We start from the raw sequence: 140,651 nt of genomic DNA on the forward strand, positions 1-140,651 counted from the left end.
CATTGTGTGCTCCGGGCAAATAAAGCAATTGGTGGATTAGGTAGACGCCTGATACGAGATCTTTACAACGTCTTAAGTAGGTGCTACATCAGATTACAGAAGCTCGTCGGCGGTCGGGAAGATGTCGAGAGGTTGGACGCAAAGTTGTTGCCAGACTCACGTCAGTTAGAAATATTTTAACCCCTTTTCCAACTATTCGGAGAATCCCCCATTTTTCAAATACTTTTACCGATCGATGAAATGTTGAAAATAGAATCTGAAAAATCTTCCTCAAAGCTCAACGTTAAAAATCATTTCAATATAAAATCAATCACAGACATACAACACCAAATCTCTGGGATTTTGAAATTTTCCGGTCAACCAACGCTCACAAAAAACTTAGCCAACAACTTGCGTTACCAAGAAGCCATGCAAGCCGTGTTGAAAGCGGCGTGTGGCTTATCGACCGTCATGATTAATTGAATCATTTTCATTCGTCTGCGCTTTAGTCGGCAAACAGCTGAGTCCTTGGAACGGAGTGGATCTGGCGTTCCGACCCACAGTGGAATTTGCTCACGCTTGAACTGAATGAAAGAGAAATTTTTGGGTGATTATTATTATTCGGATCGATTATTATTAAAGCCATTTTGTTCAAAAACGTCCAGCTTCAAGTGTATAAGCAAAATGAATGATTGGCTGTGAGTAAATTCTAGTACGAAGCGTGATATAATCGACGTGACTTGGGACATTTGAATACGTGACAAAACGGTAATCGCGCTGCTTCAAGACAATGCGGGGCAGGACACGCATAACTGGCTCAATTGTTTTGAGTTCTGTTATGTGCATAAGAAATCGGCACCACACCCACCAATAATTGTGGGCCGCTTTCAACGTGGGTTGGGAACGTATTTAACCCATTTCTCCACCCGAACAATTATTTTGGGAGAACGTTATTCAACCACTCTCGGAAGTCTCGGAGCCCACACATGTGCCAACTTTAGTGGCCAAACTTTCAGTTATTCCGCTATGAACCAGTGTCTACCACCTAACAGCAGACCATCTGTTTAAGGTTAACAGGGTCATCATGTCGGCTAGAGCAGTAAATAGTGGACCCTCGCTGGATGACCATACGGGATGAAGCCTACACCGAATCGTGGACCGCTTTCTAAAGCATACCCCTGCAGCGAGGAAAGTAAGAAATTAAAAGTGCCAAAACAAAGAATCATGTCTAATCCGCCATGGACATTTGGCGTGACGGGTCGCACTTAATCAAACGGTACCCTCGCTAATGAAGTCCCACATTTGTTGCCGGCAAACAGCACTTGGAATATCTGACAGACAGAGCCGGTGAGTCCGGCTTTTGCCGTTTAGCAATGTGAAAAACTCAATTCCCACACACGAAACGTAAAATCAATCTCTCGCCAATATGGAAGAGCTTCGCCACTTTTGCTTTGCCAGAAACTATCCCGTGTGGCGTACGATGCCAATACGGGGTCCCTCTCTCTTTCTCGAAGCCTTCGATTCGGAGGAGTTCGCGTAGGTGGAAGGCAACTCTTTTCCGCCCGATGTTTGCTACAGAAACAGGCATCCGCCGCGCCGTACACGGTGTGTTGGACAAAGGCAAATCCGTCGATTTCACCGTGCAAATGTCGCAACTGCGCGGTAATTAATGCAAATAAAATATAGCCTCTTGCATCTGGGGTTCGCGTAGTTCCAGCGCCTGCTTTGCTTCTCTTGACGGAGGTGTACTTTAGGGATCATGGCTTGCTTACCTTCGGCAGCAGAAAGCTGGGCTGTTTGCTCGGACATTGTTAAGATTCGAACGGTTGCTTCGTTGAGTCTGGTTTCGTCGAAGTTACAACTCGTCTTCTTCTGCTGGCGTCTTATTCCTCAAACAGAGCGATCTGTAAAGAGACAATCCAGTTACAGAATATGCGTGAGTTTGTTCAGCGTGTAAAGAAGGTACTGTGGATGACCGGGGACCCTGAACACGATCGGAGTCTGCAAAACTAATCGATTTGCGAACCACAATGACAGTCGTCCGTGGAGGGTGATCAAGAGACTACACACTTCACGGAAGTGTGACCCGCGCGAAGAACGTGCATCGAGATGCACGAGACACCGATACAAGACAATGGTGGCCAACAAAAGAAGGATGCACGCCGCGTCCGGGAAGTAGAAGCGGCGATCGACGATCGAACCTTCCATGGTTACCGTACAATAAATCCAGTCCAGCCGCAGTACACGAAGTGCCAGAGCAAACCACTTCTCACTTCCTTTTCCATGTTGCGACGGACTGCGGAAGGCGCAACGCAGCATTCAGTCCAAATATGGAACACATCTTCTGATGTCGATTCGGCGCTCTGCCGCCGCAAGTTTATTGCTCTTTCCTAGTTCGCACCACCTCGACGGGGAGTGTGGTCGCCTGGCAGCTGATTGAATGTATTAACCGCCACCGCGCAAGACGAATAGCCTCACGATCCGAAAACACGACTCTACGCGCGCTTGCTGGATTGAAGATGGCGTGGGCATCTTCCAGGTTCCGGCAAGGCGTACGCCAACCTCTTTCTCTCTTTATCCAGCTCTGAGATAACCAACAGCATCTGGAGGGCAAACGAATTCGATTCTCCGAATGCAACCGTAGCGAACGCAAAGTCGCTTTCAGTTTGCGGCGCATTTGCGATCCTCTGGCCTTCTCGAGACAGCACCGCTATAGTAAGTCAAACATGCGCTGGTATCTTTAGTGGCCCCTCGGTTTGAAGGGGGTGTGCGGCGAGCGCCAACGCACCGAATGATTCATTGCCAGCGTCGTCGCCGTTGCACCGTTGTGTGCACGGGGTGGTCCCGGGACCAAACACGAACAGAAAGAGATCACCGGAGATGATGTTGATCTGGCAGCAGGGCACAAAACAAGGGCCCTGTTTTCCTTTTTGCTGAAAACCAGAATTTCCAGCCAAGCGACACGTCCACCCTCCGTCGGGGGAGAGAAAGTGCAAGTTTAATGTCATTGCCTTCGAGTGGCGGGTGCTTAAACTCCATTAGAGGAAGCAATCGATATCGATGATCGAGCCCGGGTGGCAGGATGCAATAACAGCTTAAAGCGATCTCATTTATGCCGTTCGATGCGGGCACAAGCCATTTCTCTGAACGAACGGTTTTGGTCGATGATTGAGTAACTAAAATAATGATTGCTTCCTTTACATATGAGATTGCATGAAATTACCAACCAATTATGAGCTCGCTTTGACCTGAACAATTTACTCCGCTAATTAGTACTGTTTCTGGGCTTATTTAAGCTGGTTCATTCAAATTGAAAGCCGGAAAGTGTTCATTTAATAAGTGCTTCTAATATTTTTAAGGAAATAAGTTTAGAATCAATTAAGACGTAAGACGTGTAAAATTCCTGTGATACCATCCGCTTTATCGGTCATCAAAATGGTTCTTTGTTCTGCTGATTCTAGAAGCGCGTAAATTGTCAAAAGCTTCCAAAGGATACCTTTTGAAAAAACGGGACGAAACCAGCATCCTACTCTTTCTCGCGCACAACGAAATTGATCGCTCGAGAATCATGCAACACTCTCCGATCAGAACATAATGCACATACACATCGAAAAATTGCCGGCTGCCAGTGCATGGCGACGCCATCTTCCAGCGAAATAAACAAAGCAACCAACGGCGAGACTCGTTCTTTTTTTCGCAAGCCAAAAAGCGTCCCTAGCGCTCCCTATTTTGGCGAGACAACGACGCAATTTGGCCACAGTAATTGATTCAGAAGTGTTACGCTACACTCACCTTTTTAAAATCTCGAACAGTTACTGAAAAACTATCGCGTGTTATGGTGAAAACAATAGGTTCACAGATCGATTTTCGTGCGACAGACAACGAACGAGAACTTGAGAACTTTCACGACTCCACAACGAACGAACTAAACTCAACGGCGGTTTCGTTTGAACTGCGTTCCGTGCGCGGCCAACGCGATAGGTCGCCTTTGCTGATCGCTGATGAAAACGAGAGTACGCACGCACACATAGCGCGCAAGTTGAACGACCGTCTGTTCGTTCGCCGTTGCCGGAACTGACCTTCCAGAGGAGGTGCCGCGATTAATAATATATGCAAAATAGCTTCCTTTTTCGGGAATAATTTTTGTAGAAGGAAATACTGGTGCGCGTCAGGCTTCGCGATCAGTGGCCGCCAGAACCGCAACCACCCTCCAGACAAAGGACATCTTTTGTGGGAGAAGCGTGTGATCAACAAAGAGCCAGCGACTTGAAAGGCAAACAACAATGAGTTAAATTTATTCACATCCTCCGCCTGTACAGTGTTACATGTGTGTGTTTAAGTGTTTACAATAAATAAAGGCTTTCGTTTGACGTTTGGGAAGTGCAAAAAACAGAAAAGTAAAAGTAATAATGGATACAAGGCTGCTAATACCGGGGGTGCTACACCGATTGGTCAATGTCCCTTCCCTTAATCAAATCCGCGATCGTATTAGGTAGGATAGGCAAGCGATGACGGACCACTTGTGATTCATTAAAATGTTCTAACCGAGTCAGGTCCTTTCCGCCGAGGATATCCCTTCTTGTCGTTTCTCTGCTTATTTTCTCCTCCTTGTTTCCAGTTCGCTGAAGGCAGTCCCATTTCCACGCTCTCACAGGCCAACGTACGAGCAGAAGCAAAACGTGAGAAACAGGATAATGATGATTGCGAATATTGCGACCCATGCTGGCAGTGAGTCTGTGGAGGGAGGACAAAATATGTAAAATTAAGCGTATGAATCCTTAACTTCGAGACCGCAGCAACACTTACGTCGATAGGGTAAGCTGTGAATGCAAACGCGATTGTCGACGGAGATGGACAGTACGGCCGCTTCCGTGTCGCCCGTAATCGATGGACCGTCGAAGTTCGTCACCGGCAAAAACTCCAGGCCAGTGACGAACATCGCGTGAGCATTCGGAATGTGTAGCACCCGCTGTAGGCTGAAGGCAATGTAGATGGAGACCGATCCACTGAACATGGTACCGATCGCCACGAAACGACCATCATCTCGAACGGTCAGTGCTGCGAGCGATTCGTCAATCTCGACCACCGCCGTCAACCGGCCGGATTCCGGGTCCCACTGCTGCAGCAGTCCCTTCGCCTTGCCCGACTTGGCGAACGGGTTCGCCAGCGTAAACAATCGGCACTTGTCCTTCTGACCCTCAACCACTCCGTACCGACAGCGCTTCAGCAAATAGCGGCAGTTGGCCGGTGGGTTCCAGGTCAGCTTTTTCACCTCCTTTTCGCTACCGATCGACCAGATGATGCCCAACCCGTCTTTGGCGATCGAAACGATGTGTTTGCTGTCGGGGCTAAAATCCAGATCGTCGATCTCTTTCGTGTGCGCCCCGATGTCGAACAGGCACGTTAGTTTCGGAAAACTCCACACCCGCAAATGCCCATCCATTCCGCCCGTCGCCATGAACCGGCCATTTGGACTGATCCGCACAACGCGCTGCAGCGGTTCCGATTCGGTAAAATCTGTCTGCACCGAGTCGGCCGCCTTGATGTCGAAACGAATCTGTTTCCGTGCCGGGTTCGGTTGATCCGTGGTTCCGTTTTTGTCTACCTTTTCCCCTTCAGCCGATAGTGACCGTTGCTGGGAAATACTGCGCCGTTTACGCAGTCCATCGGTCGTAGGATCAAATTTGTTTCCTGCCGTGGACGTGGGCGAACCTACGTGTTCACCACTGTCGATGCGCGTATTCACGAAATACATCTGGCAGTGGCTTTCCTGGCCGGCCATCAACAGCGTACGCTTTTCGTCCGTCTTTACGGCGCAGTTCATCACGACGGTGGGTCCAGTTTCGTGCCGTAGCACCTCGTCGGCCACGTACTTTTCACCGTTGTGGTAGATTTCGTAGATTTCCTGGAACGGAATAGTGCCATCAGTCATTGATTCAATCAATTGAAAGCGGGCTTTGGCTTACAAATCCATTAGCAACTCCAGTCTTCGAAGCGCCACCACCGCCAGCGACCAGAACGTGACGGCTGGTCAGCATTTCGACTGAGTACAGCGGGAAATTGACCCGCGCCAGCAGACCATCCGAAGGTTTCAGGGTTGGCGGCATCTTCTAACTTACACCAACAATAGGAACGTTTACCATGGGCCACGAAACAAAACGCACGGAACAACGGAACAATGGTATTTTCTTCCACGTATCGCTTTGGAGCAACAACTCTGTTGGAGATGTTTGACAGTTCTCGCTGTCGCGCGAGGCTCGTGTTATGAACCCAATCAGCTGAGTGAGTGAGTGAATTAATTCTGCATTTGAAACCACGAAAGCGAGGAAAGTTTAGTTTAGGAAAGGTTTATTCATTTAATTAAAATTCATTACAGAATTTAACAGGTCGAAAACGAACTAATATACACTACGAGCAGTCATATTTTTGGATAGAACGAAACAATCGATTCTGTCGATTCTGGCTGGCAGCACTGCCACCGGTACGAGGAAACTGTCAGTCTGGGCTGTCAATTTTAGTTTCGCTTTGTCATTTCTCTCGGCAACCAACATAAACAGAACCGTGATTATTCGTTTTTACAAGCTTCTGCGTTCGAAAGCACTTGTTTCGTGAGTAAATTGTGGTTTCGTGAAAAAGACTCGTTGAAATGGATCTCATCGATACGGATGGCTCGAACGATTGGAGACAGGCCCATCACAGCACCGGTGTAAGTGGGATTGATTTTTCCCGTGCTTCACTTCGCTTGACCATAACCTTATCATCCTGTTTTACAAATAATTGCTACAATAATTGAACATCCCTTCTCTACTCCTACAGACAACTATCATGGCCGTCGAGTTTGCTGATGGCGTTGTAATCGGTGCTGACTCACGCACCAGCACGGGCACGTACGTTGCGAACCGTGTCACAAACAAGTTGACGCGCCTGACGGACAAAATCTACTGCTGTCGTTCCGGATCGGCCGCCGACACGCAGGCAATCGCCGATATCGTCACCTACTCGCTTAACTACCATGAGTGAGTCAACTGACCGTTTCCGAGTTTCCGAGGACGATCTTTTCTCATTGCCCAATCTCTAACCTGTTGTAGGAACCAAACGGGCGAAGAACCACTCGTTGAGGATGCCGCCAATGAGTTCCGTCAGTATTGTTACAACTACCGGGACTCGCTCACGGCCGGAATCATTGTGGCAGGGTGGGATCGGAAGAATGGTGGGCAGGTGTACTCAATACCGCTCGGTGGCATGCAGATACGCGAAAACGTCGCAATCGGAGGCTCTGGCAGCTCGTACATTTACGGTTTCGTAAAGGAGAACTACCGTCCGGGAATGAGCCGTGCCGAGTGTGTCGAGTTCGTGAAGAAATCCGTATTCCACGCGATGTACCACGACGGCAGTTCCGGTGGCGTTTGCCGTATCGGCGTAATCACGAAGGATGGCATCGAACGGGAGGTGGTGTTTGCTCCGCGCGACTACGAAAACGTTGTAAACCGTGCCGCGGCACCCAGTGTGTCGCTACAGGCTTAAGGAGCACTATTGCAGGGTCTTTTTTCTTGGTTCGAAATACATTCACTTGTGAACAAACACAGTCTACTAGGATAAAATTACTACTAGGATGCACATAACATCCTGCCATCCTATCGTGGTAACATGTGAAGGGTTAACGACGAAGAGCTTTTCAGTTCTCTCACCGCAAAGCTCGAAAGTTGTTCGCTCACGATGCGCAACTGTGCGAGAGAATCCTGAACCGCTGCTGAAACACGTGCACCGCACCATCACCATGCACCCTTTGCAGTTTCCTACGACAACACAGTCCACTTGATCGTAGTCTTTGCTCGTGGCCACGAAAATGCGACAACCTCCGTCTCGCGAGATAAAAGGCTCCCGAAACTCTCCGAGCATTCGCCATACGGCTCTCCACCAGGCCGTATTGTGTGCTGTGTGTTGTTTTTCCATTTCGTTCGCACGTCCATCTGGCGAGGCACACACACACGCACAGGAGCGAGGACGCAGGGTTTTTCACGGCCCGTGAAAAGCGGTGCTGCTCAGTTGTGATGCGGGTTGCATAGGGTGCAGGCGTGAGCGCGCGTGTTGTCCGTCGGTAGGTTTGCTCGCCAGGACGTTTCCACGCTTTCCTTTTTTCCCGATCCCAGGGCCAGGCTGATGTACGAATTTTCTTCATTCGCAATGGAATTGATCGAACGCGCTTTCGTCTTATCGCACTGCGGAACCAGTAGCAACAATTTTCCCAACACATCCTGTTCTCGGGCCTCAGCTGGTGGACGTTCCTTGGGAAAAGTTCGTGTGTTTGTGTGGCTGTGCGGCGGTCGGAAGTGCGTTTCGAGTCCGATGTTTGAGCCCGAGTGAGAGAGTGCTGTGAATGTGGTTTAAGCCTGCTAGGGGGCCATCGGGCCCAGCAAGTGCTGCTCCGGAATGGGGATGCTGTTTGGGGACGGCTGAAAGTAATAACTTGGCACCGGAAGTGTGTCCACTGTGCGGTGTAATTGAGGCAACAGCAAAGTGAGGAAAAGCCTGTACGATGGAAATACAGTGAGAGACAGAGAAAGGGAGAGACGGTGAGAGATACAGGGAGAGCAAACACGGATCGATGAATGAACGGATTGTCCGCTTGGCTGCGACGCGCGGCCAGGCCAGGCCGGTGATGGTGGTTTGTTATTTCTCCGCATTGCCCGTGCCGAGGATGTGTTAGGAATGCAGTGTGTCGTTATGTGCGCGTGTGGCAAGCAAAAGCCGTGGAACAACAACAAGAAAACACATCACCTGCGGTCGGAAAATGTATCGTTGCTCTTTCCGCAATCGTAAGATGGATTTACTGCTTATCATCTGCAGGAATTCCGCATGCTTGGGCATTGCTTTGCAGGTCTCATTTCCTTCCGTGAGATTTTCGACTGATGGGCCTCCGAAACAACAACCGAATACCACCGTTGCAGATGATCGTTCCCGTAGATCGTTGGCCTTAGAGTACTTTAGTTATTAATTGTTCGCAGACAGAGGAATTTTATCGACCAAAACGACTATGTCCTTGCATGAAAGAATCAGATGCATTATTTCTCAATCATACTTATTTAAAAACTTTTCGGGCTGTTTTGACATAAAATCGAATCCCAGTGCCGGTCATCGCCAGCATGAAACGCTGATTACCGTGGGTCAAATGTGTTGCCAAAAATCCGAGCATTACCGGACCGGACCGGACCGGACCGGACCGGACCAAATCCGACCATTATTACGAGATTACCGGATCCGTCGCACCCAGACGGGATGGTAGATGGTGACGGAGCCGTTCGTTGGCACCGTCACCGGGTTGGCTTTTTTACGTTTTGGCACATTTATGTCGTCCTCCCGGGGTCCCGGACAGTTGGTGCATCAAGCGCCGGTATCAACCGGAAAACCGGGCCGAGTCCGGTGGAACCAGAGAAATCAAATATTTTCCCACACAACCCGCGCCACGGTACGCCACAACGGTGTGTTGATGCCACTGCACATTTCCGTTCCGTTGGGGTTTTGCCCAAAAACCTTGTGCCTTGTGCCCTGGCCAACGGTCTTGCCTTCCGGCCCTACGTCCTCGTATTTTAGCTCGAAATTTGGAATTTCACCAATAATCTAGTTTTCCACGGGAAGGCTTTGCGCTGTTCACATCCGGTTGATGTGCATTTGCACTGAAATGCCTATTTGCATGGTGCCAGCAGCTTGCCGTTTGCCGAAATTTGGTTTCATATTTTCGGTAGGCCGGCTCGCACCGATTTTAGCACCAAACTTGCTGGTGGTCCATGCAACTTTAATGGCTCTGAACGGCTACAAAGGAATGACGGAAGTGAATTTAACATATGAATCTATTGGAGGATCGTTTTCGAGGTTCGGCCGCCTTTGATGTCTACGAAATGTTTATGAAAAGTAAATAATAGATTTATAACTTTTTCGACAAATGTCGTTATCATTCATAATTTGAATTTCTGTGTGGCACAGCACCAGAGACTTTCGTTTTCGACCACAAGGACCATGGACAGACGCCTTGCCTCGCTTATTGATTTTCCTTTTCTTCGTTTTCTTCATTTTTTCATGGCCCCACGCCAGCCAACGCGTGGCAGACGCGAGAGCTTTGCCTGACAGTTGTGGCAATTGTGCCGGATTTCCGTCTCCGGGAGACTCACCCTCCTCGTCGCCCAGAAAGCAAATGCCTACAGCTGGATGAAAAAAGATGAAAATTGTGGGCCAAGAGCCAAGTTCTACCGACCGTGGCGGCACTGAGGGCAGTATCGTGATTTGGAGGAAAAGGAAAAACGGAAAAACAAAACACCCCGACACACCTTCGTTTCTCGCTCACGGTCTCTACCAGAAAGGATGGTGCTCCGTGGCCCAGGGATCAGGGAGACCCAGGAAAAAGTGAGCAATCGTACGCACGAGATCAGATTCGTCGCTCGATTGACGATGGAAATGGGAAAAACTGGTCGACCACTGGCTGGTCCGGTCCAGCAGGTTGGAATGGTCAGCAGCCGACTGCGGCTTGGGACGTTTGTTTCTTTGGCTTCTGAACCCGAACACGGGCTCTGTCGGAACTGTCAGAACATTTGCCTGGGCCTGGCCGAGCCGATTGGGTGAGAATCGAACGATTAATGGATTTGTTTTTCATTTGTTTTTGCCGTCGAATCGTTCTGATGCCGGCTATAAGTAGCCAATAAGTAGGGCGTACGGCTAATCGAAGGGAAAATGAGCTATTGTGTACGACTCATTACCCAAAATATCAGTACAGTTTGGAAAAATCCTCCGCTGATTTGGAAAAATGGAAAGGACCTGTGCATAGCTTGGCAATAAAATCGATTTCTTAATCATTTTATTCTAGAAATTAGAATCAGATACAGTTTAGGATTCCACAATTCAGTTTCAATACGATAAGCGATGTGCGTTGAATATCATACGGAAATTTAATCATACTTTAAGCAGCATGCAAATGGTCTGCCATCGATCGCCGTGACATTGCTCCGTTCAAATCCTATCCCATAGTTTTCTTTGTAATATTGAACCAATATTTCGCCAATCATATTCATCACCACGCGTTCCGTAATGGGCGTAACGCGAACCAAACGTGGCCACTTTCCGTCGCCCAAAACGGACGACGCAGCTGCTCGTGCCATTCGTCGAGGGCATAAAATTCCCAAACTCCGCCGTCTCCGTTATCCGTTTGTTTGGTTTGGCGATCTAAAATTGGCCAAAGGCCCCCCTCCGTTCAGCGGAGAGCGCGTTGACACCCGCACTTTTCGGTGGTTTATCGTGCTTTTTTGGCAAAAGTTTTCTAATTTAAATATGATATTGATTGCCAACCGTCGGTGTATGCAGGGGAACCCAAAAAGTGTTTCCAAAGTTTTGGGGGGTGTGTGAGTCAAGCTTCCGTGAGCGCGGGACGTTGGAAAACGCTGAGCTCGTGGAGGAAAACTTTCAACTCCACCGCGTTCCGCTCACCGATCGAGCGGGAGGATCACCGTTTTTCGCCTCCGTTCGCCGTCTACCGTCTACGTCGACGTGTTTGCTTAAAGGATGTTTCCCGGGCTGCGTGGAGGCGCGTATCAATTTCAAACTTTTCTCGGCACTCGGCCGGCCCAGCAAGTGCAAGGGCCGTCGTGCCACCTCCATTAGTCACCGACGCACGTCACGTTGAAAAGCTTTAAGCTTTTTGGACAGACGAGCGAATAAAAACATATTAAAAAGGCCGGAAAATGGGGTGCCGAAACCGGCACCGGACGGCACCGAACACCCGGAACAGATTAACGGAACATTATTCGTCCTCTTTCTCTCTCTCTTTCGCTCTGCTCGCACGCTCGCGGTTCTGCTCTGCTTTCGATTGTTTAGCTGTGGATAATGTGTTTTTGGTGACTGGAAGGTTTTCCGGTCCTCTCGTCTGTCGTTTGGTACCGGACATTTAATAAATGAAACATTGGAAAAAAGAAAATGCTTAGAAAATATCAGTACGTGTGGTGCCCACAGGGAGGGCGTAAAAAATAAAATTTCGTTTTCTTTATTACTTCCGAAGGTCCCAAGGCTGGTTTTGAAGGTCACCAACCAGGGAGGGTATGTCTCGCTCAGTCACCCGGTACCCGGTGGAGCACTTTGGACTGGCCAAAGAAAGGTGGTTTAATGTTCCGGGGCGAGGTTTATATTTAGCACAAACTGTAAAATTTTCACCCCGGGCGTGGTACATTCATTTCCGAGCTGCCGCCCAACATTGCGGCACGCCCGCTACGGATCATTAATTTCCCGCCCAGCCGAACGGCCCAGGGCAGGCAAATTGGGACTAATAAATAGAATGACACAATTGCCTCGCAGCCCCCCAGGGGTGGGGGCTTCAGGCCTGTGTCGAGGGCTTTGCAAGGATGTAGTAAACCTCGTAAATGGATCTACCTATCGGGCCGGAGTCTGCCATTTCCCATCCGGCGGGCGCGGGGGATCTAGATCTCGATCGATGAGAGTGTCTTCCCAGGCGGCAGAAGAATTTGCTGCCTAAATTGCTGGAGCTATAAAAACCAGGGCTCACATTGGCCATAGTTGGGGCTTTCCCCGGATTAAATGGAGGGAAAATCTCATCGGGATCGTTTCCCTGCAAATCCGTGCCACTCGAATCGGGAATTGGATTGAGACGTGGTGCGTGGGACTAGGTTAATTAAACAACCATTTCGAAGCACCTTTACTATTCTCTGGAGGTGACAAGTCACGACCGCGCTGTGGAAAAGGATAATTGAGGATTTCATATGTAAAATCCCTGACAGTGTGCGATCGAGAAGGTAACCCTAGATGCCTAAAGAACGTATGGTTGCAATAAAGCTGCTGTATGTTGACTGTAATACTTTCTTTTTTGTACATAAACGAAGTCTAAAGCTTTTCCTATTTTAACACTTAAAACCAAAGCATTATGCTGACTATTCCCTGGCCAAGCAGAAGGCTTAATGCTTTATATTTATGGTCAATAGTTTCGTTTCTGCACGTTATCCCCGTTACCGTCAGTAAATGGTGGGACAACAGCACAGTTACGAGGCTTCATGTATCCGCGCAAAAAACGGATTTCACATGAGCCATCTCACCTGGAACTAAGCCAGTGGCCAAATGGGGAAGACCAGAAACATGAAACGAGCAAAAAGTCTGTTCAAGTTCCACCAGACACCGAGCTTAGTAATCCAATATTGAACCCTTTTAAAAAGCACGGTAGCCCGGCTTTTAAATGGAGATTTGAACCCGGTCCTGCTTCAACTCTACCATTGTCCCCCCTCTACAGGACTAGGTTTGTCTAGAGTTGGCCATTCGGCCAGAGGGCGAAATTCCCTCACGGACTCGAAGGCCCGAGAAAGAGTTCACCAGATTCGGAATAATAATTAAATTTTGGACCAACATTTCCTACAACTTACTGACATTGCTGAATACTCGTGCACCCGCGATCCGTGCAATAAAGGGACCTGAAATTCGAACCGGTATCCGTTTTTTTCCTATTTTTTCACGTGCCCCCTTCGCCTTATCGGGGCACGGAATGGGTCGTTTTATTTTTTAATATTACTTCCCGCTAGACGATCATCCCGTTTGGTTCCCATTTGCGGCTCGTTTCTTGCGGTCCACCGGACTTTAACAGCTCCCTCAGCGATTTACTAAAAGTGGGTTTATTTGTGAGATAAATGAATTTAGGATTCACGTGCCCGACGGTTTACTAGGGCCCTTCCAGGAACTCTTTCGGCACTACCCCAACATTGATGGGTTCGGTTCGGTTGTGCGGTCGCAAAAGAAAAAATGTGCCAACTTCATCAATTTGGGAAGAAGAGTTGGAAAGACCATTGCCAATTCCGGCTAAGGTGCAGCGATCCTTTGCTCGGGTTGCTTCAGGTTCGTTTTAAAATCCTGCTGATCCCGGAAGAAAGAAGGATTGTGGTAGCCGCAAGAGAGAATATGCAAACACCGCTCTCGGACCGACCATTGTTGGGGTACTACGAAGCTAACAAAAAATCGACAGAGAATTATGTCGAAAATAAACTCATTCTTTTCAACATAAAAGCGGGGCTCGCAAAACAAAATGGTTGCAGCATGGTCGGATCGTTAAAATATAGAAACAAAAATAAACCGAACCCGTAGAGCGCCGGTCCGTTCAAGGATAAGCCGCTTTGAATTACTATTGAAACATATTATGGAAAAACGTTTTAAGATAATGTCCGTTAACATATGGAGCTTCCCGCAGACAAGGACTTCATCGCTTCGAACCGCTTATCGTTGTCAGCCGTCAGGTCGGTGAAGATGAACTTTGGTGGAACGAAAACTTAATGCAAATTGCCCCTGTCGTTGCACTAAAGCTTCTGTGGCCAAACTCTCGATATCGGAGCGTTGGTTTTTGCTGTGTTCATGCGCTTTGGTTATTCACAATGATCTCAAGCACGAAAAAGTGCGCCATAGAGTATCATGGTTGACTAATACCCTAATAGACTCCATCGTCCTTCAGTCTTTCTTCTCGACTACGTGGGCAAAGTCTTGCGAGAGTTTCAACAGTTTCAATTCAAATTTAAAGCTAAGAATTCATTATAAATCAGAGTCATTTTCCGAACAAAACATTAAAATGTTGGCGTGGAAATATGGTGCTAATGCATAGTACCCCAGCCATTAGTTCTAATGGTGGTAAAGTTCGCAAGCGGCATGGTAAACTATGTACAAGAATAAACCACATCAAATGCGTCATCTTGCTGATGGAATTGCAATGATGGCAAAATGGAGTCGAACGGTTTTCACTGGCAGACCTTTTTACTGCCATCGACAGATGTCGATCGAAACGTACACAGTGCAACGGAACATCGTAGCTCGACTCCTTGTGGTTGTGAACCATTTTGTATCTGTTTTTCTCTCCTCATTTTAACCTGTCGAAACACGTTGGTTGTTCATTTTCAGTTCCAACCCGGCGCAAGAAAGGAAGTTCAATATACAAAATGGGCTCGATGTCTGGCCCTCTCTTTCGTAGCAATTAGTATGTGCCTTTTGGGTTGCACCAAGCCGTCGGCCATTTGAGCGGCCCGTCACGAGACGAACGAGAAAATTAAAACGAAAACTTTCATTCACGACACGCCGATTCGCAGCGCGATGGCTCGCTGAGTGGAGCAGCTGGAGTGGAACCGCCGTCCTCACGCCTCAAAGGATGTGCAATGGCTTGCGACAAAATCACTTCGCGTGACAGCTTAACGCGCCCGCTTTGACGGTGCCGGCCGGGGCTTTGGGTATTTAAATTATGACAATAAATGATTATCTAAACAAACTTTCGCGAGCTCGGACTATTTTCGCGCTTGACACGAACCGTGGCTTTGCAGGGAAGAGCGTATGCCATCATCTGAAAAGCGTTCCAAACTTTACTTAAAGTTACGCTCGGTCGCCAAACACCGTTTTCTGTTGAGCCGTAGGCCTGTGTTTCAGACATATCTAATTTTTCTTTCGCCACAACAATTTACTTTTACGACTATCGTATTAAAGTTACTCCCTGTGTTCATGTGAGTCGCCCAACAAGACGCATTGCAGCACCGAAGCTGCTCGGTCTGCTCTGAAGCAAGAAACCCAACGCAAGGAGTTTTTTAATTAAACCAAATACTGTTTCTCTTTCGCTCAAGCTTGGCTTTCCGGCGGTTCGCAACTCTGCATAAGCTTCGCTCGGGCCATTGCGGCCTATCGCGGGTTGGTAAGCGAGCGTCTGAAAATGAATTCATTACTAAATTTCTCCATTGTCATTCGCCCAACAATTGTCTGCAAGCCACGATGGAAGGCTGACTGTTGGCCATCACTATTTAGACGAGACGTTGGCCCCACAACTTTGGATCAGGAGGCGCTTTGGAGGCAAGTTTTGGCTTCTCATTAGGATATCTAACGGGTGATGTAACAGTAGCGTTGAGTTCTTTCGCGCCTTCGGTACGGTCCAGGTCAGTCGCCTGTCGCGGTGGCAGTCGAAATTAATCTACCAACCCATAACGTGGAACGAATGGAGGCGCATAGTGCCTCTCGCCGACGTGGACCACGTGGCGGAAAATTTTGAAGTGGATTAAATGCTCCAAACGCACACGGATTAGGAGGATCGGCTGGATGTTTTCCCACCGGTCCCCTGGGCTGGGTTTGAATTTATTTTCGGGAAATTAAACATCCTTCTGCGGGGCCGAAGTAAAGGGCACGCGGCGCGCAGTGTTCCGAACGAAGAAGTTACTTTCCATAAATAAGCGAAACAGTTTTGGGTTCTGCTGACGGTGCGGCTATTTTTAATGCGAATTCCGCCAGGATAACCACAAGCTCGCTGTGCGGTAAGGCGTTGTTTTGTAGCGAACAATCATAATAAAATAGCACCGACGAGTTTTGGGACGAGTGAAGGATTCGCGTCGCGGGTGCGATGGGTGCGAAGGTATTTTGAAGGATATTTCAGCGGTCTGGGAAGGGCTTATGTATGCCACTCGAGCCGGCCCAATTCTCTCGGGTATGTGTGTGTTGGTACGTGTGGTAATTTTTTTAAACACACACATACACACGCGTAAATACGGCCTCACTTGGAGTACCAGCAAAAATGTTTCAAAATGGTTAATGGCTTTCGTTACTTCGCACGGTCGGCGGTGCCTTTCGTTTCATTCTTTCACCGTGGGTTATGTGGCATTTCTGGGATTTCTGTGGGTTGAAGTATACAAATGAATGGTGTTGTGAATGCTAATGAATGAAATGTGAGAAAGGCCGGAACAAATAAGCTAAGGCGCATGCTTAAATTTCCAGATCCAGGATTAGGGTATAATTTTTTTGTCCCTGTCCCCTAAACTCAGTGTTTATGCCTATTATTATGTTTGTAAAAAACATAAATTTAATACAGCTCTATGGTACATAAGGCTTCAAATGCAAATAATACCTTCTGCCAAGGACCTTTCGAGTGCGTTAGTCAGAACGTTTTGGGCTTAGTGAGGTCCGTGTCTACAAATTGTATTGATGTTTCATCGGCGCCCAAAAACGGGCCCATGGCAGTCGATGGGATCGAGTCGGTCGCAGCATTCATTTAGGCCTTTCTATCACCCAATCGCTCGGGGAAAATTTCCCTCGAGTTGCTACACAAAGCCCGTACGCAATGCTCTCTGTGGGCACAGCGATGGAAATCTGCCAAGAGTTTTCCATGAAGCGGGCTTTCTGCCGCAGTTCGCAGCCACAAAATAGTGCCCATGCTCTTGGCTCCTCAGGCCGGCAGGCGGGAGCCTTTGTTACAGCACTGTCCGTTGCAGCGTTTGTTCGCACGATTCGCTGACAATCCTCATGCTCTGGCAGTCGATTTTCTTGCCTGCCACACGCTCGATCCCCTTCGCCGTTTGCTCGTTCAGCATCGTCAAGTGCGGTGTGCTACCATTTCAAGGACACCGGTGGACGCTCGGGACGCCACAAAAGGAACCGCCGTCGATCCGCTGATCCGGCTCCGTGTGTAATGAGAGAACATCCTCCATTTGGTAATAGTTGCGCTACCGAGTGGAAGGTCCAGGGTGGTTTTTCCGGCCTGTTTTTTCCCTTCTGCTCAGACCACCTCCAGCGGGTTCCGTTCTGAAGGCAGGAATTCATCCCGTCTCTCTCTCTCTCTTTCTGTGTATGCTTCGCTTCTGTTTCGCTTGTTAGCTGCGATCATTGTTGGGCTGGCATGTTCGTTAGCGCGAACGGTGAGCCCGGAGTTTTCCCGGACGAACCAAAAATGGAAAAAAAGAGATCGGAAAATTCCACCAGACTAGCGACCCATGGCGCGAGCCTCCAGTTTTCCGCACAAACACGGGCACACGCGTTTTGTTGTGTCATTTCGCCATTCCGCGCCCGTTTCACCGGTGGTGACGCGGAAGTGTCGGGTCGGATTCTGAGGAATGGTTTTCGACATTGAAGCAATATTGTTTTTCCAGCGAGGGCTCGAGGGAAGCGCAGACGTACACATTTTCTGGCGCACGGGGGAACCAAAGTTCAAGGCAGCACGTGTCACATACCTTACGGGTGCTCCGGCTCTGGTGCACCTTATGGGCGCATATTTTAAAAGTGGAAATATCTTCAAGTGGAACCGAGCAGTGGGATTGTTCGGAGATGATGTTCAATAAGTGTTTGTTGGGATTGAGGGAATGTTTTCGGAGTTACAAATAATAATGTTACAAGGCAAGGCAGTGTTGCGCCCTCTAATACGAAACTTTCATGACGACTTTTTGCCTAGAGCCACGGTTTGTTCCATAATCCTGACGGCGTGTACCCTTTTTGTGAGCTGCCCAATCTTGAGCGCACGGAACGCGTGGTGGAGTGTGGACAAAAGGCTGTCATCGGTAAACGAGAGTCTCAATCATCGAGATTGGACGGAAAGTGTATAGAAAACGGAAAAACGGCAGAACAACAGAAACATTCGATGCCTACGGAATGGAAAAGCCATCTCGTGGCTATCGTCGTCGTCGTCGTTTTCTGACGTTGTCATACGAGCAGAACCAATTGGATTCTCCGTAGCATAACAAACGCATCGTGTCTGAACTAATGGAATCAGATGGCTGCCGTACCGGGCGTGCCATGTCCGCCGTCGGTGCCGTAGATTACGGATCAATATCAAGAACAATGATTCTGGCATCATGCCTTCCCAAACGGAGCCGATTGATTCGGCAAACGACGGCCGCAGAATATTGACTAAACATGGTAAACAGCAGCCCGGAACATGAGAGTAACAATAGATTTGGGGGAAAGCCGATGATCTTATGCTGTGTCGGGTCACTGTTATGGAAATGTGTTTGCAATGCCTAACCGATATTTGTACAATAATGCAGACGGATGTCTTACGCTCCTTAAAAATGTGCCAAAAAGGTCACAAAAACTATGGCCCTCTGCTTCGCTTCAAAAATCTAAAGGATCAAAGCCCATGATGACCTTGCCGTTGGGGGACTGTCGTAGACGGCAATCGTAATGAGCCAGCAGGAAACGCATCAAAAGGGTCACTCTTCAGAAGTGAGCACCAAAGCGTAAAAAATCATCACCATCCTGGCCTGGCCGAGGCAGGCACACCTTACAACGCAAGGATACGCGAGCATTTTTAAGCGTGTTTACCGACGGCGCCCCCCGAAGCCGATGCGATGGGAAATAAAGGCAGCGTGAGCACAAAACGTCACCGGACGAGCCCTCCGGATATCCGGAAGCAACAACAGAAGGATATGAACTTTATGGACGGCTTGCAAAGCCGGGAATGGTGGATTTGCTTAGTTTTTTCTTTACTCTTAAATCCTTGCACGAAGATGGTGCCTCTGGTTGCTTCTGGTTGGCCGCTTTATCCCTCCCCAGGAAGGATTCGAAGGACACCGGACTAAACCAAACAACAGCCACCACCGAAACAAACCGTGGGGCGATCGTTATCTTTATGCTAATATTAAACAGAAGTTGCGGTTTGCGGTTCCACCGGAAGCAGGCGGAACCAGGAAGACCCCGGTCGCCCTACCGAGGCTGAAAGGACGACACGGTAGCTGTGTTGATACACGGCTGAGCTTTTATTTAGTTTACATCGCACCGCGCCGTTCGCACCGACTCCTGCGAGTTCTTGGCTGTGGCGGGAAAAAAGGTCTTGGCAAAGCCCCAGGGGGGCCAAAACCGCTCGTAACCCAGTTCCTAGGTTACGGGAGAAAAGTTTCCAGTAAACGGTTACTGGTTCACGTACCGCTTCCGGTTCGCTGATTTCTGGGCCACCAGTTCACCGGGCAGAGGTCGAGCTGACAGGGCAGGCGAATAGATCGTAAATTTGGGCACTTCGGGCACGGAGTCCAGCCCACTTCAAGATGTTTGCCGAAACAGTCTCCACATTCTTTTGCCCGCATTTGGTCGACAGGCCGATGAGCGGAAGTGTAGCCTGGCGCTGGCAGCGGACGAGGATAAAAACAAATAGCCAAATGTGACGGGCCCGCCACCGGCCCGATGGAATCCTTTCGTGTCTTTCCGGCACACCTTTCAGCTGTTGTTTTCCGGGGTGGACATTCTCAGGTGTTCGAAGCGTACACGTATGGGGCGAATGTGGAGTTTGGGGGACAATAATCTTTGCGTTGCGTTGGAGAAAAAGTCCTGAGTTCCGCTAGACATTCGGAAGTAACAGCTGCCAAATAAAGACTTTTGATAAATGTGAGGCACAGCTGGGGAAGTATTCAAGGTGTCTCATATCAGTATGAAGCTCGAAATGAGTGGACGTTGGTAATTTATGAAACAACAGACTGCTGATACGATATCTGAAAGGATGCACTCAAATATGGAGGATAATTTAAACGTACAGCCCAACAGGAAAGTAGACTAATGTATTATTACTTAATCGTGATAAAAACTCGATAAATCCTTAAAACAACGACGTCCCGTTTAAGTTAAACACGTCACCGTAAATACAAATCCTAACGCCGTTTTAATTATCTACAAGTTAACGCCTTCCTAAAGCCGCTGATAAATGCTGCACACCTAATAGCGATTTGTCGACATGGACATTTTCCGTTGCCTTTCGCACCCGTCGCTAATCATAAGTCACCGGGAAATGATTATTGCACCCGCCATTAGATGCCAACCCGGTACGAGGGTGAATCTAAATCTTCCCATTAACCACTTCGCATTGCGCCTGGCCAGCCACGGCGGGGCCGTGCATCCAGTTCGCTCGCAGCGAAACGTCCATCAGGAAAAATGACCACCGTTTCGAATTATCGAAATTGCTGCCTACCGTCCGCACGGACCACGGGACACTCCCGGTCCGATCCGACGCTAATCCGACAAACTGGGCGGCAAATACTTTGTCTGATCGCAACCGAAAGGGCCACCGTCTGGATCGGACCACGACCACATCTGCGGTTTCTGCAGACTTTAAAAGCCACCGATGCCACCGATGGCCATCCCGGGCCACGGTGGTACCCCGGTCACGACGTCCTCGGTTGCTGCTGCTTCGGGCAACCGTTTTAAATCAATTTGGACGGAGGCGTTCGCGGGAAGCGATCAGCGTCCAAAGTTCGTTAAAAGATCGTGCGGCGTGTCCCCACCCTGGGTGGTACAGTCTTCAGATGCTGGGACCTGAAGAAAATCCGAAAGAAACCAGCCACGATCGTGATCGTACCCGTTGGGAGCGAGCAGGGGCAGGTCTGCGGGTGTTGTTATTATTAATGTTTCCCACCTCTGGCTCCGCGCCGATAGACGATGCTCGTGCTGGCTCCCCGCTCGGGCCAGACCGCAAAGTTTATCCACAAAGCGCGTTGTGGGGCTGGTCCTTTGCTTCGCATCCGCTGCCCGTGACCGATTCGCTGCGGATCGTTTTATGATCAATGGCTTGACGGCCCCCGGGGAGGTTTGGCGAGTCGAGTCGTCGATCGTACCGAGGACACCACACATGTGTCGGGTGGGGACCCGAGGCCCACCGTGCCTCCAGAGTGCCTGCCCCACGATGGCGTAATACAAACATGCTTTTTAATGCTGCCTTATGTAACGTGCGCAATCTGCGTGGTAATTTTCACGCCACTTTAATGAAGTCAATCGCTAATCGTTGGGGCGTTCCGGAGACAAACTGCTCTCCACACCTCGAGAAATCCGATACCATTTATCCGCACGAATGCGAAAGTCACCCCCCGTGAGCATAAAACTGGCTTGGTAGAGGTAAAAACCATTCAGCGGACACAATGTTGCGATTACTGATCTGTTCGGTAGTATGTTTTAATTTAGGAAACTAAAGTAATTAAATGTCCGGATCGTAATTGGTTTAACACCAGTGAAATAAAATGTTAAAACAAGTTGTATGGCTTACATTAGTTAATGCCACAGGTAGTTCCTCCTGTTTTGTTTCGCTCCTTCCATGTCCGCCTTTTTATTCCATTCCGGACCGTCATAAATGTAATTGCCAACATGTGCCACTATCAAGGAAGGACATCGTGGTGTAGAATTTGCTGTCACTCCGCGAAGCAGGTTCAGAAAGATCATACCGGCTCCCTATTTGGCCGGCAGAACCAGGTACTCAAATCCGCGAACCTTCCGTTTTTAAACGGACAACGACTGCCGATTGCATTTTTTGCGGTCGACAAATTGGAACATAAAATAAAACCGATTCTGTAGCCGCCAGACCTAACTTGGCCGCGCTGGCCCATATCCGGAGGCGTTCATAATTTTTTATCGCCCTCATTCCCGGCCAGCAGCAGCCGAGGGTCAGTCGAGAAAATTAAATTAAAAATCGCACCGCAAAACTAATGAGTGCCGCACCGAAAGTGCAGCATCGGAAATGCAGCGAGCGATGTAGCGTTGGGACGTAATTAAAAAATTACTGCCGAGGCACCCACAACTCGGTGTCCTTAAGCGGTATTACGGCCAGTGGGACGTATGGAATTTAACAATTACTAAAATAGCTCGTCGCCAGCGAAGCCGAACTCGGCGTTTGGGACGGTTCCCTAGTGTTACTTACTTCCACGCTTAAAAGGCTTCGGGGGCCATTATCGTGCGCCCCGGAATGGTGGAAAGCGATTCGAAAGATGGTCGCGAATCGTTCGAGGTCAGTAACATTGTTCCATAATATTGGCGTTACTGAAATCACGAGCCTTAATTAATAATCCCGCGGAAGGAATGCTCCATTTTCGATTCTTATTGATTTGTATGATCCTCTACTTGCTTAATATATTTCTGTCATAGCGAAGCCTTGATTCATGCTGTCCGGAATTCGCCTTTGATCGTTAACCTCTTACTACTCAATCCGCTAGACCGAATTTCGTACAATGGTATAATGATGATTACTGGCCTGCTATGAACCTTCAAACTACTCTGGGAACGCGAAGTAGACATCAGTCTTCCACAATGGACGAGTAATCAAAGGACCGCCTCACTCTGACGCAACCATTCCCAATAACTATTTCCCCAGGAAAGATACTTTTGGATGCGATAGCGCCACAGGAACGATAAGATCTGCGATCTAGTCCGATGCTAATGAAGGGTGGCCAATTTTGACCTTCCACAGTCCTTGGGCACGTACAAAGGCGACTGAGCTCGGTACACCCGGTGTGGAAATCGGCGGTGCACCCGGCAGAGCAGATGAAAATTGGCGAAGGAAAATAGAATGAGACCTTCGGTTGCCAGCAGCGGGTGGATGAGCTCCGCTTCGAAGAAATCAGATAGTTTGTTTTCGTTTTTCGCTCCCTTTCGTCATTGGGAAGATGGACCAGCTGGAGGCCGCCGCGTAGTCATCGAGAGTAGGAAAATATTGTGAAACCGAACCGATGGGCCCGAACTTGAGCCTGGGCGAGGGCAGAGTGAAAACAAAACGATTATAGTTTTGCATATATTGCCGACCGTGCCATTCCCGTGAGGCTTCCGTTGTTGTCGGACCGAGGTTGCGGGTGATTTTTGCAGACTAAAATGCGATACGTGAAGGTTTTGTGGCTCTGACAGTTGCAAGGTTTCAGTCCTCCGGAGTCACTGACCAGCGACCGGTTGAAAGTAGCCACCGGGTCGTGGTGGGCATTCGTGAAGGCAGAGCAAATCACGCGACGATATTCCTCGAAGAGTGTATTTTTGAGTGAAGCGAAGGGTTTTTCCTATTAAATAATATTTCGAAAAAGGGTTTCGAGTAAAACTCGAAAAGAAAACTCGGTTTTCATTCAAAAGGGTTACTCACTTGAACGTGGAGAAAAGCCTTTGTACCGTGTTTGTCTTCTTTTCGATGGGTATTAACCGTTTAAAGACACTCTTAGCCTTCTTTGCCGGAATCATTTGAAGTGAAAATCGATACACTGGGCATTAGACTGCACGACACAACGCAACGCAGCGCAGCACCAGCCAGCATCGAAGGAGGCTTACCCCTTGGACGTGGGCCATTTTGTCGCAGGACTCTCTGCAGTGAACCGAAAATCGAAGCATGACAATGAGAAGTTTGTTAAAATAAAATATTCTCACGAATATGAAACGCTGGCGTGACAGCGCCAGACCGGAAACTGATGCCAAAGCGACGGAGAAGTTCTGAATTTGTGTGCTCTCTCTTGGTGTAGGTATCAAAGTGTTTGTTTTACTAATTTTTCCACACGTTTTTCCAGCTATGTTGGTGTCCGTTGTGTGTGCCCCAGTGGTGTGTGGTGTTCTCGTCGGTTGCGTTACGTCGGTGAGTGGAAATGTTGTGAAACAAGGGGTTGAAAATCAGAATCCTGCAAACCACAAAGCGGTAAAGTGCCCAGCATTCCGTTCATCGCTTAAAGTGCATCGCTAGAAACGAATTCGATATTCCTATGATAGGCGAACACTTTTTATTCTGCAGACACAATTTATCGACCAACAACAGTGACCCGAACACCTCAACTCATCGCAAAGTGAACGCCAAGTAAATATGCAAATTCGTTCTTGGAAAATCAAATTTGTAACGCACGAATTGTAACGACAGCAAAGCCACCCAAGGGGCCAAGTGATGGTTTGCGTTGTGAGCGAAGGTGATTTGGTTTGCTGTGAAAATGTGATATTCTTGTGATTCGTTCGCGACGAAAATGTGTGGCAAATGGCAGCTTTGTTGGAAGTAGCACCGCACACTGTGATCCACGTAAGGATGCCCCCCGGTAGTGTCCTTTGATATGTGACTCTTCAACAACTTCCACCGGCTCGGAAAAGTCTCACAACGAAGATGCACTGTTCGCGATAGTGCACGCTCACCACGATCAAAAAATTGCTCACGCTTCGCCTGCCGAGTGCGCTATAAAGCTTCGCGTAATGCGCTTTCCATGATACAGTTTCGAACGTTACGTCTTGAGGACGACCGACACCGCGCCAAAGGCTTGCTGGCGGATCCGTTTTCTCGTCCGTCGCTTTTGGCCCTTCATCGTTGATCACACGAAGTGATAACGTGTGCTTTCCATTTTACGCCTCCCGTCCGGGGAAAGAAAAAATTGTCCTCCCGAATTTCCCTTAACGAGCGGGAAAATCGGATCCTGAAGGTGCACTCGTGTACGTCGGTTGGCACCGACGGAAGATTTACTTTGGCCCGTTGTTGGATCACGACGGTTCGTGGTCCAGCCCAGCAGCTCACAACGCTTTGGCACATCGAACGAAACGAAACGGTTGTGAAATCAGTGCAACGAAGGTCGTACCGGCCGCGGATCGATGCTGGCCACATCCGCCACGCTGGCGATAGGGAACCGGAGGACACCGATGGAACGCACTGGACAGCCGCTGATTTTCAAGAAGCATCGCAACATCGACCACGGACTCGACACGATGGCGGCTCTGGCGGCGAGTGGCAAGTTTATGGTAAGTGGCAGTAATTTTTCTCTGGCCAGGTCCTATCAGACTTTCGTCTCACCGGCACCGGCGAACATGAATAGCTCATATAAAGCGGGAAGAAAGGCAAATTTTGCAGCAATTGATTTTTTATGCAAAATATGTTTACGGGATTGGCCAAAATATCGATATCGATCGGTGAGGTTCCGTGTAGAGTTGTTACAGTTTTCGTTCAAACACGCACACGTGCATGCGAGCCGACGATAAATACGCAGACTTTAAGACCGGAACGTGACGCGGAGAATGTCTAGGGTTGGCTTTTTTCACGATGCGACTGTGGGGCGCTTTCATTATGCTTTGGTACCGGAGATAAGAATACGGTGTATGTGTTCTGCGGTCTAATGATATCATAATTTTCGGCAGAATGATGCTACAATTTGCATGTGGTTCAATTTGTACGAATCGATTGTCAGAGTTGGTAAAGTTATATGTTGACATTGGAAAACAACATTATTTAAATTTTTATAGTTCATTTTAATTCAAAGGTCCTCTTGAATATGAAATTCGACAAGGTCCATTAAAATTAATCGTACCTTCTGCTCGATAAAGCTGTACTCTGCCATGATTTCCATGGTGTTGACCTATGCAAAGCACACAGGAAAACTATGTTCCACAGTACGATTCAATCACATTCCCCTCATTCGGGCCCCTCCATAATAGCCGACGTGTTTTAGTTATGATTTAAACTGTAATTCAATACTCGCACGGCACGGCAAGGCGTTATGAAATCGACGGTGATCTGTGCGAGTTCGCGAAGCACAACGTTCACTACCATTCAATTTGCAGTATTTATTTGATAGTCCCCAATGTATTGCTCCAGCGCCACCACACGGTTACAACAGCACCGAGGAAAACTAATAAATTATCCGCTAAACATTATGCACAGCTCAAGCTCCGGGTTCAGCAGGTCCGCTCGCTACAGAAGTTGCACATCTTGTTCGGTCCGGTCCGGCTGGGCATGCTAAACGTTTCGCCAAGTGGGTCCAAATCCCCGAGTCACGCGCAGACCTCAGATGAAGCTATCGGGAGAACCAATTAATAAATTACCTTCTTTCTCGATCCGTGGCAATCGCGGGTGAGCATAAATTATGGCAACCTCGCCAACGGTGGTTCGAACCGTTTGGCGACAGGATTAGGGACGGTAGCTAAAGCCGGCGAAGGATGAAGATGAATCTATGTTTATTCACCGTTTATTGGAGGTTTTCATTTGCCCCTGGAACCGATACAATAACATTTAGTGGCAATTGTTTTTGGTTGGTGTGCGGCCGTCAAGAAAATGGTTTTAAATTATTGAAAAGGGTGCGACGGCTGCAGTTGAAAACAGGGCCACATTTTCACCTAGACTTTAATAGACGTTCAGCATGTTTTTGCCCGATTTCAAGGAACCTTCCCTCGACAGACGGTATTCTTGAAGCGCCCCACTCACGGTGCTGTTTGCAGAGTGGTGCTCCACGAACAACAGCCCATTGTCGTCGCTGTTCCATTAGTGTCCGAGTGAAACTTTGCACCGTCAGCGAGGGTTCCATAGTGGTGGTTTCGTAAAATATTCAAACTATTTGCCCGGAACCCCCGAAGAAACGTAGAAGAAACCTGTCCCCATGACAAGCTTCAGAAAATCGGTTTCGGAACATCGCAACGTGACTTGAGAAGGGTTACAACCCCAAAGACGCTGCCGAGAAGTGGTGTCCTTGCGACTGGTTGCCGGGGTGCAAATGGGAAAGCTTTCAGGACGCCTTCGGGCGGCATTCGATTAGTCATCATGGACGGGTGCTCCGAGATTTTCGTCCGAGAGGCATCGCCCGCATCACCCGAAACCACGGTGGATCCATATTCCGGCACCGGCACTTTGAAGTGGAGCCTACAGCTGGCGGACCGCTGCTGGGGTCCTGTAATAATCTATTAATATCCTTACCAGACTGAGACATGCTGTCGGTGATGTTTGAATGAGTTTGTGAAAAAGGTCAACACACTTTTCGGTGGGGCTGCCTCACGAGACGGAACCTTCCACAATGTGCCTGCTTGTGAAGCATCTGCCTCACTTCCCACACATCGGTGGGACGATTGTTTGAACAGGACCCACCGAAAGCTCGAGCAGCTCCGAAAGTTTGCTTCGAGGCCGATACTCTGACCTGCAGGGAGCTTGAGCATGAATGAACACATTCGCCCAGAGCTGCGAAGGAGCTGTTCACGAAATTATCATAAGCTGACTGATGACCTGACGCAAAACCCACGCCACGTCTGCTGGCTGGCGATGAATCCGTTGACGTGGACGGTGCCAAAAGTAACCCGCTGCTGTTCTCGACCGCTGCTGGCGGCCGGATTTTCTGGGATGTTTGAAGTAAAATGGCTAAAATTGAGTGAGCCCTGGGTAGTGTGACATGTGAGTGAATGATCGTTACTTCCATCGTTACGTGAATGATCGTTACTTGCGATGAAGTCCTAGTGCGTCCGAATTATGCTGGCCATAGTCACAAGATTTCGTTTATAATTTCAAGATAGCGATACGACGAGATTGATCAGTCTTCCAAGTGACGGCCGAGTAAAACCGATTTTCTTCGGAGATTTCGAAAAGTTTTCTCATTAATTAAACCGGCATGCGGGCTCATAGAATCGTCCTTTTACTTTTGCTGAAGGTTCGCTTTGATCAAGCTCTAAACACGACAGCTGTCGACAACTTTGAGGGTAAACAATTGTTCCCGTCTCATAAATCATTCCAACAAGTGTGAGCCACAATTTCAATCAATTATATTCGGAGTTACCACATCAACCGCAGATGAGCGGTTAAGAGTTTCAAAATATGTCCACTCGTTTGTTGCTTTTAAATTCGGGCCCAGCATAATTAGAATAGTTAAGTAACTGTCCACCTTGTGCTTACGGCCAAGTATTAAATGTAACGTTTAAGATCAATATCGGGTGCCACCTTGTTTAATTAAGCACCCCATGAGCGATGTGAGTTTCGGAACAGATAAACACTTCGGCAAACAGTCTTTCAAACTTTTACTAGCTCCACACAGTGCACCGTACCGTGGGTCGGTAACTTTCAAACTGGTTTAAGTGTACTAACGACTCCTCCGGTTTAATCTCATCAACAGATCCGCCGCCGGACTGGAAAGTTTCAAAGATAGTGTTCTTTTCCTGTTTCCGGTAGGTTTGGTCTCCGGCTGGTTTTGGGGGAGGCAGCAAATGGTTCGGGCTCCGTGCTACACTTTTCTAAGTGGCCCATTTATTTTCCCTTTAAACGACAACTCTGGCTGCGGGTGGCCGCTTCACTATCGCTTCGTTACTGAAACCAAGTGGCAGTGGTAGATGGTTTAATAATTACCAGCTGGCCAGCTGGCTGGGAGTTCCTTTCCGGGGGTCGCTGAAGAATGAAGCACCGCCATCGATCAGTAATGGGGTCTCTGATGGACGTGGACCCAATAAATTAGCTCCAATTAATGGACGGGTACTTAGGGCGCCTCGGGCGCCACCGTGATTGAGTCAAAGATAGTGTTGAATATTTTCGAGTACGGAGCGATTAAACATTGGTGATAAATCATGCTGGTTAATGCACATTGTGCATTGGGTGCACTATTTTGGTTGCCTTTTGGCACAGCATTTGGGAAGCGTGTTTCGGGTCTGTCGGGAACAGTGGAAAGGAAGCGCAAGGCTGTCCACATTTGCTCCACGATCTGAACAATAAATAACGCCTTCACACTGAACGCCCGGTGCGAGTGCTCAAAGTCATATCAATGCCCTCGGCCGGGCAGCAGATTATTTATTCGCCTTTGTGTAAATAAGCAACTGGATTCAAATCGGTCTGACAACCGGTTAAAATAAACAGCTCCTTGAGGGTGCCTCCCCACAGGTCCGGCTTCGGCGCGGGAAGACTTAAATAGAGTGCGCGAAACCGTGCGAGCCACCATCCAGTGACCGTTGCTCTTCATTCATTCTCGCCATTTCTTGCCCACTTTGCCCACGAGCATGCGTGATCTTGAAATGTTCTTCCGCTGGCCTGGTGTCGACGGTTGAGATCGTTTCCCCGGCAAGGTGAGAACAAAGTTAATGGACGTTTTAATTGAAAACGATACTAAACGGACCTCGTTTAGTACACTTCGTGGTCCCTCGGGCATGCTGCAGGAATGATGAGTGGCCGCCCTGTCATGCCATGCGGCCCGCCCGGTCGTGCCGTGTGTCTGGCCGGGCGGCAGTGAGTGATTAGCGCACCCGAGAAAAGAAGGATCACGCAGGGCCGGGTGCGCGCTGATTGCGCGATGTGCGAATATGATTTATGATGACCGGAGCGTTCGCCGGAGGTGAGCAACAAAAGAAATTGCATCCCGGGAGAAGTTTTCGGGTGGATAGCGAACGAGTAAGCGAGTTAAATGGCGTTAAATTTTTTCTGTCGGCAGCGAGCATGCGGAATGTTTAACTTTAGGCGAGACAATTAAAAACATTTCCATACAAACGAGCCTTACTGGCCCTGTACGTTTTCGTTTCGACCTAATATTGTCCTCCTACGAGAATCTAAAACCCGACAAGTTAATGGTAATTGGATTTCGCTTGTCCGGCGCAAGCAAAGTGAGAGAGATCACCATTTTATGCTTTACAAACCTGGAGAATGCAAAATCTAATTTTGGACAAATGTTATAAAATGCCATGAAGAGGATGGACGCAAGTTGAGGGTCGCAGCGACTTGTTTGCAGTGCAGTTAGCTAGAAGCTTCCATAAATTTTATGAATCGTAGAATATATTCCATTACAGCTTCTACCGAGCGGGATGCATTCTTGCTCGAGGACGAGTTACTTCTCGTTCTCGTCCTTGGACCCTGGTTTGTTTTTGTCCCAAAGCAGACCCAAATTTAATTTGGACGTGCGCGCTCGAGAGTCGCGCGGTCGCCAATGATTTCATTTCATTACTTTCAGTTCATTACTATCCTGACAACAATGCGCGCCTTGCCGCCTTGGTCCGTTGCATCGTTGCAGATGGCAGCATAAACAAATTATGCACCAGGAGAGAGAGCCCCAGGGAGGGCCTTGTGGAATGGTAGACCCACAGGAAGCGATCGGCTTAGGTTCACTCCGGGTGCGTCGTGTGGTGGCAAAATGAGTTATATTTTCTTCCAGGGGCCAAAGGACACGTCGCAGGATGCGCTCGCAGCAATGGTGTGCTGGGAAAAGGAAATTTATGTTTCCTGTTCCATTTCTCCTCGTCGGTTGGTGGAACATCGTTCGAATGGCGGAACGCTTCAAGTGGATGAAAAATGTGTTGAAAACCCCAGCACGCTGCCGTGTCGGACCGTCTAATGCTCGGTACCGGTGATCCTATTGGTTGTTGGGGACCGAGAAGAGTTCAGAGAAATGCTTCAGATTGTTTTCGATCGCCCGACGAAACTGACGTGAAACGTATTTGTGCCGCAGTCCGAGGCTGGACCAATCCGAGGACTTGAACAGAATGCGCGCCAGAAATGCCAGAAAGCGAGCGGAAATATTCGACTCACTTCGATTAACTCACTGCACCGGGCGGCATTCAATTAATTAAGTAAATGAAAATCAACCCATCATCAGCGCCGTGCCATTTCCGCTGATTGGCCTCCCTTTCGATGGGTTGCGGGGTGAAAAACTCAACCCTGCCTGCCTGGCGACGGCCACGGACGCCGGTCCACCTTTCCCGAAGCGCAGAGTCATAATATTTTCCGGGCCCGGGACCATTTCAAAACACTTGAGCTTTCTGACGGATTGCAAAAGTTGACTGCTGGCACAAGCTGGCCGGCTGCTGACAGGGCCGGATAACGATGTTGACGGCCAGGCTGGGATTCTCATTCTCCGGCCACCGGCGGCAAGGATGATAAATTTTGCGCTTCACTTCGCATCTGTGTGCAGCCCGGGCCCGGCTGGTGGAGGTAGTGGCTACTGGCGCTTCAACTATTTAGCCTTTCTGCGCGCTCTGAAGTGCAGCATCTGGAAGTGTTTCCTGGCAGTTGATTCCTGTTTTCAGCGCGCCAACTAATCGCTTGACCACACCACACCACGGATGATGAATCGTGAGTCCAATCTATCAGCACCGGGGAAACCCATTAAACGGTAGTTGAACGGTCGCAGCTGTTACTCAATCAACGCTACGGCAAAGTGTGAGCCCTCAGCTGCGATTTGTTGACAGCGTCGAAATGAAAAAAAAACTGGCCAAGAAATGGCATAAGCAATTGTTGGATTTCGTTGGGGAAAAACTCACTTTAAGGCCCGATCCATCCTTGAAGACATTTTCGCTTTGAGGCGCAATTATCCGACGGTTTGTGTTAATGAACCGTCGGTGCGTGGGACGGTGGGCAAGGCCTTTATCGTGCTTGATCTTTGGCTAATGTAAAGCTTCGGATCTCTACTTGACCAGAAGCACTCCCAGTGGGTAACGAGCAGCCTCCGTTTTACACTGCCAAGTGTCGACTTAAGGGCCCATTAAGGCATGCGCCTGAACCCCTGGAGCCTCTCGACTGGAGCCATAATTGCCATCAAGGACACCGACTCCGCCGGTTCGATCGGTAGCGAAGTGAGACATTTGCGCTACTCCATGTGCCCCAATTCACACTCGATTCACGCGATTGGTGCCAGTTTCGTGGGTTTAGCTTTAAAATTTCACGGAACCATTATTCATTCTCAGGTGTATAAATAAAAACGTCCAACGATCTCACAGAATCTCACAGCCCGTCGGATGGGAGTTCAGTCATTGATCACTCCTGTCTTACCGGGCTCGCCGGGCTGCACGTAATAAGCCGATGGTGGCCCGATTTGCGTTTCGGTGCTGATTGCGAACGCGTGTCCATTTGCGCCGGTTGCGTGTGTAGACGCCACACGCGCACGAAGGACGTCGGATGCGTTAAGTGCTGGGAAGGACAGAATCGTCCCTTCCTTTTTTGGGCAAGCACTGTTTTGCCCGCCGCCAGCAGGAACGTGTAATGGACGGGCCAAGGTGGCACCCATTCGATCTTGCTCCATTTTATACGCAACAATCGCAGAACGCCGTTGTCTGGTTGCGTTAGTCTTCTACGAAGGTCACTATTTATATTTCGGGAATTGGCAACACTGATGTCATGTGAGTCCATCTGATGATTCCATCGTAAAGTTTGACATTTTTGACGACATACGTACTCAGAACATTTTGTCATACGGACGCTATTTGTTTATTTTATATTTAGTTGAAAGTTTCGTCTCGGCAAAAAAATGGAACTGAATCGTGAACATTTTCGAGCGATGATTTTTTACGACTTTCGACGTGGATTATTACAACAAGAGTGCGTCAATCAACTTAATTTGACTTTTGGCGATGAAGCTCCATCAAAAACCACTGTGTATCGCTGGTATAGTGAATTCAATCGTGGTCGTAGTTCGCTGTCCGACGAGTTTCGTGAAGGTCGTCCAAAATCGACTGTAGTGCCAGAAAACATCGATGCTGTGCACGAAATGATTAAGCAAGATCGTCATGTAACCTATTGTGAGATTGAGGCATCCCTAAGCATTAGTTCCACCAGCATATATGCGATTTTACATGAACACTTAGCTGTGCGAAAATTATGTTCACGTTGGATCCCACATAATTTGACAATCGCTCAAAAAAAGGCTCGTGTCGATTGGTGCAAAGAAATGCTTCAGAAATACAATCGCGGTGTTCCAAAAGACGTTTATAAAATCGTGATAGGTGACGAATCATGGATATATTCGTATGAGCCCGAAAGTAAGCAGCAGTCGACTGTATGGGTGTTCCAAGATGAACCAAATCCAACAAAAGTTGTTCGCACACGAAGCACTTCAAAGAAAATGGTGGCCTGTTTCTTCGGAAAAACTGGTCATATTGCAACAGTGTCTCTAGAGGATCGTAGAACAGTAAATTCTGAGTGGTACACAACCATCTGTTTACCAGAAATCTTCGGTGAAATAAGGAAAACAAACAAGAGACGTCGGATTGTTCTTCATCATGACAATGCCAGCTCTCACACATCGGCTCAAACAAGAGACTATTTGAGCACTCAAAACATCGAATTGATGGGTCATCCGCCGTACAGCCCTGATTTGGCACCCAATGATTTCTTTTTGTTCCCATCTGTGAAGAATAAACTGCGTGGTCAACGATTTTCATCGCCCGAAGAAGCTCTTGAAGCGTTCAAAAATCATGTTTTGGAGATACCTCATTCGGAATGGAATAAATGCTTTGAAAATTGGTTTAAGCGCATGCAAAAGTGTATCGATCATCGTGACGAGTACTTTGAAAAACAATAAAAATATATTCGCAGCTTCACTATTTGTTTTTGTTCCTATTCCCGAAATATAAATAGTGACCCTCGTATAAGGACGCGCGTTAATCTTCCGAGCTATTTTGCCGGTTAGATTGAAAACAAATGGAACTTTCCTTGATCGCGCGCAATTAGTCATGATCGCCAACAGAATGGAGGACGACGCCTGCACTCGGTCAGTCTGCGCCCGCCCGGAAACGGAAAACGATTAATCAACCACCACAATTAGTCTCGAACGAGCGTGCCCTGGGTGCCCTGCGTGTGGATAGAAAATATTAACTTGAACCAAAACATAGCCATGGCAGCGGACAGCATACGGATTGTTTGTTTAGGAAATAGAACAACTCAATTAATGAACATTTTTGACAAACGATGACGAAACTAGCATCGTGGCAGGTTCTAGGTATGTATAGTGGGGAATTTTAGAATTCATCTTCATTATAGGCGACTAGAATTACGGCACGGTAAATCGTCTAAACGCCGCGTCCTCAGGAGGATGTGCGTCGCGTAGTGGGCTGCCTTGAGAAATTCATCGCACGTCGAAACGGAATAAATATTTATCGCTTCCCTCGGCACGTTGTGAATTCGCTGAGCAATTGGAGCACCGAACAGAGGCGCGTCTCACGTACTGTCCGGGTCCAGGACCATCCGCCAGCGCACCCTAGTCTGGATGTAACCATAAATCATTACGTGGAATGCAATAAGGAACCGTCGCGAGCCCCGCGTTGAGCGCCGAGGGTCGCGCGGCAAACATTTCCCCGGACGTCAACAAATCAATTTCTGACACCCAGAACTCCCGAAGTGCAAGTGGTCGGTGCATCGGTGCACAGATGGTCAGGCTACTGCCGGCCAGTACATAATTCCCATCGTCGCAGCCTGTTTTCCTTTCGGAGTTCACCACTGGACCAAGGTGTTTTGCGTTGGTACAGGTTAGGTTATGACCAGGCGACCAGGCCAGGAGCAGGACAAGGTGAGTACGAGGTCAGAATAAATTCGCCGCCACAACAATCAATGTGTCCGTGTTCTTGCTCAGTTCTCCAGGGTTCTGATCAATCGAAGAATACGCTCAATTACCGGAGGACCTCTTGAGCATTTACATAAATCGCGTCGCATTCAACACGCACCACGGTACGATGTTGGTGACAAACAAGTCCGCGCGAAACAGGATTTTTGTGGAACGATGGGGAACGGCTTATTCAGGCTGATTGCCACAGGTTGCCGGTGCGATCCATATGACAGCACCTTTCGGGAGGGAAGCAGAACAGAATCCCTGAGCCGTCCCGTGTCGGGCTCGGGACACTGCACTCTGTCGGTCCGTCTTGATTTATGGGACGTGAACACGAAATATGGTTCATTACTGTATGTTGTTGCAATTTATTGTTTTTTGCCATTTTTGCTGCACAATGCGCTGACAGTTTATGGTGTAAATCGGGTGCTTCGCTTTTATGGTTGTTGATAACTAAACCAGAATCCCCCCGGACGTCGTCCTTCGGTACGACGCATACTTCATCAACGGCCGTCGACAACGATCGGACTGAAGCGTTTATTAAATAAAATAAAAACCACTTCGTTGTCTGCGCGATCATTGTCGTAGGGCCAAGCCTTCGCTCTCGTGACAAATAAGCCGATAACACTTTTACTACTATTAAGATGCAATTAATAAATGGCCATCATTGCTCAACCATTGGCGGGTAGAGCCCGACTTCCGATGCGTTCCGGTCCCGAGTTCGATCTCGATAAGGTAACACTAAATTGTGCGCACAATGCTGTCGGCCGACCAGAAATCGGCCACAGAAGACGGACGTGAGCAATCAGTCAGAGGCTGGCGGGTCGCGATGTAATTTATTTATCTTGCACGGACCCTCTCGGACGTTCCATTGGTTGGCCCGAGCCGGACGAATCCTTCGCTTACCCTTTTCACCATTTGCATAGTTTATTGCATCGACCGAGAGCGTGTGGCTCGGCCCGAAGAAGGTTCATAAATAAACATTCGCAACTCTCGATGCACACACGTGGCGGAGTGGCCGTTTTGGCCAACGCCATTTGTGACCGTTTAGCGTCAGCCGAGCCTGGGACTGGGAAAGATCCTCCAGAAGTCGATATCATCAATTGTGCAGCAGGGTGCCGTAGAGTCCGGACGTCTTACCGGGTCTGGTGAGAATCTCTAGGATTGGACACATCGGTATCGCCCTCGATACCTGAAGGGCTATTGTTATTTTTGCACACCATCTTCAGACGGCCTGCCCTTGACATTCCTGACTGGGCAGATTCTTTGGACGCGAGTAGCTTCTCGCAATTCTTGGCGTCCCATCGTCATGGCATTGCAATGTAACACACTGCCGAAGTCGTCCGTGCGTATTTAGTACATAATTTGCATGCTCCATGTAGCGGCCCGACCGGTATCCCGGTGTACGCGGTCCCGTTACTGGCACGAAGGAACCATAAAATTTATTTCCCTGCTGCCCTTTCCCGTGCGGAGCTAACGTTGCGGCCACCCACCCAACGGCCAGTGCATTCGAATGGATTTATAAGCCAGCCTTTCGGATCCAGGGTCGGGTGGCCACCGGCGTTGTCGCCGGCCAGTAACGCTTAACGTCTTAACTACCATTGGGAAGCCGCCCTCGGGAAGGGCTTGGCAATTGGTCGCGTGGTTGATCGATTGATTTGCGGAACACCCTTCGGCCGGCCGACCGTCAGGGAGTGCCAACTTCATTGATTACGATTGACATCATCATCCGTGTCAATCGGCGGATCGGTTGGTACGTGACCGTGATCGGGCTGCGCGCAGAGAATATGTTGCAATCAGATGTGCCGCCGCCCGCGAAGGAAGGGCAGTGCCTGTCGGATAGTAAAAAACGAACTGAATCTAGAAATCGGTAGGGAAGTCCAATCAAAACGGCCTCCCGGAGCGGGAGCTTAGCTAATTGATTGATTGCCGGTGGCTGCCGGTTCTCTCGGTTCATCAAAATCTGCCACCGTTACGGAGCACGATGCCGGAGGCCCTCAGCATTCTGCATCGTCCGATGCATTAATTGCATTGATAGAGCATCGTCAACGTCAGGCTCAGGAGCCGTTCTCGTTCCATGGCCGTGCATGGATTACTGAGAATTGGATTCACCCCGGACACTGCAGCCCGTTGCACCGAAGGGAGCAACTCGAAAGGCATAGAACCTAGCTCCTACGAGCCCGAGTATGTGTGCCCTCAGTTGACCCAAATACATAAAAATTAACTGTTCGACAGATAAGGACGATTTATGAAGTTAGCATTTACGGTGTTACGATGGGCCTCTGCCTCTTCTGCCTGTCTGGTGGATGGGTTTGCGTTCCAGAGCCACTCCAGAGTCACGCGCTCGAGTTTCGCCTTCGGCCTGAAGTGTGCAGCCTGAAAGACAGCATACAGGGCCACTGCTCAAGTGGGCTGCTGGTTTTTTTTTTCGACGACCCAAACGGCTTCCCATATGGTTTTCGGTGCGTTCGGTTTCCTGAGCGTCTGAAGCTTCGTCTTCGTCGCGTCTAATGCTTTCCGGGACGGGAGATAGACGCAGCAGCTGAACGGTAATGGCCTCGGAACGGGTCCGCGGGAGGTCAATAAGTGAGAGGTCTGCTTTACCGAAACCGCACTGATCGGGACCATCGAGATGCAGTGGTGTACTGAGCTGCGCTTATGGGGCTTATAATAAGTTTAATATTCAAACATTTCAATAATGGGCCTCCGAGATCACGATCCCTATCAAGGATACCGCGCAATACTGTAACGTACTCAAATTCCTGCTTCGTGCGCCCAAGAAGTTCGAATAGCATCTTAAACGCTCGTTAAAGCGCCAAAATGAAAAATGGCTAGAGGAACACGCTTCCGCAGCATAAACGCCGTGGCCAGCAATAGCAAAAACAATAACAAGTTTGCAGACCGCCACGGGGCGCGCGCCGGGGAAGTGCAGGGCAACAATGGGCCCAATCCCAACAGCATGGGCGCGATGGAAGCGATAAATGATGCGGTGGCCCTTTTTCAAAAGCACTCGCTCATAAAAAGCATAAAATATTGCACCGCTCTAGCCCGGTCTGACGCCTCCGAGTTTCAAGTTATCCTTTTTATGGCACTACAGGAACCGTACCGAGTTTTATGAGCCATACCCGGCCGTCCTAGCCGCTGCGCCTTCGTTTCGCGCGTCACCTTACCTGGCTGGCGTGTCTGGTGACGAAATGTTTACAGGACCAACGGAACGGTTCGCTACATCCGGTCTGCGGACAGATCAACCGGAATCCTGTCGCCCTGGAAGCGCCGCCGCCGCTGGCAGGGAATGCGTGTAGAGCTTGGGGGTTCAATTAATTGCAAATCGCTCCGTTTCTCGATCGGCATCAATTAATCACATCACGCAGGATCTGCCAGACCTGCCACCGGCGGTGCAGATGGGCAGGTGTTTCTTATCTTACAGGCTTTAACTCCGCTCACCGCTGCACGATGACCTTCAGAAACGATCCTACCTTGACTTAATAAAGATTAATGACGAACTGCCCCTGGAACGGGGCGCATACTACTGCCCAGATCGCGCGGGTTAAACGTGGGGTTATTCGAGGAGTTTCCTCAAGATTTCAGCGGGAGGCAGTATTCAACGTGACCACCGAGAAATAATCGCTGGCGAGGGAGGCAAGCTATCGCCAGTCTGCCATCAGCGGCCGCTGATCATTGTTGGGGGCACTTTAAATCGTTTGTAGCCATAGTTCATATCTTACTATTGGGCGTTATGCATATTTATGCATCGAGTATATTTAAAGACCGGGCGTAGAGACCTGCGCCTGGTCTTCCGGGATTCTTCCGGGCAATACTGGATACTGTTCATTTTCTTCAATGCTCTTTTCAGTGCAGCATTTTTTTAAAAGGGATGTAAATCGTCCACAAAATAGGTTATTTTTTCAGTTCTCGGTTCGAAAACTAGCCACAACCGCTTAGTAATGTGTTACGATCTTACAATCTGAGTTGAAGACTCATTCCTTTGGATATATGTTTTTTTATATTTCACAATATTCTTCTAACTTCTTCTATTTACAATTTACAATGTTTACTAAACATTTACAATTTCCAGAAAAAAAAGAAAGAACGAATGAACGATGTTTGAATGAAGTCAAGTAACCGTTAGTTTAAAATCCAAACACATGATGGAACACCCTTCGTTTTGTTGATAGCCATGACGAACTCATCTTCTAACCACCTTTAAGTTTCATTTTTCTAAAAGAATTTAATCAATATTTCGAAAACATGCCTCATTCGAATGGGTAGTTCTTTCGGAGACCATTTCTTCTTTCGATGTGTTCCGGTTTTCCTAGCTAATTATCAAATCTTTCTTGACGTGACGTCCAACGCGAAATCTCCGCTTCCAAGATTTTTTTGAAATTTTTGAATTCGCAAACTAATAAGACAGCAGACGAATGACTTCACGACAGCGCTGAGTGCGTTTTTTTTTTTGGTCAATGTCAGCAACAGCACGAAGATGGGAAGCGGTCGCGGAAAATAAATACCCTAGCACCCTTGTCCCGCACGTTCCGCTCGGCGGCATGAATGTTTCATTCATGCGCATAAAATTCGCATGCCGTCGTCATCGATCGGCCACGGGGCGTTGTTTCACGATGCCCCGCTCCTTCATTCGGTGCACCACCAACGCCATCATCAACAACCATCGCGCCGTTTTCATTTTCTTCTCCTTCCGAGACGCCGGGCGCGTCTTCGTCCGCGAGGTCGTCCGCCGGACTTGCGCGCGGAGGCCACCGGCGAGCGGAAAGTGTACTTTAAACTGGAAATAATAAATGGATTAATGCTGTAACTGAAACCCACCATTTAACCCACCACCACCACCACCACCAAGCGACTCAGACCGAACCCTGGCCAGCCCGATCGGGGGGCGCTAGTTAGCCAAGCGCGATCCTGGCGTCCTGGAGTCCTGACTGGCCCGGGTGTGGCGTCGGTGCCCGCCCGAGTCAAGTGATTGATGATGTTTGGTCAAGAAGACCAAAGCCAACTTCTTTCACTGCCATCCACGTGATGCTTTTCCGCCGCCCTTAAACTCGACGGTTTCACGATTCTTGACGGCACGGTTTTGCACGTCCTGCAGAACCCATCGGAATCGGCTGGGGATGTTGGTACCCCAAACGGCTCTCCCAGAGGTTGTTGAATGATTGTTGTCAATTGCGCGCGTACCGATGGGCAGCCATTTCTTCTGCCGGGGTCCCGGTCCGATCCCGATCCCGATCCCGATTAATATTGTTTACCGCGGTACGGTGCCGTGAAAAATTAACGCACACGCACCGATCGATCATCGGGCTATTTCCGGAGGCGTTCAGTTTTGAATTTGTCACGGATGGGGCGGGGACCACCGGCCTAAAATCACGAATCACTCGAACACGCAACCGGCACCGGCACCGGATGGCCGGTTAAAAATAGAGCATCTTGCGGTTGATGAGTTGGAAAAAGTGGAATCGGAAGCGAAGATCTGTTGGCGGAACGGAAACTGGTTCACGTGTTGCGTTGAGTGGTGAAAATCTGTAAACACGGCTGGGTGACGCTGGATGAACGCGGCTTTTCAGACGATGAATGGTGATGGAGGGGGCCCAAAAGTGTTGTGACGGCCTTCCGAAAAGGATGTACATGTGTGGCTCAAGACCCATGTTAGGGGTTTGATTGAAAAGCACAAGAAAAATTCCAAAACCGCCGGCCGTGTTATTGAACGGTCGGCCCGAAACACTCCATCACTTCTTCAGTGGCAAGGTTCAGTGACTTTATGCTAGATGATTTTTAAATATTGCTTGATTGATGATTTCCACATTAAAATATGCTGGGCGACTAATTGAAGATTGAATGGCGGTCTTTGGATCGCGTGTTGAAGCTGCTTTCTGTGAATGCAATTTCTAAAGCGATAAAATGGTTAATCAACCGACGCATGAAAGAAAGCCACCCAGAACCACATTTCGTTCAGTTGTCGCCCGGTTTCCTCCCCTCCACAAGTACGGAACACATCTGAAAACATATGCTTCCCGCACTCTCACTCTCGGCTCGGCATGTTGCAAGTTACAACGCTTCGATCCGCCCGGGAACGGCTGGCTGACTTCCTGATGGTTGACTTTACGACTTCGCAACGAAAGTGTCATAAAACCAGACCCCAACCCGGCAGAGATGGGGTTCGCAAAAACCACAGCACCACCCCACATTCGACCATAATCTCTTCCCCGGCCCGACCCAAGACCCGGCCGGTTGGAATTAGAAAGTGAATCGCTGCTCTAGCCAATAATTGGCAGCGCGTGTCCATCATTTGTCGGGAGCTCTAATTTTCTCTGGCTCCCCACCGATTAGGCACACTCCGTTGGCCGCTGCTGTCTTTCTGAGGGGCAACTCTGAATCCTCTTATCGGAAAATTAATGGCTAACAAGCCGAGCGGCGCTCGCTCGCTAACAATAAAATGTGTTCCCGGCGTGTCGTCGGCATGTCTCGGGACACAGTCAAAGCCACTTGCCGCCATTCGTTCCAGGCTCTCGGCCTCGGCACATCGATCGACCACCCGCGATCAGACGCCGGAGTGTAGGAGTTGTTAGAAGTAGACCACACTCTGGCCCGCAGTGCGCCGAGCAAACTAATGTCATAATTTATACTCTTAAAGCAAGGCGTTACGCAGCGCGATCGACAACGCAACACGTGTGTGCGTGGAAATTGGATGTGAATTTTCAATTTGGCCGGGCGTGGGGTCTTCGGTATTTTTCTCAATTAACGGTCGCATTTTCTGAATTCCGTTTCATCAACCCCAACGGATCGTCAACCCAATTTTTCGAAACGATTGACAAAAACTGGCCCAACGTTGTCAGCATCGTCCGGATTAGCGATCCCAGCGAAGCAAATCGGCGACAAATGCCTTCCCGGATTGCGGAAGTAATAAATAAAACCCATGCACCGCACATTACACGTTGTCCTTTCGCGCTCTCCGCCGTTGCGTTGCGCGCGCTTTGTGGTCTGGTGAACGACATTTCATCAACTACACCGCCGCAGGCAGGCAACGTGGCACGGATCCTTGGCGTGGTCCGGGTCCAAAAACCCCGCCTCGACAGCAGCTGCCAGCTAGTCAAAGTGACACAATTGTAATTAACTACATGACAGCCACCAGCAGGGACAGGCAGTATCGTGGAGGCGTTCCCGGGAATGTCCCGCGTCCTGCGCCGCGTTGTGGGTTTATAGTTTTTGAACAGCCGGCTAACGGACGGACACGGACGGAGACACGTGGTATCGGCAAATTTGACAGCCGGCCGGCGGGCGTGTTGACAGCCGGCACGACCTTCCACCGGCTACCGGTGGCCTCCCGGACCCCCAGTCCGGTCGACGACGTTCATTACTGTTGCTGTTTTGATGGTGATGATTTTGTTGCCAAGAGCTGCCGGACGGACGGAACGCAGCCGTTGATAACTTAAGTCACGCCGCCGCCGCCGCCGCCATCCGAGTGATGATGAATGATTTACGGTCGAATTAAGCGGTGGACACGATTTCGATTTAAATGTCGTTTCGCGTTTCGCCTTTATCGGCGCGTCAACGGTTTTTTAAAACGAGAATACTTCCTCCTCTAAACACGCTACACGGGGACGGGCTTTTGCACGTTACAATTCGCCATTCTTCGGCCATCTGACTTGATACGTCGGACATCTGCATAATTTGTCCCCGGGGACCCCTCGGAAATAGATCCGCTAGACACTGGCTGCGCGATGCGCGAGGGCGCGACGAACATAGAAAGTCCGTTAGCGGTTAAAGACGGATTTAAAAAGACGCGCCGACCAGAACCGGTGTCCCGGAAGGGGAGAGCACACGCGCGCGGTGCATCGCGAAATGCGTTAGCCTGCGTCAAGGCCACGGGAAACGCACACGAGATCGGCGCGCATGTCGTTCGTGGTGGAAGAAAGGGGTAGAACATGAGATACGTTTTACGGCTTCATCGGTTCCGGAGGGTCGGTTAATCATTGGATGATGTTGCCTTTCCCCGTGTACACCTCCCGACACCCCGTTTGCCGCGCTTAATGGGTTAATGGGTTGAATAAGACACAGAATTGAGATAAATAGTGCTTAGGTGTAGATTTTCCAAATTAGTTTCCAACTCCAACATGAGCCAACAAGCAAACAAATAGAGAAACATAAGCCACAAAACTGCAGAACAAAACATGCAAACAAACATTGGGAAAGAAGGACAGAGACAGAGAGAGAGAGAGAGAGTGAGAGACCACACGCCGGGCCCGAGTGCGAACCGAAATGAGACAGACACCCGATCGTGTAAACATCGAGCCGCTCGGCGCTGCGCGATGTTTTCTCTGTTCGGAAAACATCGCACGCAAGAGCGGCGCACTATGGGGGGAAAAGGCGGTCATAAGTTAATTTTAAAAACTGAAGGTTTTAGTTATATTGGCCTAAAATAGATAAGTTATCTATGACAAATCCACACTTTTTGCCTTCCACGTTGCGCAGATTCTGAGAATTCAACTGTCAAAGTCAAAAGAGTGGTAAAAATGGCTTTAGTTAGTTCTATTTCACTGGGTTATAGGCAGCGCAGAAACCATAAACTTAGTTTTCCTGATGTAGTTAAGTTTGGATGACGAAATGGACTAATAAGTATTCTATCAAACGTTTAAGTAATAGTTCATTGGTTGGATACTAAGCATGGTAATAATTACTTGTTTCTGAATTCCCACAAACGCAATGGTGAGAGCTCCTCGATCACTTCATATCCTTTTTTACACTCATAAGGCATTCGGTTTGTAGCACAAAATCGATATTTTCTTTTATGATTGTGCTTTAATTTTTTTTATGTAATGCAGATTGCATACTTAAGGGGTTTAAAAACCTTAAAATAGAAGAAAAATAAAAACGTTGAAAAAAGTCCATAGATGCTTCCTAAAAGCAAATATGTCCGCCATTCGCATACAAATTCCCCACTGTGCGGTGCGCACACGCGAAGTGATCTTCGTGCGTGCGCGGCTCAGTTTCGTTCGGGTGCCGAGTTCGTGCGGTCGTGTTTCGCGTGTGTGAGTGGCCGGTCTCGGAAGCGGAAGGATGCTGCGCTGGTGCGCGGTTTGGCTCATTTAAATATGCTGCACCGGCGACTTGCAGCGGCCAGTTGCATTAGACCACGCGGACGCTCCTCTTCGACGGACGGAGTGAGCGAAAGAGAAACGGTTTAACCCGTTTTAGCATCCAGTTCGGTGGTTTAGATTTTCTGCTGAACGGTCCCCAGCTGGAATGCCAGTGCCGGATGTTTAACTCGGTTTTAAAATACGGTTCCTCTTATCGAAGCCCTCTTTTGGGGAGGAGCGCAATCGCAACCCGCGCACGTGTCTTAAGGTGATCGTAGCGAAAGAACCGACTGCCTTTCGTAGAAAAAGATAAATTTGCATAAACGAAATATTTTTGTAAAGTGTACCACAGCCGCGTGTGAATCTGTGCGTGCGTGTATCTGAGTGTGAGTGGCCAAGGCTAATTTGCATTTCTTTGGGCTTTCGTAAGGCGTTGTGTAAGGTGTCGGCCACGTTTCGTTGGCCATGGCAAAGGCCGGCCGCGCGATCGGACGTGTATTATTCAAATGATCCCACATTTAGTGCTGCCCGCTGCTTCGATCTTCGGGAGATTTCATCGATCATCTGCCAAACGAGGCTGAGTGGCAGCATTTTGGCGAGTGTAACATAAATTAGTCAAAATCGGCACGGCACTGGAGAGGACAAGGCACAAGTCCACCGAAAGGTATTTGTTTGTTTTTACGACCGTTTTCTCGACTTTTATTGCCCTCCCAGATAAAATAGTGGTCTATTTTCGGTGCCGGAGTCAGTAGGTGGTAAGGTGCGGCCCATCGGCGACGTGGAGGGATTCTCTCGGCAGTGGTGGTCAATGCAAGACGTTCGCATTTTTGACAACACTTCGGTATCCTTCGGCCGTCAAGCGATGCGCGGCACGCAACCGATGCTAATGTTGTCATGTTTGTGTCCTTAATGGTGAATTTTCATCCCGTCTCGTTTATGACCAGGCAGGGCAGCGTGTGATGAAGTGCGATTTATGCTTTTCTGCATGTCACGCACGCACGGCAGCTTACTTAGCCACGACAGCCGGGCTGGCATCGCCAAATGCTGGCAAATTGCCTTCATATTAAGTCACACACCCAAGTCCGGCTGGGCATGCCGGGATTTTATTGGGGCTGCGGTTTCGGGAACTAATTTAAGCAAATCACGAACACGCTGCAAACACGAAAAAAGCATGTTTTCGGAATAAGGATGGGAATGGCGTGGCGCGTGAGCACGAACGGCGCGAGGTGTTGGTTGCCATGCGCTTTCTTTAGAGTGGTTCCGCTTCGCAGATGCTGACGGCAACTAAATTATGTCTCATCAGCATCAAGAACAGAACTACAGATTTTTTTTGTGGGAAACAATTCTAAAGGGATACAGTTTTAGAATTATGCTGAATATTGAGCTATTAGCTTTGAATGGTTTGAATTTTTAGAGACCTCTTGATTGGTCTATTAACACACATTTCAGAGCAATCTTCTTGAGAAATAAATCATTCAACGCCACCTTTACCACCCAGCCGCCATTTTTCAGGATGTGGCCATTCGTCATAATGATGCATGCGTAATAGATGAGCGTAAATAAAATTAACAACTTTCGACATGCGACTGGCGACTTCTACCTTTAGAACGCCAACCACGCAAAGGATGTCGTGGGACCTGGGGCCGCCTTTTTTCTTAGCCCCTCTCTCTCTCTCTCCGTATCGGGTGTCCCATCACCATCGACGATCGGCGTCCTACTCGATGCAAAACGAGGCCCGAAAACCTACGCACCAACGACACGATGCCACAGCTCGTTACGGGTACACGGGGCTGATTAACATATTTCGACTATGATTTACGGCTGCAATATTCTTTGCGGTGCTATTGGCCAGTATGCCAGTGCGTATGGTTGGCAGATGATCGCGCGAGGAGATCGGAGCACGATCTGTAACATGATTTTACGGACTGAGCATAACTCATTTATGTCAAACGCAATCGGATTCTTTTCGGTTCATACCACGGTTGGTCCACGTTGAAGTGGTTAGAAGAACACCACATTGCTGGTTGGTTGGTCTCGAGATACCGAACGAATTACCGTAGTTTTCATTGTCTCAACGTGAGCCGTTATAATTACAACGGCATTCCGTTACGTGATGCTTGGAAAAACAGTTTACTGCTGGCACTTGTGAATGGACCATCGAATGCGGCGCATGCCGAAGAATATAAACTATAAAGACTATAAATATGAGAAAAAGCAAGTCAATAATTATATATGAAACGAATGCCACGCACAGAGAGATAAACAATGCAAGAGAGATAGCAAAGAAAAAAAAATAACGAATGGCATAATGTGGTTTTTGCACGAGAATCGCAATCTAAATATAATTTTATAGTTAATTCGACTGGCGTGCAAGAAGCCGAGCCTAATCTAAGTGTTGCCCCGTAGCTGCCTGAGGAATGCATTTCTTACCACGTCAGGGTTTCGTGATAAACATTTGCTTTTATGCTGGCTTTTTTGCGCTCTTGAATCCGCTTCGTACGGTTATCTGTGGCCATGGAAGCCCGAAGCTGCGAAGACGACACCACAGGACACAGACGGATTCAAAGGCTTAAAGTACTGACTCGTTTCCACTTACGCGAAGTCACGTCACCAACATTTCGTGCAGTGGTCATAATCAGATTTTCATTACTTGCACATTAAGACTCGACGGAACACGGTATCTTGAAAATCTTGAGGTTATTTTTGCAAACACTCGCTTCCGAGCGTAGATGCTGGCGTAGACGGACCACCGTGTACCACCGTGGAGATAATTAGCCACCGCCTTAAGGGCTGGTAAGGGTGAAGCATTAGCAGCATGATGCTAATCGTTAAACTAGATCAGACCTAAGATCACCGTAGGGTGTAGTTTATAGCACTGACGGTACGGCGTGGCATGTTTCGTTCCGAGAATGGCGTATCTTCAACGATGATCTTTCTTTCGGAAAATCTGATGCAAACTAGAAAGCAAAGTACGGACGAGAAAACCATAAAAAGCCGATCATTGAAAGCCAGCATTTTGTGGATCATCTTTTTATGGGCATCCATAATCGACAGTTCAGCGTGGTTCAAGTAGGTTCCACCGAACGAGCTGATCGTGAAGTGCCACATAAATTCCGTGCACGCCCAGGAGGGCCCCAATTTTGGAGCCCCGAATCAACTAGCCGCCAGTGCCAGGCCAAGGAGGCAAGTTTTCGTGTCCCACTTTGATGGCTCTCATCGATAGGGCATACATGGATGGATGATGGGCAGCATAACGCACACGCGATCGTCAAAATTAAGACTCCCGCTCTCGGTCCCGATCTCGGACGAAGCACAAATCATTTCCACTCAAGAGGGCGCGGTTCGGTTTATTGCCACCAATTGGTTTGTTTACAGCATATCGCCGTAAATCTTCCCATTCATGTTCTCGGCAAGGTCCGGGGATGTCCGTCGTCGCCCGCGCTTCAGTTCAGCAAACAGTGCCGGCGGATCGAATATTGTGGACCGTGTGACGGATTAAGAGCAAAAAAAAATTAACATTAGTAACTGCTCATTAGCAACTTTTTAAAACTATAACAAATCAGCCGACATTTTATGAAACACAAAGTTTGTGCGAACGATCCTTCGGTTTAGCTCTCTCACTGGATAACTCCTTCGCAAGGAAACGAAACATGGCCGAAGGCTTGAAATCTTATGCCAAGAACGAAAAAACACCATTCTCCCTTTGCTTTCTTTGCTTATCGCACTTTTATCTGCAAACAAACGTTGTGCAGTGAGTTGAAGGCTACCAGCTCTCAGTTCAGACCTCGGCAGTCGGTAGTTCGCGTATCATCGTCGTCTGTCCGCTTCAGGTGCGAAAGACAACGCACCAAGGACATTGCGCTGGCCGGGGTTAACAATACGCGCACGGCTGGATAAACAAATGAAATAAATATGTTTATGCAAATGCGGGCGATTATGTTCGAAGGTGTTGGCAAATTGAGCTCCCCCGGGATTGCGCTTGCGCCATGAGAATGAACTTCCAACTTTTGCATACCAGACTCCCTTAAGTGGCAGTTTGGGAATAAGGAATGGCCCTTTTTAATAATATTAATTTAGAGTACAGCACTTTGTCGCTTAATCCAATTTGATGCACTGATGTGTGCCCACCTTTATGTGCTCTCCTGATTTCAATATGCGCCAAGAGCCAACGTCCCCATATTTGGAAACTCCCACTTTGGCCGAGAATGTCGACGTGACCCAATAATGGGGCCGGTCGGCGCTCGGTGCAACTTTCCTTCGTTTGTCGAACCGCCCGACTGGATGCGCTGCCAAGTTTCACCTCCCGGAGCCGCCCGGGCGACATAAGACATCATAAACCCACACACAGCATTGCCTCCCAGCGCCCGGTTCTGGTCGGTCTTCGCCCTCTCTGCTTTGAATGAAACAACATTAAAAATACGTGAATCAACCGTCGGTGAAACCCACCACTTGTCGGTCGGTTGACCGGACGGACGGCCGGCCGGTTCCGATGCTCCGAACATTCGAACGCCGAGTGTCATCGTCGTGCGCCAGTCGGCGGGCGGTTCGTTTAATTTTTACAACATTTTGTGATTGTGCGATGGACCACAAACATACCGTGGCGAGGCGGCGCGGGGCAGTGGGAATAAAAATAAACAAACAAAAAACATGAACCACATCGACAATATCGGAGCGGAACCACCGCCGCCGCCCGGCCCTGCCCGAGAACGGAGAGCTAAACATTCACGTCACATCAGCATAAACATATTTATGCTGACGTTGGCTTGCAGGGCTTGTGGAGGGTTTGCGGGCGCACCGGCACACCTTCGATCCTCGGGCGGCTTCTTGCGTTCGGACTCGACGGATTTCGTTTCCCATTTCCTTCGGCCGTCTGTTCTGGGACGTGCCTCACGAGCTCACGGTCACACGCGGTGTAACACGACCCGAAAACATACCCTTGACATCGGTGACGGTGGCTCTGCATTTGATGTACACCGGTGGCCCGGTAGCTTTCTCGGCATCATCTCGCCCGGGGCCGGGCAGCCGCAATAAAGCTGCGAACATTATCGACGACGACTGCTGCTGGCAGGCCGTGCACTATCGAGAAAGTCGTCACGCGCTCGTCACGCATCGTGCGTGTCCGTGTTGGGATCGGTATAACAACAGCTTGCTCCACATACTAGCGGTTCGGGGGTTTTATTAAAATGTCACCAAAACTAGAGATCAAACTAAACTAGAGAGCAATATCATCGGGTCGAGCTACTTCGAGCTAATTTATTGAACTATCACCACAAGTAGACGCATCAAACGCGGTGGTTTTTTGGGTTGTCGAAATATTGAAGATGTTTGGCCGAAACCGTTGCCCAACGCGCGAAGACGCCAAGTGTGATGTGGATTAAATCGGATCATTTCCCATTGTGTAAGCGACCAAATAGTTACCAAAATAGTTTCTCCCGGTCGAACTGAACGTGGCCGTTTCTGGAGTGTTGCACCATTAGCTCACCAACTAATTTGTTTGGATTTGCATCGGATTCGGTGCGGATACGTTCGGGAATGGTTGACCCAGTTTAGTGTGGCCCCCAGACTAACCGGTTGCTTGATCCAAATTCTTCACGATAATCTAGTGGATTGTTACTAATTTAGTCCCCTTCTAGGTACAATCGATGTCAAACTGTCACTCAACTCTAGCAGTCGTAGGGTAAAAGGGGCGATTCGAAGTCGCGAAGATGCTTTCAGCGCGCCCTGGCACCCGACTCGAGAACGATCAATATGGAAGTCGTCTGCCAGCCGACTGGCAGTCGGGCAGGGAGGCGAATCTGGGCCAACCAACCGGCCGTTGCTGCTGCGCACTAATGGACCTCTGCAGCAGAAGGTTATGCAAAGACAGGCAGCAGCAGCATCCAAAGGTGCAGAAGGCAACGATTTTCATTCAGTGTTCAGTCCAGCTTCGTCCGGAACACCGGATCGCAAGTGTCATAAGCAAGCAGCAAATTACCACCAAATTTTGTGACGAATACGTGCCCTGCGGCAGACTCCCAGCCACCCAAAATTCACCGGGAAAGCTACAAAATCGATCGATACCGGTCGCCGTCTCGGGACCTATCGGTCGGCACCTGTGCCGTGTCTGCCGAGACTGGCTGTCGCTCTGTTTGACCCGCTTATCGAAACTTATCACGTCGGCAAATCAATTCCGGATGTTTAACAGCCGCCACTCCGTGGCCGTAGACAGTTGTCGAAATGCTCGTGCCAAATGTTCCCGGGTCAAACCTCACGTCGCCCCGGACCAATCGGGAGGTCAGCTGGGTTTCAGGATTTCATTTCTTTTCCATTTCCCCACGGAAAGGTGAAAGCAATTCTTGGTCACCGTAGAACCGACCTGCCACCGGCCAGTCCTTCGAGGGGTGGAAAACGTGACCGTGCTACTAATTGACGCATTTTGCGATGGACCAAGAGGCCTGAGGTTTAGGGTTGCTAGCATTGGCCTGCCAACATCAAAGCTCACCTATGACCGGTCGCTGCGTCCTTTTTGTCGCCAGCGCCGCTTTCTTCCTTTTGAGGTGAAATCTGGAAAGCAAAGCGTTGATAAGAGCCCATTTTACGATTTACGAACGCAATTTTACGGCTTTGACGATCTTACACGACTGCGTCCGGCTGGTTCAAATTATCACAGCATATGAATAAATTGTCGTATTATGGGATGCATTGGGCATTGGGAAGATGTTATCAGATGACCTAGCAGATTGATTTGATGTCTGATCGATTTCGAACTACCGGATCGGATCTTGGAGTGGACTGAAATAGATTTTTGCTTACTATAATTAATGTTAATGTGGCTACCAATCTTGATATATTGGCAGACCTCGTGGCGACTCTTAAGGCGACGCAGATGTCACACTTCTCACCCACCCGGGGCTAATGGATTCTCTCAACTTATTAGCATTGTCGATTTTCGAAGGAATGTGCAAATTCGGCTGCTTAAGAATCGAAAACCATTCAAATCGGTTGAAGAAGACCCAAATGGTACGGTGCAATGGTTGACTAAGAGAAACGGGTTTCCACCACTGCGAGTCTCCAACTCGTCGATTTCAAAGTCACGTCCGACGCGGTAATCGTAATTGGCCAGCTAGAAGTCGGTCGGTTCTTTCGGTCCCCATAGAAAAAACGCACCATCGCACCTAACCTTGCCCAACGTGCCTCACAGTGGCTCTCCGAGCGACCCAAACAGCGTTGATATTAATGTAAATCTACTTCTTATGCGAAAGAGGATGTGGATGGTTGGTTGACGTGAATCTGGCAGCTGATCGCCGGTGGCTTCAAATTCCGAAGCATTTTAATCGTTTACGTGGTTAGCATTGATAGAGACGTTGCTCAAGCTAAAGTGAATGTCTTTGGAAAACGTGAAGATATGCTTCTAAGGAGACCAAACCCATAACGAGCTCCGAGGTTTCGAAGCTCCATAAGCGCGTTAGTTGAGCAACCAAAATCGTGTCATACATTTGTGTATGACAAGATTCACCTGCTTCTCGGCCACGGTTACAAATTGCTCTTCTTGACAGGCCATAACTTCCTTCTCCATAAAAGTTCAAATGCTGGGAGTGCTCAAAACCGTGGTCACTATTTTTTCGAAAACAGAAATTGTCATCGGCGAAAAGATTGGCAATAAATTATCCCGATAAAAGCTTTCTGTGATAAATTAATCAAGTTTGCCTTCGTGAAAGCTACCACGCTGGTGAAGGTGGTTTGAGAAAACCAAACAGAATGGCTAAGAAGCCGTCCCAAAAAGTCGTCACCTTTGGTTAAACCACCTCGGACGCGCTCAAACTGCACCAAAGTTTGCAACGAAAAAAAAACGGTTGCAAAAATATTCAACTAACGACCGAGCGGCGGCGGTTGAAAGAGATCCAACGATGTGAAGGAGCTTGTGTTCGGGAAAAAAAAACTATCCCCAAACCTGTTCCGGATCGCGAAAACAAGGAACACCCCCGAAAACTAAAAGGGAGGACAAAAAGTGAACAAACGAGCCAAAAACCTGTCTTTGGCTGCGATGGGAAACAATCGCCTCTGGGTCGTCGCGACACCAAACTCCTTGCAGCAGCTCCTGGCTGTTGGTTGTTGGGAGCATGCGTAAGAATCTCCTGTCCTGTCAAAGAATTCCTTCTTCTGGGCGCACCGGAATCTAGGAATGGAATTGCATCCGAAAGAGATTAATCGCCCAAACGAACTTGAACTTTGCACTTCTCGCCCCGGAGAGAGGGGGTAAGCAATTAAATCAAAAGGAACGAGACGCCATGCGAGCCGTAAAAGCCTGATAGCCCGATTCCTGCCGGCGCCCGACCAGGGTTAGAGGGTTTTGGGTTTCATCGGACCCAGCGGATGGTCTGTCTGCTTTCACGACTGTAGACGGCACGAAACTTTTGGTGACTTTTGCAGCATAAATCTCGTTCGGCTTTTTTTCGAGTCTTTGGATCCAACCAAAGAAACGAACCGGCTCCGGTGAGTGCCACCGTGGCAGGGTGCGCTGACTTCTGGATGTTCCGGTTCGCCAGTTCACCGCCAAGTTGGTTGTGATACGTTCGTCCGTTCGTCCGGGTGGCTGTAGGATTCTTTCCGGTGGTGAAACGATCGCACTGATAATTGAAAGGCTCCAGTTGGAAGCATGGAACTGCGGAACTAGCTTCGGTGCAACGATTGGCGTGAGGTAACTGTAATCAAGGTCTCCCATTAAAGTGCTCTACCGTTCGTCACGTATCACCTTTGCGAGCGTGAAGCCATTTTTCGAATGCCAACACACATTTATCACGCGGAAGGCTTCATCTTCATTCACGCCGTTTGGTGTTTCTGGCATTTCATCCCCAAAGCAAGTCGCCGGTCAGAAAAGACGCGATCGTGCGCGTCCTCAAACATTGGCCACGTAAACAAACCGACGAACGTTTCGGAGACGAATGTGCACTTGCACCTTCGGAGTCGGCCCTTCGTTCAGCTGGCCAAATATTGACCGATGTAATGCCTACCATTGTTACGCGCGCGGTGCACTGTTTGCCGTTGTGGTGCGTGTCATCACGTGAAAGTTTAGTTTCGGCGTTGGGCTGTTGAAGTTGAAACAATATTTTCATTGCGTTTCGAGGTTCCTATATGGCCAGAGGTTCGTCACAAACCTATCGTAGGAGCGAAAGCTGACCCTTTATTAAACGAAAGGGTTTCATCATTTTTGAGGAATTTCTTTTCAAGCGATTTATATAACTTCTTTACTAAAATATCTCACTAATATTCCAGTTGTGAATGTTTATAAAGTATAAAAAAGTAACAAAATTCTAAATACTTTTCGCTTTTTCGCTAAGTTCCACGTCTTGTGGTATCTTCACACTTCAAACGTCCACACACATTAGAGTCCTATTATCGAATAAACAACTCAACACACTCCACCTCGGACGTCACCGTCGTCTGTTTTGGGTCCGTGTCAAACGTAAATTGCGCGAAACGGTCACGCAACCGGGCGGTTCTAATTGGGTGGGGCGCAACACACGCGCCACCGGCTCAGAAGGGTCAGGCTTCCTTTAAACAAATAAAATACGGTGCGGCTTTTAACACCTCGACAGGTGGTTTACGATCCGAATTAAATTTAATTTTAATTGTAGACAACAAATTTTGGGTGGCCGCTAAGAAGCCAGTGCTGATCTACCCCGAGGATCCCGAGGAGATCCCGAGGTCTCCAACACGCCGATGATGAAATGTCCCAAAGTGTTGTAACTTTTCGCGCTTCAGATTCATGGCGCGGCGCGTGCTAAGCTTCCGCTCTCTCGGCCGACAGCACGATAAGTGCGTGCCGTTCCGGGCAAAGGTTCACCACAGGATGGTGCTGGTGCCGCGCTGTTTATGTTGGCGCATGATTTGTGTTGCGCGACCGCGACTAAACATCACGCGAATAAACTATTTTTAGGCCTATCAACTCGCCAATTTATGGCACCAAGGCAAGGCCAGAAGGCGAGCCATTATTTTCTCTCTCAAACACGCTTCGATTGTCTTAAGTTCCTTTATTGGTTTCCCTGTTTGGACCCTTCAGACGGACACGAGGAGTTTCGGTTTCCGTGGTCGCGGATACGATAAATCAGGCTCGGGTTGTTTTTACAACTTTTGACAAACTGCAAATGGCCACTTTGCAACCGGGATCCTTGTAGCCGATGCTTGGGGCCGATTAGTATCGATATGGATCACTCTATTGGTGAGTATGCATTTTGTTGTGGCTCCTGTTACTCCAGAACTTCCCTTTGCGGGGCCGTGGGAGTCACTGACGTGATGGAGTTGCATTTTTTGCCCCTCCCCGACAACCTGTGCCTGGGAACGCACAATCTGCAATCGTTAGCCATAATCGTCCCCCGGGGCAGTGCACATTCCACAAACGGTGCCACACGGGGCACCGTCGACGACAGCAAAAAAGAAGCGAATTACTTCACGCTGCGACAACTTCATTATATTATATATTATATGCTAATATGAGAGCAGTCAAGGATGAGGTTTCAACTGCTCGAGTTATGCCCCATTTGGCACTGTTGGGCACACACATGCTGCTGCTCGGTTACGGTCCGGGTGCACTTTATTAAACCTCGGCCGGCTGCTGGACTTTATCATATGGCCGGTCTGCATGGCGCATGCGATTGCCGTGTCGATAGACCGCAACCCGACCGACCACTAATCGCTCCCACCGTAGCTCTAAACGCGCTCCACAGGACGTCGCATAAAAATCTCACATTATTGTCACCAAGCACCATCTGGGCTCGAGATTTGCTCGCATAAATCACGGCGCGACGGGAAATGTTGTTCCAAAATCGCACCGGCCTTCATCACCAACCGGGGTTTGCGTTAATTTGCTACGCGAAACTCGGCACGAAATTAACCGAAAACCCGGCGGCTGGACCGAGAAGATCTGGGCCGGGACTGGGAAGAACATGCACGCAATAAAATGCAAATAAATTCGCGCGTTCGCGCAGCAGATGCGCGCCGAGCGAAGACATTTATAATCTCGCAGAGAGGCAGACAGAAGAAAAAAACAACGAAACACTGACTGGCCGCAAACACGTTGGTGGACGTTACAAAAAAGAAAAAGGACGAACGCCGCTGAGGGGCGAGACTCAAAAATCGATTCACAAAACAACGGTGAAGCCGCCACTCGGCTCGAAGGACACGGTATCTACTTGGCATACCAACCAGACGGGCAGATGGTTAGGCTTAGGGGCGTCGGACAGGGAAAGTAGGGCACGGGAGGTGACAAACTGAGAGGCCCACATCTGCACCGGCGAATTCGCTGCTAGACGCGATGGCCACAGAATCTGTTTCACTTTGGCCACACCGTGATTCGATTCGGAAACCGAACCGAGCCAAGGTTCCGATCTCTGTCGCTGGCCGCTGGCAGTCGGCGGACTATGCGTGGAATGTGTCACGACCCACGAAGGGAAGGAAGGCAATGGTACACGCACCTCGGTGAGCCCGGCACTGAATGGCACATTTATTCACGAACAGCTCGTGTGCGCAGACAACGCACTAGATGGTCGCGAAGACGGGCAAGAATGTCTGTTTCCTTCCCGTCGATCAAGTGGTGTGATGATTCGATCTGTTCCGCACAGAGCGCGTCTTTCGCCGAATTTGAAGAGCAGAGATTGGTGCCTCACCGGCTACGGGTGACACGGGCCAAGAATTTTACTAATGCGTGTTTGTTTTCTCTTTATTTTCGCCTTCTTTCAGGTATGTTGCAACAGATAAAGACTTCGTCCCATATAATCCCGATCTGTCGAGTGAAGATCAGCCTGTCTATTGGATGGATGCTTCTTACGCTATCAGTCATTGGTTGCTCTCCAAGATTGTTGGTGAAATGGATGGATCGGTAGGAACCGGCATCTTGTAGTCATCACCTAATTTTCGTATGGCAACCTGGGCAACAGATCGATCTCTAGAGGTCGCTCCTGTACGATCGGAAAATCCTGGTGCTCCGGTGGACAGCAAATGTAGCTGATGGTGTCCTCAAAGCCACAGAACTTAACACTTGTTCGGTTCACTTTGTACCGTTCAGTCTCCCGTCTGCAAACGTAGTCTGGCATACAGTTACCTGCCGACCCGCTGGGTGTCGTGCACGGGCTGCCTTGTTCGAAGTCATCGTCACCAGTCCGGAACACTAGCGACTCTAGCGGAGGTCTGTAGAGCACGAACCGAGTGATCCAATCGATGTACGCCGTAAGATTGGTACTGATCACGGGTTCTACTGATCCATAGTCCAACGAGTACGTGTTGACTCCGCGAATGAAACGGTGGGTGTCATCAAGCAGTCCTGATCCCCGTTCCGGAATCACCACTCCCGGTGCCACTTGCCTGTTCACATTCCAGCATGTGAAGCGTGTGCTGTTGACAAGAGTTTCTCCGAAAAGATTCGCATACGGTTCGGCCACCGTACCATTGCACCGCTTCGCGATGGGATAGTAGATACTGTCACCGGCTTGTACCCAATTGTCTGGACCATGGACGGAGACATAGGTCAATGAAGAATTACCACCAACGTGCCGGAGGCACACAGGTATGAGATCTAGTCTGTCGGTCAGGTCTTGCTCCAGAAGCAACAGGGCCGTGTTGCGCTGTCGAGGGTTTTTGCGGTCAAATCCGGCATGTTTGAGTATTTTAGTAGCTTTTATACGCTCACCCGACGCGAGCTCGATTTCGGTCGGGGGATCTTCGCCGCGATCGTTCACACAACGGATCGAAGTTATAACCGTGTCCGTTTTGATGAGCATTCCCACACACGGACGTTCGGCGGACGTCTCGCTCCAAAGAAGCTTAACCGTGCTTTGCTTGTATGCCCCTCGGCTGCAAGCTGGTGTGAGGAGCTTCATTTTGATTTCCTTCGCAAACTGATCCCAGCATGCTACCGGATCGTGTGTTTGGTGGTCGCTACAAATGTCCCCGTTGGATGGCAGTGGGATACAGCTCGGAGCGTTGTATGAGTTGGGCTGTAGATACTTCTCCAGTCTCAGCAGTGCCAGATCGTTACGATACGATGGCTCCTGGAAGTCAGGATGTATCTGGATCTCGATGATCTTGATACGCTCCATGGCTTCACTAGTGCTGATCACCACCTCGGTGGGTGCAATGTCACCACCTGCTCGAGCGCACCTAGCCGAGGTAATCACTGTGTTGTAGTCAATCAGAGTTCCAGTACAGTTGATCAACGAGCCGGGGGAATCTTTCGGCCAAACTAGACGAACTCGGCTGACGTAACCATCGCGAATTGCACACTCGGGAATAAAAAATTTCCACGGTCTAAGTGTCGAGTATCTCTGAATGCAACGCACCGAATCCATCGTCTCGTTGACAACCGATTCGATCCACGGGATATGGCCCGCAATCAGCTGGTACACCCCGTACGATCCCGTACCGCATCCACGTCCAAACGATGTGATTCCAACGACGTACGGATGAAGACGAAAGAAACTTCCCAACGTTACCTGGAGTGGTCCTCCGGAATCACCCTGACAGGTGTCGGATTTGAAGTTCGAGGCACACTGCTGATCGGATGCGATACCTTGCGGAAGGCCTCGTGTGTTGCGAAACGCAGCCGCACAACTTGCGCGATCCTTTGGCAGGAGATACGTTTTGAAAAGATTCGGCACGGAACCGCTACCGAAGCTGGTCTCTCCAAAGCCAGCCGTTTCATAGTAATGCAGGGGTTGAATTTGCTTCGTCCACAGGCACCCGGGGCAAACACCTTCGGTAACTCTACATTAATCAGGAAGGCACGCAAAGGCTTAGTTCTACTAACTTTCCGTAGCTACCAACTTCAGCTTACCTCACTGTTCCATTTAATTCAATCAGCGCCAGATCGAAGTATTTCCGTGAAAACCGATACGACGGATGGCGAATGATTCGCAGTATTTCGTACTGCTGGGCGTACTCGTCGTCGGCATCAGACGCCAGGTTTACGTCCCCTAGCCGCACCAGCCGGGGTTCAATGTTGTTTGCGTCTGCCGTGCAATGAGCCGCGGTTAGCACGAACCGCTCCGTTATCAGGGAACCCCCACACATCCACCGGATGTCGGTGTCATTCCCTTCCGGCAACCACCCAAGCACGGCCATGTGAGGAAACTCAGTCACATTAACCAGCTCACCGCCAAAAACGAAACACGTTTTCTGGAAGATCGTTCGTTTGTGGAACCGCGCACTACAATCACTGAGGTCCTTGCGCGAATAATAGTCCGTCGGTACAGCATCACTGAATATGGTTTGTCCGCTAGAGAATGCCACCATGACACTGGTCAGAACCGCTGTGTGGAAGAATAACCGCATGTTGACGGTTGTGCGATGATCGCAAGACTAACAGCAAACGATCACCCATAAACGGCGAAGTCTGGAGACGACGCGAACCACTTTGCTACGATCCTGGATGTTGTTTAATGTCCAAACGGAACGAGCTGCTGCTTTTGTAGTGAGGAGACTCCAGGCAGCGTTAGTCTTTCCTGAATCTCGAGACAGGTGAACATTTTTTTAATTGTTCCCTGCCAATCGTATGCGGGGATCTACAGAAGGAAGTAAATGAGTTAAAAACGAGTCTTTAGAGAGAGCCGGGCACTGCGGGGAAGTACCCAGTGTGATTCACGTCATGACTGCATATACGTACTAGGGTGATCATTAAGTTTTGACGTTCGATAGGGCGCTAATACGAGCTTAATCGATCATGTCGATACTAAATGGCTTGTAAAAAAATAATAAGTGACCGATTGAAATGAAACTTCACATGCAATCATATGAAAAGTGTACCAATATTACAAAAAATATTAAGCATGTAGCAGCGCCCTATGGTTCAAAACTTAATGATCACCGTAGTAGATTAGCGGTCAGTGCAGAGTGATCGTGTGGATGGATCGTTGAAGATGGCATGAACGGAATAAAAAAGCAAAAGGAGCATGCCCCCAACTGTGCACAACGGAAGAAGTGTTGTTATGACTGGGTAACAGTTTTTTATGAGTGGTTCATACGTGTTTCTTGAAGTTGTGGTACATTTTAAGACTAAAAGGATCTAATGCATAGTCCTGTGCAACCAAAAAATCAACTAAGAACTAAGTCTTACACAAGAAATAAGTACTTTAATGTGTCAGGCATTTATTCTTCGTAATACGAAACGGAAATCGGGATAGGTACGTAGTAAGTTCTTCGATACAATCAACTGCAACTGGCATAGATCTTTTCCTAATACACTCTGCATTGCGAGTAGTTTCTTGTAACAAAACGGTTTTTACAACGGTTGAAATGGTTCTTACATTTAACTGATATCCTGATGCTCCGGTGGACAGCAAATATGTCTGATGGTGCCTTCATACCCACAGAATATAACATCCTTACTGTTCGCCTTGTGGCGTTGAACCTCCCGACTACAGCCATGATCTGGGATACAGACACCCTCCCTGCCGCTGGGAGTGGTGCACGGACTGCCGTGTTCGAACTCATCGTCACCATTCCGGAACACTATCGATTCTTGGGGTCCTCTGTGCAGCACGAACTGCGTGATCCAATCGATGTAATCCACCAAAGTGGTACTGACGACTGGTTCTACCGATCCATAGTCCAACGAGTACGTATTGACGCCACGAATGAAACGATGAGAGTCATCAAGCAATCCTGCTCCAGGTTCCGGTATTACCGCTCCGGGGACGACTTGCCGGTTAACGTCCCAGCACATGTACCGTGTGCCATCGGATAAAGTTTCATCGAACAGACCCGTTAAGTTTTGGGCCATCGGAGCACTGCAACGTTTAAATGCTGGCACGTAAATATTGTCCCCGTTTTCAATTGGTTTTTCCGGGTCGTGTGCGGAAATGTAAGTCAGTGGATTGCCGTTTCCAACCTCCTTCACGCAGAAAGGGAGCAAATTTGTCCTATCGAAATAGTCTAGTTCCAGCAGCACCAGTGCTGTGTCGTGCTCTCGAGGTTTACTCGGGTCGAATCCGGCGTGTTTGAGTATCCGGTCAATTTTTATACGCCAATTGTTTTCGAGCCTAACTGCTACCGGAGAATCCTTGCTGTGTTCGTTCATGCAGCTGATGGAAGTGATAACCGTGTCCGATCTTATTAGCATTCCGTGGCAGGGGGATTGCGACTCATCGCCCCAGATGAGGTGTGCTTTAATAGAATTTTTTTCTTGATCGTTGCATTGGAGGAGTTTCATCTTTGCTTCATCCACAAACTGATCCCAGCACGCTGCGCGATCATGAGCCTGGCGATCGCTACAAATCACCGAAGGTTCCGGGGTTGAAACACAGCTCGCACTAACTTGGTCAGTGGGTTGCAGGTATTTGTCCAATCTCAGCAATGCCAGATCGTTACGGTAGGATGGCTCTTGAAAGTCAGGATGTATCTGGATCTTGACGATCTTGGCACGTTCTATCACTTGAGAAACTTTGATCTCTACTTCGATTGGTGCAATCGATCCTCGCGCCTGGGCACATCTAGCGGAGGTAATTACCGTGTTGTAATCAATCAGAGTTCCGGTGCACGTGACCAACGGTCCAGGCGATCCCTCTGGCCATAACAGCCGCACTCGACTGACGTAGCCACTACTAATCGCGCACGAGGAGATGAGATCCTTCCGCAATCTTAATGCGGAATATTTTTGAATGCATCGAGTCGAGTCCATCGTCTCGTTGACGACCGATTCGATCCAAGGTATATGGTCGGCCAGCAGTTGATAAACGCCGGATGATCCTGAACCGCATCCACGGCCAAACGACGTAACTCCGACGATGAACGGATGAAGGTGATTGAAGCTCCCAAGCGTTACCTGCAGTGGCCCACCGGAGTCACCCTGACAGGTGTCGGATTCACCGTTTGAGGCACACATCTGATCGACCGCGATTCCTGACGAGAGACCACGCGTGCTCTGGTACGTAGCTGTGCACGTTTCACGATCAGTCTGATAAAGCGTGGCCTTCAAAAGGTTCGGGATGGAACCACTGCCGTAACTGGTTTCTCCGTACCCGGCCGCTACATAATCATTGTGGGGCTGAATTTGCTTCGTCCACAGGCAGGCGGGGCACACGCCCACAGTGATTCTACATTTATGAGGACATAGGGACATTTAGCATGTTGCCTTATGATATGCCATTTCACAGTTCACTCAATGCTTACCTCACCGTTCCGTTTAATTCGATCAGGGCCAGGTCAAAGTACTTTTGCGAAAACCGATGCGAAGGATGACGAATGATTCGCAGAATTTCGAACTGCTGGGCGTACTTGTCGTCATCCGCTGTGGCCAAATCGACGTCCCCCAGTCGCACAAAGCGGGGTAGATTGTTGTTCGAATCTGCGACACAGTGAGCCGCGGTTAGCACGTAGCGTTCCGTTATCAAGGAACCACCGCACTTCCACTGGACTCCGGTATCACTTCCCTCGGCTGTCCAACCAAGCACGGCCATGTGGGGGATCTCGGTACCTCGAACCTGTCTTCCGCCAGCAATAAAACACCTTTTGCGAGCTCCATTTGCTTGGGCTTTAATTCGTGTGTCGAACCGCGCACTACAATCAGTGAGATCCTTGCGTGAATAATATTCCGTCGGTACAGCATCATTGAATATGGTTTGTGCGCTAGAGAACGCCACCATGACACTGGTCAGAACCGTTGTGTGGAAAAATAACCGCATGTTTACGGTTGTGCGCTGCTCTTAAGACTAACGGCAAAAGATCACTCGAATACCCGGAAGTCTGGCAAAGATGCGAACCACTTTGCTACGATGCTGGATGTTGTTTAACGTCCAAACGGAACGAGTTGCTGCTTTTGTAGTGAGCAGATTCCAGTCGGCGTCGTTGTCTTTTTGCACTTTTTTCCGGATCTTTCCTCGTCAATCGAATGCGGGGAACTACCGAAGGAAGAAAAGTTGCAGAAAACGGGTATTTGGCGAATCCTGACCACGGTGGGAAGTACCGGGGGTCATTTACCTTTGGATTGCATATAGGTTAGCAGTCACCGCCGACTGGTCGTGTGGGAAGACGACACGAACGGAATAAAGAAGCAGATGGAGCATGCCGCCCAACCGGGCACAACTGACGAAGCGTTTTTCTTGACCGGGTAACGGTTTTTTATCAGTGGGTCATACATGTTTCTTGTAATTGTGATCAATTTAGCAACAAAAAGATCTGAATCATGATGCAAAGTCGTGTGCAGCCAAGCATGCTCCATTATTTAGAATTTTGGCTGCTGGCTGCAGACTTATCCTTAACAGTCGAGACCTAGCCATCATGGACCCAGAGTTATCACCTTTCTTATGTTTTCTAATTAAGTAGACGATATGTGAAGTCAAATACGTAGCTCGCGATAGATGGCTAGCGACCGTATTAAAATATTTAAAGCTCGAGTTCATAGAACGACTCACGTAACACAGAATTTCAAATACTGACTCGCATCAGTACATGAGGTAATTGACCACGAGTTGTTTATTTCGTTCGAAACGATCACTCAAAGTGAGATCATTGAAAGGTCGTTCTACTTCCTAATCATTTTTCGTTGCGATCTATTTATTTACTTTCGAAGCAACAGTCTGTTTTTGGAAACCGATTGACACATGGAACTTCCTCTGCAGTCCCTGTAGCGATTTTGCCTTGGATTTGCTGTGAGATGGAGGTGTCTATTACGATCCTCTAAACTCCGAAGATCTAGACGGACAAATGGGCGGCTAAACAAGCCTGTCCCAGACAAAATAGTTGGAATGACTAAGGTACGCCGCCCACCGTGTCTTTCATAAACTCGCTCGAGTCAGTTTCCAGATTGACAGTTTCGGAAGAACTATGTGTGTTGGAATCCGTTCGGCAGCACGCACCGCGAGAAATCGAAAACTCCGAAGCACAGGGGAAGCATAATCCCGATTGAAATGGCAGCTAGGGCTTCTCCAAGAATTCGGACCACTCTCCTGCTGATGTATACAAATTACTTCTTTCGACACCAACTCTCGAACCGTGTGAATTTCGTGTCACGGACGAACAAAAACATTCCGAATCGCTGGAATGCATATAATGCACAATTCCGCCGTTGAGTTCACTCTAACCTATGGCTATCGGTTCTATTTTTAAATGCCGTTTTTCCTCTCCTGCGACGGAACTTTTCCGTTCCGGGGGTCCATCGGGGCTGTCGAATTCAGACTAATTCGATTAACGGAAACAATTCCCCGAAAAGTCGACAAAAAGCTATTTTTTTGCTTCTAAATTAAACCGCGACTCACACACTTTTGTGTCCGAATGTGGAACACCGAATAGTGGAAACATCTGCTTCACCATTTCAATGGAGGTTGTTTGGGGGAGAGCATTAACATCTGTGCCTTTGCAATGCCTTTGCGTCTCCAAATTTCAATTGGATTCCATCAAACCTATCTGATCGTGGCACACCTTTTGCATAGATATGTTCGATTCGCTTTATGCTCGCATTTCGGTACGCCGTTGCGTTCTAGTGTTCAAACTGATTTTTTGTGCGCGGATTCAATTTCATGCACACACTCTTAGGGTCATGTTAATGTAGCTGGCGGCGCTACCGGCGGCAAAAGCTGCTTCCGTGAGGGCCCTAGGGGACCGGTAATTGATCCGGCCGAACAGATTTTCCAGGTAAAATGGCACTCGACCCCAATCTCACTACTCGACACTATCGGTGCATCGCCTTCGTTGCTGCTGCAGCTGCTGCACGCCTGTAGCGATGCACCGTGTTTGTCTTTCCAAAAGGGAAAAAACACGGAAACAAGGGTGAAAAGTTTATGCAATCGAGCACACGGAGCAGAAAATCGGAGAGAGCCGGTAAAAAAATTCATGGGCTTGCACATTCCATCCGCAACCCTGAAGGCAGGTCCTGAGCCCTTAAATTCCACCCTACGGAACATGGAAGTCTGGCCTTAAGTTAACTGCTCGTTTTCTGTTTGTCGGTCGGATTAATTCTCCCATCTCGTGACATACAATCGGATACGCAGATGGGCCACCGAAACGGTGCCGCTAATTATCGAGGAAAGGGATTAATTGAGATAGGTGTGATTTTGAGTGAGGAAGGGTCTGCGGACTCACACAGAGCATAAACCAAAACTATCGCCGGGCCACGGGCCGGAATATGGTCGCTTACATAAAGTTTTCCAAACATCCCTACCCATATGGCCATTGGGAGTTTGAACATATAAAAAAAGGAAAAAGACGAGCAGCCTCGTAAAACCATCGCCCGGTGACCATATTTCTCTATTTCTAACCCTTCCATTGAGGGTCTGACCTTGGGCGTTGGTCATAAAACAAGCTTTCGGCGGCACACATGGTAATGGATATTTATGCTTCTTTAAACAAATACAGCACGGCACTGGCGCCGGCAATGTCAAGGTAAGGAGGTACCCGCGAGAACCCGTGGCGCTTAAGTCGTAGCATAAACATTGTAGATGGAGTGTATGTTTGCCCAATCGGATCGCACCGGGCCGGGCGATCGCTCACTGATCCTTTTATTTATTTTCGCAAAGAGTCTTCTTTCTGTACGGACCTCCACTGTACGGCATCACAATAAATAAGGATGTAATGAAATTGACAATCATGCATTGAGACGATGTTGGTTGAAAAAAAATGTTGTTACCGAGTGTCCCTGACCTGATTCGGTGCGGCATAACTCCTGGAAGGGTGCCCTCAATCTTTCGCAAGTCCATATTCGCCATTCAATGGTCGGTCCCTACGACAGAGTAAAGGTGGTATTTAACATTCAGGATCCCTACCGAGCTCACTGACTCGCGACGACCTTTTTATTTCCTTCCTTTCGAAATGACCGACACCGGACCAGGGTTGCCCATTAGCCGCAGCTCACAAAACCTCCCATGAAGCTGCCTGCGGCTGCGACGCGTGCGACCCACGAACCCACGGCACAATGGCCAAAGGATGATTGAATTATAACAATATTGATCTTCTCTGGCTTCCCACTGCCTGGGGGGTTATTGGGATTAAAAATGAGATTATCATCCTACCACCGTCCCCGAGCCGGCTAATGGAACCGATCAGGTCAAGCAATGACATGGCAAAACACAGTGTCTAGGCTGTCGTCGCCTTTTGGGATCTTCCTCCGACGAAGGCAGGCCAATAACGGAAGGCCCAAGACTCGTTTCGAAAACTACAAAGTTGAAAGGATAACGATCAGTGTTATCCTTCCATTATTTTCTCCACAACAACCGTCACAACAAAGCTCGTTAACGGCTTATCCTTCCCGTTCGCTTCCCAACGGAAGCAGGTACAGGGGTACAGCTCTGCACCCTGCAAATGCCACCAGCGATCGTTGGAGTGATCGATCGAGCAGTCGACGAAGGATGCATTTCAAAAAGACGATCCACAAATCAGCGATCTACTTCGGAACACGTGGATCGTGGAGCTACCGTCTCCAATCATCTCGCGAGGGCTCACTCTATCGATCACTCTGCTCGTGTCAATCGGGAGGTGCGTTTTATAATTATTTTCCCCACCATCGTGCGCACGACTAACGCACACCACGCAACAATTTCCCCGAGTCCGATCGGAAAACCTAGCAAGAGAGCACGAGTAGAGCCATAAATAAATCATTAATCTTAATTGCTTCCCGCGAAGGAACCGGACAGGGCGACACCTCGCGGCAGCATCGGACCGACCGAGTGAGTAATTAAACCTCACGCCCAGGGACTCTGGCCCTACAGGAAGGTTCCAAGTTGGCTGATAAGCCGTCGCTCCATCTCTACTTTTTATCCTTTCCGCTAGAGTACAGAAGTGTTAATCTAGAAGTCACATAACGGTCAATAAAGATGGCGCCAGTATGCGCCAGTAACTGGTCGGGCTAGCTCCCATATCATGGCCACCAGAGTCGGTGGTCAGTACCCAGTACGCCCAGTAAGCTCTCACGTTAGCGGCCATCAGAATGCTATAAAATTTGAATAAATAAATAAACAACGCGAGCGCAGAGTGGACTCTGGCCACGATCCTCTCTCTGAGCCGGAGGGCAAACAACGCCTGAGAGTGTTTGGTAGAACACTGTCCCCAGAGAAGATCTTCTCGATCGCTGTGTTGCGGTCGATTGTTTATCAACTCCACTAATTGCATTTTTACGATACAATTCCAGTGCTTCTAATTTGACTATCTCTTGGCGGTGAAATGAAATTTCTTCATCCCGCGGTGGCTCGAGTAAATTAAATTAGTCGGCCTCGGACAAGGTAGAGAAATATTGCTTCCCATTAGCTCGCTGGGGTCTGGGGATTGAGTGAAAGTTGGCGACAGTCGAGAGGCGATGATGCAATCGTCGCAGTGAATTCCGCATTCAGCCGGTAAGGGCTGTGGGAGAGACCGGCTCTAGAATGGCTATTGAAAGCTGCGTAATTTACATACTCCGCGAGTGCACTTCCGATGCAGTTACGACCAGCTCGGCCCGGTAGTAAGTGGGCCAATGACCAGTGGCCACTGCAACAGGTGGAAGTAATTTAAAAAGTACGCGCACGCGACCGTAAGCTGGATATAAATTATCGTCCAATCTGTCCCTGATCCGTGCCCACGATCATAACGCGCGGGAAGGTCCGGAGGTCCATTCCGCCGCACTTATGACAGAGAATCAACGCGAGGCCCCCCCCCTCGGGAGACTCTCGGACCGTGACTTATTGGAGTTATGTTAATTCGAGGCAATTCTGAAGATTGCCGGTGGTCTGCCCCCGGTTAGTCTTGGTGAAGCTCGCCTTCCAACTCGCCGAGAGCCGATTCGGCGACCGAATCGGCCCGAACCGTATCGAATCACAATCACTTCGCCGACGCGAAGCGCGGGTTTCGAATTTCTTTCCAAACGCATTAAGCCTCCCCCAGAAGGAACCTGATTGCAGGGTTTCGCTTCGTGCGCGATCTCCACCAAACGTTGTGGCCGAAGGTGGCATTTCTAGCGGTGAGTTTCCAAACGGTCCCTAACCCTATGGGCGTAAATCATGTAAACATCCAGGCGACTCCGGCATCCAGGTTGGTGGACCCCCCGTTTTACGGGATAATATCGTCTTACCAGGCCACATATTAAACGCCATGGAACGATGATCGAATCATGTGCGCCGTGCGTGCAGCTCTATTTCAAGTGTCTTTGAAAAGCCGATTCCGGCCGAACCCGGCCAATGTCTTCCTAGGGGACTTGGGGGAGATCATTTCTAGGGCACAACTCAGCGGCATATGGCCCCTTCTCGAGCAAGGCAAGGAAAACGCCATCACTAGGTGGTCGATGGCAGCCAGAAAGCGCTGTCTGGGCTGTACGAAGATCGAGTATCATCTAATCTGCTTCACCCTAGGTGAAGGTTTCGATACGATGGCCACAACAATTACAGGGCCTCCCAGGAGTGCTGGATTCAGATTACCGGGCACCCGGTATAGCAAGGGCGACGTAATTGCTCCAATTAACGGCTCTCCAGACTCGGATTTGTCTGTGAACCCTTCCATTGTAGCTTGGGCTCAACCAGCTGTTGGGTGGAACGATACTTTAATTGTTTTAAAATTACCTTTTCCATATACGATCGGTATTTTTAAATCGTCCCCATGTTGGGACGAAATGTGTCTTTAAAAATACCTTCGCGGCAAGCAACGGGTTGTCACATTAATTGATCATGCATGCCGTAAATTCTTCTTTGAAATTAATACGTGCCTTATTGATTGTAGTACTTTTTCAACAATATTTCATCGTACAGGAAGGGCCGGGCTGGAGATTTTCTTTCCCATTTCTTCACTCTCTAAGTGAGTTGCGTTCCACCGTTCGCCCAAGATGCCCAAGTTCGGAATGCCTCCGATGCATTTCTATGTTTCCCTAATAAAGCAAGACACAAACCAGATGGCTGCCCCCGAATGGGGCGCAGCGCACAGTTCGTCGCACGGGCCGCCATTCGACATGTTCATTAATAAACGCTAATAAAAGTCAATAAAAAAAATGGATGCACCGCACATTAACGGCACAAGCGGAGTCGAGGAGAAATCCTTCTATTCGAAGCTCAACAAAACCCAGATGCCACGGCCTTGTTAGACGTGGGCCAGACATTAAAGTCCACGCACAACCCACTCGAATCCCACCGCCGACCGAGACGATGTCTGACGACGGTTCAAAATTTCGCATGTAATGAAGCCATTACTGTGGTCTCCGTGGTGGTGTCTCTCTTCCGGGGGGTTTTGGCATAAGATGTAAGATCGATAGTCGACCGACGACCAGTTTGGAGATTTGAGGCCCGTGTACGACGACACTCGCGTGAAGATGTCGTCAGATAATTTACGCCAATAAATTGCGACTTCTTTCGGGAACTGGTTTCCTTCGGTTATCTGATAGATCGAGCGATGAAGTGATGTGATTTGGTGATGCACGATCGAGACATTATGTAAAGTGCAACTTTTTTCCATTCTTTTCTCCATAAGTTGCTGCATCTAGTCATCCGTTGTTATTGCATAAGGCGCTTGGCGTTAAGCCTCCTCGTCGGCTAACATAAATAGGTTCAGCCACTTATTTGCCTGCCACCGATCGCCGGTCGCCAAATGAAGCCGCATCGCAGCAAGCACAAAAAGCAGCCATGTCAAGCTTATCGCTCAATTTGATTGCAAACTCAGTGTCAGTTTGGTTAGGGCCGCCGGCTGCGCCAGGCAGCTTAATGTCTACCGCCCGCTGTCAACGTTTTGATCGCAGTAAACGGCGGCGGTACACATCATAAGACACGTCTCAACTTAGCAACACGACATGACGATTGAGTGTCGCGCATTTTCCGTATAAACCACTGGCAAGATCGTGATGCAGAATTATGTTGGCTGTCGGGGCCAGGCTGGCGAACTTACCCGCCCACTAAGAAAGGCGCACCAGTCAATCACCGGGAGTCCTGTTCACCGGAGTGCACCGATGCACCGACGAAAGGGTATCGATGTGGAAAGCACGGGCTGGCCGCGGCCAAGATTAATACCAGTTCCATAAATCCGATTACTCGAGTGGACGTTTGAAGGGGGGCGAATGGAACTTCCTTGTCCAGTTTTCCATTTCCATGTCCAAAGCGACCTAGGGATTGGTGCAAGAGTTTCCGGACGGTAAGGAAGAAAAAACCTCCATTTATGCTGCTGGCAGCGCAGTGGGGATCGGTTCCCCCACACGTTCAATCAGCGGACATCTTTTCAATTTGTTCACCCCGTGACACACACAGACACACGGATAGACACACCGTCAGACGGACGGACACCTCACACGCAGTTGATTGCGCGGCCAAATCGAAAACGACTCGCCATTGCGATTGCCGGCAACGCTCCGTCGGGGCTTGGCCGGACCTGGCACGAAGACCCGACCGAATGACCGTCATTTATCTCGATTTTTGCAACACCACGGCACCGGGCACCGCTCCGATGGGGATGGCAGCTACGGCTGCCTCTAGGATAGCTACATTAGCCCGCGCACGCGGTGTGTCCGAGATGGAAAAAGGGTCACAACATAACGGGGTCCCGGACTGGACTGGCTCGCACCCGCCCGACGGTGCCAACGCCCCGGGGAAGCTCGCCGGCCAGCCCGGACAGCCTCCCGGAGGCAAATCAGTCCGGCGTGTTTTTCACTAATCCATCGCCCACTCGCGAGTGCCGAGACCTTTCCAGTGCGAAGTACCGGTGGTCGAGCCGAAGTACCGGTATCTTATCGATGCCCCGCCGGTCGGCGCTTGTCGTGGTCCATTTGTAAAGTGCCACCTTACGCACCGCAACACCCCAACCGGAAAACTCCAACACGCTGGAGTTAACTAGTGAAGCTCGATCCTCAACACTGTAGCCGCCTTCCAATGTTCCAGTTCCTCCTATACTGGCGTCCGTGCTGGTCCGGCGTTATAGAGGGTTACGTTAAGTCTGCAAATTGTAGCAACGATTCGACACTTTTGCTCTCCCGAATCACGCACAGTGATCCGTGATTTATCTGAAGTTTCGTGTCGATCGAGCTTTCTCTTTCTTATTTATATTAATTTTGTGCACAGGTTTCAGTCATTAGTGGTGGTAGTGGAGGAACTCGCAGCGAAGTTGACGTCGTATCCTTATCAATCGCTCATCTTCTTCTCTCGCGAATCTCATTATGAATTTATCGTTAGCGATGTCGTCATCCCTATTGAGGGAGCGCGAGCGCGACAAATAACGCTTCAAATTATTAAGCCATTTGTCATTCGTCGCACCGCAAAAAGAAAACTCTTTCGCGACGCCGTGCCGTGCCGCCCGTCGTGGCAGACAGAAAACAATCGACGAACAAAACAACATCAACCCCACGGCACACCCAAGCCGGCCAGCATCTTCGTGGTGGAGGAAAACGTTTCCACGATGGATTCCTTTTTCCCCACATTCACACACGACGGGGTGGTCTGAAGCCGCCACCGGCAGCAATCTTCGTCCCGCTCGCTGAACTGAAAGTCACACAATAAGGAAATAATCATCATCATCTTCATCATCCACTTCGGCGGGCACTCCCGTTCGCGATTGTCCTGGCCCGACGGGTCCGAACGCAGCGCGGCTGTTGATGTGTTGATGGCTTAGGCACCATCCTCGTGGTGCCGTCGTCGGATCTGAAGGACCTGTCTCCCCTTACACTTCCGGACGAAGATGGTGCCCCGTGAGCTCTTATGGCTTGGTGCACAGATTGTTGTTGTCGTTTCGTTTCTGTTCGTCGGTTGCCTCTGCCACATTAAGTTCTTCCGTATTCATTTTCCTGTGCCCAAGGACACTAGACTCACTTGGCGGGCGGGTGTAATTAATCTCTTACGCGAAAATTAATTCTTCCACCGGAGGAAGTGTGCCCAATCGTATAATATCCATTTAACAGCGAGTGCTTTTATTAATTTAAGTAGATCGCTGCCCAAAAAACGTTTCAAATCTTAAACCTCTCAAGCGTAGGTGCTCAAAAATTGGCAGTAATTCCTTTATCCTTACGCACATAATCCTTGGTCCAATGGAGTGTCCAAAAGGAGCAAAATTTGATTCGATTAAGCAGACGTCTCTGTACTAGACATTACGAGACATCTCGCTTCATATCGCCCGCCAATCACAATGGCACCCTATCGTTCGCCCGGGCCGGACGAGATGAAGACGATAAACCGAACCCCAGAGGGAGCACCAAAGTCCTGCACTCTGCGTCGTAATCGTCCCAAGCGGCCCATCCGAACGGATAAAGATGGAGACGCGCCAACTGATGAGCTCCGCTGCTGGGACGATTCGGGTCCAGTGCCACCGAGCCCTGAGCGCCGCGGGAGCTGGCTGTGGGACCACCAGGCAGTCCATTTCCATCGCGATAAGGCCATGAATTATGAGCGGTAATGAAGATAATGATGCGATTTAGGGCACTTTCATTGCCCGAGCCAGCCCGGGCCCGGGACCCCTTTGGGCTTCGTCTGGTGGCAGACCACCAAGGGCCGGCAAGGACCCGCGAGTATCGCCGATCCTTAATCGAGGCCATCAATCAAATTGAAATCAGTTCAATAGTCTGGCAAAATAGGAAGAAAATAAAGAGCGCCGGAATCGGACACCTTGTTGGACAACATCTGCGAGCGAATTGGTCGTAGTTCACAAAAATTAAATCAACTTCAAGTTTGAAGAATCGTTCATTCAACATCGAACCGCGATGGAAGAGCGATGCTACGGCGTCAGCCACATCGGGACAAAGAGAAACTGTGACGTGCGCGTGCCATGCCCCATGCTCGCCGTTTCTTTGTTTCGACGGGCCGCGATCCACCATTTAGCCGTGCCAATCAATCACAGCTCGTTGGGGCTGTGGAACGCGGCCGGCAGACGTTCCGTCTCACGTTGGCAAGAAAGTGTCGGCTTGGAACGTGCCCCTTTATGTTGTGACTAGAGACGTGGCCCAACGTCTTGCTGACTGCGAAATGTCTCCCGGACCCCGATCAGCCGACTCTCAATGATTCAGATTGCCTGCCACGGTCTTTCGATGACTTTCGCTGAAGCTGTCTACCATGACTGCCGATTGATCTCGAAAGGGATCATTTCGTATTCCATCAGTCCCAAAATAAAAGTTCCGCCTAATTTCGGAAAGCAAACAGTGTGGGAGACAGTGGACGAAACACCTGCCCAATCTGGGACCGGCTTCAATCTCACGGCCTGGATGATATCCAAACCATCGCCGCCGCCACCACCAGCTTTGGTTCCCAGCGAACCCAGACCGGCTTATCAACACAACAGCTGCACCGAAAAGGCTTCCCCAATCGAGACAAACCGGAGGAACGGGAGTTCTTCTGCTTCGACCCACACCTTCTAAAGGGTGCCGACCGCCGACGAGCCCCTTTTCCTCTCCGGCGGCGCCCCTAATCTTGATATCGGCATCTTGGAAGAAGTCGTAAAAATATTATAAATAAAATCGGGCGTAGGGAGCGCCGAAGCGGTAAACCGATCCGGCGGCCCGTGAATTAACGCCTTCGCCAGGCGAACCAACCTGCCAAGCCCTGTTTTCTTGTGCGGGCGTTCTCCAGGCGAAAATTGTGGAGAAGCTGATCGTAAAGGAACATTTCCGAGAACTACTTTCGGTGGGAGCGATAGCCGCCGGAAAAAACAGGGATGAAAGAAAAGGAAGTGTTAAAAATCGTATTATCTTGTTTACTGATTTTTTTAAATTTTATTAAAGGGAAATTTATTTAAAAGAGACAAAGGGACGCAGAGTTTTTGGGGGATTTTTTTAGTACCGACCGTAAAGATGCCGAGCGGAGATACGATTGGGCATTTGACGCTAAAATAACGTGCCGATGGCCCTCGGCCCTGATTTGCGGTGATACGGGTAGCAAATGGTGGTCATAAAAACTTGGTTTTGATTTAATAAGAGGCAAAAAGCTTCATCTATTCAGCGATGTGCTAAGCCAATTCTACAACATCTGGCAATTTGAAAGATATTGAACAAAGTTTAATTGACAAAATGTAATAAAATTTCAATTCATTAACCAACCACGATCCTTTCGATATCTATCCTATCCATCCAACTGCGGTTAAAGAACATTCCCCAAAATCTTCGAACATTTGCTCATTTCGACAGCAAATACCTCCACCTGAAATGACTGGAAAGTTGAAAAATGTCTCACATGCCGACCGCGGATCGATGGCGGCTCGGATTGGGTTGGCCAAACCACAAGTATGGAAACCAGCCCCAAAATAATACGACGCTATCGAGCCCCGCCAACCGCATTGCGTTTTCTCTGTGGCCGTCAGGATCCTGCTCTTCGTGTCGGCTGCCATTGGTTGCCGGTGGTGAAAGGTTGGCGCAGCAAACTTTCAGCTCGGTCACTGCAAATCCTGCGGTCGCAAGAAGTTTACCTATACGACATTCCGGCGCAGGCGACCGATAAAGAAGACGTCGACGATCGACAAAAGGGTTCCGACATGGAAGAGGAAAAAACCTCCCGTAATTCGAGTTCGGTTCAACGCTGTTGTAATGGACGGAATGGCCGCAAAAAAATCACTCGACGACACACCGCGTGATAAGCTAATAAATGTCCGATCAACATCATTCTTCGGGTTGGAGGATGATTCCGGGCCCTTGGCAGGTTCGCCAATATGTCAAACGAACGGCAAAAACGCTAACGCGTCAAAACCGTGGGGCCACCGTTGGCGAAGGTTGTAACTTCCCTGTCGAATCCTTCCCCCGAAAAGTGCTCGCCAAAGGTGACAGGGTCGCGCGTCCCCGGGGACTCTGATCGATCGACAAACTTTTCCGCTTCTCGCCGGGCCAATCGTAGAAAAACGTTCGCCACCATCGAATCGATCCGATTCGATTCGTCGTGACGGACGCCAATGACCGAAACGGGAGCCACAAAAACCCCGCAGCGATTCTTGATGAGATGATGGGCTTCCGGTTATCGAGTTTTGCCCGTGGGAAACTTTACCATTTCGCAGTCCGCGGCCGGTGTCCGGTTCGTGGGGGGGGGGGGGGCCCAGAAAAGTTTTCTCCCTCAGCCAGTCGGGGGAACGAGAGGCCTTCCATCAATACAGTTAATGTTTTCATTATCATGCTTCGTGCGCCATCACGAACGGTGATGGGCTGTACCCGACGGGCACCACACCATAATTAAGACATCCTTGACCGGACGAATACCGAAGGGACACTTTTGGTCGCGATTTTGTGACACTTTAAAATATCCACTTTATGCGGCGAAGGGCCTTTAAAAGAGCGTTTGCTTCGATGACGTCGCGTTCCAGTGACTGCTACGTTTTTCTTCCTTCACGCTCGCCGGCAGACCAGCGAACCAGCGGCCACTTTGCGAACATAATTCAAATTGTGTAAAGCTGTTGTCGATTTTTTAAATTACACGTTACGCTTCTGGCGCGATCCACGAATCGATAAGTAATCGATACACTCGCCTTACACAATGCTCCATATGGCCGCCTCTTTCGGTGTCCAAAAGCACGGCTCAGTTTGTAGCCTCGGGATGGGCTAACTAACGTGAGAATTTCGCGACCCTGGCAAATGTAAATACTGCAACGCCTGCTACTCGTTGGCAAGCCAACGGCGACGACGACGAAGATAAAGTCATTCGTTTGAGACACAACACGACGTGCATGAAGTGGCTCGTTCCGCCCCAGAATGTTGCGCCCGGAGACCCACGGCTGATTGCAGGCCAGTGCCGAAAAATGCTTTATCTTCGCCGTTGTGTCTTACGACGGCAGCAAGCGGTCACGGGAACTATAGGGGTTCTCTTCGGGTTGCTTCTTGGTGCGTCTTGAGGCCATGCTCATGTTCAACTGTTGTTGGGCACGGATCGAATTAAATAAACCAAAAATGGCAGCTACGCCCATCGACTGGCCGGCATCTGCTCAAGTTGTTATGTTAACACTCTCGGCCTGGAGCACTTCTCGGCGTGGCTCCAGCGAGTTCGATCGATCGTATTCGAAGAATTTCGAAAGCGAACAACAAATAGGGCCCCTGTTCGACGACGAGAGCGCCATGATTCATAACCCGAAAAGCCCGAAGCCATCATCGGCTTCGCGAACATTTGGTGTCGACACAAAAACGTGACTTTCTGGAGGTCCTTTTTCTGGGTCTGTGTTTTACAAATATCATTAAAGGTCCGCGCCTTCGCCGCGGAACGAAACGATCCTTTCGTTCTCTTTCAACACCGACCGGTTCGGCGCGGTCATTCTTCGGAACAGCATCTTTAAAACAACAATAATTGTAAGCCGTAAGTTTCGGGAAGACACAAACAAACGGAGAAACACATGCCACACAACCCGGAACAGTCCGGATACCATAATTGTTGGCCTTTTTTTCGCTAATAACAGTCCCCGGCGTTCCGAACGACCGGAAGCGTTGTAGGAGGTCCCGACCAGGGAGGGCTCGAGGCGATGCTCTGTCATTAGGCCCCGGAGAAGCAAATATTAGTTCGCTTAACGGTCAGCATTAGGATCCGCCGCGTTCTCGCGTCCCGCTTGCGGAGGTTTAGAAGTTGATTAACTCATTAGCGATCCGCAGTTTTGGCGGTTTTGAGAGGCGGTTCCTTCGCATACAGCCACAGCGCACCGGAGTTTCTAGGAATAGTTTATGAGATGGAAGATTAGTGAGCTGTAGCTCCATTTCGAGCTTAACGAGTGTGTGTTTTTGAAACCAATCCGTATTTTGATCGGCCTCCAGTGCCTCCAGCATAGTTACATGAAAATGCACAATGTGGTGCATGTGCGCATCGTGAAACGTCAATGTACGTCAGTCGGGCTCCCATTAGGCCCCATTGATCGGGCATTATCTTCATCAGTGCTGCAGGCCCAGCCCTTTAGTGGGGTATTATTATAAGTTGAACAATCGTATCACTGATCTGCGCTACAGTCTCTGTTACAATAAAATTGTTCCCGGCTTTCTGGGCAAATTTTATCCTTAAGCCTAAAGCAAAAATCAATTGTTATATTAAGGCTTAGGAATTTACCTTGCACGATGAATTTTATAAAACGGTTGGCCAGTATACAATACAATCGATTTGTCGAGTTGAGGCTAACTTTAGTCGAAGTTATGAGACTATCAAACAAGGTCCTAATACAACAGATTTTGCCGGTTTCAATTTACTTTTATCGATTCCTATAAATTTATTAACAAAATGGTTTAAAAATTGATTTGAAAGTCCATCGTCCACCCCAGACGAACCGAAAACCCCCCGAGTGTAGGAAGTGGGCAAAAAGTAAACACCATCAACGCCCCGACGGTGATGATAGTGATTTATTCCTATAAATAATCGCTTATTATATCAAGTGCAGGGTTCTGGGGGCGGCGGCGGCTTCCGAGGGGAAGCGAATAAAGTATGCGCCAATTTGGGCAATTTTCCTGTGCCCCCGGGCACAAGTAAGCCCTTGCCTGCCGCTGTGAAAGGAAGTTCCATGCAAAGCACCTTATCAACCCGTAAGGATGGTCGGTGTCCGGAGATGGCCATCATTCGGCGGCGGCTATTGACGGTTGCTTCGCACGGAAGCACTCACAGCACCGGCAGCAGTCAAGATGCACACGACGGCCGGCAAGGAAGCGGCTGTGAATGCCATGTGATGGGGTGCTGCATTTTATCGCCCCGAACGCTGAGACCGACGGGCCGGCGAGGTTATAAATCAACGCGAGATTTATGACGCTTAGAAGTGGTTTAGTTTTCACTTGACACCCTGACGCCTTCGGAGGTAGTGCAGAGTGAATTTTCTCAGACCTTCAAACCTGTCCCAGAGAGGGGGTCTTCTTTCGACGAGATCTTCAAATGTGCCCCACGAAAGTAAATATTCGGTGGACCCACTTCTTGTTGTGCCGGGCCATTTGGAACGAAGAATTATTTCTGTCGCCCTGTAGATGATTCCAAAATCAACTCGATCCCATTATCAGCCGCTGTTTAGAGACGCATTTTTGGCCGCCATTTTTCAATGTGTAAAAATAGTTTATGATCTTCCAAGTGGTCCGAGCGTGTTGGGACCAACGTTACCGAAGAAAAAAATTTGATGGGCTCTAAGGGTGACACATGCTTACTAATTGAAATGGAGTTTCAAGGCTCCTGAATCAATATTTCCGGACACGCACCAATTGAGCTGGAACACGATCACGTTTCGTTCCCCTGATCAAGCCATACGCCAACAGCCCGACTATTGCGCCAGTCGACGACTCCCTGCGATCGTAACGCATTTTTACGCATATTTTAAACGAACGGACGGTCATATTTCATCATAACCAAATGGGGAAAACTGTCGAAAAAATCGAAACCTATCAATTTGCTATCGAAACCCGATCGGAATGTGAGTCGCCGCCAAATGTTCGCCACGTGGGTCTAGCCGTCTTTTGGTATCGACAGCTTGTTGAGCCTTTGGGATACCACTCGGGGACTTTCGATTTCGGTTCCACCTGGCCGAAAGTAAATTTATTGAGGGTCACGCAAAAACAGGAACAGGAACCATATATATAAAGGCGAATCTTTACCGAATGAGATTCCTATCTATGTATAGTTTAATTTTAGATGCTCGCGATCATATCATAAATTATAAACCGCCACATGTTTTGGGGCGTTTTGCCGTTTGATGTTAGCTTCGGTACACAATTTTCATAATTCACTCCATTCGCGTGTGGGCCAAGTCGGTGCCGGATACGACACAACCGAAAGCGTCCCCGAATGGCGTATAGAAAAAATCGAATCAAATGGTGCTCCCTCTGATTCCGGTGAAATGCTCGTCATCCAGCCACACGAAACGTGACCAGCTTTTACCCATCGGATGGAGCTGGGTTGATGATGGATTTTTTGTTTTGATTGCACGAGGCACGAGAACTGGTTTTGTTACGATCAATGCAGTGAATGAATTGAGTGCATTGGAGACTCCTATTTAGCCTAATTTTATAACACCGCAATACGGCTTAATCTTAGGCTAAACTAAATTGTCCATAAATGTGACAGCAACGATGCGAATCAATATTCAAAAATTCCCTGAAGCGGCTTTGCCCAAGCAATCAGATTTGAATTTGGTATAAACAATTGTTGGCCAAGCAAGAGATATAAGACAGGCTGAAGTACGGTTCTCGTTCCCTACCTTTAGGCGTCGGTTGACTGTTAATGCTGCCATTCCTAAAACGATAACGTGATGATGTGTTACTGATTTACTCAGCTCCCAGGGCCAGGCAAACAATGCATCTTCGTATCTACCTACCACTTCACTAGCTGTAGCTGGACATACGATGCCGGCCAAACACGGTGCGTCGTCATCCAGGTTGCCGTTCTTGTGCGAAACTTTACAATTAGCTACCGGCGTAGGCAAGTGCGGCGTATGATTCGTGACTGTTTGGATACTGAGGATACATTAAGCTACCAGGCTTACGGGATAATCTATTGAAAATCACAAAACACATATTTCAATCACACCAACACTGCACACCAAATGCAAACACATCGCTTCGGCTGTTTTAACCAATTCACCACATCTGGTCCACTATATTGTCCACAATTATCTTGACCGAACTCCAATTAGAATCACTTCCAAATGTGACAGCACCACGCAAAACACTCAGCTCCAACGATCCACCTCGACCTCACTCCGATCATCTCCAAACATTCTCGCAGCGGGATCTTTCAGAATGTGCGTGGCTGAATGACTTGATAAGTTTGATGTCGTTGTGATAACGCAGGCTCGGTTCGATCATTCACCAGACTGATCGTGGCCCTCTCACTCGTAAATGCTCCGGAGGTGACGGAATGCTAATTCACACTGCCATCTCGTCTGCCTAAGCCACATGGACTTACACCCAAAACGCACGACGATGGCAATATTGGTCGAGATCTTTCTTCACTCCAAGGCAGCGTTTTGAGTCCGTGTCGGGTGACATTAGCAATTCAGGGTGTTCGGAGTCGATGATCATTTTCTGCCCTATGGACCGCCAGCCTTTTTCAAAGTTTAAGCATTTTTTCTTAATAACTTAAAGGTCCCTGGAAGAACGAGTGATTGTTGATTCTATCACAAAGTTCCTATTCATTTCAATTCGTAGAAAACGAACATTCCAAGCCCCTGCGTTGCGTTTAATTCTATTCGAAAACGTTCCAGGTTAAACGGTCTCTACGGGCTCGCTGAAGCGTTGCAGTCCTGCATGGCGCATTGTGACACTAATCGGTTTCCCAGGCCCCTTTCGCGTCCCCTCGGAGGCTCCTCGGCGAGAACCGCGAACCACATTTTCCACGCAGCCGCATTACTCTCTGGCCGAGTGGGGGACCCCCGAACGTCTTGCTTGATTTTCACGCAAACAGCGCTAATTCTTTTCAATTGGTTTGCTGGTTCTGACCGCATGCCTTCCGCGTCTGTTTGGCCACCTTCTTCGGCACAAATGAAGTGCAGCAGACCTACCGCAACGGACAAGTTAACTCCAAAAGGCCGGCAGCGGGCTGGTCACAAATCGGACGTAAAGTGCCGTGGGAAAATGTGCCACCGAAAATTAGCGAAACTGTTCTTCCCCCGTTTCGGTTCAAACGTTCGAGATAATGTCCTCAAAGCGTCACGAGTTAGTCACTTTAAAGTAGATTTGAAATATCGTTCCCAACTAAATATTTCGAATTTTCAAACCATGGAACTTAAAGTAAAATAGAAAGATCTGCACTCATTTTTATTTAGTCTTCAGAAAGATGAAGAAATAGGCAAACCTCCTTCGGTGCACCTGGTGCGCAGCGCATCACGGCGCATTCCTACGCCACGAATGCCCGGGGTGCACCATGGGGAAATGTAATCAATTCCCGGCCCTCCATTATCCTCGTCATCATCATAATCATAAAAGTCCGTTGCCCGACCGGGATGAAGCAATCGGAAAACGTCATCGGCCGGTGGTGGACCATTTTTCCAGCAATAAAACGCCACCTTCGCCACCATTCCGTGTGTCCAATCACTGGTTCCGGTGGCCCCGTGGTTGTAGAGACGAGTGTCCCAGTTCCAGCTGCGGGGGGTAATTGATTAAACTGTAACTGTTCCTAAGGACGCTCGCCCGGTGACGGGACAATTCGTCCTTCGTTCGCTGCAGTCTGATCTTATAATGTTATCACTGGGTCCGGGCAGCTAGCTCGGGTAAGCATCGAGGCATAAATCAGGGCATGTTCGTGTCGGGTGCAGTTTGGGCGCCCGAATGTCACAAGACAGCACCAGACCGGAGACAGAGTTCAGACCACGATAGGACACGGTCGAACGGCGAGCGGGCTGCAAATTGAAATCCATCACATTTTATTGCTCCGTTCCAAGACAGGTTCTAATCCTTCTCGCGTGTCTTGGGCGGTTGGACCGTTGAGCAATGTTGACCCATTTGCAGCATCCATCGTCGGGTCTCGGGTCAAACCACCGGGTCAGCCATGGGGGTCGGAGCATTGTTGAAGGATGCAGCTCAGACTGTCCCACCTGGTTATTGAACCCATTTTCCCACCCCGATGTTCCCTTTAATTTATGCTCGGTGACCCCTCGGTTCCACGCAATTGGCTTCCCCGATAACAAGCGGGATCACTTTACACGCTTACCGCTTCTCCAGGAAGGACCTTTCGCTTACCTACGGTTCCCCGTGTTTCTTCCGTTCACAGATTTCGCACCTGCAACCGCACGAGCAGCTACCACATCTGGTGAAGCCGATCGATCACTATCCGCAGCACGGCGGCCACGAGCTGTTCGGTCCGTACGGTGACCCCTCGGTTGACCTCGCCCGCTACGGTCCCAATCTGCTGACCCGGTACGGCCTTGGACCGGCACCGGTGGAACGGCATCCTTACCGAGCGGCACCACCCCGGCTGCCCATTTCGATTGCCGCCGGACACCCGGTCAGCAAGTCGACGGTGGTCAGTAGCGAGCGGTTGAACAACTACAACTACCGCCCATCGCGACCGCCCGGGGACGAGCTGTACAGAGGTTTCAACGCTTACCAGCAGCCAGCGGCGTGGCGTGGCCGAGGCCTCGTCGGTGGGATCCTCAAAAATAACATCGGCGGCAGCAGGCGGGAGAACCACAGGACCCGGCCCAACCAGCACCATCCGCTGATTTACGACCCGAAGCAGTATGAGTGCTTCAGCGGCACCGACGACGAACCGAACGGGGTCTATCGGACCGGACTGCCGCCACCGCCCAGTGTCAAGAACACCAACAGTGCCGAGCGCAACTACAACGTCAACTACAGTCTGAACTTTACGAAAAATCAGTACAACATCCTCATCTCGCCACCGCTCCACCCGGACCTGCGGCCACGGATTGCGGTGCCACCGTACACCGACGACGACGAGGACGCCGACAGTGACGTCGCAGGGACGACAGGCCGACCGACCGAGGAACACCGACCACCACAGGGACAGCAACCAACTGCTGCTGGTGCGCGGCAGCGCCACGAAAAGCCCCCCGACAGCAACCCCTTCGGCGGACCGCTCTATCTATCGCCCCAATCGCGGGACGGCAGCACCAGGCAGCAACTGGACCTCGAACCGGGACTGGGACTGCTGACCGAGAAGCAGCTGCTGGCGCAGCAGGAAGCGTACGCCGTGGGGAAGATGCAGCGCGAGGAGATCATCATCGAGCACAGCCAGCTAATGGGTGGCGGTGGCGGCGGCGGAATGGATGGTAGTGCGGGGCCCGGTGCCCGGATCGTGAACCCGGCCGGCCCCGGTCAGCTGCCAACGTTCCGTGGACGGCGCGACGGCTCGAAGGGAGCACTGGGAGCGTTCGGAGTCCTCGGACAGGGCCACCATTTCACGCAGGTCAGTCCCGGGTCGAGAGGGTGGAGATGGGGGGTGTGACACGTGTGTGTTTCATGTCGTGGCACTTTGGGGGGCGAGGGCGTTGCGTGTTGCATGTCTGTTTCGCAGTACCGTTGGGTGGGTTAAGCACAGCAGGCAAGGCATCTGCATTTTAATGATTGTGGGCCGATGGAGCGATCGATGGAGGGCCACAGAAATCATATGAGTGATGCTGAAAGATGTAAACAGTGAATGAAAGGGCAGCACAATACATTCCTACCACTTGAAGTCCTTTCAAGTGGTCATCTTTTGATGGAAAAGTTCGCACTCAAATACACCGAAAATCACAGGACAACATACTGCGAGCTCAATGTGCAATATTTCAACCGAAATGTTTCAGAGGTAAATTCAGTGACATCTGCGGTTCGGCGCCTTTGCTATGAATTATTCACTTTTAAGTTTAAGAACGAAAGCAAAAAAAATCGAAACATATAAACTTATAACCGTACCGATGCCATACTCCTCGGCAAGCTGGTGTTCCATAGCCCCTACGAATGAGCTATCGTGGCGCTGAATGTCCTTAAAGTGTTCCTCACTGCACACCGTGTCACGTAATGTGAACCGCGCCCCCTCCCGGGGGTGACGTGTAGTTATTAGCAAAAGCAAACACACAGGTGAGCAAATGACCATTTCATCAGCACTTTAGACGGGCTAATGTCTCAAATTTAATAACCGGCTCCGTTTTGCATTTATTTCCATTTACGTTTACAAGCCGTCTCGGGGCGTTCGCCTTCACGTTGCTCACGAACGCGAAATGTGCCCGGCCCCGGTTGGTGGCACTTCCTCGAGGCGATCGAGCGAACCGACTGTAATTGAATTCATATCGTACGCCCGGGCTTTGACGGACAACTCCCGGAGGCGTGAGCATAAATCGCTCGTAAACCTGTGATTACCGATTACACCCAATCCGGTGGCTGTTCAATCGCCTTCATCCGAACGTTTTACATTTTGCAGCCCGTGGTTGGGCAATCTTGGCGATGTTTTCCTATCGTACCCGGACAGGTTTATGCGATTTGGCCTGTCGGTTTGGAATCGATTAAAAAATAAGGTGTTTGGTCGATCCTTTGCCATCTAATCTAATACCCGACCCTAACCAGGCAGACATTCCGGTAGCCGGCATAATTAAATCACTGAGCCGAAAAACAAACCCGAAAGCACCACAAAAATGCGCAGATCAAATCAGTGGATTAACGAAAAACAGGCTCCCTCCTTTCGGATGGGCGAACGAAACGAAGATTCGCACGCCAATCGGATGCATAAATTATACACAAATCGGTTTGGTCGAATCTCGCGAATCGGAAAAGAATGCGACCGGCCAGCGACTACCACACCAGACCCGTTCGACGGGCGGGGGTCATAAAATCCAGCCAAACTACATACCGAAGGTTCGGGTGCGGTATCTTGGGAAACTGCAGCGTAGCTTTCATTAGCGGCACAGCACTGTCGTCATAAAACGCCGCACGCACGCCTTGGGACCTGCGTCTGGCCACGGTGCCCCTGACCACGGGCAATGAAATTCCGACCATATAATTTATGCAATGCTGTCCAGGTGCACCACGGACTACCGTGGAGCTGTCAGCAGCCGGCGCAATGGCCACTCCGACAGAGCGCAGGCGCTTGCTGTCGCGCGCTGGTTTTGTCCGGTTTTCATCGCCTCATGGTGTCGCGGATTAAGACGTGCAGTTTAATTAAAGCCGTCGCCGGGCACAACTGCTGGCGGTGGTCCGAGAACCGATTGCCACTCCACGCCAGACGCCACGCCGTTCTGGCGCGACCGGCGGGTTATGGGAAGCTAATTAGTATTTAATGGAGGTTTTCATATCGAACATATTTCATGTGCGCATCGTTATCGCCCGCCAAAGCGGATGACTTTGTCACCGCACGGACGGTTGGCCCAGACGACAGCTGACAGGCGGACGTGCCGGGGAGCCACAGGACATTCGGAGTGTCTGGTGAGATTGCGGAACGATTGGAATGCCAGCCACTCGCGATTCGAGTCGCGTTCTGGCCACTTCCCACACCAAGCGAAGAGAATTGGGAATCGGTCGAGATGGCTTCGCTCCACTTTACTTGTTCCTCCAGTCCAGTGTGACGGACCGAATAAGTTTCTGTCTCTGGCGACTCTTTCCCTACTCTTAATTTATCTTGAGGCGTTTGGGATTATTCCAGAATGGCCAATAAACATGGTATAAAGCGATCGTAATCGAGTGGTACTAAAGCTACATTCAACTCCCTTTGCAGGATGAGTGTAAGAAAATATAATACTAAAATATGTGGTGGGTAAAATTTACAACAATAACCGATTGCTACTGCCGGACATTCTTAAAGATCACTTGATCGTAAGGCTTGCGATCGTCAACTAAACCTTTAATGTCTCTCCATCTTAAGATAGTTGTTTACCTTGCAGGTAGCTTCGTGCATTCGTAATCTACTGAATTGTAGCTTAATTTGACTGCGTAAAGGAAGCTTCTTAAACCGTTGAAGATTGCTGGAGATCGATAAAACTTCCTTTGGTGGACGTACCATGCTTCTGTTGATCGTAAACTGCTTAAAATATGACAATACGCTTGTCGGATAGGAATAAAATAACTAAACTCCAAACGACCCACACGTTGACGACAGCTTTCTGCACTGCGTAAATTCTGCCACCAACCGCTAATTGAAGGGAACCACTAGAGGGTTGAAAAGTGAACAAGATTAGTTACAATAGTTTCCCGATGGAAAATGTCAAACGGTGGTCAATTTACTCAATGGCCTCGAGTGCGCTGGAAACAGGTTTCCAACGCAGTGTCAGACTTGACTGATAAGAAACTATCCGCAACGGCCATTCCATTGCTCCTCGCTGGAATTGGTTGGGCCTAGCACAAGATCGTCCATCGCACAAGATGGTCGCAGATTGGTTGCGTTTCGCCACATGCCACATGTTTTTTTTATCTACCACCAGCACACAGCATTAAACATGTCGTCGGCATGGGGTACATGACACGAGCATAAATCAAAAACACACCCTCAATCGTTGGCACCCGTTGGCCCCCGTTGGTTGGTGTGGCCAGTTCGCTGATCATTCTGCGCAATCGACGGACGCGTCTAGAACCGGCCCGGCCTATCGTCCCACACGAACGACTGTTTCTGTCAAACGCCCAGCGATAGCGATAAACCAAATCGGTTTTCCAATTAAAGTTAAACTGTGTACTTTCTATAATTGGCCGTAATTTGTTGGAGGGCTGCAACGGGTGGGTGCACGACCCGATCAACGATCGTCTTCGATCAGCACTAAGAAAATAAGCTGAAGGCGGTTGTGCTTCGCACCGTACTCCTCCGTTCTAATGATTGGCCATTGACGATAATCTCGGAGCGCCGAGGATTAGCTACATTGCAGTTGATTAAAAGTAAAGAATGGAGCATGAAAAAAACATTGTATGTTAATGTCCACAAACCAGTCCAATTGAAAATATGTCGATTAAGTAGAAAGCCCTTTTCGTGCTGGAACAGAAAATTACCTTTCACAACAACGCATCGTGATGCAAATGACGATGCATAAAACACATCATCACCGGCGGAAGGCATGCAAATGTGTGAGGCTCTCAGCATCGCTTCGGGCGCCCTTAATATGCGCCCGATGGCCCATTTCGTACGGCTCGGAGCACAATCCTACGCCTCGCGTGTACGATTGCAATCATAACGCATAATCACGGCGATTGCGATTGCAATGTGGCCAATGTGGCGCCCAACACAATAGAATTGTTCATCCACGATGCTGCGATGGCCCCTTCGGTGCTCTTTGTTTCCGGTGCACTCGGAACAATCGCCGGCCAGCCAGCCAGCCAGCCAACCAGTATGGCACTCTTTTCATCGGTGCCCACGTGTCACTGCCAAAGGATGATAATTGGAAGCAGCAACAAAAAACACCGGGCACCGGGTGTTTGATTGATCATCGACATTTCCATCATAATGAGGGGTTTCGGGCGTCGTGGTCGCGGCGCCAAATTGCTGTGCAGCGAAACAAAACACCCGTTGTTGTTCCGTTCAAACCGTTTTGTGCGCACCGAAAACTAGGCGCCACCTTTCTCTTGGGAAGGAGTAAAAAAAACTCTTCACCCGCCTCGGTTTTTTTCGTCCGCTCGGCCACTTGCCACGTGTCATTGAATTGCATACCTCGTAGGCGCTTGAAAATAATGCACATTTTTCCGACTTTTCTCCGTTAGATTATTGCCGCCCTGGCCGTTTCACTGGGGCCGCTGGCGGCCGGTCTCGGCAAGGGGTACTCCAGTCCGGCCATCGACAACCTGCAGGAGCTCCAGAACGTCAAGCGGGGCAACTACACGCACTTCTCCGTCAACGACCAGCAGGTCAGCTGGATAGCGAGTCTGTCGCTGCTGGGGGCCCTGTTCGGCGGTATGTTCGGCGGGCTGGCCATGCAGTTCGGACGCAAGCGGGTCCTCACGCTCATGTCACTGCCGTTCTCCATCTCCTGGATACTGACCATGTTCGCGAAATCGGTCGAAACCATGTTTTTTACCGCGTTCGTCGGTGGGTTCTGCTGTGCGATCGTGTCGTCAGTGGCACAGGTGTACGTCAGCGAGATAGCGTCTCCCGACATCCGGGGGTTCCTGAGCGCCATCCAGAAGATTGCGGGCCACTTCGGGATGCTGATCTCGTACCTGCTCGGGGCGTACCTGGACTGGCGCCAGCTGGCGATGCTGATCGCGATGGCCCCGATCATGCTCTTCATATCTGTGATCTACATACCGGAAACACCGAGCTTCCTAGTGTTAAGGGGTTGCGACGAAGAGGCACACCGGTAAGCGATCCGGGATGGGCTGGGAGGCCGGGAGAAACACCTAGAAACACACTCACACTCAGTTACACGCTTCCAGCTCACTGCAATGGTTGCGAGGACCGCACAAGAATGTGGAGCTAGAGCTCGACACGATCCGATCGAACGTACGGACGACGAGGATGAATTTGCTGAACCGGATGACACCGTCGTCGGGTGCGACCGCAGCAGCTAGCAGCAACGGTATTCCGGTGGGCAATGGACTATCGGCTGCAGAGGCTAGCACGGCGCAGCCCAACTTACCGTTCGCCGCCCAACGTCGCGGTCTGCGTCAGTACCTGGAGATGGTGTCCTTCGAAGCGCTAGTGTCGAACGTGAAGTCTGTGCTGCGTAACGTTCGCCTCGTTAAACCGATTCTCATCACGTGCGGGTTGATGATATTTCAGCGATTCACGGGTAGGTCCGACTATCGCCCGCCGGTTCTGCGGCATCGTCTAACTTCTCGATCACTCTTGATGCAGGTGCCAGTTCTTTCAACTTCTACGCCGTGACGATCTTCCGGAAAACGTTCGCCGGCATGAACCCTCACGGGGCCGCCATTGCGGTCGGCTTCGTGCAGCTCCTGGCGTCGATGCTGTCCGGTTTGCTGATCGATACGGTCGGTCGTATTCCGTTGTTGATTTTGAGCAGTATCTTCATGTCGCTAGCCCTGGCCGGGTTCGGGTCGTGCGTTTACTACGGGGAAACGAGCAGAATGCTGCTGGCCGAAAGTGGCCTGACGGACGTGAGCGTTGCCAATGGGCAGAACGACTGGATACCGCTGCTGTGCGTGCTCGTCTTCACGGTGGCCTTTGCGCTGGGCATTTCGCCCATATCCTGGCTGCTGGTTGGTGAACTGTTCCCACTCGAGTACCGTGCCATCGGGAGCTCGATCGCCACCAGCTTCAGCTACTTCTGTGCGTTTCTCAGTGTCAAAACATTCGTGGACTTTCAAGTAAGTGGCTACCGCACGGCTGTATAAAGATTTTTACTAATGACACCTTCTGCCTTCCGTAGAGCTTTCTTGGGTTGCATGGAACGTTCTGGCTGTACGCGTGCATATCGTGCGTGGGGCTGTTCTTCGTCATCATGGTCGTACCGGAAACGAAGGGCCGCGATCTCGAGGAGATGGACCCGCGTTACGTGCGAACGCTGACGATCAATCGATGAGACATGGGTACCCACGTAGAGTATTTAGTATAGTATTTAAGGGACCGGTTCTGCGCCGACGTTCGTTGCCGCTACGCACTTCCAAGCGCCTGTCCTGGCCTGGCCGGTGTGTCCATAGTGTCTTTAGTGTTCAGCTCTAGAGCAGGTTAATGTGGTCAGTATTGGACACGCAGCGTCGTTGGAGAGCCCATTTCTCAACGCACAGAATTATCGTAGCCACGCCACACGAGGCGCTACCAACCGATCCGTTCAACGCACAAGTATTAGTACCGGTGGAAGTGGACTCACTCACTCGATGGATGTTTTAGCGCGTTTCCGTAGCCACAGCAAGCACCCCACAGAGGCTTCCTTCCTTCGCCGCCCTAGCGCTTAGCGGTTACTATCTTCGTTCCAATCGGTTCCCAAAACCGGTCCGAGCTTTTCTGGAAGCTATTAGAGTAGTAACTTATCAACTCAAGTCGGCTGCTGAGGGACCTTGCAACGATCGAATTAGTCAACCTAGTCCACTCGGGGCGTTGTAGAGAAATCAGTTCACAATAATCAAGTGGCCAATCGGTGGGACGGGATGCAGAGTGTGTGATCGGTTTCGGAAACCGTGCTCCCAGATCCTGAACGAATATAGCGAGACAATAATTTACTGTGTAGTGAAAAATGGAATCCGTGTCGCGAGTAGGAAGGAACCCCGTGTGCCGAATCCGAGGCAGTTCGCGTTAAGCTTTTACCGTTCGCATATATACAAAGAAAATTATATACAGATTCAAACCGCAGCCCGTCACGGGTGCCGGGTGGCGAAAGCAAGTATTTTTATCCGAAGCGAAAAGATTGTGCGAAATCAAAAACATTTAGAAAAAAAAACCCGGCACAGAAGGTGTGTAAATTGCTAACTCATACTCATAGTAAGCTTCTAACCCTAGTACTGAGCTGCAGCTCCCAAGGCAGAGTGAAGAAAAGAGAGAATGAGAACTAAACATATACTATAAAATCAGAACTTTAAGATGATAAAAACGAATTATATACATATAAAGAGAAACAAACCTATAACTAAACACGCTAAGCGGCGAGCAATGAGAGCAACGCGTTCAATTATTTGTGAAACTTATGAAGTATGCCACATCAAACGGCGGGTTTTACTCAAACACGATGATAAGCATCAGCAAACGGAGGCCAGATTTATGCATTTCCGGTTCGGTTCGTTTTCCCCCATTTTCAATCTTTGCTTAACGCAACGGCGACGCTTAGCGCGAGGAAAATGTGCACTAGTCCGAGAACCGCCGGATAGTGCGAGGAAACGTAAACGAATCGTAAAGTAATCGACATATCTTCCTAGTGTGGTAAAATCTTAAGACGTCAAAGAAAGTGACGGAGACTACGAAAAACAAATCATTTCTTTCACTTCTTCACCGTTCAGTCCAACAAAATTCTGCAGGAGATGAGGTATTTTTTCAAAAGCCACACGACAATGTGTGACGTATTTCAATCTCTTTGACTGTTTCAACCTCTCGGCGGAGGAATGTATTATCAACAATTCTTAGTACAAACGTTTGTTATCGTAACTGAATTTGATGAATTTAGATACTGTTCCATACATTTCTGGAAGTCGTTTGCGGAATGATGTTCAGAAGATCTGAGAGTCCGCTCACCCCAGAAAGGACCATCGACCAAAGTTTAACACATCAACTATCAGAAATCACATGATTACAACCATATCGTACAAAACGTATAGGAGAGAACTAAAAACGGATTAGACAAAACGTGTACAACTTCCTTCAAAGTCAGTTGATCTTTAACCTACTGTTCTTGTTCTAACCATTGCGAATGCGCCACACCCTACCCGGTACTTACTGAAGTTGAGGAGGGTTGACTTTTTAACGGCATCTATACTTATATCCTTACAGCGCATAACGAAAACATCATGAAGGAAATAATGACAATAATAAAGAGAGAAAGTGTTCCACAAGTGCGAAAGATTGCAGTACGCCTGCAAACTTATGAACGATCGCCAGCGAATGGTAAAGATGAACAAACTTGCCCCGAACAAACGAAAAAACCCGTCACTGTCATAGACAAGACAATAAATAGTGCATTGCGGTTGCGGGACTCGGTAGCGATCGATGGTGTTCGATCGTGCGGCGATCTTATCATCAAGCATCTAATGGAAACCCAACTGTACATAAAATGTACCGCAAACAGTAAACAAGTAGAACTTTTTAACGATTAAATCTATCCAAGCAAATCACAATTTAAATGCGAAAGCAACCGCAAACGAATCCATAAACGTTGATATTAAAAACAGCCTAGAACTTGTTGCGTGTAAATAGTTTCCTGTACACTATGCGACCGAGGAAAAGTAGTTCAGGGACGGTTTTTTCTGTTACGCCAGAGCCAGAGAGTTTTGTTCTCTTTAGTAGAACGTTATACATGTATGAAAGTGATAGATGATTTGAGGAAACTGAAATGTGTATGCGTGTGATTGTGAACGAGAGAAAGAACGACACGAAAAACTGCACGGAATATTGGAAAAGCTTTTAAACTAGCCTATGCTTCGGGATCAGCCGATCTTCCCATCCCGGTGCCGTAATTTTTCTATGCGTTCCTTAGTTCCATAAAATCTCTTGTTTGTTCATCCAACAGTTGCAAGTCGCTTTGAAATGAATGTTGCAATATGTACTTAGGCCGTAACGAAACAAGCTTCCACGCGTTATTAGGTTCACAACTTTCATTGCTGTTCGACGAATCTCCATCAGCTCTGGTCTACATTGGATTAGGCATTTTTAATTTTAAGCAGTTTTAATGTTCACAAATGCAATAACTTTAGATGTATGTGCTTTGGTAAACGCATTAATGCAAAAGAACACTATTGAATACATTTTATTTAAAATTACCTATACTTTGAGTTATTTTTGTTCGTTCGACATCCTCATTTTGTATACGTTATTATGAAGGGTTTCGTTACGAAACATGCTACGAAACAGGTTTTGTATGGTTTATATTTTTTCATTTGCAGATTTCTGTGTAGTGTTTTGCCAGGCTTTGTTTTTACTTCTGCTGCCAAATTGTTTACCAATCAAGCTTAACCGTATCCGACGGAAAGGCGGTAGATGGAAAAATTCTAAAACGCCATTACAAATGAAAACATACAAGCTAAATACAATACAAAGTTGTGCAGAGGTGTGAATATGCATTAGATATTCGTCTTATGTAGGGCCGCGAATGGGTAAGATAGGAATTAGATCAATTTTGTTCACTGTTAGACAGCGATACGATAAATGGTAGACAGGAGAATCATCAAAAGAATTACTATACAAACAAACGCACACAAAACGACACTACAAAACCAGATTTAGTAGAATCAAACGTCGAGCAAACAAACAAACATACCGAAACTCCAAGAAAGTAGCTTTAAATGTGACAATAAAAATGATAGTTGTTTACTACGTACTACTTAACTAGCGTCATTCATAGAGTCAGAACGAAAGTCAGTACAGTTAAATTGAGTCAATCAACAATAAATTTAGCCGAAACGAATCTTTGAAAAATTCTCTTTGCTATTAGAATAAAAATAAATAAAACGATGTAACAGGATCGTGAGATCGCATCAACGCAAAGCATCCGTTAAAGCTTGCAATTAAAATGGGACACATCATTTAACGTTTCTCTCTTGGCTTGCAAGAAAGCCATACGAGATTGAATTGGACATTTATCACATTCTTATTTTACAATCAGTCGAATGTGATCCGTAATTCGCGTTTTACTCCATCCTGTTCGTTGAAGTAGGTACTCTGGATTGAGTTGAGCGTTCTTAGTTGCCAGATACGTTATCCTTGCCTCAGTGCATGATTTCTCCTCAGACTAGAGAAAAAGCAAGGTCTGTCGCCAAGAAATTTGAACTCAGTGTGGCCAGTGTAGCTTAGCTCAAAAAGTTGGACAAGGAAGCAGTGCTTTCGAGAGCAGGTTCGCGTATAGTAAGATATTTATAGCTAACACGTGTTCATCAATTTGTCATTATTACCTGCGCGTGAACGGGAGGCAGGAAACTCCCAGGTGAAAAACAGGCCAAGCCTGCCAGACACTAAAAGAAAGCCACTAAAGTTGAAACAGCTTATTCGTGTTGATACAAATTTTCGTAAGATCCCCTTCGAAACATTAGTCAGACGAAAACTACGAAAATGAGTTGGGCGCGAGATGAAGACTTTGTGAGGCGAGTGAACAAATACATTTTCTAACAATTGTTAATCCTTTAGAACGTTTAAAATTTCGTTTCGATAGACGCCACTCTATGCTGGCCAAGACCGCCCGGCGGTTGTTAGTCGGATAAGACGCCACTGTAGGAACAAGCGATTCGTGAAATAAAATTCGGAGCGAAACAACAAAAAAGAGACGTGGAAATGGAAAAGAATAGTTAAATTCAGGATTCAAGGACGCAAGAGGTAAGATGGCTGAAGGATATCTTTGTATTTTGTAAAACTGCGAAGAAAATGCTACTGAATCAAAACATAATGCAAACAATAAACACATTGAAAGTGATGTCCAAAGATACTTGAATAAATAGAAGTAACAACAAACAAGTTCATTATGAATGAGTTGTTGGCAGTGCGCTCGGTAATGGTACTTCTAATAGCTTGCAATAGAGTGCATTCGTTAACCGATAAGGGTTATTTTGATTGGTCCGACCGAGTTCGCCATTCACCGAGAATTGAAGAATTTAAAGGTAAATATGCAAAACTTACGTGGTTCTTTCCAGTTTCTCTTTGTTTTATGAAATGTGATGATGATTTGTGATTCAGCAAGTTTCAGGGGATGTACAAAAGTCGCATGTCGAGTGTTTATAAACTATCGTTCTGTCGTGTGTACTTACGTTTGGTTAACCAGAAGTATCGATCCGCTTCAGTTGTTTGTTTTCAAGTGAGCAAGATTCCTTTCCTAGTGGTCTTAATCTAAATCTCCAGGGCTGCATTTTTCCTCTGTTCTCTTTCCAACCTCATGTGAGAGCAGCGTTTGTTGCCTCACATTCGGGTCGGTTTGGTAAATGCGTGAAATAATCGTATTCCGAGTTCGGGATACATGAAATAAAGTAAATAATTGGAAATTGATATAATTTTTTTTCTTACTCTAGTATGGTTTCCTTATCGGATTTCCAAAAATACTCACGAAGCTGTAGATTCCTGTCACATTCTGCGAATGGTACTCACATGCGACTAGTTTACTAAGATGGATGAAGCTGCATTGAAATATAATTTTCATTCCCGGTGAAAAATATAATTCTTAATCATTAAATTTTTCTTACAAAGTTGCACTTTTGGGGAAAAGAATTACACAGAAGGTTATTGAACTTTGAAGCACCCTTTCAATCTATATTCCGATTGTTTTTTTCATTGACGTCATAACGTTGGAGCCTACATTGTAGGCGAAAGATTGGATGGCCAAGAAAGGGAATCCTTTAAAGGACAACACAACGCGTCTCGTAGTACTGGTGAAACGCAAACGAAAATACCCTGACATTAAGATGATCGTAAGCCAACGTTTAGAGTGTACCCAGCGTTTCGACCGTCAGGAATGTTTGTGCTGCCTCTAATTAGCCGGCCATTTGAAGCGTAATCGGATTACGGAACCATAACAGATATTGCGCAAGTCGTCGAGCGCCGCTGCGATACTGTGCGCGGTCATCGTCTGTCTATTATACAATCTTCACGTACAGCGAGGTTACTCAATAGTTGCTCCTGAAAACGGTGCTGTAGTTTAAATTATCGAACGGCTCAATACTTCCAACAGCTGTTGGTGAACAGGCAAATTATAAAACATCTTCACAGCGCAGAGAGTGCCCACAGTGTCCTCGGAGTGCGCAAACGGTACGGTATGATTCAACCAACGCGTGTTCTACAGCTGGCCAAGGAGAAGGGCCAAAAGTTCCTTTCGCTAGAGCCGGATAGATTCACCTGCCGGTTGGACAAGTTCCTTGCTGTGAGACACGGCTACAATCAGCTGAAACCGAAAATTTTCCCCAAGCAAATGGGCACACTGTTCCTATCGACGGTCGTTGTAGCGAGCGAAGAGCAGCAGCATCAACGAAGTTTTCATTCCGGTTTCGGTTCGACTGCCTCCGTCAAGCGGCACCAGAAGGATTGGACGGAGAAATATCAACGCACAAGACCTGGATATGCGGAGGAGACGAATCACGCGACGGATCGGCTGCACATCGTTGGTGATGGTGGAGAAACGTTGAAGTCGAAGAACACGCTGAAACCTTTCGGAACGCTTGGCCGAACGAAAAAAGTGCACGGCAAAAGTCCAAAACGGGTATTGTTACGAACGCCCGACACTGTGACCACCGGTTGTGACCGGAGGATGGGTGATGAAATATTGTGCTCCTCGGTACTGCTCACGTACCGCGAAGGATTATTTTATAACGAACGTCCACGCCACGAAAACAATTGTTCCGATGTGTAGTGGCAGCGGTGAATCTTCGAAATCTTTCGTTTGCCAGTCGATCGATTCAAGTGATGTACACGGGCGATGTACATTTACGGAGTAAATGGATAACCATTTTATGACCCTTCAAATAGTTTTAAAAGTAAAACATTCAATTAAAAGATTGACTGCAGACCTAAGGGCGGATGATCATCGCCGAAAGTGATCAATAGTGATTTTTAAACGTTAATGTTTCTAAGATTATTACAAGAAATATCATTGTGAAATCGCGAAATTATTCGCAATCAAAAATAAAGAATAATTGTAGCCAAATCAACGTTGATCTTGAAATAATAATGTGTCACCATTAATGATGAATTGTAGTGCTAACATATACAACGATTTGCAATGTTCTAGTGACTGGTAGGTGAATATTGACATGATGGAAAGGAAATGTTTCATACATTACCATAACAATCAAGACTTTCAATACATATTTTCTGGGGTTGTATATGAACTCTTCTTTACTCATTCGTCTTGCAAATTATATTTCGATACTCTCTTCGATCGTACACAATTCTGCAAATGGTCTTACAAATTTCGTTTGAATTCGATTCGATTGACTTACGCACTATAAAAAGAATTGCAGAACATTCATTCATTCAATTGTATAAAACCGTGGCAAACTGACTTTCAATTACCAAACTACGCCCTTCGCGGAGTTACAGAAATAAGTCACTTATGTGAGTAGTGCACCGAAAAAGTGTGAAGAGAGGAAGCACCACAAGCTACACGGGATAATGCGAGAAAATGCCGGAAGGAATCAATAATTTAACAATAATTACTATTTATAAGTTCTCCAGCCACGGGGACTCGACTAGCTGTTACCCATTGCATTCTCTTCTAACATATGCACTTTTTATGTCCACAAATTCTGACGGACAATCGGGCCCTTCCGTCTCCTTCAACCCATTCTCGCAAATGTGCTGGAATATTGTATTTACATGCACAACCAATTGCGTCTTTCGCCAATCGTTTTCACACTTGTTTTTGTCTGCTTCACTCTCTTTGCCTCAGGTTCACCTGCATTCTTTACATCCCATTTTCACGGTACTAATCGAATGCTATCAAGTGTGACAAAAAGGGTGTGAAAAGTTACCAAATGCCCACACAGAGGAAAAGAGTTTTTTATCAAAACACCATTTTCAACATTCAAAAGATTGTGTTGGCCCTTACCATGGATGAGAAACAAGATTTACGGAGAACGGAACCGTTTATTCCTGTTTCGGGTGAGACGTAGGTACGTCAGCCATCGTGTCCGTTTCATCGTCGCCACCTTCCTCGTTTTTCGGTCGCGTCCACTTGATCATCGTTTCTGGTGAGCGGTAGAGGAAGAGCAGTTTCGCAAATAGATCCTCCTCAAGGGTGAACTCGCATGACTCGCGCACCAGATAGATGTCCAGGCAGAGCTGCACCACCCGGTCGACGTACGGTAGATCTTCGAACATAATTTTGGAACTCGCACCGGAAAAGATACTCGTACGAAGCATGCGCGAGAACACAAGAATCATCGTGGAGTAGATGCCAATGATGCTAACCGACAGAAAAGAAATACATAAAATGGGCGAAGTTCAAAACACGCAACGGAAGCTTACCCTCCGGCGGCGATTGAACTGATAGTGCTGGGAAAAATCTTGTCGTTGAACATGTACATCACCAGGTAGTTGGCGCAATCCGCGTACGGTAGCCGCGCCAGATACTTCTCGTACAGCGTGTCGCTGCAGTCTTCGCGCGATTCCCACCACTGCATCGGTATCGTGTTTTCGACCTGCGTCTGAAGCAATCGCAGTTTCAGATGGCGGTAGTTAGCATCATCCGTGTCCGCTATAACGAGAACCCGATTGTGGAGGTTACATTCCAAACTTTTAACTACTTCAGCGGTTTCCGTTTGACTTACAGTTAACATTTTTGATCAACTGATGAATCGGTCGCACTGAGCCACTGTTCTGGACTCGTAAAAACTTTGGCATCAAATTTGGCAGCACCACCACCTCTTCCGTGTCTCCCGTCAGCATCTTAACCAGTGAATCGCGGGCTGGTCCAGGACCGAGTTCGAAACCTCGCTCCTCCGAAACGATGCCCGGATTTTCCTTCGAATGTGACACCCGGCTGATCGTGTACCGGAACCGGCACGTGAGTGTCACGTTCGACTTCAGATCGAACAGCAACCGTTCGCGATCCGGTGGTGATATGTTCCAGATGGAAGTTGAATTGGCCCCAAGTTTGACGGCTGCTACGTCGGCCGGTTCATAGTTGGAAAGGAAGGTAAGGGCCGTACGTTCCGTTCCGTACGGCGCCGTAAAGTTGCCCCAATTTTGTTCCGTTAACCTGCAACGAATAGGGTACTGAAACGAAACGTCTCACTAGCCACACCAGCGACGTACCCATGAATATTGTTATCCTGTGCGCTCATCATGTACACTGGTTCGTACGGTCCTATGCGCAACGTGACCGACACATCGTACGGTATGTTCGGTTCACCTACCGCATTACTGAACGCAAACAGCGCGAGCGGGAACCAGATGAGAAAGATGATGCCCAACATCATGCCACCACCCATCAGGTACTTCACCATCGAACCCTTCTTTTGGCCCCGCGGAGCTGGCAAATCTTCCTCCAGCTGGCGCATACACTTCAGCTGGTACACGTTCGTGAAGATATCCTCCATCTTGAGCCAATCGAACAGCGTCATCGAGGTGTCGGTCCAGATCCAGTCCATTAGCGTGCGTAGTTCGAACAAGAACGGAACGGTCATGAACAGTTTGAAGCCGGAAAAGTTGGCCATCGTAAAGCCTTTTGTCAGGAAGTTGCCCAAAATGCGCGCCGGATAGCCGCACCGGATTTGATAGGCCGAAAACAGAAGATAGAAGCACTTGATCGTGTAGTAGAGGATCGGAGGTGTGGTCGCATTGAAGCTACGCTCCGTTGTGGCCGGTAGCACGAAAAACATCCACACGTGTAGCCCGATGATGAGGAAAAACTGAAACAGTATTTTGCCGATGATATTCTTGCGCAGATAGAGCGCCCGATCGACTACGATCAAGAAGAACTGAATGATGAGCATCAGCAGGAACGTCACCGGTACACGGTTTTCCTCGAAATACGACAGTACGCCGCCGTCTCCTTCTTGTGTCTGGAAAAGCGATTTGGTTCAAATTTTAATCATGCGATCGCCCGTTTTCCCGATTTAATTTAATGCAAGCGATCGCCTTTTTTCATTACTTACCCCAAATGCAGAGAATCCAAACAGAATGACGAAAAAGTTCACGAAATCACAGAGGAACATGTATCCGTACACGTCGGCCGTTTTGCGCGACTGTCGATCCAGCAGTTGGCTGAAGAACGCTTTCAGCGACGAAGTGTAGTTCCGGAACGATTCCTTCACTATCTGCGGGTAGTACTTCTTGACTGGTTCCGGCTGGATCGAAACGCACAACTGTGTGGTCTCGCTGTGTGGCTCATCATCCGTAGGCATCGGACCTGCTGTTTCGTTAATTTTTACCATCGACAATCCCGCAAGCTCGTCTTTCTGTCGAACCTCAAACGTGTCTCGGCTGAAATAAAAGAGATGGTTGTAAATCATATCGTTCCCATTCAAAAATATTTACATAAAAATACAGTCTAAACGTGCGACGCAAAAGTATCTATATTACCCCATACTGTCACGTGCCGTGCGCACGTTCACCCGTAATAAAAGGGGCTTTTTGAGAGGAATCAATTTTCGAAGTTTTTGTAACGGAGTTGTCAAGGAACCCGCTACGGAACCGTGTTCTCTCACTAACGGAATATGCGTTTTGAAAAATTCCACTACCGTTTCCCTGCGTGATTTTCGAGCTCCTAATTTGGACACGATGAGAACACACAGAACGAACGAACGGTTACGAATCTTAGTGCCAAAAATTGTTGCATACTAATCATACCCCTTTCGAGATTGTTCACAGCTAGCCTGAGGGTTTCTTCAAATATTTGCAACACTTCCTTGCGATAGTTTCTGCCACGACATGCGTAGGTGCAACAAACAACAAACATGAACTACAAGAAAGCTCTTTTCGGGTTCTGCGACTCCACTACTCACGTTTTCTCGTTCTCTTCCGCCATCAGCATCATCGCTTTGGTGCGCTCGTCATTCGGATCGACTTGGTACATGCCTTCCCTGAGAGAGGGCTCCTCCGTGGGGTCCGATTTCCACAGTCCGAGTGATTTCAGGATGAACCGATGGCAGAACAGCATCAACAACAGTATCAGATCGTACGTGGCGTACCCGTTTTTTCGCTCGATGCCGAACAGGCGCGCCAGGTGGAACGGTTGATTGGATGGGATCGGCGTCTGGTTCCACCAGAGCATCTCGAACTGGCAGATACACTTGATGAGCACCACCGTCTGGGTGTACGCTATCAGCTTGGTCCAGAAAGTTTGTGAGGGCCGCGGAAACGTTAGCGTACCCCATAGCGTCACCATTAGTGGCAGTGGCAGCGAGAGCAAACTGGCCGAATTAACCTACCGAAATTGGTACCAGAAACATTGATCAGCGATCGAAGAAGCGTTTTGAACGCGGGGCGAACGGACGACCGTTACCTGATTGAGGAACACTACGAAGTAGCAAATAAAATCTGTGTGCGACATTATGGCGTACCATGCCGCCTGGAGCAGTTCCACGATCAGCGAGTGCTTCCGAGTGGTAAAATCCTCTTCGGAACTAACCTCGTCCAGTGTGCGCTTGATGGCATCCGTTGAGCTTCCATCGGTTTTGCTACGAAACAAAGACGCTCGAGGTTAGAGAAAATGCGGATCAAAAAAAAGCTCAGACTGTGAGATATTGAAAAAAAGTTGAAAATTTACATTTCCATGACACGTTTCATGCGGTGCGATGAAGAATATTGACGCTACGAGCTACTCTTTATGAATTGATAACCAAAAAATTTCAAAAATCTAATGCGGAACCACCGCGGAACCAACCATACCATTTACCGCGGCGTTTGCACGGAACCAACCTGCCCAAGCACTAAGGCCATAGAAACATTACTTATTTTGCGCAATGAGCTGGGTCACAAGACGAGCGCTTGCTGGCCAAATTTTGTCGTTCAACTTCTTTAAAGTGTTAGTACAACGCCAAGTAATCCATAGCATCTTGAAAAGTTTAGTGACAAAGTGCAGTGACCAAAAAACCATTGAGCGTGTGTTTGTGCGTTAAGGATTGCCGTAAGGGATGCAACACCCTTCTTCGGAGGAACATTAATGCTAGTTGCTGAACAATCAGTGCCAAACCGGATTCACAGCCGGATCGTGTCCAGGAGAAAAGGAAGTGCAACCCAACCGAATTCATCTGCTTGCAGATCTGTGTATGTTTGTGTTGGCTCGGGTGACTTTCACGGTGTTCCGGTGGCGTCTTCCTGTGCTTCGTGTGTGTTTGAGTGTGAGCATTGGTGTGCAGAAGAAGTGCAGTTGCACTCGTTCCTGGAGAGTGAAAGTACCTGTCCAGTGTGTCATTGGAATAGTAGCGGTACGGTATGCCTTCTTCGTCCAAGCCCCGCTCGGCTGACGGTGCCGAGATGAGAATCTCGGGAAGTAAACTATTACTGCGCCTGGGTGACGAGGAAGGGAGCGAATACGATTGATACCGTGCAGAGATGGATAAAACAATGGAAAACGTTGGTACGAAACGTTAAACTACCGTATAACCAAACACAATGTGATGGGAACTTAAGAAAGTTTTACTAACACTAATCAAAATTAAAGAATTTTCTTTGCAATGAAAAAGAACAATTTTGTCTTCTTAATGCATGGAAAACGAAGAAGAAAATGAAACTATATTCCCAATCAAATGTGCAGCTACTAAGTAACATGGTTCTATGCAACCAACTACCACATAGAAGAGTAAGGTGCAGTTTGAACGAACCAAAGTGTTGGCCAATTTTACATCACTCATTACGGCGCTTTCGCGCGCGTTCGCTGGCCCAATACTTACTCGTCCTTCAGCGGATCTTTACGGCTGATCATCGCTAACGCTACACCCAGTCCACCGACCTGATGCAGTCTGGTCGAAAAAGTGTACAAGGAGGAAAACGGAGAAAATGACAAGAAACCATCAGGCAGGAGGAGATGATAACCGTTTGAAAGGTGCAAAGTATAGTTCCCACTAGTATGTTCCCACGTTTGAATGTACAGTATGTACAGGGATCGTAGCTATTACGCTTCTTTGCAATCGTGAAGCTATGGACTATGGGTCTATTCTATTTGTTGCTGACTAAAGCTTGCTCGGAACATAAACGCTGCTACTAAAGCTCTTAAAAATATCGACAGTCCCTTCACAGTAACGTGAACTCTTCTGCTGTGGTGTGAAGGATACGCTTGCATGGCGCACGACACGATCAACATATCTAGTCCTTTGAAGAAATTTCATAGGTAAAATGTAGGTATGAATGTCGTGGTGTGGTGTTTGTGTGTATGTGTGTGTGGCGAGGGCTCAGGACCCGGGGCGTCCTGTACCGTTCGGTGGTGGAGGTAGATTACCCTGTATCGCGCTGCTGTACAGTGTAGTCTTGTTCGTCGCGCAGCGTTGTCTGTTTGGGTCCGCTGGTGGCACTGACCGGCTGTGTGATGGACGATATGGCTGGCGAAGGTGGAATCGACACTGGTTCCGGGTGATCATGGTTAGCGTTACTACTGTGTACATGCCGGCTACTGGCGGTGGGGGAACCGTGGCGGGACATTAGACTACCGCTACTTGATCCTGAATGTGAGTCGGCCTCTGTGTGACTGCTAAATTAAACGGGAAACATAGCGAAGATCAAAGAAATAACACAGAAAAAAGACACAGAAGGACAAACACGCACAGGAATAAACGAGACGGGACACATTCTATGAACTAGTTAAACTATTTTTAAATTGATTAAAAGCGGCACTGATCGACTGAAAGCTCGACGGGGTGTCCCAATTTTTAGCATAATGCTACACGATCATTAGCCAGTACACGCGCGCCACACGCGGATTCCATCACCGGTGGTTATGTTATTTACAGACATTCGAATATTCGAATTTTAATATTCGAATCTACAAGCTGTTTCGATTGCTCTGCGGCCGCTCGCCGGACCGCTGTTACCTACCTGCCCGATCTCGAGACGTAGTGTGTCCACACACCGTCCTTATCCCGAATGCCAACCCCGAAACCGGGTGTTTCCTTGAGGTCCTGCTTTTCGCGCGTCAGTACGCGCATCACGTAGCGATAGTTACGCGAAACACGGTGTAACCGTAGCGTCAGCGAACCGATCGCACCGGCCAGGAAGGCCGGGATAAGCGCCAGCCCGGACAGTGAGAATTTGCTCTTCTTTTCCTCCACCGGCGGTGGCTTGCCACCGTCAGCTTCCTCTTCCTCGTCGCTCAACAGACGCGCTTCTTCGTCCGTGATGGAATGTTGAGCGTGCAGCTCCTTACTGGTACCGGCCTGCTGGTCATCCGGCTCATCGGTGGTGGTCGGTTTACGTAGCCGTGGACCCTACCGAAAAAACCCGACGTTCATTAACACAATGGACTACGATAGGGACCACCCGCAGGACAAGTGAGTTGGTTGAAAGATAACCTTCCCATACGTTGCGTAGGAAAATAATTACAAACAGTCAAACGATTCTTGTGCATTTGTATATGCCAATCGCGTAACATAAGCGAGGTACTGGGAATTAGCGCCCCCAGCAAAGCATATAACACACGAAGAAACACGCCGCAAACCGAAAGGAAAACCGACTCCAAGAGCTAGCGGGAGAAAATGTAGGAATGTGAAGTGACTCTAAAAATAGTGTACAATCCCAAATGAAAAATGATCCGACAAGATGACACACTAGCCTTTCTGCCAACTAAAAATGGGCCAAATCCGTGAACCCAAGGAGATGATATGAACTGTGGCAGTTGTGGTGCCTGAATGTGAGAAACAATCATTAACAGTACACTACAACCATATTAAGGTTGCATTCAAACATGATTCCTTACAGTTGAAACGACTAGAAAATACAAGTATTGAAATAAACGAACAAATGAGTAAAACATACAACTATAATAAGGTATTTAATAAACACACAAGCAGCTCACAACCAGATCATACATACTTTTAACTAAGATGCAAGAATGCAAGATTATTTATCACTCAATGAGGCTATGGCGCATATGTAAAGCGAAATTAGAAAACGAAAACGAAGTAAAGGTTCTGGAAAAAGCCTCCATAAAATATAAAAGCACTTCATGGCGAAACTAACATGGCAAAAGTAGAATGAAAACGTTTAAATGGTAGTTCTACGGCGAGAAACGGAAAAGTAATAACACAAAACTCACAGAATGAGTATGACGTGGTATTGGTTCGGAAATTGCAGATCGCTCTGCTACGGTCGCGGCGTTATCATCGGCCTCGGCGGTACCAGTACCGCCGCTCTGGTCACCGGCATCGGACCTTGGCCGACGGTAGACGACCGGTGACGAAAGACGGCGCCGCTTGAGTGGATCCGCGTCTGCAACTGGAGCATCACTAGATGTCGGATCTCTGGCCGTGCCGTCGTTATCATCCGCTTTGCCGCGTGAAATGGCATGCAACTCTTGCATTCTCTTCCGCTTCAACTGTGCAGCCAGCTACATGTCCGGTGGGTATGGTTTGTTGCAAGTGTGTAACGGTTTTTTGAGGTGTTGGCAGAACAGTAACGCAGTGCAAATGTCAGCATAAATGGAGCAATTTCGAAATGCATGGACAACACATGCCACGGTAATAGTGATCGATTTGGTTTCGATATTGATTGTGCGATAGTGGAAATTGTTATAGTGAATTTAAATTAACGGCGTTCGCAGTGTTTTCGGTGCCAAATGCAATATTCGTGTTTGTGTGTGCCAAACGAAATCGATACAAAAGACCAAAAATAAAAATAAAAAAAACAAATTGTTTGATTATTTCTTGAAGCAGTACGAGTAGGATACTAGGAGAATTGTACAATTTGCAAAAACTTAAAACCACCTATAATTTTAAGGGAAATAATAAAACATCTTACAAACAGCTGCAGAGACAGACAGGACAAGAACTCAGACACAAACTCAGATAACTCAAAGAAAATCGATTTAAAAAAACCACAGAAACACCAACCGAATATAACAAATAAGTGCAACAATGGACCCCCTAAAGACAACAAAAACTTCCAAACTTCCAAAACGAAACCTAATCGAAACTGCACTCTCTTTGGAGACATAGGTGAAAGAATAGATTTTTCGAAAAACACAACTCACCTTGCTGAGGGTCAATCTTTGACTAAGCCTTCGCACCGTCGGTGATTTGTCTTCGAGATCGTCATCGTCGCGATCGCGCGCCTCGATCATTTCCAACTCAAACTCCTGCTCTACGTCCTCGAACATGTAGTAATCTCCAGATCGTATCGCTGAAACGGTGATGTGCCAAAGAGCCGCATGAGTAACACTTGATAGCATAAATATTTCGACTATCATATTTCCACCAGATGGAAAAGGTTCTATGATCTAATAACCGAGTACTACCGCGTGTGTATGTACGATCATTGTGCACTCTTCAAAGAAAATGTTACCAACACAACTCTATTCCATCATAATGTCGTCAATACCTGAGCCCGAGGAAACGAGGATCACTTTTGGTAGGGCCCGAGTAAAAGCTTACTAATAAAGGACCAAAGCTGAGAACGATGGGGTTCAACAAACCGGAATTGAGTATCCGCCCAAGCAGAAAAATGTGCAGAAACCGTTGCTGTACCAAGGTTCGAGGGATGTTTGTCAATTCGTTGGTGTATTGTGCCGGTGGGGAAATAAATATGTAACAACGTGTAGAACTTTTGCTAATTAAACTGTTCTAAGCCCGAATGATAAGCTGCTCCACGTGTCGCGTATAAGAAATCGAACGTTCGTAGACAGTTCTATCACTCCTGTGGTTTGTAATATTGATTACAAGCCGAAATAAAGTGATGCGGTAATTATTTAAAAAAGGACCATACCCGCCACCGATTAGAGACATACATTTGAAATTAGTGTATCCAAGCGCAGAACGGAAGAAAGCATTAGACTGGCAACAAAATATGTGCAACGATGCAACAAAATGATGATGATTGAAGATTGACTGTGACAGAAGCCTACAATTTGTAACCAAATAGAATTAATTCAGATTAAACAATACGCAGACCAGACCGCTTAGCCAGACGGTACCGAAATGTTTAGTCACAAATGACCACGAACAGTATTGGTACATCGAAACACTGACTGTTACGTTCTCTCCCAGGGATTAGTGTGCGACGAAAAAAGTAAGCCCCACGACAGCAAATACCAAATTTCCGCAGCGGCCGATAGAAGTTAACGAATGAATGTCAGAAACAGGATAGCATTTCAGAAACCATAGAAGGCAGAGAAATCCTGGGAGAGAACATTCCACAACAAGTAATAGGCTCTAACGAAATTACGCCAAAAACGGGAAGGGAAACAGAGAGAGTAGTGAAAAATACGGATCCGGACGCGGGTTCCATCCCGTTCCGTCTGTTACCCGTTGGTCTGTGTTCCGATATTTTGCGCTTCAAACTCGACCTATGGTCAACAGTATCTATAATAGGAGAGAAAGAAAACAAAACTGGTGGATGAAAACGTAAGACGAGGCATAAAGGGACATGGGTGTGAGAATTGATGCTCTATTGATATATCAAAGAAGAGCCGTGCGTTTAATCACGTGAAAGAGGCATGGTTCTTGAATGTCCTTATTGGAACGATTGAACGATTTCAGGAGCATTTTAAGTGTAATAGTGTGAATTTTTAGTTGTACAGTTATTGAATAAATTTGCTAGTTGGCGATAGATCAACGAACGTGGAGAAGTTATTTACTGCGACTATTATACAATTTATATACACAAAATCAATAAATTTCACACATCACATCAATTTCGTTGTTGCGGCGCGGCGTTTCTGATCGCAGAAAACTGTTATTATCGCTTAAGATTATTGACAGAATAAAATAAATTCAACGCACAGAGACCCGAGTGGGTTGACAGTTTATTGGGTGGATTATTTACATAATTTGTACATATAAAATGGAATTATAATTCTTACCTGGCATAAAATTGAAATATTTGAATAAAAAGGTGCCTTTCGATAACAGTGTGCACTAAGAGACTTGTAAGCGGCGGCATGTGTGAGTTGGTAGAACGAAATCAAAGCTTTACGTCAATTTGCTAACGAAAAAGCGACACATCGATCGTTAATATTGGCATAAAGTAAGGTTGAAGAAAGAAGATCAAAATCACGGACACGGACTAGAGTACTATCAAACGAGACAGAACGAGAAAGGGCTAAGAAAAGATAGTTACACTCGTGATGGGAAACGGGAGAGCGAGAACGAGCGGAGCGAATCGAATCGCGTAAACCAGCTTCGCCAACCGGGCCCCAAAAACTGCGCGTCCGCGACCGTCTTCGGGAGATGCCACCGTTCGCGGTGGTCGTAGCGTCATCGTACCGTGTGTCATCGTCCACGTACAGTGAAACCAAGAAGCTTGATCGTCGACGTCCACCTCCGTCAACCCCGATCGGTTCATCCGGCACACCCGAGCCAGAGCCCATACTCGAGAGCCGTCGGTGGCGTGGTTGGTTTGGTGCAAAAGTGGCCGAACGGGGTGAACGAGGTGATCGCGGCGATTGAGCTGGTTGTTGATCCACTTCCTGAAACACAAATGTGTGATCAACGTAAAGGTACACCCTTCGTGACTGAACGAAAAAAAGATTATACTTCATTGGCTTCACCGACGATTCGATGTTGCATTTTCGGACTAACGGTAAGCTCGTGGTTCGCTGGCCATGATACAGCGTTAAGGCTAGATTGTCGCCGGTGTTGGCGGTGCTGTAGGGAGGTCTTGCTGGGCGGCATTAACGTGTTCGCAGTAGCAGGAGCACCGTGCTGATCCCTTTCGAATGGAGGCGGTGAAAACACAGGAAACGTATCGTCTGGGCTGCAAACTCTGGCCATCAGATCGTTGGGTGAATCGAATGACATTCGCTGTGGATCCAAATACGCATCCAGCGACGATGGCATCAGAGCTGAACTGGGCGATGGTACCTACGGTTGAATGAAGCAACACAGTTATTGGTGATCCTTAGCCAAGAGAGCCCACAAGCCCAAATCTACAACAACCAAAAACCGGTGATGAATTTGTCCACCACCGACAAACCTGCGTTTGATACGATCCGCGCCCCACCGTTAGACCTCCGTTGTCCGACGGCATATCGGAGAGACCTTCGCCCTCGATAAACATCGAATTGCCTGCTATTTCGTCCTCGATTGGCGTATGGTATCCTGTATTATATGATGACATACTATGAGTCTGCGGAAGCTGACACCGTTCAGCGTCTTCCGGTGCCGAACGGTAGTAAGCATCGGAAGAGGTATTGTGAAGAAAGTGTGCCAGTTTTGGGGTTGAATGAAAAGAAGAGGAAAAAACGGGAAGAAAACAAACCACCACCGCCCTCTTTCGGTTAGCTTTTCTTTTCGAGTTTCTCTAGTGCACTCTTACACACATTCCTACTCAACTACAAGCTTCAAACACGCTCCAAAGCTACCATTTTCATAGAGCAAATGATCCGTGAGCCGCTCCAGACTAAGCGGCAAACGACTGGTGCTATTTCACAATACTACGTTTGCAATTTTCCACTTTTGCTGGCATTCTAGAATACTGTGGCTGTGAGAGAGTGCAACCCCCAAAAAAGCTGGGTGTATGAAAGCTAAGACTCTACAAATGTATTGAGCACAAAACACCATCACAAAACATCATTCCCGAACCGTTCGTTTTAGGTGTAGTCTATGCAAAATCACTCCCAAACAAACAAATAAAATATAATACTTACTTTAAACACTTTAAAAAAACTATCTTCATCTTACACATACAGCCGAACACACTTTGGGAACTCAAAATCGTTTAGCCCCTCCACATTAATGTTCAGGGGCACAACTTCTCTTGACAGAACGCGACGCGGTTGGTATCGACAAAAATCAGAAAGGAAAAATTCACCAAGATTGGCTCGTGCTGTTGTGCGATGTCAGTTGTACTACGGATGGAAGTTTTCGCCGCAAAATGACGGAAATCATATCGCGCAAACCAAGATAACGAAAAACGGAAACAACAAATGTGGATAGCAATTGCTTACACTGCCTGTTTGCTAGGACCTGAAAGAGTTTACCTATGGCATGGGTGGCAGGATCTTGTACCGACTCCAAAATTCTTTGCTGTGTCGCTTTAATGCGATCCATTTTGGCTTTGATTTTCTCCAGGATTTGCCGCTCCCGTTCCGCTTCCAGGGTGCTCTCTTTGATGCGAAGCTCTTCAATCAGTTCCGCGCCTCTGCAAACGCGGTAGATTTACAATTGAACGAAGATGCTTTCGGCGAAGAGTGGGAAAGAATGAATACCTTGAGGCCAGATATTTGCTCGCTTTCGATTCGTTGATGATGTGACAGAAGTAGTGGCTTGAAAATATACGTCGTTGCAGCAGGAGGAAGGCAAAGCACATTCCATCCCAAAACAATCCAGCATCGGACGGGTCGGGCATGTTGCATAGTTGTTCACCCGGTTCCGTCGTTCCGGCTGGCGGTGGCGGAAGGGATGATGACAGGCAGGTCACGCCGAACAGTTGCATCACCCAGCACGCGTTATTCATCATCTGATCAAGGAACAGGCAACCAAAGAGTTGCAGTAACGCCTTCGATGCCACGACAAACACATTGTACCAGATCAGGATGTTCCAGCTGCGAACGAAAAATGCATTAGAGTGTTGGGTGCATCTGCTCTTGCTCCGCCTCCCAATACCTACCGTTTGAGGATGTAGTCGATGGAGTGCAGATAAAAGTCCGTTCCCTGCCACAGGAAGAAGAACGCTCCGATCAGGTAACCGATCGAGAAGAGATTGACCCGGCTTGATCCACTCAGAAATACGATGGCCAGCGTGAACCAGAAGAAGACCAGAAACAATCCACGCTTAAGCACATCAAGCCAGTTGCGTGTTTTCGTTATGAAATCGGGTGTCGGATTCTGGAACACTCCGTCGTCCAGTTTACGGAAGTCTTCCAGCACCGACTGGTTACTGCCACCACCGTAGTTGGGCGGTGCCAGCGAGTCTAACCGAAACACCACCGTCTGGCGACACAGCAAAATCAGTAGCACGAAATCGGCCACCATCTTCGGTGCAGCCGCCCGAAACTCGGCAGTATTTTCCGGCAACATAGCCCACGTTCGAAAATGATCCAGCTGCGGAATGATCCACGGATAGTCAACGCACGCCAATGGGGGCAGTCCAATGAACAGCAAGTACTGCAGCGGTATGATCACCACGATGAACCAGGAAAGAGCTTGCCAAACACGTTGCAAAGCTTGACGGCTCAGCGGGAATAATGCCGCCAACCAGAGGGCGTACACGACCGACAGTACATCCATCCGGTGGCCGATGGTAACGATCAGTGCAACGAGCGTTATTTCAACACCAAACTTGAAGAACCCATAATTGAACAGATACTTGACCATCCGCGGAATGTCCTTGTCGGCGTCCGTGCGCACAATCTCGGGGAACATCAGTTCCGGCGTTTTGGGTGATTGTCCCAACCGGATGCGATGTATCGTTTGGCGTAGCACCGTCACGGCGTGTACCGTCACAATGATGAGATACGTCAGGTACGGTCGCAGCAGATCGGAAAGCGTCTGTCCCGTCCCTGCTTTTTCCATTCCGAACCACTTCGCATTGTTCATCTCCATCTGCGTGGCGTTTGCGTCGATGTTCGGGCATTCGCTTTGGAAATTTTCCTCCTTAATGTACTTCACCTGATAGATCATGGTCAGAATCAGCATCAGAGCTGAGAATAGTGACATTATCCGAGTAATTTTCACCAGCTGACGGTGCATCACCGTGTGCTTTCCGGTCGTGTGCGCTTTCACGGTGAACACCGAAAGCACCACGTACAGCAAGTGCAAAAAATTGACCGAATTCACGCTCAGCGAGAACGCCACGATCAGCATGATCTTTGGCATGTGGATCTCGAAGAAGAGCCAGGTAAGTTCGATCAACCAGAGCATCTCTTTGAATGCGGTCCGCGCAAAACTCGTAATTTCCTGGCGCGACAGTTTGCGGAAACGAAAGTCTTCCAACTTTTCGTAGCCATCGTCTTCCCTCGTTGAAAGGGGAGGTGATTTCGGTTGTTCGTCTTCTTTCACCACGGTTTCAGCGGACCCGACGTCGTGAGGTTGGTTCGGAGCACCCGGAAACGTTCCATAGGCGGACGCATTTCCCTCCGTAACGGGCTCCTCTGTCTCGGTATCAGTACGACTGAAGATGAAAAGAAATCATGTTTTCACGCCAAAATGAAATAATTTAAAAAATAAAATACACGGACATGCCACTTACACGGACGGAATTTCACTGATGATCAAAAATCGATCATGACAGTAATGCAACTGAATCACAGTTATAATAACGACCAACGTCGGGTTGACCAGGTGCAGGAACAGTTGGCCCGTTTTGAATATCTCTAGCCCAATGTCTTCTTGTCTGGAGAGCGGAATGAAAGGACATTCAATAACGGCAATCAAACACCAAAACATGCCGATACTTACAATTCCTTCGATATCCCAATGGCCGCCCAATACCGTGGAAACTGTTCGAACTGATGCACGTAAACCAGTACAAGAATGGACATCGAGTACACGATCACAGTCAACCAGAACGAGTACATCATCTTTCGCCAAACTTTGAACGAAAACTAGGAAACAAACGCAACGCAATGTTCAAACAAAACGTATCCATACATGGCACACGTCCTAACTACTCACCTGGAATGTAAGCACAAATATCAGAAACAGTACCATGTAAACGATCCGGAAGACGGTCATCCGGTTGCCAATGATGGCGGATAGGAAGAGCGTGAAGGCAACCACCCAGATCCAGAACTTGATCATGAATGATTTAAAAAACTTCGCTATCCGAGTCACCACGGCAGATGACTTTTTCTCCTGAGCCCGATCAGCGGCCGACGATGGTCCGGTGGCTGCCGTCGTGGCGGCCCCAACCGGAACCTGCAGTGGTGCCGCCATGTTCGCTATCATGGATTCGCGCCGCTCGGTGTGCTTCTCCTGGATTTGCTGACGCAACGAGATCCAAAACATGGTGGTGAAGAGCGACTTCACGAGCAACGGCACACACGGATACTCGAGACGCCGCACAAAGCCAAGCTGCTCCAAACTAATGCCCGATCCCTGCAAGGTAGGTGAATATTGATTATTAAAATGACAATAGAGTTGAATTGTACCACAATACTCACATCGATCACGGTCGGTAGTTCGGCCTCCGTTAGGTTCATACCGTACAAGAATTGTGCCAACAGAAGGAGCTCCGCGTAGATCACCAGGACCGGGCTGGAGTTTAGCATATTTTTCCGATGGTTCGGAAGAATCCAGATCAGGTTGGCCCAAATTAGGAGCACGAACGTTAACCAGCTGTGGTACATGATGCTCCAAACCTGTAGCGAGCAACACGTTAGAGGGTATTAGTTGTTCTGCACCTTTCAACTTTTCCATAACATACCATCATGATGACGTTCGTAAAGATGTAACTATTCATGTATATGTACGAGGCCACATTCCGTACGGCCAGCAACGCTTGCTCGAAGATGCTGGACGGTTCTTCCTCTTCTGAAATATTTACATTCGCGGCTTTAGTATCTTTGATCGCCACTCAAAGTGCCGGCAGGCACATAAAGAGTTTGTTTTGAACAGTGGTGCATTGGTATGTTGCCATGTTGTTTACCGATCGTTTACCACCGCGAGTGTGTCACCGTTTACATGTTCAGGATCATATTTACAGATGCATAGACACAGGCACAGTATTTATTGGGTGGAGACGTATATGCACGTTAAGCACATGAAGTCGGTAAGTTAGAATGCCAATAAAGTGAAATAAAGAAATGAGAAAATGAATAAAAAACGAGTTAAACGTAATAGCTTTACACATATTTCTAGAGAGAGAGCAGTGTTCTCTACAGCGAAGCGGAAACACACTAAGCTAAAATGATTTGATGGAAGGCTACATTCACTCATACACTAGATTGGAGCATCGAATTGGCCGAAATTTGAGATCAGTCCCCTGATCGTGTTTTCTGTCATGCATCTGTTGCCTGGGGTGCTTAAAACTATCAATTTTATGCATTTCAGATACAACTAAGTGTAAGAATGTGCATTACAACCGGTGCTGTGTGCTGATTGTGGCAACAGTGAAACGAACGAAATCAATGCTTCGATCACACACTCACCTAACGTGTCTAATGCTATTTGATCGGTTTGAGCAGTTCCTTTGCCGTCCGCGGCCGACGCATCCCGTATTCGGTGCGTTCCACGGCGCATCAGCTGCAATGGTAATTGAAAGGATGTGTTAGAGGGTAATGCTTCCCAACGCCCGAATCACGGTAACGGTTACCAAGCACCACACGAAGAAAGAGGCATAAAAACAAGTATGATACAACAGTAAAAGTACATGACAAAATCCGAAAAGACCAAGAAAGAACAGTGAAAGTCACTTCGGTATCGTACTGTATCGTCACGGTTCAGTAAAACAGACAATCGTTAGTCAATGTGCTTGCAATACATACGGGAGTCCGTTCGTCCGGAATGTCTGAACCCGCCCGGATGGGGCCGCCTCTGCCGAGCGCCGTCGACCTACCGTAGGTGTAGTAGCCACGTGCACCTGAACCGTCGCGAACTTGACGCTATGGGAAGCACGTGTAGCCCAGGTACAAACAAAACCCCGCGCAAATTGAGCGTTGCGTTAATATTAGCGGATGATGATGAGAGTTGATGATGGTGTAAGGGACGATGAGGGAGCGGCAAAGTGGCAAAACGTCGGTGAGTGGCGATCGCGAACAGAAAGAGAGGCCAGAGTACGTTCACACCCCCCACACACGCAGGAAGCCAAAATCAAACACAAAAACGGTTTATCGCAGCGCGTTCGTCGTTAAAACCGTTTTAACATATAAAAAAGAAAAGAGAAAAGAAAGAACAGAAACGAACCAATCAACAAATAGGTTGTTAGTCAACAAAACAATTAAGTTATTAGTCATAATAATCAAATACAAAAGAAAATAGGAGTAAGCAAATTAAATTTGGCATAGACTTGATGAACTAAAAGCAAATTTGATTTAGTACGACAAACGGGGATGTTATAAAAGCAAAATACGTTGATTAGTTAGGTCAATCGCGCAGCATGAAGCGAAACACTCGCTGAGGGCAAGCTTTGGGGACACCGTCGTCAATAAAGGAACACATTTTCTATCGTGTCCCTGTTGATCGCCTGGTTGGAACCCACCCTTCAAACTTACCTTTAGCGTCATCTAGCAAAAACTTTAAGCGAAACTATGTCTACGTCTATCACTCATGCAGCGGAATAAAAAGGCAAGCAGTCATGCATTCGCTTCTATAAAACTAGCGGGTAAACGCTCCACAAAGCATCTCCAGAGCAGCAAGTAGGAGGGTACCGTTCCCAATGAAGGACATTTGAGCTTACTTTAACCTTCCGCGCAGCGCCACGCCACCGATCGCTTGTGAGCGTTTTGCGCAAGATGTTCTTGCGCTGCATACGGAAGGAGATTTGATTTTGCAGCCGAATGCCGTTTTCGAGCTGGCTCGACAGATCCTGCCGCTTTTTCTCCTTCTCGGTGTCACTCTGCGCAGTGCGTGTTAGAAGTAGTAGCAGGTTTCGGGAGCATGGGGACATTGGGGTGCGATTTCGGTTACGCAGCACATGCGAAATGGAGCGCGCAGAGCAAGTGGGGTAGCAACAGTTAAACGTACTCAACCAACGCAACGGCGCAAATTAGCAGGATTACGCGGCGTGGCAATGGAGCAAATGCAGGACGTTGGCCAGTTTTGATTGCGGAGCACGCACGCGTTGTCAGGCCAATGCGTTAGGATGAAGGGCCGACGATAAGGATTTTAGTATCGATGGTACCATGCAAACAATCCGAATGTATGAAGAAGGTTAGAACGGTAGGGTGGAAATGGTTTGGTTTTAGTCACTTGCTTGGCAATGAACCAGCACTTGTTGGGGAAAGAGCTACAAACGGCCGTCCGGCAGCTACTTACTCTTGTTCGCAGTAACAGCGACGACGTCATCGTTACGCAGTAGTAACATAAGAACAGAAAAATGGGATTGAGGTAAACGTCGGTGTCGAGACTGGAGTTGAAGTGCACGTCCCGGATGTCGGTTCCGTTCGCCAGGTCACACGACGAGCTAAGGATGGGCTTCAGGGCGAGCACGCGGGCCACCGTCCCATTGTACGGCAGAAACTCCTGCGGCCAAGGGTTCTGGTACGTCAGAAATATCACGATATGCGTGACTAGAAACGCTAGTGTTACTTTTAAAACTATTCCGAATGCCCTGCAGAGAAAAACGATAAAATAATTGAAAGCTCCCATCGCACGCCATCCTGTTGCACACGCATTTGTATCGCCCACTCGTACCTATCTAACTGTTTGTAGCACGCCCACCAGGAGGCGGCCCCTAGGAACACGAGGAAGTAGACCCCGCTCGGGGCGGACGGTTGCAGGACTCCGGTGACGCACAGCATGCACATCGACAGCAGCACACCGAGCTTCGTGAAGAACGGCAACCGTTCCGGGCTGACCACCGATCCCGGCGATTCATCTTCTGCCGTGACCACCGATTCGTGTAGCGAGCTGTTCGTGCCCTGTTCTGTCGCATCCGGCGTAGCGTTGGCTGGCTGACGACTGGCGGACGCACCGGTTAGCTTCCGGAGCACGACGAGGATGGTGATCGTACTGATGGCGAGAATTACTTCCGGTGCCATCCAGTACACCACCATCCATGGATCGAGCCCGTTGAAGGACACCAGCCCGATGTGCCGCAGCACGATTTCACCCAGCTGGCAGCCCTCGAACGACGTTTCTGGAAATCCGATCAGCACCAGCTGGAAGGTGATCACGGACACCAGTATCAGGACGACGAACAGAATCAGCAGCCGCAAGAAGAGCCCGGTTGGTCCTTGAAGTAAGATAAAAGAAAGAGTCAGCACAGCGAACGCCCAAAAGTCGGATCGTTTTGAATACATACCCTGAATCGTTTTTTTGTTCGCCACAGGCACATACGGTATCGCAAGCAGGAAGATCAAGTACGGAAGTGCTAGTCCTACCGGTCTCATCAGCAAACCTAAAGTAAAACGTTCAAAATTTCCGGACGGCGTTAAGCTGTTGCTGTTCTCTGCGTGACTGATATCGATCGAAGGCAAACTCGCCTTTTATCGTTGAGCGTGAGTCATTCATTCAATCGCGTTTAATCAATGTGCGATTGCGATTGTTGAATGTTCTATTTCTATTATGATACGATTGCGGATTGGGTAGATTATGATGGATAGCAATGGCAAGGACATATTTGAATTATATCAATCGCCGCATTTAAACAATTTAACATCGTTCGCTAATGCTTTGGCACACCCGATACGCCAATTTGGCCAGAAGGACTTCAAAGTGGAACGTTTTTTGAGGTTCACTTTAATGGTCAAAATGTGTCCCTTCCTCCCTTCGTAACTATTTAGGCAAAAAAGGCTGATAAACCATCCGGTTCCGGTACATTAAGCGAAGAAAAAAGCGAAGAGCAGAAGCGATTCCGACCGTGTTATGCTCCAAAAATCATCACCTACAGCCCCCCGGGAGGTAAGGCTGTCCTGTTCGATGCCGGATGGTGCCACACCTGACCGAATGCAAACGACCGGCCAGGGAATACGCAAAGTACTACGGGTCAGGAGCTCGTCAGGGCACGGCGTAAAAACATACCCCGGAAGAACACCGAATGCAGCAAAAGGCCAGCATAACACAGTTGTACTACATTCATCAGAACCCTCCCGGGAGCTGATTCCCGGTATGGAACACAGAACATGCAGAAATCCGCCCGAAGTTCACCAGAAACCAGTGATGACATTATGCGCGGCACGGGACGCGCCCATTAGTGCGAGTGATACGGCTACGAATAGGGTGTCTGTATGTCATAAAATTAGCATACAAATGAGAGACCCCGGGAGACGGAACGGAGCGGCCATCAGGGATCCGCTTCGTGTTGCAGTTGTCACGGCGTTTGCCAAAGGTTAGTAGATAAAAATGAAGTATCCAGTAGCCCGGCCCGGCTACATTGTTAATGGGTCGTGATATGATATGTGTGACACGATGTGCGCTGCGTGCAAAACCCTACTCGACGGGTTTATGATTTATGTCCCGAGCCACCCGATGAGCCGGTGGCCAGTATTAATGCACGCCAGGACGAGGGTAGTCCTGTGTTTGACTGTCACCCTTAATTTAGCTTCAAGTTTACGGGGTTGACCTGCTTCTTTTGGTAATCAATTAGGCCGAGGTGTGAACAATGGCCCCGACATTATGTGGACCGTGTCCGCGTGGCGCTAAACTTGACCCGACAAATTTCAAGCGCGTGCCAGATGGGTTTGTCCCTTGACGTGAATGAACCAGCTTGAAATGGACTCGGACTCGGAAAGTAGGCCAACGGCAAGCCGACTCTGCGGGCAGCGAAAAGGACTTCCAACAAACACACGCACAGAGAAGTGCGGTACAATCCTTCGATCGCCCAACACTTTTGGCCACTAATCCGGGCACTCCTGTACCAGCCACCCATGCCCATCGCAAATCCCATCGTGGCACGGCTGGATTTGTTTGTTCGTCCACCTAGGACACACTCGCTTAACGTAAACCTATAGCCGTGGAACCGTTTTCCACTGACCACCATCACCAGCTACGCTCGTGTACCTTAGAATGAGGTGAATCGGTGAATGAAATGGCCAACGCAGTGACGCGGAAGTAAATATCCGTCGAACAACACAACCCGCCGTCGTCGTGGGTAAATAATGGCGGCGTCCTGCGAGGGCAAAGAAAAAGAAACACCATCGACACCCGCGGCAACAACAACGCGGCGGCCACTAATCGATTCCGATTTCACCGGGTGGGGGGCTTTTGTTGGTGTAGATGATCTTAAGGAGGCCCGTCCGTCGTTCTGCGCTTTTATTGCTCCATAAAACCTTCGCATCACTTTTTGACGAGCATAAAAAGGATTGATTTTTGTGTCGAGCAGAGGGAGAGCTTGGCCGCCGTGAATTGTTTTCTTGAATTGGCGTAATATGAAAACGCTGTTGAATGGGTTCGAAAATTGTTTGTCCTGAAAGGAGGGGTGCTTCTCACTAAGAGAAACATTAGCAATCAAATGTGCAATTCAAAGAGACTAATAAACAAATCTATAATTAAAACCAAAAGCCAACAACAGCAGAGTCAAAGGTGGCAAGCTTCTCACATCCGATCGCTTCCAAAGTTCGCGCACCAAACGCGAAATTTGCTTTACCATCACACGGCCGGAATCTTTGTTTGTGTCCAAGACTGGCACGGCGACCGGGAAAATCAGCCGGGAAAAGCATAAACATCAACCTCCCGCCGTTCTGTCTTCCAATCAAGCCAATGACCTAGACTTGCCGAGCCACGTGTTCGGTCGGGCGGCCTCCGCCTCTCGGCACGGCATCCGAGCCGTACACACCTTACCTACTTCCGATTTGTGGCCCCCACTGCTAGGCGGCCATTTTCCCTTTCGATGGTGGCACCACTACCGTTTCCTATCTGACATTTTAATCATTTTCCGTGCCTTTCCTTGTGTCACGGCGTTCCCGTCCGTGCCCACCTTCGCGCCCACGGGAAGGTTTATCGCTGAAATCACTGTCCGGGACCGAGTCTTTCGCGTGCCTGCCTGCTGCCCACCCATCCGGACATCCTGACCTTTCCGGTTACATTTCCGCGCCTGTTTCGTTGACGCGGTGTCCGTTCCCCGTTGTAGGCGCGCTATCCTTTCTGACTGGCAGTTTTCGGGACTATTTGTCATGTTGCAGTGTAGGACCCGGGGGGTGGGGTACTAAACGATCCTTTCTGGTTCCCGCTGGATGCCCTTTTACTTTAACACGAAAACGCTTGACGCCACCTTAAACTGTTAAATTCTTTTCCCGAGAGGGCTCAATCTATAACCGCACGCTTTTGCCATTCGACGCTATGAGGGATGTCAGCCTGTCTGCCTGATGGTTTCATTTTACTTACATGTTGCCAGAATGAGCGGTAGAACCAATCGCTGGATTACAAGGCACAGGAAGAAGTTCGCCATTGTGACGCGGTGTCGGGAAGCTTCCGCCGTTCCAGCCGGGTGGTGGTGGGAGTCTCGACTTCATGCACGTGGCCAATTCATTCGTGGATTGCTGCAAACATTAAAGAAGAAGCCATTAAGAAGACTTTCGATTTTTTATAATGTGATTTTTGATGAAATTTCTCCTCTAATCGTTAAATCCTCCGCGATCATAAAAGGAACCGCACACGAACGCGTGGCGGTCAACGACCGGTGAGCGAAAGTGAAATCATGCTGGCCAAAGGGTGTGCTCTATTATCCGGGTCCGGCTCCCGCCGTCAAGGAAGTTGATGTGGAGAAGGCGAGTGCAGTCGGTTCACCCAGCGGGCACGCAAACCGGGCCCGAGAACGAAGGAACGCGTGTGGGACAAAAAACTAGTTCCGTTTTAAATTATCTAATGAATATTCATTATTTTCTCCACTTCGCCTATGCGTATGAGCGTCGAGTGTGTCTCGTGACCAGTACAAGTAGCAGAACACGAACCAAAACCCAGATAGTGGCGTCGGAGGCCCGAGTGTGAACGTGATTTGCGAAGCATTAAACGATCAGTGTACTTCGGTCAAGTACAAGGCGCCTACTTGAGATTTACGGACTCAGCTACTACGAGCCACGAGCCACACTAAGCCACAACCCAATAAGGAGAATTAGTTCATCAACAGCCTGATTATCTGCTGGTTGCTTGTAAACGGGGTAGGTAGGCGAAGTTTGACGGCCTTGATTTATGAACGGCAATGTCACACCGGACCATGATACGTCTCTCTGACATGTCGCCCAAAACGTGCACGCAAATCGGCCGCAGAAGGTGCGATAGTTGATGAACCATCGGCATGCATATCATTAGCGTAATTAGTAGCAGGCCAAAGCGAAAGCCTTTTTTATGTTCCGCTCGCCCATCATCTTAACCAGATCGCAAACCAACCGGTCAATCCGACCGGTGGCTACTACACTACTGACAAGGCGTTCCCCGCGGGGTCAACGGGTTTCCGTCGGTGCCGAATAAGGACCTCCGGTTTTTGGTGAGCAACTTGCCAGCAACCTGTGTACCTGCGTGCCATCGGCAATGTCACACGTTGGCGCAGGAATTGGCCTTTCAGCAATTGCACGGAATACGAGTCCTACCAAGCACTGACAAGTAGCAGGACTGTCCCTGCCCGCTGCTACCGGTTTTCAGCTTGCGTGTCAACCAGTGCGCGTGGTCCACATTAAAAATTAAGGCTTGGTCTTGACGGCCCCCAGGCGCCGAATGTCAAATGGACGCGATCTTCCCGATTCACACCGATTGACCCCTGTGGTTAGAGATACACTCCGTCTTCTCAGTCGCTGTAGACCACGTACTGATGCGGACGAATTGAGCCGTTTGCGAAACGACACTCTATGCATTAGGCGATTAAAATCCGTGGATTCTCACGTAATCTTCTCAATGATATCGCCTTGGGTGATCACAATGACCGCCAAAACACGCACACGTTCAGCTTGACCAGATTGCTCGTGACTAGTGACCCGAACGCCCACCATGAGCAACGCCTAGTGCAATAGCGCCTAGACACAGGGAGAGTTTTCTGATTACCAGGCAAACCGATGACATCATGAGACGACGACAGCCCCCCCAGTGCAATCTCGTCTGGCGTGTGCTGATCCTCCAGGCGAGAGACTCGCAAGCTGCAATTCACAATTAATGTGCAATCTTCAACAAACAATCACGGCTCTGAAAGTTATCAACGGCGTAACACGGCGAGAAGATGGTTTGTATCTTGAAGCAACGCGTATAGTCCCCAACCAAAAGAACCAAGAAATGATGTCCCAGCCCCGGTTTTGTTGACAAAAGTGATTCGCTTCTACTTCGTAATGTGCCGGGCAGAACGAGAATATTTGGCCAAAAACGAAATGCACACAGTAAACCGTTCCCAACTGCGACCCACCCGTGACGTAATGTGACACAAAATTTGCAACCACTCCCTGGTCAGCGCGGAGCGAAGCCAAACATGTGTGAACCTCAAAGGAGCCATTCCAACGGGAACCCTGAAGAGAAACACAAAAACACTATCTAGTGGCGTTCACGGTCCGGTCGAAACCGACCCACTCTGGCGCAGTTTCGTATCGGTGTCTGGAACGGCAGCTTTCACAGCACGGGATGAGCGAAAAACACGCTTCACCACTAATCAGTTGATGACATCATCATCGTCAAACGCAATGGTCAAGAAAAAAAAACCAGGCGGCACGCACAACGGTCAAAAGGTAGAAGCAATAATACGTTCCGAGGACGGTTGGCAAAGGGTTTGGGCGCGTGAATCTGCGTTCGCGCCATAGTATGCAAATCGATCGTCTGGGTTTGGCCGGCGTTTCGGCTTACAATCGAAGCCCGCATAATGTTGCTGGTCTCCAACAACGGATTGTTCGTTTCAGCCTGTTTCAGGATGTTTAATGGTAGCCCATAAAAGGTATTCCAATCTTTCACTGCCAAAGTGGTGTGAATGCTGCGGACCCAGGACCAGGGCTATTGATTTGTCGTGCGGACTTTGTAACACGGACTTTGAAGACGCATTACACTCGCGGAATTGCAAACGGTGGTTGCAGCGTAAATCAATACTATCGATTCCGGTGGGTCGTCTCTGGACAGCAAGTATATGTGGGAAAAGTGTTCCACAGTCTCAACCGGTGCAGTGTGTGACACGGTTAACGGAACGGAATCTGAACGTTTGAAGACCCGTGTCTACTTCGTTTCGCGCCAAGAACAACGATGCCAACGCCTCGACTCTGAAACGGGGCGCACACGTAACAGTGCCTCGCGCGGGTCATTCGGTTCGTACGGTGATAAGCGAGCGTAACGCGTTACGGTACCGCCCTCTGTGCTTCTTCAGCTCTTCCGAGTACAGACTTCGGGTCTAGAACCTATTAAAAAACCTTTGAAATGGTACGAAACAAAAAAAGTGGACTTAACGTTATCAGCAACTAGAACTACGGAAAGAGACACGTAATCGGGTATTCGTTTCTTATTTGCTTGATTACATCATATTTATAGTTCAGGGTTCTTTTTGTTACAAACTTCTACATTCGTTCACATTTCACGCACGGTACAATCACACCACGTGACAATGTTTGGGTAAGGTAAATGTTGATTTTGCTCTCTTTACACCGCATAAAACGGCCAAACAGTGTTCTACATCAGGTTAAAGTATCGATTCCCGTTGTTTTGCGCCCAACACGGCACGGCAACACGACCGTGACACTATAAACACAGAAACACTTCATCGCTGTTAATTAACAGTATTTGCGCATTGAAACAGTAAACTCCTTTCATGATCATGTTTCCAGTACACTTCAGTGCAATCAATCATGTTTTGCCAAGTAAAAACGAAAGCACTCACTCAACCCGAAGGGCAACCTTCAAGTATTATGTGGATGCATTCCTCGTCCGGTTGACGAATTGTATAAAAAAACTTGGCCCAAAACTCATCATTTAGCTGGGTCTTTTTCTTTGCTGCCGACATCAAGGATAGGTTCATTACCCTTTTGCCTAATCAAGCAGCTTCTTGTATTTTTTTAACAAAAGGTGACTGGTTAACTTAACCCTATTATTAGACGCACAACGTGCTCGTTAATCGTAGATTAAGGTATGGCGACGTTCGTTAGAACCGTCTGAAACTCAAACATAGTTCCGCCACGGTCGGAGAATGTAATTAAGGCAACCTCCTGCATAACAAAGGCTAAAATAAAACACACCTTCCGCGAATAGAATCGACCGATGTCATCGTCGTCTGAAGAACCCGGAAAGCTGTCCGGGCTGGTGGTAACACGAGTTCAACCAACGAATACCCACAAATGCGTCGCTCATCCGAAATGCGATCGCAAGTAGGTGCATCACTGATGCAACTGCTGGCGGAGGCCAAGGACTTAGCGTAGACGGAGATCGTCGCGACTTGATGCACCGCCGCCGCAATGCCATCCGGTCATACGCGAGTATCACAGGGTGTCCCCCAAGTACCGACACAAGGTTACGACAGTGTATGGCGACCGGAACGCCCGGTGGGGGAAGGAATGCGCACTGTAGGGCACACTCGGGGTAACATGATACTCGGGCACTGGGTTAGCAGTGGAAAAACACGCACATTTCTACGCCAGCCAGAACCTGTAGCAAACCGCAAAAGCATAAGATGCGGCCGAGCGCTCCGCGGAAGGCAAAAGACCCTCAACATGAAAATTCTAAGCAGAAGCACGACAGGGTCAATGCCTATCAAAGGGGCGCGATCGGTAGACTGATCTTGACTTTCGTTCTAACCAATCGAAACGTTACTTCCATGCGGGCTTCAAAAGGGAAAAGAAAATCAGTAGCCTTCGGGTCAAGGGTTTTCCGAAATCGAATCAGCCTCGGAACATTTACAGATTTGTTATAATTATTCATTCAAAGTGCCAGCATTTAAAACTCAGAAATAGCTCACAATCAAAGAGCAGCTTTAAGTATCCAAACAGAATGTAAACATACAGTGGAGAAGTCCGCGGCAATGGGAAAGTGGAAAAGTGCTGAAGTAACGACGCCGGCACGAGACGACCGCGTAAATATTGCTTCAGTCGCGACATCGTGTTCGTCATGCTAGACGCACCACCCGCAGCAGCATCGTTTGAAGGATCTTGAGCCTACCGTGCAACGTTAGTGAGGTCACTCTCGGTTTCTGGGTTAAAAATAGGAATTTTGTTTCCTCAGTCTCTTTCACCCAGAACAACAACGGCAAACGCATGTTGCAACATGTCACAACATGATCTGGGGCACATATTAAATGCAAACCGTGATCGTGCGGTGTTGCGGTATGATACAACTTCCCAAACGTTGTTCTAACTTCACATAGAATTACAATTCTATGTCATTATGAAATTTACTTCTGAAATGTTTTGAAATGTGGTTTCGATCTACACAAACATAAATGGTCCGTTTAGAAAACAGGAGGAGTATATCCATGTACAAGTTGTAGCTTTAACCATTCGTAATCAGGGCAAACTATTGCTGAAAAACATTCTAAAAATCTAAAAATTCAAACATGAACTTCCAATTAACACCGTATTGGCACCAAAAAGAAAATTTCCGCCTCAACATGTGTTGATCGTATTAAAAATTGACAAACAAGTCGTTATTTTGCTAACAAATGTTGACGCATATCCTGATCCAGCCATTTACGGGTAGTCAGAATGATGCGTATAGTGTAAAGTACTTTGAGATGAATTCATTTAGAGAAAAAAAATTAACAGATACTATAACCCAATGGTTGAATGTAAGAGTCAAATAATTTACTCTAAATACATCATTATGTATCTTGATGTACTTCATAATCAACAATAAATTGTAGGAGAACCTACAGCTAAGTAAACTTAAACTAAGGGTGTGGAGATAAGTCATCAATAAACAAATGACTGATGAACAACGATCGCAACGGTTACAAACATAATTGTACAAACAAAGCTAATTTCAAAGCTAAACTAAGCACGGAACGGTCCAACAATGTAGCAGAGTAAAACGTTCAACATGTGCACATCATAAACAGAGCGGCCTCAAGCAGGCCATTAAAATATTCCCATTCGCGATCGCAGATCACAGGGCGATTGCAGAAGCCAGCCGTAAATTTTCCCAAAAATCAATCGCTCCACCCGAACGGACATCTTTACATAAACATTCAGCCCAAAAATTTCCCTCAAAACACCCGTGGCCAACGTGCAGGTGCTCTGCTTCTCGCGAATCGCTAAATATGGCCACACTGCAGCTAACGACTTCGATTCAGGTTCAAAAACGCATAATTTTTTTTTTGTTGAAACGTATACAAAAAGCCGCGCTTCATGGTTATATCTGAGGGAGCTGGATTATTTTCATTTCCAAGCGGGAAACAAGCCATTCACCCTTTTACCACGTGGTAGGGCTTGAAAGAACTCACCTGGACTTGGTATCTATTATGCTGACGCCAGTGCCGTATCGTAAATTAATCCTTTTTGCAGTCCATCGAAACTGGACTTCTGGATGAACTTCGCTCGGCTGCCGCAGATGTTCCCGAGGTTTCGCAAATTGAAAAATATACTCTCTTTTCGATCCACCATAAGCGAGCTTCAGTTGGCCGCACAGAAACACTTTTTGTCGGTAAACTTATTATTTTCTAATTTCACAATTTTTGCAACCATTTCGTGAAACGAGGCAGTTTGCAAAGAAAGCGACAAGCTCTTACGGCATTCGCTTGCTGCGGTTAGCATTACGATGATCGCTTTCTCTTGGCCACCGCCACAAACGCACTTGCAGCACAGCCTACTGCCTCTGCTTTTCCATCATTATCACTTCCATAAAATATTTCGCTAAAAACGGACGCTGGAAACACGGCCACATGAAAAAAAAGGCACACACAAAACTATTGCACTAAAAGCGATTCACAAAACTTTCGATAAGATAAAATAATCCTGTTTGTTGATTTTGTTCAGATCGTTTTTGAAACTTCAATCTTATCAGAAGACCGGTAGCAGCCGCCTCCGATAGCTTAATGGCGAAAATAACTAGCAACTTTGAAAATTGAACTTAAACTTTGAACAATGCCTAAGAACACGATAACTATAGAAAAAAATCCGTTGCCACCATTTCCTGCCACGTGTGCCGGTAAAAAACCAAACAAGACGATTCGTCACACGGCAGCAGGTCGAATCGAACGGTTGATGAAGCCCTCGCGGAGGGCGATTCTGGAAAGGAGAGCGAAAAAGCAAACGGTGACCATTAGCGATTGTTTATTAGTTAGTCATGTAATTGCCCGTTTGTACCGTACTGTTGATAGGAAGGGTGCAAAAAGCGTAAACAGGTTGAAAGGAACATTCTTTGATGTTTTTACGATCAAGAGTGCTATTGTTATGCAATTTAGTGGAAATTAATTTTTCTAAGCACGACCATATCAAATGAGTTCTAAGTTGGAAATGAGTCATCAGCCACGGATCGGAATGCGAGAACGCTGTAAGCGATCAACGTGTACAGAACAGCCACATGATTGAATTTTAATATTTTCTGTGCCATTTTTATTACATCGTTTATCCCGCAGAACGGGAAGACATTCTTCTATCGGACGACGCTTTGTGGGAGGATGATAATATCGTGTCCATGTTACGTTTCCGTACATACGATGTGCGTCATCGATGGGGTAGCTGGCGCACAGATGATATTAGCGTCAACTATCTCTACATTGATTCAACATCACATTCAAGATGACTCCGGTTTATTTTATTGACTGAAAAACGAATGGTTAATTCGTGGAAGGAACTATGTGCTTTATCAATACCATAAGGCGTTATCTAGAACTAGCAAGTGGATTGCGGGAAACTACGAAAACTCCGAAACCCTCAGCCATCAGGGACTATCAAATAGGTCATGTGCAGATAACCTATTTTCTGTTTCACAATTTGATTTTCTTTCAGCATCTTTAGATATGTTCCCATAATTCTCATTTCAGTCCATCAATCATTGTATTGAGACATAACTTAATCCTTCGTCGGAAACCTAAAAAACAAGGTCAACGCCACTTGACCAACGTTTCCGACCGATGTGCCTACGATTCAGGTTTGCCGTATCGCACCATTTCAAGAACCTTTCCCAAGGTACCGAAGGTAGGTGCTGTTCTATCAACCGAACAACAACGAGGGGATTGATATCGCACAACCGTCCTCTCTACCCAAGCTTCGCACGCACGACCACGTCGACGATGGCGCCTATGAAAACGGAACGACCTACAACACGCCGTCGAGGTCGATTGCGCGCGGGGCAAGCTTCCGCCGGAGATTCGCTTCACTCACCGGATGAAAACAAAACGCGGGCGCAAGAGTTGCGCAAAATGTTTACGAAGAAAATAGCAGCACCGTTTAATCCAAACAATTTGGACTTTTCCCGCCCTTCGATCCGCACCAGAGGGGCAGCGATGCTGCGGGGAGCCTTACGATGATCGTGCAGTCAACATAATTCTTCCCTCATCGCCTCACGCGAGCGGTAAGGTGTAGTTTGCTTTTACTACAAACTCAGTTCCGTTCCGGGCGAGTTTTACGGATGAGTGCTAAAAACCCTGTTGTGGAGAGGTAGTGAAAACGTTACAACGCTTCTGCGACTCGACGATGAGCGATATCAAGTAGCATGGAAGCGGCCACATGGCAGCCAGTGTTTTCCTCCAGCAGTTTAGCGTCGTTAGCATCAGCATCTAATGTTCGTTCAAACAGGGTGTGTCTATCGTTTGGTTTATGTTTCTTTGGCCACAATTTCGATCATTGCCGTTCAAGCACGCGACTCAGGGGCCTGATGACTGAAATGTGCGTCGAAGAGTCAACGTTCGTTCCGTTGTGCAATGTGCAAAAACAGAAAAAGAAATCTGCACTTCCGCGTCTGACCGCCGGAAAATGATGCCGCAAAGCCATAATCTTTTCTCGATTGAATTTCTGATCGTCCGATCGTGAGTCGTTGTCAGAGCTCCCCCGCAATCGACGATCCGCCGCGAAGCATCGTGCGTATCACGCTGGATGGCTGCTTAACATTCGACGGGCGTAATGTGTTCCGCCAGGCCACCATCGCACGGTGGGTAGAACGGCACTATTGGCAGAAAAAAGCGGTTTAAATTGTTACTAAAAATAAATAAAACCAGTCCACCGATCGTTGCGTCATAAAATAAGGCCAGTGCATGGGTTCCGCCCGACCATCATTGAATCATCATCGAGAATGGCTGTGACAATTTTGGTGCATAGTGGTCCCAGTATACTTTGTGATTTAAGCGCTACACGGAGTTTAATTTCGCATGCTTCGTTTTGTAAATAAATAGTGTCTCACCTGTCAAAGGAAAGGGCGGCAAATGCCGCTCGATTTTGTTGACACGGAAGCCCACACCAACACCACCACTATCAGTAGTACTAGCGGCGCCTAATTTGGTTTCCGTTTCGTGTTTTATTTCAACCGGCCAACACCACCACTACCGCCAGTGTAGGCAAACACTAGAAGAAATACGCAATCTCAAGGTTACAGCGACACAATCGGAGCGACGACTAGAACATACACTTTTCATGATTCACTAAATTGCCCAACCGTCGGCCGAAAAGAACAATCGCTGCTGTGTTTGCCTTCACTTTCTGTAACCCACAAAGAGATCACTCGCCACGATGACATACCAACGGCGGAACATCAAACCCGCAGAAAGTGGAAGATCGTCCAAGGTCGGCACCGAACAAACCGAAGCAACAATGCCGGAACGCACCGTAAACACAAACAGCGCCTGATACAAATCCCAGACAACGACGGTGCTTGCTGTGATTTCGCGTTTATTCCTCCGTCGTGTGATTCACCAACACCAACCTCTGTGAAGCCGCCAAGTTGGATCTTCAACAAGAACTATTCGCTGAGACAATTGTCTAAATCCGCGGAAATGTGTGGTACGCACAGCTTGCAATTCAAGCGCAGCGCCGACAACGGCAACCCGTTCCGCACAAAAGTTTACTCGCGAATGAACGAATCCGTTGGCGTTGGAGTCTTCCAAAGGAATTTAACGCTGCACAGTGGGGAATTTGTACGCGAAAGGCGGACATATTTGCTTTTAGGAAAAATCTATGAACTGCAGGACATCTATGCAATTTGCATAACACTAAAATGTTTTAATGCAAAATCTTCTGCAAATATCGAATTTCTGATAAAAATCTAATGCCTTATGAGTGTAAAAAAGAGTATGAAATGATCGAGGAGCTCATTGCGTTTGTGAGAATTTAGAAACAAGTAATTAGTAACACCCGAAGAATCCAACCTATGAACTGCTACTTAAACATTTGATGGAGGAGTAATTATTAATTAGTTTTTAAAATTGACTTATGACCGCCTTTTCCCCATAGTGGTCTGTAGCCCCTGCCCTGTAGCCACTGCAGCCCCTGCAGCTAGTGTGTTTTCACACAGTGCACTGGCGTTCGAATCGTAATCTAAAATTCTAACAAATATAGGATAAGTTGTAAGTTGCTCAAAAGAGCCGAATGTTTTATTCACACAGTTCAGAATATTGGGGCAGTTGTAGCAGTGTTTCCACATCATAGTTCCTCCGGCACACAGAAATCATCGAACAGGGGACGCATTTCGTTTTCAATGACATCGGACAGCTGGAAGAACGTAAAGATAAAACCGATTACTCGCATCGCAGAACACACTTTGGGGTTGCTTTACTTACCAATAAATAATTCACATCGAACCGATCGTTTCCAAACACGTGAACCATTGAGCGGGATCTGTCGAGCCAATGACGGAATGTGTTCCGCTGTTTTACGTTGACCCGGAAACAGTCAGCGTAGATTTTATGCTCACGCTCCAGCTCTTTGTCCTGCTCATTGTACTCTCGCAATAGGATCATATTTTCGTACAAACTGAACAGCTTCAGAGTGTTGTAAATATTTTGTAAATCATCATGCCGCTCCTGAATATTGAGTAGGTTAAACTCATTTAGGTAGCTCAGAAGTTCGTTCACATCCCGCACACCGTACGAATCGAGCCGGGCTGTTTTGGGTTTCATGGTCACGTCTAATCCGGCGAACAGCAGTGCCACTGCCACGTAGTACAGTAGCTGGGAGTCGTATATGGCTAGCTTTTTAATTGCGTGCAACAGATTTAGCCCGGAATCGAGTGGAATGTCTTCAACCAGTGCTTTGGCCACGTGATGAACCTGCGGAAAAGGAGGGATAAAATGTAATAGCTTTCTCTCAAAGTCTTCAATTTTCGTATCATCTTACGCAGGCCGGAGAATGATTGAAAGCATCCAGTCGCATGGATTCCAGGGCCTTGCATAAGCGCTTCCGGGCGGCGTCAGTACGTTGTGGAATATTAAGCAACAGCTCCGCTGCAACGGTAAGTCTCGCTAGCCACACATAGTGCTCCAGAGTTTCGAAAAATTTTATATTTTCATGCACGACCTTAAGAATGCTGTCGATAGCTACGTGCTTTTGTGCAACACTGGAGTTCCCGTTGCCAATATCCGACACGAAAGAGGCTATGAATTGCCGCACACTGAAAGGCGCCCCTTCAAAGCTACACACGGCGGCAAACCGTTCCAACTCGATGCCCGGCGGCGAACATTTGATCGTCCGTGCGTTTACCGTGTTTTGGGACACGAAATCCTCGAAAAATTGTAAATCAGGCACTTCGCCTCGGATAATGGGCACTTTGTTCATGTTGGTTTCGATACGCGATTGTTTTGATTTTCACTTCTTGACATCTGGCGGAAAGGGATGTTTCTACCCATCAGCTGAAACGTAGGATCCCTTGTGTCAGCCCTTCATCCGGATGAACCGTTTACTTCGAGAGCCGAAGACCAGCCGAAGACTCACGTGTTCAGCACGAACAAAGCCGAGTCGGAAGATTAAAAAAAGATTAAAAAAAAAAGAATTTCAATGATCAATCTTGTCATGATTGTGTAAAATTTATTGCTTCATTACATGTCATGCAACAACTAGAGATTTTAAAACAATATTCCCTTCTCTTCTCATAGTTTTCGAGGGTTCATTGTTTTGATTTGTAGCGATATTTTATGTCACGCGTTAGCTATATTGGGCACTTTTTCCTTTGACTAAACAAACAAGTAAAAACCACCAACGGAAGCAGCAATTTAAGAAAACGCAATGCGCCGCTAGTATCAGTAATTGAAAACCGGATGTAGCACCACTTGACCCATCTACTGGAGCCGGCAGTGATCTTCTACGTCGTCGGCAAAATCATCCGTCGACAAAGCGCACCGCTGCAGGACGCTGTTGACGGCGGCCCGCGCCAAGTACCCTGTCGTCTGCGAGTAGGAGAGCGAAAATAGAGGCGTAATTTCTTTCGTTCGCTCCAGGTTGTGGTCCTTGCAGTACATCGCGAACGAATCTTCCAGCAGCAGATCAAGATCGAGCACCTGCTGGAAGCGTAGCTCCGGGTTTCGGCTCAGAATAGTGGCCACAATGCACAGGAGCTCGACCGCAATCTGGCGTCGTTCGGGCTGCTCGATCTTGTGCAGCATCTCCTCGACAAGCAGCGAAAAGGAGAGCTCACTACGACTCTTGTTCGTGAGCGTGGGCATAGCGGGCAGATTGTGACCCTGCACAGTTATCCCGTGCGGTGTACGCTCTAGCACATCCCAAACGAGGTTGTAGAACGAATTGGGTACCCGGCAAAGGCATCCTTCGAGCTGCCGTCGCTGCAGTGTGCTGAAGCTGTGGACGGATAAATGATTAATTTCCGACGATGTTGGTACGTCCCGGAACTCCATTACTTACTGATCTTCGATGGCCCACTGGCTGACGGTAAGTACACGCTGCAGCAGCTGTCGGATCTGAAACGGTGACAGGTTCTCAATGTCCGCACCCTCGTCACCTTTCATTGTAAGATAGTGCCGCATCGCTTCTAGCACCCAGCCAACGCGTATTTTTAGGATGCCCTTAAATATGTCCGGATTGGTGGCGATCAGACGCCCACAGTACAGCACCACCTCCTGTTGTAGCACCGCGTGTATCACGTCGTACGGTTGCACCGTGGAGTACATCACGTTCTGTATCTCGGACGGAGTCATCGGCTTGTCAAAGATCGTTTCCCGCTGCCCGATCACCCCCACCGTGATCTGTTTCCCGTTCACGAGCAGCGTCGTAATGAAGGGTGAAATCGAATCAACGATGTGGCGCAACAGCGAGCTACAATAACGCACCGCGCGCCAGTAACGCAGCGAACCGGCCCGGTAGTAGAGGTCAGTCAGTTTTGTATGCACCGACTCACCGGCAACCTCGTAGTGGGATCCTTCGCGGTGCAGCATAATGCCCAACAGCTGGCACTGCAGAAAAATGGATTCCGTGTTTCGTAGCGCCTCAATAATGTCCGGCGTGGAGCGCGTTGCGTATTCAGCGGCCGTTATTTTCTTCTCGCGGTACGATTGGGCTCGCGGCACGTCCGTCAAACTCTGGTAGCCGATGTAGTCATGGTGAATCTGAGCGAACGCCGTATCGCTAACGTCGGGTAGATCCGAGGTCGACATAAAATCCAGATGCTCGATACACGAACTCGAGATCAGGTTCTGCAACCGACCGATCCGTACCTTCATGTCATCGCAGTAACCCTTCTTCAGCATGGCCAGCAGATCGATCATCTCCTTGAACTGCGGATCACGCATATGCTCTTCGCGGATCAACAGGCAAACGGTTGGTCGCCCAGAGAGCCTCCAGTATTTGCCGACAAACTGCAACTCCGTCTTGATATCATCGATCAGCAGGGCCATGTCGCGGTAGAGGTAGAAATCGGACACTTCAAAGATTAGCGGATAGCAGAGGACAGTCATGCCGCAGATGCGATAAACCTTGCTCGTGCCGAGCGATCCGACCGGCCGAGGTGGGCGACCGGTGAGTCCGATCTTATCGTTCACGCCCAGTTGCTGGTACACGTTGATGAGCTGCGTCGATGACCAAATCTGAACCGGTTCGACCTGTGGAGTGACGAAAAAGACACGGTTTAAGTACTATTTGCTTTTTGCTACTCACGATCACCGTTTGCCTAGCTTTATTTACTTACCTCATGAGGAGTTTGTGTCTGAATACCGTACGTGGCCATCATTGCCTGCAGTCGCATCGATTCTGCGATCAGCACAATCTGCACCACCAAATCGGTTGCCGTACCCTGCCCGATTGACGATTGCGCAGAAACAAATAGAATAATATCAATAAAGCATCACACCACACGTGCTAAGGCGTAATTTTGAGGTACATTCCGCCAGTCGTTATCAGTGTATGAATATGTTAAGTTATTTGTTGCAAACTGGAAAAGATAAATAGTTTATAAGTCACATAACGGTTAGCAGATGTTTGGTTTCTGTCGATGATTTGTGCTAAAGATGGACCTTTTAGCAAAGGTCAATCGACGAGCATGGATTATGGGTGATAATTGATGCGAGATTCGTATGATACGTGAGGATGTTATTGTTGCTATACAATCAAAACCAAACACAAAACAATAACTAAACTCATTGAATTTTAAATACACCCAGGTCACAGAAAAACAAATAAGAACATAATTGTTTCCATAAGGATGTCCATTGATTGAGCATAGATCATCGGAGAAGTTAGCGCGAACCAAACGAAAGGAATTGTAATTCTGTAAAAGAAACAATAACGAGCAAGAGATGGCGGCTGCTAAAAAGGGGATTGTACGATAGTTTCTCATTTTCCATATTTACACGTCTCGGTTCGATGGATGTTTCCGACATTTTTTCTTGATTTGCTTCGTCAATGTGTGGCGGTGTTATGGGACGATGCATCGCTAGTGCCTGCAAGCGAAAATCGGTCGAGAGTGAAGTGCGAACCGAGCACCGTTTTTAGCATTATCAGACACCCGAGCAAGATCGTCAGATTGTGCGACAGCCACAGTGGTCAATGTGAATACGTGCACGAACCGGACGATGGATGGCGTAGCGATTCGAGGCGGCGGGTTGCGATTAGAGGCCAAAACAATGCATCAGGTGATCGATATCCAATTCGGTGTGCCGTTGCGCGTTTGGAACCGTCGTGTCAAGGGCGGCGTCCAAAATAGGGAATGGAAATAAACAGTTGCAACAGCAGATTCAGCACGAATTCAAACGTACACGTTTGTGCGGATGCAGTTTGTGTTTTCTGTTGCTTCCGAAAGATTGGTGCTCGGTTTAAATTTTGAAACAAAACGCATACGCACGTCAACACCGTGCAAGCAAATCGAATGCATTCGAGTAAGTTAGCCACTTGCGCGGTTTGCGGAAACGACTCCGGAACGTAACACGGCTCCCTGTTCCGTACCGTTCGCGGTTGTTTTTCGAAAAATACTTACACTTCCAATTTTGGTACGCTGCCGCGAGTGCGAGTGGTAAGCAATCGGGTGATGAGAAATAAAGAACGTGATATTTATTAATTTATTTCTGAAAAGTATTTCACATTTTGCGCAAATGATACAGAGAGAACCGATCATAGCACGAAGCCCAACACATTGCGGCAACTAAAAAGATAGGCGCATTCAAATAGCACATTTTGCACACTCAAATAGCACACACAAAAGGAAGACATTTTGTCCCGAAATATGCCTTCCTAAGAAAAACAAAAACCCAAATAATAGGCAAAACAATTGGGTGTAGATGAACAATCGGAGTTTGTTGCATCTACTAAAAATGTATCGTGTGAAGCAGATATGGCAGTGAACTGCGGTGCTCTTGAGATATTAATTAATGAAAACGCACGAGTCTTAGTTTTAATCATTTCACACTACTTCTAAACAGATCCTACTTCTACGCAAGAATTGGGGTTAATGACTGTGGTTGAGCAAAACATGTAAAAAATCAAAGAATAGAAAACCTAATTCTAGACATGAATAAACGAACATTAAAAGTAAGGAAAATAGGGAAACACGTAATGAGTTTCGCTTCTAAGAAACGAAACAGTGCGATACCACTCGAACAGCTACGATTACTTACAATTCCCGGCTTTGCCTTTAGTTGGATGCGGTGCCCAAAAGAGAAAAGGAAACATAATAAGAGAGAGTGGACAAGGGACAGAAAGAGAAGACGTATTCACATGGATGCGAAGAGCGAAGTGACCAACTTTATGGTATTAAAAGAAAGTGTAGAACAGATGACAAAATAACCCCAAATGCATTGCTGGCCGATTACTTTCATCCCAAATAATACAATGAAGGAGCTGGTAAATTGATTTTGTATGTAAACCGTTTAGTTTCGTGTAAACCGTTCGATTCTCGGTTGTTCTTATGATATTCACAGTTTTCGATAGAAATACAAACACAATGCCCAACTTCAATTTGCAAATAATAAAGCCAATTAGTTTTACCAAAAACAAATCCCGGTGAGGAAACTGGCCGTCACTTACCTGGAAGGCAGAATAGCGCCCGCCTTTCCTAGGTCGATTATACGACGGAAGATATCGCCGGATGGGATCGAGCTCGTTGATATGAAGCAATCCGGCCGTCAGGAGCTGGGCGATGATAAACACTGATTGACCCCACAGGAAGAGTGATTGTGACGAGGCACGCGTATACATTCCGTCGCCATCTGGTGCGTAGCACATTGAAACCACAGGATCTACGGGAAAAAATCAGTTCATTTCATGAACGTTTGCTCCAATCGCTGCAGCTTCCGGCGTCGTACCTCCATTATTGTCCGAATGCATGCACTTCCGTAGCTCCATCTGATACTCTTCGATCTGTTCCAGATTGTTTTTAAACACACCGTCGATGATCATGTACGTGTAGAACATTGGCCACTCGCACTCGTAACCCTCGAAATCTTTGATTTCTCCCTTGTGATAGTAGCGGCGCGTCTTGTCCTCCAACCTCGACAGGTACCCATCGCGACTGAACCGCTTGAACCCCTTTTTGCCCTTCAGTCGCCTGATGACATTCTGTTTGCTCTTATCGACCAACCGTTCCTCGTGCGAGGCGAACGCCGGAAACGAAAGCGTGGGTAGCAGTGAAGCATCTACGCCCTTCGAACTCGATTCGCGTGGAAGCATCGTTTCGAAGATGCTCCGGTTCCGATTGTGGGCATCGATGTCGACGTAAACCACGCTCCACGAGGCACCTTTCTCACCAAAGAGATTGCACCCGTTGATCGCCTCTAGTGCCGACTTGGCCATTCCGATGGACGACGCGTGTATTTCGGGCGTTCCGTCGTTGTACTTCGAACCGCGTTCCCACATGCCGTAGTCGGGCGTTCGGTACGCTCGTTCTACGTAGTACACCAGGTTCTGAACGAACGCGACCTCATCCTGTGTGTAGATAATCTGCAGTCCGGAGGTGATCATTTGCACCAGGAAAATGAGGTAAATGGAGACGACGTCGATCTGCAGGTGGTTGAAGTTGTCATCCGAATAGATCTCCTCGCCCGTGTCAAGGTGAAACTTGCAGTGGAGCGCATTGACGGCGCACTGGCGCGATTTAAACTTTTCCACCCTGTGCGCCTGCTTGATCCAACACTCGAGTATACCGCGCATACACTTGACTGCAGATTGGCCCAACTCGTAGCTCTTGCCTCGATCATCGTCGATCCGGCGGTACGCCTGATACAGGCTCCAGATTGCCGCCGCACAGTAAACACTGTCCCTGATGCTGCCCACTTCGCGATCCGTGCTGAGCACCGGGAACAGTCCAGTGATTGGACTTTGAAACTGAAGCAACTGTCGTTTGACTGAAATTGCGACGCACACCAGTGATCAAGGACGTATCAATTGGCAATAATTTTCCCTCCACACCCGGACCTACCGATGCCGTAATAAATGTCGAGCTGCTTCACCGTGTCCTCGTAGTTGGAAATTTTCAGAAACTGATCCAAGTTCATATCGTCAAGGCTCGGCTGCCGGGCGACGGGCGTTACGGAATTACTGCAAAACAAAACACACATACAGTGGTGTAGCAGCGGTAATAGAAAGGACTTCCGATGTTGATCTTTCGCAACCATCGGAGAAAAACTTACGTCGAATGGCGATCCATCGTTGTCATGAAGAGTTACTACTATGCCACGGTTTACCGATGCTACCCGAGGTATGGGGGCTCCAGCAGACGTCCTTTTGGGAAGGATTCCTGCTTCTGCTGGCAAATGTTACGCTCCAAAATTGAGGAAAACGCAGCGGCCAAATTTCGCAGCTGCCCGCGGATATGGGAAGGCCGTCTTGAATGACAAAAGTGACGTTTCAATGTCGCACAGTTGGATCCCAGATCCAGCTGTGTAAACATCCTGATGTTTACCTGCATGGTGCGGTACCTGGCGGCGGCGGTGAGAACTGCTATTGAATCGGGGAGTAATGTTTATCGGCAAAATTATAATGTTTGAGGTTCGATATTTCGGCATGAATATCTGAGTCCATCGCCGAGTCGTGCTAGTAAAAGGTTTCCGTCGGAATTTAAGACAAATGCGATCGATTGGCGGTACAAATCTCAAGCGGCAAACGATCATGCCAGAAACCAGTTTCGCGGCGCTCCGTGCAGTGACGTCACTGTCGTAAACAAAACACGCGTCCAAGATCGCCGATCGGCGCGGGAAGGGAAACGAGAGCAAGCGTAAATAAAACTCGTGGGATTCGCGGCTCGCTTCGGTGCGGCTGGCATGTAATTACGCCATAGCCGGCTTAGCTCACCGCGGGCTCGCCGCGTCACTCGGTGATCTTGATGATCTACACTCGCGAGCAGACTCTCAAGTGCGAAGGTGTTCCGTTGTGTAACAAGCGTCCGTCCAGGAGGTTCTTAAAGGCCGTGCGGTGAACAAAAGTCACGAGGGCGTTGATGGCCATAAAGCGGTTTGTTCCGAAAAACACAACATGGTTCGCGGACTATTTCCGACGACGGTGGCTGTGATCGTGCTTCTTTCTGGGCACCTGCCTGACCCGGGAGCTTGCGATGGTCCGTACTCGCACATCGACCTACCGAAAGCTCATCTGCCCATGTATTTCCGGCGATTTCCAGCACTAGAAAAACAATGCGCCGAAGATGAAAGGTGCCCGTACCGGACGTTAATTGCTAGTGAAAGTTACCAGCGGCGGAGGAATTCTGCTTGCTGCTGGGGGTACGAAGATGGCTGTACGGCGAAGGAACGATTCTCGAACCACAGCTGTCCGGGGAGCCACGTTGGTTACGTGAAAAGCAAACAGGCGCAACTGGACACGTTCTACAGCCAAGCGGACTTCGGTAAGTGATCATGGTTGCTCGCTCGAAGATGCTTGGCGGAAGCGTGACGGCCTTGAGTTTATCCACTTCGATGCCTCGTATGTAAGCTTATTAGCTGGCCACAGTACGATCAGCAATTCGAGGGGCGTAAACGTTTAGGCTTCGTATGTAAATGAATGATAATTTTACAACTTGGCGCTAACACTCTTTTGAGTAGGATAAATAATGGCTAATAATGAACATTGATCGAAGAACTCAAATTACAAATTGAGCTTTCGAAATTTTTAATTTTTCAAATAGTTAATTTAAATTTTAAATTTTACATTTTCAATCGTGTTTTAATTGTAGCAACGTTCGTTTTAATATATTAATTTTATCTAAGCGGCAATTATCTTTCGTTCATCGCCGTAAAAGTCTTGCTTCCCACGGATTCGGATGTCTTTATGTTTGGCCAATGCCCCTCGTACTGTTTTCTTTCCCCGAATCTTTCCCCAAAAAAGGCGAAAGGCGATGGAAAGGATTGCAAACTTTTCTAGTCTTCTTCTTTCCTTTTCTCAAACCCACGGTCATTTAGGCGCTATGCCTCATTAGGTTATTTTTTTAAATTAATGTACTTTTCTCTCCGTGTTCGTTCTTGTGATAGGCTTTATTCGCGATCAGATTCGTGAAACGCGCATCATGTGCGAGCCACAGTTTCCGCACGATTCATCGCTCGAGTGCTCAAAGTATCTCCGCTTTTGCCGCGGTCGTAATCTGATGTTTAATTTTACCGACCTGGCGCAACGCACGGAACCGTTGCGGTACAAAATGGACGTGTTGGGACCGGGCCAGATCGGGGGCCACTGTGCGCTGCACACCGAGCGACTGCAGGACGAGTTGCAACACATTAGCCCACTGCAATCGTGGGGACCCGAGTTGCGGTTTTTCGAGCGCCTCGAGCGGCCACCTATCGAGGCCGGTAGCTGCGATGTGGTGATCGACAAACCGGCATTCATTATGAAGATCGACGCAGCGATCAATATGTATCACCACTTCTGTGACTTTCTGAACCTGTACGGTTCGCTGCACGTGAATCTGTCGCACCCGATGACATACACCACCGACACGCAGGTCCTAGTGTGGGAATCGTTCCGCTACAGCTCACCATTCGCCGAAACGTTCAAGGTGTTTACGCGCAATCCGATCGCCGATCTAAAAACTTTCGCCGGGAGGGTAGTTTGCTTCCGGAACGTGATGTTCCCGCTGCCGCCGAGAATGATTTTCGGACTGTACTACAACACCCCGATCGTAAGGCGTAACAATTTTAGTAAGAATAAAAAAGTGGCATGGCGAGACTCACTTTTCTTTTCATGCATTTTCAGATACATGGCTGTGAAAATAGTGGCTTGTTTCACGCATTCTCTGAACATGTGTTGCACCGTCTGCGAGTGCGCATCGCCAAGCGGACCGATCATCGCCTACGGATTACGTTCCTATCACGCCAAACGCGTCACCGACGAGTGTTGAACGAAAATGAACTTATCGCGGAGATTTCTGCCAACCCAGAGTACGACGTGCAGCGCGTTAGCTTCGGACACGAGCAAAGTTTCTTAGAGCAACTGAAAGTTACGCGAAACACAGACATCTTCATCGGGATTCATGGTGCCGGATTGACGCACCTTCTGTTTCTGCCCAAGTGGGCCACACTGTTCGAACTGTACCACTGCGAAGACCCCAACTGCTACCGAGATCTGGCCCGATTGCGGGGCGTAAACTATCTCAGCTGGGAGCGTGACCACCTGGTGTATCCGGAGGGCGAAGGTAAACATCCGGAGCGAGATGAACGACACGCCAAATTCACGAATTATGCGTTCGATGTGCGCGAGTTCGATCGGCTGGTTGGACGTGCAGCGAACCAGGTACGACAGCACGTTGAGTTCCGGCGGTTTTTGGGTAAAAGCTTCATCGACCAACCGCCGAAGGACGAGCTTTGACGGATGTGAACACATTACGGTGATATCATTACCATTTACTATCATCCAGGATCCGAAACATGTGACGGATCGTTTTACGCTTTAACTAATTTTGCTCGAATGATTGCCTTTTCTTAAATAGCTATACTACTGAAACTGAAGCCGTCCAGAAATGGTTCCTTGCTTGTTGATCGCTATGAGATTACCTACCTTTAGTTAGTGTAACGCTTGTGAGAGAGAGAACCATTCCTGAACCGTACGTTTACCTACTAACTTAACAGTATTCGAAAAAACCAAGAAGTAGCATACCAACGATGCGTTTATATTTGATGAAAAGGCAAAAGGCGGCAAACCGTTAACATACTCTGAAGTGTACTTAATAATCGTTTATTTATTTAAGACTATCGATGGCCGTGTACACATAAATAATAAGAAAAGAAAAGCTTTTCAATACATTTCAGTTCAACGTGCTTTGGAATTATCTTACTTTGCGTCTTACGTTGCTTCTTGTATTTCACAAAACGCTGATTATGACTAGACTAGAGTAGTTGGGCACGGATGGATGGATCACTTAGCCTACAATGCGAATTCACTGGCTACCTACCAAATTTTAAGCTTTACATTGTTAACGTAAAGGAATGCAACCGTAACGCACACCATGAACGTGTAGTAACCCACGATAACGAGAGCGGCGCCCGTTTCGAGGAGGAACGTTTGGAAAACGATGTTCACCAGCCCTGTGAGTAGATTGGCCAGCAAAAAGAAGAACAAGCCGTTCGCGTTGATCGACTGCAGGATGAGCGGCACGTACGGGATGCAGAAATCATCCGATTTTATGATCTGATCCGGTGACTTGGGTTCCTCAAAGCGCACAAAGTACACGAACAGCTCAAACAGCATGCAGAGCGCCGTAATGCTAGCGCCGATCGCCAGCACCCAGAAGCAGTAGCCCATGTTGGCAAGCCGTCGCGAAATGCCGAACATGTCTTCGCACACGTACAGCATTTTCCAGCAGACGGCTGCGATAATCGCGAGCTTCAGTGCACGGCGCAAGAATTTTTTGGCCAACACAATCTCCTCGGAGGGCCGCACTACCCATCCGAGGTAGACGGAGGCGAGAAAGAGCGACAGATAGCCGGGCAGCGACACGATTCCTTCACGGTTGGCACTGACGAACCCGCTTCGTCCGGTGTCGGAACTAAGCACGTAGCGTGAAAGGCCAAGATGCAGAAACATCTCGTGACAGCACAACAGCGTGATGGCGACAAATTTCACCCGTTCTGGATCGCGCACCAGATCCATTACGATCGTACCGAGCACCTTGACGAAAGCGAGCGTAACGAAGAAGTTCCAATGAACGCCATACTCGGACACGTGCTGTTGATAGTCGATCTCGGTGGTCAGAAAGAAACGGGCGAATCCGAGCAGCAGGAGCGGCGTGGAACCGACCACAATGCTCCGTATCCTGGCGGGGCATAATCGTTTCTCGTCCACCGGTCGCACACGGTATACGATTCCGTTACTGAACACGTACAGCCCGACACCGACGTCCATTAGTCCATAGCCGAAGGATTCCGTCTTGGCAAGCTCCCGAGGAAAGCATCGGAAATCGACGGCCAGTATGCATACCGCAGTGACCAGGTTGATGAGTCCTCGGACGCAGGTTAGAAACTGTGGTGACCGGCCGGGAACCTGCACGAACGGTGTTAGGTGAAGCCGATTGCGTATCTGATGCACGACCGATATGATGGAGAGCACGAGGAGCGTCAGCGTGATGTTGAGGGCCAGCGGGTGAAGCACGGTCACAAGCAGCACGAACGGAACCACTATTAGCGTGTACTCCAGCAGGAAACGTAGTGGAATGTGATTAACACTGGCAACAGTCAAAAGCTGGACTGTGTGAAAGACACTGAACACTGGCGGCGCAACGTGCATGAACACATTCAACGCCGTCGTACCGTTATTGTTCTCCATCTGGCTTTCGTGAAGGACCCGGTACTCGGCCGGATCCATTTTGTGGCAGAAATACTCGCGTTTATCGGCCACGGAACATCCAAAACACATCAAATGATTCCGAAATGCGTACCGAACACATAAATAAATCAAGCCGTTCAGTATTTGACAGTTTGTCCCAGGGCAGGAGCCGTCAGCTGCAAATCGTATGGGATAAATCTAAACATGTTGCAATCGGTAAAACTAGTTTACAAAATAAAGCAATAAAAAAGGAAAGTTTTGAACAAAATAAATGTTTTGATAATCGTACCCTTTTTAGAATTTAACATATAATTAATACGAGTTCGTCCGCCGTTTATTTGACACCAGGTCGCGAAGGTGCTGTGGTATCCTGTTCTGTCAAAGTGAAATGAAAACACATGTCTTGTAAACACGTATCGTATCGCAAGAATTAGCCGGCAATTCCGTTTTTATATTCTCTAAACACCTTCTAAGTAAGTTATATATGCTTGAAACAATCTCGTGCATCATCTGCTAACTCAGTTTTCCGTTCTTTTTCACCAGGACAGAATGTCTGCCAGTGTCCGCTCGTTGAAAATATTCGTGGGCAACATCGCCTGGACCGTGGGGCACCGGGAGTTGCGTAATTATTTTAGCCAATTTGGAAAGGTTGCTTGGGCACAGGTGGTGTTCGATCGGAAAACGGGAGTTTCGAAGGGCTACGGGTTCGTGACGTTCCAAAAGAAATCGTCGCTGGACAACCTGGACCGCAATCAGAAGCACATGCTCGACAACACGCCCATCTTCTTCCAGCAAACGGATTAGCTGCTAGTGGTCGATAGAGCGGATTGACCGTCACAATTGGTGTGGCCAGCGTAAACGGTAATCAGCCCGTTCTTTGAGCTGCACAGTGCTTAGGAAATGTATCATTTCTAACAAGTGGCTGTTGGGGAACATCCGGATTGTTATGGCAAGGCATTCATACTGTCTCATGTAGGAAAATATCGAAGTCTGGCGGCGCTGCATCATTAAATACAAATAAAATAATCTATGGGTTTCAGAAAGTAATAATGTCGTTTTATTAGTAAGAATGAAGTGAATGAGAGAGAAAAAGGAATGAATG

General features: G+C 48.2%; 11 protein-coding genes across 14 annotated transcripts in view; 4 read left to right on the forward strand and 7 right to left on the reverse strand.

Annotated features, from left to right (window-relative positions):
• Positions 1–3,910, reverse strand: part of LOC131211643 (uncharacterized) — a 33,773-nt gene extending 29,863 nt beyond the window's left edge. The window contains exons 1-2 of the mRNA XM_058205211.1: positions 3,772–3,910; positions 1,752–1,883 (exon numbers count right to left, since the gene is read on the reverse strand). Coding sequence (XP_058061194.1) covers positions 1,752–1,788 — 37 coding nt within the window. The 5' untranslated portion in view covers positions 1,789–1,883; positions 3,772–3,910. The remainder of the gene's footprint in view (positions 1–1,751; positions 1,884–3,771) is intronic.
• Positions 3,911–4,256: 346 nt separating this feature from the next.
• On the reverse strand, positions 4,257–6,133 carry LOC131211642 (prolactin regulatory element-binding protein). The gene is made up of 3 exons (XM_058205209.1): positions 5,946–6,133; positions 4,786–5,884; positions 4,257–4,713 (listed from the first exon to the last, which is right to left on the reverse strand). The coding sequence occupies exons 1-3, from the start codon at positions 6,084–6,086 to the stop codon at positions 4,628–4,630; spliced, it is 1,326 nt and encodes a 441-aa protein (XP_058061192.1). The 5' UTR covers positions 6,087–6,133; the 3' UTR covers positions 4,257–4,627.
• Positions 6,134–6,516: 383 nt separating this feature from the next.
• LOC131211644 (proteasome subunit beta type-6) lies at positions 6,517–7,564 on the forward strand. The gene is made up of 3 exons (XM_058205213.1): positions 6,517–6,685; positions 6,796–6,995; positions 7,068–7,564. The coding sequence occupies exons 1-3, from the start codon at positions 6,626–6,628 to the stop codon at positions 7,501–7,503; spliced, it is 696 nt and encodes a 231-aa protein (XP_058061196.1). The 5' UTR covers positions 6,517–6,625; the 3' UTR covers positions 7,504–7,564.
• Positions 7,565–25,074: 17,510 nt separating this feature from the next.
• LOC131208059 (uncharacterized) lies at positions 25,075–87,280 on the forward strand. Its single transcript, XM_058200703.1, has 6 exons — positions 25,075–25,221; positions 80,098–81,255; positions 85,500–86,095; positions 86,172–86,527; positions 86,593–87,065; positions 87,128–87,280. The coding sequence occupies exons 1-6, from the start codon at positions 25,075–25,077 to the stop codon at positions 87,278–87,280; spliced, it is 2,883 nt and encodes a 960-aa protein (XP_058056686.1).
• A 6,948-nt stretch (positions 87,281–94,228) lies between these two features.
• LOC131208060 (piezo-type mechanosensitive ion channel component) lies at positions 94,229–116,949 on the reverse strand. The gene is made up of 31 exons (XM_058200704.1): positions 116,886–116,949; positions 113,866–113,961; positions 113,256–113,796; positions 112,878–113,172; positions 112,300–112,458; positions 111,053–111,146; positions 110,329–110,456; positions 110,066–110,263; positions 109,578–110,000; positions 109,362–109,507; positions 109,153–109,296; positions 107,572–109,074; positions 107,171–107,506; positions 106,943–107,103; positions 105,937–106,061; positions 105,498–105,824; positions 105,082–105,430; positions 104,268–104,324; positions 102,998–103,146; positions 102,065–102,355; positions 100,849–101,237; positions 100,256–100,504; positions 99,711–99,779; positions 99,217–99,327; positions 98,321–98,495; positions 97,821–98,242; positions 96,972–97,299; positions 96,130–96,878; positions 95,643–96,073; positions 95,341–95,569; positions 94,229–95,278 (listed from the first exon to the last, which is right to left on the reverse strand). The coding sequence occupies exons 1-31, from the start codon at positions 116,947–116,949 to the stop codon at positions 94,960–94,962; spliced, it is 9,057 nt and encodes a 3,018-aa protein (XP_058056687.1). The 3' UTR covers positions 94,229–94,959.
• Positions 116,950–126,958: 10,009 nt separating this feature from the next.
• LOC131208061 (uncharacterized) lies at positions 126,959–128,146 on the reverse strand. Its single transcript, XM_058200705.1, has 3 exons — positions 127,709–128,146; positions 127,153–127,641; positions 126,959–127,084 (listed from the first exon to the last, which is right to left on the reverse strand). The coding sequence occupies exons 1-3, from the start codon at positions 128,144–128,146 to the stop codon at positions 127,016–127,018; spliced, it is 996 nt and encodes a 331-aa protein (XP_058056688.1). The 3' UTR covers positions 126,959–127,015.
• A 241-nt stretch (positions 128,147–128,387) lies between these two features.
• On the reverse strand, positions 128,388–134,591 carry LOC131212329 (probable phosphorylase b kinase regulatory subunit beta). 3 transcript variants are annotated; one of them, XM_058206150.1, is made up of 9 exons: positions 134,437–134,591; positions 134,226–134,344; positions 133,114–134,151; positions 132,836–133,047; positions 132,427–132,441; positions 131,790–131,807; positions 130,506–130,610; positions 129,227–130,419; positions 128,388–129,163 (listed from the first exon to the last, which is right to left on the reverse strand). In XM_058206150.1, exons 1-9 carry the CDS (start codon positions 134,460–134,462, stop codon positions 128,647–128,649), a joined length of 3,243 nt encoding a protein of 1,080 aa, XP_058062133.1. In that variant the 5' UTR covers positions 134,463–134,591; the 3' UTR covers positions 128,388–128,646. The 3 variants fall into 3 exon arrangements, with proteins under 3 accessions (XP_058062133.1, XP_058062134.1, XP_058062135.1); XM_058206151.1 differs by lacking the exon at positions 131,790–131,807; XM_058206152.1 differs by lacking the exons at positions 131,790–131,807; positions 132,427–132,441.
• A 686-nt stretch (positions 134,592–135,277) lies between these two features.
• Positions 135,278–138,040, forward strand: LOC131208062 (EGF domain-specific O-linked N-acetylglucosamine transferase). Its single transcript, XM_058200706.1, has 3 exons — positions 135,278–135,644; positions 136,267–136,910; positions 136,985–138,040. Exons 1-3 carry the CDS (start codon positions 135,278–135,280, stop codon positions 137,594–137,596), a joined length of 1,623 nt encoding a protein of 540 aa, XP_058056689.1. The 3' UTR covers positions 137,597–138,040.
• Positions 137,957–139,588, reverse strand: LOC131212330 (uncharacterized). The gene has a single exon (XM_058206153.1). It carries the CDS (start codon positions 139,586–139,588, stop codon positions 138,176–138,178), a length of 1,413 nt encoding a protein of 470 aa, XP_058062136.1. The 3' UTR covers positions 137,957–138,175.
• A 339-nt stretch (positions 139,589–139,927) lies between these two features.
• Positions 139,928–140,578, forward strand: LOC131212334 (uncharacterized). 2 transcript variants are annotated; one of them, XM_058206155.1, is made up of 2 exons: positions 139,928–140,022; positions 140,093–140,578. In XM_058206155.1, the coding sequence occupies exon 2, from the start codon at positions 140,099–140,101 to the stop codon at positions 140,351–140,353; it is 255 nt and encodes an 84-aa protein (XP_058062138.1). In that variant the 5' UTR covers positions 139,928–140,022; positions 140,093–140,098; the 3' UTR covers positions 140,354–140,578. The 2 variants fall into 2 exon arrangements, with proteins under 2 accessions (XP_058062138.1, XP_058062139.1); XM_058206156.1 differs by having other exon boundaries at positions 139,941–140,022; positions 140,098–140,578.
• A 10-nt stretch (positions 140,579–140,588) lies between these two features.
• LOC131212331 (mitotic spindle assembly checkpoint protein MAD2A) overlaps positions 140,589–140,651 on the reverse strand; it is a 906-nt gene continuing 843 nt past the window's right edge. Inside the window, exon 3 of the mRNA XM_058206154.1 lies at positions 140,589–140,651. This exon is cut by the window's right edge and continues 431 nt beyond it. The gene's annotated coding sequence lies outside the window, so the exon portion shown is untranslated.

This window comes from Anopheles bellator, chromosome 2 (genome assembly GCF_943735745.2).
Source record: "Anopheles bellator chromosome 2, idAnoBellAS_SP24_06.2, whole genome shotgun sequence".
Taxonomy (NCBI): Eukaryota; Metazoa; Arthropoda; class Insecta; order Diptera; family Culicidae; genus Anopheles; species Anopheles bellator.

Excerpts from the sequence above, each read along its gene's own strand:
- LOC131211642 (XM_058205209.1), bottom strand. The coding sequence starts at position 6,086 with ATGCCGCCAACCCTGAAACCTTCGGATGGTCTGCTGGCGCGGGTCAAT. Across the intron at positions 5,885-5,945 it reads CTGGAGTTGCTAATGGATTT|GAAATCTACGAAATCTACCA; the intron begins GTAAGCCAAAGC and ends ATTCCGTTCCAG. Across the intron at positions 4,714-4,785 it reads TCACAGCTTACCCTATCGAC|ACTCACTGCCAGCATGGGTC; the intron begins GTAAGTGTTGCT and ends CTCCCTCCACAG.
- LOC131211644 (XM_058205213.1), top strand. The coding sequence starts at position 6,626 with ATGGATCTCATCGATACGGATGGCTCGAACGATTGGAGACAGGCCCAT. Across the intron at positions 6,686-6,795 it reads AGGCCCATCACAGCACCGGT|ACAACTATCATGGCCGTCGA; the intron begins GTAAGTGGGATT and ends CTACTCCTACAG. Across the intron at positions 6,996-7,067 it reads TACTCGCTTAACTACCATGA|GAACCAAACGGGCGAAGAAC; the intron begins GTGAGTCAACTG and ends AACCTGTTGTAG.
- LOC131208059 (XM_058200703.1), top strand. The coding sequence starts at position 25,075 with ATGCTGGCCACATCCGCCACGCTGGCGATAGGGAACCGGAGGACACCG. Across the intron at positions 25,222-80,097 it reads CGGCGAGTGGCAAGTTTATG|ATTTCGCACCTGCAACCGCA; the intron begins GTAAGTGGCAGT and ends TTCCGTTCACAG. Across the intron at positions 87,066-87,127 it reads AAACATTCGTGGACTTTCAA|AGCTTTCTTGGGTTGCATGG; the intron begins GTAAGTGGCTAC and ends TGCCTTCCGTAG.
- LOC131208060 (XM_058200704.1), bottom strand. The coding sequence starts at position 116,949 with ATGGCGAACTTCTTCCTGTGCCTTGTAATCCAGCGATTGGTTCTACCG. Across the intron at positions 110,457-111,052 it reads AATAGCATTAGACACGTTAG|CCGCGAATGTAAATATTTCA; the intron begins GTGAGTGTGTGA and ends AAGATACTAAAG. Across the intron at positions 104,325-105,081 it reads TCCCGTTTCCCATCACGAGT|ATACTGTTGACCATAGGTCG; the intron begins GTAACTATCTTT and ends CTCCTATTATAG.
- LOC131208061 (XM_058200705.1), bottom strand. The coding sequence starts at position 128,146 with ATGAACAAAGTGCCCATTATCCGAGGCGAAGTGCCTGATTTACAATTT. Across the intron at positions 127,642-127,708 it reads TCAATCATTCTCCGGCCTGC|GTTCATCACGTGGCCAAAGC; the intron begins GTAAGATGATAC and ends CCTTTTCCGCAG. Across the intron at positions 127,085-127,152 it reads TCGATGTGAATTATTTATTG|CTGTCCGATGTCATTGAAAA; the intron begins GTAAGTAAAGCA and ends ACGTTCTTCCAG.
- LOC131212329 (XM_058206150.1), bottom strand. The coding sequence starts at position 134,462 with ATGACAACGATGGATCGCCATTCGAC. Across the intron at positions 134,152-134,225 it reads CGACATTTATTACGGCATCG|TCAAACGACAGTTGCTTCAG; the intron begins GTAGGTCCGGGT and ends TCGCAATTTCAG. Across the intron at positions 133,048-133,113 it reads GCATTCGGACAATAATGGAG|ATCCTGTGGTTTCAATGTGC; the intron begins GTACGACGCCGG and ends TTTTTCCCGTAG.
- LOC131208062 (XM_058200706.1), top strand. The coding sequence starts at position 135,278 with ATGGTTCGCGGACTATTTCCGACGACGGTGGCTGTGATCGTGCTTCTT. Across the intron at positions 135,645-136,266 it reads CTACAGCCAAGCGGACTTCG|GCTTTATTCGCGATCAGATT; the intron begins GTAAGTGATCAT and ends TTCTTGTGATAG. Across the intron at positions 136,911-136,984 it reads TGTACTACAACACCCCGATC|ATACATGGCTGTGAAAATAG; the intron begins GTAAGGCGTAAC and ends ATGCATTTTCAG.
- LOC131212330 (XM_058206153.1), bottom strand. The coding sequence starts at position 139,588 with ATGGATCCGGCCGAGTACCGGGTCCTTCACGAAAGCCAGATGGAGAAC.
- LOC131212334 (XM_058206155.1), top strand. The coding sequence starts at position 140,099 with ATGTCTGCCAGTGTCCGCTCGTTGAAAATATTCGTGGGCAACATCGCC.